The sequence below is a fragment of the Nannobrachium achirus genome (assembly GCF_963921795.1).
Source record: "Nannobrachium achirus genome assembly, chromosome: 14".
Classification (NCBI taxonomy): Eukaryota; Metazoa; Chordata; class Actinopteri; order Myctophiformes; family Myctophidae; genus Nannobrachium; species Nannobrachium achirus.
Genome location: NC_137821.1, coordinates 52,669,527 through 52,813,705, shown reverse-complemented (window position 1 = coordinate 52,813,705; position 144,179 = coordinate 52,669,527). Strand labels below are relative to the sequence as shown.

The window sequence follows — 144,179 nt, the reverse complement described above, 5'->3', positions numbered from 1 at the left end:
CTCCCCTCAAAGTGGGTGACAATGTAATAACCCCAGAGTTTGAGCCGAATAACCCAGATTCGGCTCAAACAAAGGGTCAAATTCGTTCTCCTGCATGCCACTAAAATGTGGAACACCCTACCGAAGGAGTGTAAATCCCTAACTAGTATTGTGTTCTATCTCTCTGTCATTCAATGTTATAAAAAAGGATCTCAATGTAAACAAGCCACAGCTTTCATGAGCTTATCCTTTTAGTTGACCTTGTGCCAGTGAACTGTACTGTCAAGAAACTGTACCTTTTCCTTAAATGTCTAATAAATACTTCAATCAATCAATCTGAGTCTGCTAATACAGATTGAATTGAATCAATCAGATTAACCAGGACTTTATTTCAGTTCTAATCCTGTTGGTTTGCATTGTCGATTATTATTATTATTATTAGTAGTAGTAGTAGTAGTAGTAGTAGTAGTAGTAGTAGTAGTAGCAGTAGTAGTAGTAGTAGTCCTCGTCGTCGTCGTTGTCGTAGTAGTTGTTATTACTCAAACAGCAACACAAACTGAGGTGTCCGGTGGGACTGTCAACCCTTTCTTCCCCTCTAGGGGGAGCAATTCAGGAGAACATCAGAGTCTAGCAGATGATAGGTTGATGTTGGTTGGTGGAAAGCAGGATGACAGGAGCAGAGCTGGAAACCTCATTCCGCAGCAGGATGTGTTTACAGAAACTGTGCTCAAGGTGAGTAATATGATATGAGTGTGATGTTATAATGAATGAGCTCAAAGTAAAACAGTAAAGAGAACAACATAAATGTTTTCTGGTTAATGTGAAAGTATCTGCTGTCATGAATGTTTAACCACTTCCACCCTGGTCTTTCATAGGGCCTTGTTCTAGCACCACCATGAGGCCAATGTTTGCAAAACTTTGGACACTCAGATGCTCAGATTGTGTGATCAAAATAGAACTGTCCGATTTTCCATATTACATCCTGATTGGCTAAACTGGCTTCCAAAATGTGCAGGATTTCTCAGTTTTGAACAAAAGTGTCTCAAATCATGAACACAGCTAATAACAGCTTAATAACTAATGTGTATTTGCTCTTATAACTAATATGTATTTGCTCCAGCAAAAAAAAAATCACGGCATGCATGCAAGCATTTTTTTTTTTTTTTTTTGATTTGTTGGATTGTTGAAATCATTTTGAAATTTTGTTTTGAATTAATGTCAAGTACTGATTTATATTTGTTTCAACTTTTGTAATTAGTCATTCATTAATGCGTTCTTTATTCCCTGCCATATCCAGAGTTTTGGCCATTTTTCCGAGGTATTAATTAATTTGATTATCTTAAAAACTATCCAAAATCAGAAAAATTATCCAAGGTTCCCTAAAATAAGTGCTTCTGGTCTGGGCCGGAAACTGGATACGGAAATGCATTTCTGGAGGCGGGACATAACCGATTTTCAAATCCCTGATCCTGTATCCGTTTGCTTACTGTGTAAACAAAGCTGCTGGTAGCTCGGGACGGTAGCTCAGATTAACATGCGTTTGTTCATGTTCGCGAACGGCGAATGTCGTGCAGACGCGTCGTACACGATCCATGCACCATCGTGCACAATGGACATGCACGGCCGCTGCGTAAAAGGTAAGAAAACACTGGCAGTCCGATACAGCAGTCCGATACAGCAGTAAGACACCGGCGCACATCGGCGTGTGCAGACTATAGGATATAGCCCGACATATGGAGATATAGCCTGTGTGACGGAACAAGTGACGGACAGGATCTGGTGGCTTTCATACTAAGTAGCTAACTATGTTCTCAACTACGGTCGCTAATTAATGATTTCAAATAATTGTACAGTAGTTGAGTAAGTAGTTCAATGTGTAGTGGAGTAGATGTAAGTATTAGCAAGTACATGTCATTGTGACCTGTGTTAACTAACTGTCACGGTTAGCTATTTTATTTACTTCCATATAGTACTGTAGCTCTATGTTAGTGATCTATTAATTATGACTAACATACAGTAAACCTCATATTCCAGGAGCTTGGAACCCAAACAGAGAGAGACGCTCTGGTTATGTCCATGATGGGATGGTGGCTAGGAGACAGACGTGTTGAGGAGTACATTGAGTCTGAACCTCTGAGGTTCCTACTGGAAAAATGTGGCTACAGGATGGATGGTCTCAAGATTTCAACGTGTAAGATCTTTACTCTCTGACCTGCAGTTTTGACCCTGGAACCAATCTAAGAACTAGAAATGTGCGTGCGCTTATTAGTAGGAAAACATCTGCCAGGAGGCAAACCCTGCCTCTCTCCATCTTTCTGGGTCATGTAACGACAATGCAGAAGCTAAATCAAAGTCAAAATCTGGCAGTAAATGAATTATAATAATATAATAATAATAATAACAACAACGACAACGATAATGATGATTATAATTGTAAATGTCGTCTCTTGTCTTATTTTCCAGTGAGTGTTGAAACACCATCTGAGACAGGAAGTGTATCCAGCTGGTCACCTAGCAAGAAAGTCTCTGATTGGTTTGCGTCCTCTTCAGGATATGGGACCTTGAGTGAAGTATATTCACAGGCAGACGCTGACGTGATGATGAGTGTGAGAGATGAAGATGTTTTATAGATGAAACTTAAGTTTAGGAAAATATTTGCAAAATTGTTCAAAATGTACGTACGTCATTATCAGAATTATGTAATTAATTTCCAAGTCATCATTCAAGTAGTACTCTTAGAATCTTCCTCAACAAGAGAAGCGAGGGGATGAAATTAGAGAGACAAAACACATTGTGCAAGATTCATTTAATGAAATTATTCTCCCAATATATATATATATCGGTTCAATCCTTATTTTTGTAATTTCTCCATCACATTTCTCCATGTCCATCAACATTCAGAACACTGATTTATTTATTTTTAAAAACATAAAATAAATTACATCAAATTACATGAATAAACATTGTTTATTGATTCATTTGTTGGTCATACACCCTGTATGTACATAAAGGACATATCAGATGTCTGTCCTTGGATAATGGACATCGATAAATTACCGTACTGTATGTGATTTGCCAGAATTGAATAGTCAGTAGAATAATTCAACTGGATTTATAGATTAAGTCATTTAAAAGATGCTGTACTATTCTGAATGTGAATTTCTTAGACTGAATCTTGCTTAAAGTTGTGTTTTACGATTTCTTCTCAATTTTTAGGATTTGTCTGACATCTCATCAGAGGAAGAGGAGGAAGAGGAGGATGAGGAGAAAGAGGAGGAAGAGGATTCTGGTGAGAGTCATGGATCATATTAATCTTTTATACTGTAAGCCTCCAAGCTGCCGCTGATCCATTAACTGTCCACTGTCTTTACTCTCTACAGACGACTGCATGAACATGATGAAGATGCTGAAGATAGAATGTGGAGAGGAAGGTAATACATTTCACACTACAATGAGTCTCGGGAACCCAGGCGTTGGTGTGGATACAAAATGAAGATAATGATTTAAAAGTGTGGTTGCCGTGAAGCGAGTCACACTTGCAAATGAATTCCGTTCATGGAGAAAATCTCCCTGATGTCATCAATATTAAGCCCATACTTGGAATGCCCATATATGGACATACTGTGTCTGTACAAAATTCCCCATCACTAGGGTTGGGGGCGGTAACCGCCGTACCGCGGTATACCGAGGCCTACCACGGTGTCAGGGTCCTTACCGCGGTCAAAATAGTCTATTTTTTATTGAAAACAAGCGAGTTTTAAAACGGGGGAGAGGCGAGGACCGCATGCGCTCCATGCCGCTCTGCTCTGGGCTGCGTACCACAGGTTTGGAACGTCTATGGATTGGAAGCCACATACGTCACTCGACTCGGAGACACAGTCTACAGCAGCAGCCTCGTAGTAGGGAGCACGGAGAAGCGTAAACTTTCTCTGACTGTAATCCACACAACACAAGTATGTTAATACATACCTTGTGTTGTGGCAGTAGTACCTTGTGGCATTTTGTTTTTTATTCATACGGATTACAGGCGGAGCGTGGACCGCGTGGACTAAAATCGAAAATGAAACTATCTTTTACTTTTCCCACCGCGTCGCGCCGAGCCGCCGACTCGCCCGTTGTGCCCCCGTTGTGCCCCGTCGCCGATTTTATAACCTTTTCTGTCAAGTCTTGTCACTAAAACCTGTATATATCAGCACTCAATCGCTGCGATTTCAGACGTGAGTTAATCACTGTACACGATCTGATTACCCGTCTCCGTCTCTCTTCTGGTTTGTTCACACACAGCAGTCTGTGTCTTAAAAGCCCAAATAGCTACCGTTACTATGGTAACCCGACAGTGCAGATCTAAAAGCTCAGAACGCGTCGCGGATGCGACGTGTTGTGAGCTTGTAGATCTGCTCCTTTCAAAGCCAAACCTGCTGTGCTGTACGGGGAAGTATAACTCGGGTAGTCAGGCTGTGGAGAGGCGACTTTTGGGAAGACGATTGCAATATTTTGGCTTATCGCCGAACCTTAATTAATAGATACGGGGGTGCGGTAATTACCGCAATACCGGCGGTAAATGGGAAGACGGTAATCGCGGTAACAAAATGTCGATACCGCCCCACGCCTACCCATCACCACCTTTATTGTCCCCATTTAGAGCAGGCATGCCTCAGGCACCCTCTGATCAGGACCCAGGTGACACTTTAGTTGAGGCACTTGTTTGGGCACCACTAGAACAGAGGACCCCAACTGTTTACATGCATGAGTGCAGCCCATAGAAGAATAGAGAGGACACCGGATATCCCCACCTGTCCACTTGTATTGTGTTGCTCACCCAGCGTATGAAGCCAAATTTCAATCCTTTCTTCCGGGTTTGAAACGTGACGTTGTGGGGCCTAAGTGACGCGTTTTGCGTCGTCGTTTATGTTCATGGACGCGCTGTCAATAAAAGAAGCCTAGAAGCGCGTTCATGTTTCTGGCCCCATCCGTTAAAAAGCTGCAGTACTACAAACGGCCACCATGTAAATTTGGCTTCAGGCTTCCCCCTGGTGTCTGGGGGCTTGGTGCAGCCACACACAAACATATGCACATAATAATATAATATTTCACAGTGTCAGTCTCATGTGGTCTATAGATAGATAGATAGATAGATAGATACCTTTATTATCCCAAGGGGGAAATTCATTCTTGTCTATGACGTCAGCCATCTATGATGTCAATGCAAGCAGGCGTTTCACGATGAAGCCGTTTGATTAGACATATGGCCCAAGTGCAAGCCACCATAACTGTTGCAAAATAAAGTTTATCTACAAAGATGGATGGAATAAGGTCGGACAAGTACTACAGTATAGTCTGGTTGCCCCACACTAAAAACATGATTAAAAATGTTCTCTTCAATGTCTTCCTGCAGAGCTGAAGAGACCTGATCTGGATGATTATGACAATGGTAGGTGGGAGATGAGAATACATGAATGAATGAATGGATGAGTGCAATACCGCAATCACCTTTGTGACATTTGGGTAAATATTGTGTAATTATTATGTTTTGTCCCTCCAGATCAGGTGTACTTCAGACCATGCTGTGAAAAATGCCAACATGTCCAGCAGGTCAGTTTGATCAAAGCAGATCTATACTCTTCTTGATATGCGTCATACACAGCTCACTTGGGGTGCAAAGGACTAAGGAGTGTGCTCGCAGCCTTTTTTCTCTTCATTAAATAGTAGCCGCCTATTGGTTATTCATGAAGAACAGTTCTACCTTCTCACAACTAGCTGTTGTGTTCATTCTGTTTTCAAAGTGACTGTCCAACTCTGCAGTCATTGATTGGATTTGACGTAATAATCTGGAAGCGCAAAGCCTTTGATGTGAGGAGGTGCGCTGATCAGTGACAGGCTGACATTTATCCTGTCAAATGACGTAACATTAACGTTTACTTTATAATGTTGGATTCATTCAACATAATTGTGGGCTCGCGGGAAAGGCGAGAATACTATGTTATCTCCATTATTTATTTACCAAGTCCGCCACAACAGTACAAAGGCAGGGCCCTTAGCCAATGAGGTGCAATTGAGGTGCGGAAAGTGTGGGAGTGGTGTTAGCTGGAGTATTGGTTGAGCTTCACATGACAGTTAGCACGCTGCAGCATATAGTCACGAGCGAGCCCACACTGTTTCGTAGGAACAGTATTTCTTGTTATTATTAATAATTATGCTTCAGTGCACAAGCAAGTCCAGGGGATAATGATTGATCGCTTTGTAACTGTGCCCAAGTAAGTAGTTTATTTTAAAAAAAAAATAGGCTTTGCTGGCTGCACACAGACCAGGTATACAGACTGCAGCTGTGTCCTAGGCTCGTAATATAAAAGTCTATTAGGCTGCGCTGCTAGCAATGCATTATGCAGCCTATAAATGTACTGCCCGAATGTAATGCTCTCCTGTGTGTGTTTGCTTGGTAGAGCTACGGCACTAAGAAGATCATCCCTGAGAAACTGTCCAGAGGGCGCTTGCAGTGAGTCGGGACATCACTTGTGAAATCATCTGCTTATCTGGTTTAATTATATTTCATATAACTTATACGAATTTTAAATTTGGCGTGTGTGTGTGTGTGTGTGTGTGTGTGTGTGTGTGTGTGTGTGTGTGTGTGTGTGTGTGTGTGCGCGCGCGCATGTGCGTGCATTCTTTAGGGCTCATCTGGAAGGAGAGGGGACATATGAGTGTGAGTTAACAGGCTTGATATTTAATGCGTCGGCGCGAGTTCTGGTGCGTTATTCCATCCTGTCCTGGTCAAAGTTCAACAAGTTCATCCCGGACCCCTGGAGGATTGCTGGTCCTATATTCAACGTGCACACAGTCGACAAGGATCCATCTGCCATTAAGCTCATCCAACTACCTCACTCCCTGTGCCTGGCTGGTGAGAATATATGTATAATACATTTATTATTGAATAATAAAACTAAACATCTTCCAAGTCTAATACCAGTAAGACTCCCTAACCGGGAGATAAGCGACCGTCAGGTCGCATACACAAACTTTAGAAGGCAATTGTAGCCAATCAGGAGGGAAATGGGATAGATCCATGTTGATGACATGACTTTATGAGATACTGTGTACCGCAATTCGTGATTTTAGGCCAAAATCTGTAGGAGCAGTGTCCAGAAATCGGCCTCATGGTGGCGCTAGAAGAGGGCCATGTGAGAAATGAGGGGTGGTCGTTGTGAGTTGCCATCCAAGGAGGTGTGTGCAAAGTTTGAGAGTTGGGCAACTGGGCACTTGGGACATGTGGGCACTTGGAGAGGTGGGCTCCTGGACAGCTGGACACATGTGGGCAAGTGTACAGATACAGATCTGACAGATACAGATCTCCATATATGGCCATATCAGTTGGATCACTGCTGCAACGTAGCTGTGAGCGCCTGCAAAGTGGGCGCGATCTCTAGATGTGAGTGACCCGAAGGGCCGCTAATTTCTAGTATATATATATATATATATATATATATATATATATACACATATATATATATATATATATATATATATATATACACACACACACTATTGTCAGCCTTAATTGGTCTTTATTGGCATCCATGCATTTTAAGTTGTTGTCTCTATACAACTGTCCCTCCATCCTTCTTCTCTTTATCTACACCTGCAGGCCAGGAGAAAGAGAAGGTCTTTGGTGTTCTACACGTCAAAGGCAAGGATCCCGTCATTGAGAAAGTCCAGTACTCTGGTAGTCATCTGATGTGGCCGGTGTCCTCCCTGTCACCTGTGGGTGGCATTGTCCTGGACACACCGCAGGAGAAACACCACGGCGCGGTGCTGGTCTACGAGGTTCTGGGAAGTAGTATCGACGCCCACCCTTTCCGCATCTTCCCCGTCTGCTGCAACACATCTCATATTAAAGTGAGCGGGCCACCAAGATGGAGACAAACGTTGTTGTATAACTATTCACATGAATCATGTGAACCTTTAAAATAATAAACTTGCAGAGCTCTTTTGAAGGGTAGATTTCAAAAGAGCTAAAAGTGAAAAGAGGAAGTTGAAATAATGTAATAATGCATATCATCTTCAGATCTACCAGTAAACAAATAACTCTATCTTTCCTGCCTATATTGTATGATGTCAGTTTTGATTGAGTCAGTCTAACTTTGGTTTTGACTCATCAGATAGGCCTACACTATGACTCCTCTTCGGTAGCAATCTAGCAACCAGTCTAGTAGAACTAACAGCAACATTCCGTGTCTTTATTGACTCCTGTATGAACACTATATCCAGTCCAAATACATGCAGAGATCAAAGGATTAAGATTTTGATTAGATTTCTAGCAATTATAGTGATCAATGACCAGCTGTCATCAATATTTAGTAAGGCTGCAACTCTTTGTAATAGGCTTTGTAAGTAATTAATCAAAATGATTCATATTTGTAATCACATATAAAATATTTGACCTACACAATCTTTTTCAATAGTAGTGGTTAATAAATATGCTGACAAATTAATCAATATACTTTAACATCAGTCAGACAAGCAGTCGTCCAGATACAGCACAGCAATTAAGAGTTACAGATTTACAGGTAAAGAGGTTAGAAATACTGTTGTATACAGCAATTTAGGGCAAGAAAAATAAAACGCTGTCAATACAGAACAACAGTAGGTACAATGGTATACGCAATACCTATACATGTGCTCAAGATGTATCAGTCAGTTTTTGTATTCCCTCCTCTGCTTTTGTCATACCTGTTGTCCTTGTGTGTGGCAGGACATCAAGAAGATGATGAAGAAGGGACGTTTCAGTAAGGTTGACAAGAATCTGCTCTGTCTGCTGGCAGAGGGGAACTACCATCTGATGAGTGAGCCAAGAGGAGAAATCTATCCTGAGGTGTGTCTGTGTAGATAGGTGTAGCAATGAGCATACTGCATGCATTCAATTTGAATGTTAATTACTAATGTTATGTGTCTTTGCAGTACTTGCCGTTCACCCTGAAACCAATTCAGATCAGAGGTTTCTTTGAAGCATACTATGAGCATTCACCTCCCTTCACATTTTATCTTAAAATGAGTGGTACTGATGAAACTGCATGGACTGATATAATTCGACAAGGTAACTATGTATAAGTCACCCATGTCTACTTTAATGTTTGTACTTTTGCAGTGCATTTCTGTCTGAAAGATGATGCTTTTGCATTTTATTTCTGTCTGAAAGATGATGCTTTTGCAGTGTATTTCAGTCTGAAAGATTATACTTATCTCTTGTTGTTGTGGTGTCAGATGACTTGGTGAAAAGGCCCAGGATACAACAACTATTTGGTCAGTTTCCACTGGGCTCGAGCAAAAAGAAAACAGGTTAGAGCGAATCATATGATTTAAAGTTTACGAATTAAAATTGCTTGGATTAATTAGAGTAATATCAGGATCAGCGTTGTAGAACGAGACAGTAGCTGAATTTCCATCTCTTTCACAGTCACAAAGCAGAGAACTGATGCATCGGACGACAGAGCCACCAGTAAGAGACATTCTCTCCTACATCGGCCAGGTGAGTTTACATTTCCTTACTCGTTAGATAAATTAATTCATTAAAATCACATCATGAACATGAAAGTAATTTCTGTTACATCAACCGATTCTTGTCTTCTCTAAGGTGCATCAGCTGTGAAAGAACCTCGGATTAGCCAGACAACAGGTACTTGTCTCTGAGCTGTATATTTGAACCTCAAACCAACAACTACAGAATAATCAAATGGATAATGAGATAATTCATGTCTGAGGTCTTCTTTTTTCCAAGTTCAGTGTACCTCTAATTTTCTGAGGGCAGAAGTCGAGTATTATAATAGACTTTTCCTTTGACAGACAGGAAAGCTGACTTTGTGGAGAGGAACAGGCTTGCTCTAATCCAACGTGTCAGAGAGGTCCTGTGTCTGGCAGATGACCTGCTCGACAAACACATCTTCTCAAAGGGGACGTACGACTGCATCAGGGAAGCAAAGACCAGTCAGGAACAAATGAGAATACTGTTTGACGCCGTGCATCCTAAAGGGAAAAGAGCCATGTCAGTATTCTACGATGCTCTGCAACAGTATGAATCCTTTCTTCTCGAAGATCTGGGTAAGAGAAACCAACAACGTAACAAAACCCCTCTTTCAGTCCAGTCTGTTTGGAATTCTGTGTGACATGCATTTGCTTTTTGTTTGTTTTCAAATTCCACCAGAAGACGAGGGCTGATAATCGCGCTGTATTATCTCCCATTGGGAGCTGAAAGCCTTGCTGACCTTCGACCTCCTGGCTGACCTCTGACCTACTGGACACATCCCTACAACCTGACGACCTCTCTCTGAAATGACTAGAGAGCACTTGTGTGAAACAACCAGCAGAGGGCGTACGTTTCCTGATGAACTTGAACCCACAGTGCACTGAAGTAAACTCCCAGTGTAGGGACACCTTCAATCAAGTGTTGCCCATTTTCCCTACTAAAGGACTTACAGTCTGTTGACTGCTCAAAAATAATGAAACAATTAAAGTAAATTCATTGTGACCGTCAGGTCGCAGTTACTATCAAAACCTCCACCGGCTGTCAGTCTGTCAGTCAGTCTGTCTGTCTGTCCATCACATGTCACACTTTTGCCTTACTCATATCTCCGCCTCTATCCATGCCAAACTTTGCACACACACTCCTTGGCTGCCAAACCACAACCCCCACACCTCATTTCTCACATGGCCCTCTTCTAGCGCCACCATGAGGCACATTTTTGGTTTGGACACTGCTCCTACATATTTTGGCCCAAAATCACACAAAGCGGTACACAGTATCTCTAAAGTCATGTCATCAACATGGATCTGTCCCATTTCCCATATTCCCTCCTGATTGGCTACCATTGCCTTCTTAAGTTTGTATATGCGACCCGATGGTCGCGTATCTCCCGATTAGGGAGTCTTGCTGGTGTAAATATGTAAAAAACATAAATGAAATAATATCGAACGCAGTACTTGCACGCCCTGCTGGCGCAAGTAACAAGAACAAATATGACATTTTACATGCAAATGGCCATCCTTCCTCATCGACCGGGCCTTTTCAAGAAATGATGCAGATGAAAAGATGTAATTTCTATGTGTCATGCAACCACACAAATTCATCATTTGGATCTAAGTTATTAAAATGTCTCTGCCTTTCAAATGTAATAATCCTTAACCTGTCAAGTTAAATTAATTATTTCCGTGCTTTCCACAAATTGACAACACCAAAGGCCAAGTGATCTTGACCCTAAAATGACCCCTGGACAAACATAACAGCAATTGCATATTAAAGCCACATGGTGGCAACCAAAGACCACTGTATAACCACTACCTATACCAAGACATCAGAGACACATACTTCCCACAGATTACACACACCCGAAGTGAGTTTGAAAACATGACCAATGATGAAAAACTCCCATACCTACTGGGAGTCTGTGAAGAGCCATTCATTTTACAACTGAATTGAAACTTGAAACGTTAAAACTGCATGATTTTTGTAGACATGTCAGACTATTACAATGAGGTCCTTTCATAACACGACAGCGGCACTGTATCACTCTGGTGTACTCTGGCCCTCAATAAAGCCTGGTTAGCTAACTCAGTAGCGAGGGTTAAGGGCCATTTTTTGTTACGTATGCTTGATTTTGTGTGCGTTTTGGGTGAGAAAGTACGTACGGTAAATCCGTCGACATGCATAGTTCCTTTACGTTATTTATGTGCCGAACCGCTCTCTCCACTCCAATTCTGCTCCGGTTGGGGCCGCGTGCCACATGGTGGTTCTGCACACATGTGTAAAAACCGAAGCATTTAGCCAAAATATGTAGAACCACATTTTTGTTTGACCCGCCGTGATGTTTGGTAGGTCTATAATACGTGGTAACAGTCTCGACTGGTTCTGCTGTCTGTCGACAACTTTATCGCGGTAAATGCAACTCCGCGAGGGTACAAATTTAACCACATGGATGCGGACCCGGAGTAATTATAACAAAACACCCATAGGCCTACACACCCGCTCATATATTGAACATAATTCCCAATTAATAAATGAGCCGCTGAGCTAAATCATCTCTTCTTGTGACTTGTGTGCCTCACTGTCCAACACAACGTCTGTGCTGATGACTGTGTTGATGCAGTGTGTGTGTGTGTGTGTGTGTGTGTGTGTGTGTGTGTGTGTGTGTGTGTGTGTGTGTGTGTGTGTGTGTGTGTGTGTGTGTGTGTGTGTGTGTGTGTGTGTGAGGAGTCGAGGCGTCCTCTTCAAGTGGTTAACGACATTCCTTTTTTCCCGTTTCTTGAAAAAATATATTTATATTGGGACACACAGTTTGAGAACTGCTGTCATAGAGCCTAGTTAAAGTAATTTTCATCACTACTGCGCCTATATGTTTGACAACGGTGGCCGTGGGTACTTCTTGCTATATAGGCTACATCTTGTACGTTCAGTCCGTCCATTTGGGTGCTGAACGTAAGGGTCCGTATACAGAGCTAAATCATCCGGAGTATTACGTACTGGGAGTCAGACCGGATTAAACGGAGGAAAGTTCTCTCACCCTCCGTTGCTTGTGTATTCCTGCAGTCCATATGTACTACTATGCATGGTACTTTAGCAGGTAATTCAACGGCCCAGGTTCAATTCCCTAAGGCATACATGGGCAACTGGCGGCCCGGGGGCCGCCAGTTGCCCACAAACATAATTTGTGGGTCACCTGTTGCCCAATGTTGTTGGACACTGGGAGGAGCCGTGGGAACACACACATCCCCTCCAAGCGAGAGTCCAGGAACGCCAATGGTTTGATCTGTGTCGTGAATCCTCTGACCTTCCTCTATGTTCTCCAGGACCACCAGTGCATCTGCCTGCGGTGGTGCAGTTGGTGACCTGCCAAAACAGATGTGCATCCGCCACCAGCCGCAGGTTGCACAAACAGACCATAGTGTCATAAAGATCAATACCATCATAATGCATCATGCACAGCACCACAAAACTAGGCGCGTATGTGGTGAATGTGAACATTGCCATTACATATACAAGAACCTCGCGTTTCTCTATTGGTGAGCGGCGTGTGCACCACGATCGTGCTGCTGTTGCACATGTCACCACAGTCAAAGCAGAGGCCGCAGCGCCCAACCCGATGATGGAGTCGTAGTCTCCATAGACTCCGTAAGGGTGTCGAGTCGTACCTTCAGAGAAAAGCATGCAGACGACAACCAAGGTGAGGACAATTGGCAGAGAAACGTAGATGGACTTCAGTTTGGAACTGTACTGCAAGGATTCTTCAACATATAAACCACATGAGTTGTGTTGCAGTTAATAAACCCAATTTATTTCACATACCTGTCCGGTCTGTGGGTGATAAAATACCTTCACTGGTATTGGAGCAATGTGTGCAGCAATGTGTGCAGCAATGTGTGTAATGTGTACTTACATTTTTGGATTGATCAATTGGTTATTTTATCAGACAAAAATGGAGAACATTACAAGTATAGTCAATACAATTGAAATGCAGTACAGTACAAGTACAGTTAAACACCCTGCCAAAAAGGAACATCCCAAATAATTCCTTTTACAGTCTTTTTTACTTTGGAAGTCCTTGGTATGTAATTCATGGACATAACAAATAGCAAGCAAAGAAAACATTCAATAATACCACAGTTATAAAAACACTATGTACAGCAGGGGTGGGCAACTTTGATGATGGAGAGGGCCACTATATTTCCACATTCACTCCAGAGGGCCACTATATTTTCCACATTCACTCCAGAGGGCCACAATGCATACACAAGTCAAAATGTGAAAAAATAGCCGATCTACAAGCTCAAAACACGTCGCGATGTGACACGTTTTGAGCTTGTAGATCAGCTATTTTTTGCAATTTTTGAATTGGAATCCGGGATTATTTTTAGGTATTTTAATTGGATTCCTAAGAAGTAACATTTTTATTTGATTTCATATGACTGTTCTTATGCCAAACTTTTTTAACTTAAATTCAAATACATTGGACATAAAAAAAGACTTGTGCTAAGTAATTAAGCTACTAATATAGACTGATGTAATTAAAGTGAGTCATGTTTGCATGGTTGGAATTGTAACAGCTGAAATATATAATATATCAGTATTCCAAAATTAACCTGCGGGCCGCATTAAGTGAAGGTGGGGGCCGCATGTGGCCCCCGGGCCGCCAGTTGCCCATGTATGATGTACAGGATGCGATCATTCCTACCGTAGGAGATGGTGTCGCATAAATTAGAAGGCGCGGCTTGTGATTGGCTGGAGCGGAGGTCTGGAGCGCTCACTTGGACCGCGCGGGTGAATGTTAACCTCTATGCCTAAACCTAACCCAAACCCTAACCTCAGTAAAACTATGCCTAAACCTAACCCAAACCTCAGTAAAACTATGCCTAAACCTAACCCTAACCTTAACCTCAGTAAAGATATGCCTAAACCTAGCCCTAAACCTAACCTTAACCTCAGTAAAGATATGCCTAAACCTAGCCCTAAACCTAACCCTAACCTCAGTAACCCTGTGATGGGGTTTTAGATGAATTCCCATGTATTAATTCCTTTAGAAAGTTATCCTTTCACAGAAGACTCAGCTTCCACCCACAGAGTAAAATCACAGTTAGTCAGAGTCCAAGAAAGAGGCAGCACACCAAATAAGTCTGTTTGAAATAATTGTATTAGTTCAGAAGTTCAACGTACAGTAAGGTCAGTCAATAGTTCACCCATAGTTGCTTTCTGCCCATACAAAACATGCCCATGCTCACTTCTCGCCTGTATGGGAGAAGTAATAACTACCTCCCTTCTCTGGCCTCCTGAGAGGTGAGTTTTCGGGGCAGTTTTGAAGGATGCCAGCGATTGAGGGAGGTAGTCTAGGAATTCCACACCTGGGTGGCAGTGTTGTAGGAGAATTTACCCATTATTTTTGTCTTATGGGTTTGTGTTATCAGATCATTGTGTGTGCTCCCTCTGGTGTTGTGGATGTGGGTGTCAGATTTGCATTGACTATTTTGAAAGTCAATCCCATTTTTTATTGTTTAACCCTGTCTTCAACGCTGAGCCAACTTAGGCTAGCAAAATGTGTGGGAGAAACGTGGGTCATGGGCCCCAGGTCAAGAAGTAGCCGAATCAGTTTGTTTTGGGAGGTCTGGAGCTTAGTCTTCAGTGGCTTTTTGATGTTGGAGTACCATGAGGTGCAAGCAAAGTGGGACTGAATGAAGGCCCAGCAAGAGGCCCGATGGCACTTTTGTTGACAAAAGTGGAGATTCTGCCCAGGACTTGACACAAACGATGACAGAAGATGGTGCCAGAGGTCTGCTGAGTAGCCAGAGCAAGCCCCATAGGCAAGCACTGTATGTAGCCGGGACGCGCGATGACGTTTGTGCGTGACATGAATATGACCCGGATGAAGTTAGCTTCCATTACCTAATAGGCTAATGCTAGTGTTAGAGGCCTATTTTTCGGCTATTTAGCCATGAATAAAGGTTGTCATCTTCCAAAAAAAGCATAGATCAGAGAAAAAGAGCTTTAAAGTGGCCAGGATGCATAGGATTCAATGGAAAAAATGGCAGCGCGATGCTCTCAGCGTCGCATGTAAACAGATCACGGCTCACGGACTGCGGCCCACTACAGCCCGGTGACACGGTAAGGCCTTACAATGTTTACCTCAGTACAGTGCCGGACTCAGACTAGTTCGGGAAAGGCACCTTGCATTGCGGCGCAATGTAAAATCCCGGACTAGTTCGGGATAGGCACTAGACGAGTTAACAAAGTGGACCCGGTGGGTGGTTTATACAGTCCCAAATGTTTCTACCTCTTTTGAAACAAAACCTAGGTGGAAGTTTGGATAATGTTTTAGATTGGGATCACATTTTAGTATATTCCAATGCAGGATCACTACAAATGGGCTTGAGGCGCAAACATTGTCCATATGGAATATTTTCCACTAAGTGTTTGGATGATAGCTCTGTGCGTTTAGCTCTCCTGAAATGTGTAAATCTAAAAAGGCAATATGGTCTCTACTGTGCACCATAGTAAATGTTAATGTGGGAGGTGTAGCTTTACTGGCGTTGCGCTTGCCAGGGGTGCGGCGTGTGGGTCCACATGCAGTACCTCGATGTGGACGCCGAAAATCCACAGATCACCATTTTAAAACCGCCAGGTGACCACATGCACGCGGGAGAGGAGGATCTGGTCGCCACCACGGCTGTAAAAGAGCGGATGCTCAACTTGGTGGCGGCCAATCCTACTCAACCCGTCAAGCGGGTGTATGACCAAGTTGCTGCCCAAGCAGCACGAGGTCAACACCTCCCCACTTGGGAGTCAGTGAAAACTCGTCTGGAGAGACGCCGGGCCAGCCACATGCCTCCCATCCCCCGCACAGTCCAAGAGGTCGCCGTGCAGGGGGAATGGGCTGCTACGTGGGGAGGGGACCAGTTCCTCTCAAAGAATAACGGGCAGCACGGCTACCTAGTCTTTACAACAGACGAGAATTTGGACAGACTGTGTCATTGTGACCAGGTGAGAACCCTCTCCCACAAAACACCTGTTAGTGAAATGCTAATTAAAATATGTTGTATATCAATGCTTGATCACCTTAAAGGTGCTGTGGTTGAATATTTTAATAAGTGTTTTCTGTAATGATACAGGTCTAGTTTATATCAGTATGAATAAAATGGATTTTGACATTTGTTTTAGATATACATGGACGCCACATTCCGGATGTGCCCGAGGCCCTTTTTCCAGTACGCCACAATTCACGGGCTGTATCTGGATAGGGTGGTGCCTTTGGTGCACATTTTAATGTCCGGGAAAACGGAGGCCATGTATCGGTCTGTCCTCAGACATGTGAGGAGGCGTGTAGAGCGGGTCACAGACCAACGGTAAGAGAGTGTGTGTGTGTGTGTGTGTGTGTGTGTGTGTGTGTGTGTGTGTGTGTGTGTGTGTGTGTCGACTCTCACTGTAGGCCTTCTTGCCAATGGACCTGCCTTTTTCATATTTTATGCAAAGTAGAATAATATATTTTCCTTCTTTTTTAACACCTGTTTGTCCATGCATCCGTCCATCCATACCCCCATTCACGTGCAAGATGGAGCCCTGTTAAGGGGGTTCCACACTACGCGTGGTCACCGCCTCCTAGCAATTCATTTTCAATGAGAGGCGGGCGGAAGTGTTGGGGCGGCAAGGCGAGCGGGCGCGGTCCCGTTAAATCCCCCGCGAGCGTGCTCGTTTGTGCATGCGTACGCGGGCGGTGAGAGATGGATTGTGTTCATCTTTGTGAAATACCGCGTGGCGTTTACTCACTGAGCGAGTGTGTTTGTGTCTCACCGCGGTGCGGCCACCGCTAATCCTAGCGGCAGCCTCGACGGCAACCGCCTGTAGTGTGGAGGGCACCTTCGAGTTCTCTCAGATTACGAGATGGCCCTAATGAACGCCCTGAGGGAGGAGCTGCCAGGGACCAGAATAACAGGCTGTTTTTTTCCACCTGTGCCAGTCTCTGTGGCGCAAAGTGCAGGACCTTTGCTTGGCAGGTCAGTGTTGTTAACTGACCACAACAAAGATTTTGTGTAATGTAGAGGTGTTATTGTACATGGTTATGTGAGTAAAATGAGTATAATGAGTCGTTTTAAATAGGGCCTATATGGCACATTCCTATACTTGTGAAAGAGGTATAGGCCTAAGCTCCTTACAGATACATTCATATAATATATTCACTCATGGGTTAGAAGCTTGTGTCTGCTAAATGCTTAAAATGTACATTGGAAAATTGTCCTGTCTGTTGAATGAATAAAACTAACACCACCCTGGCTCAGGGCGTCATATTATTTTGCACAAGCAAACAAAGTCTTTGGAACACAAATATTTAATTAATGATAATTAAATATGTGTGTGTGTGTGTGTGTGTGTACCGGTGCGGTATTACTATACTTTTCTCTCCAAATAAGCTTCCCAATATCTGATTCATTTCAATGAAGCAGCTACAGTAGATGGTCACCTGGCGAGGTTGCGCCAATTCTTGGCCATCTGGCCAGTGATGTATATGGAGACCCCTGCATGATCAACAATGTTATGTCAAAACATGCATTACCAAATATGGGCATTCCCAGATGTGTCCTTATTGATAACATAATATCCTTAATAATGTCCTTAATATTGATAATATAGGAATCTCCGTGTATGGGTGTATGTTATTTAGTAAAGCCAAGCAGGGTCTTGGCGAGTTAGGGCCTGGGTTTGATGCCTGTGGATCTCCATATATAGACATAAGGGGTACCCTAACAGGGCATCATCTGGGAATGCCCATACTGTATATGGACATTTTATTTATTTGATCCTTTATTAATATATATATATATATCCATATACATATATGGACTTAATATTAACGTTTTCGGCCTGGGATTAATGACATCAGAAATCTCTATGGGTATACAAGGGATTTTGTTTCTGGGAATGACCATATATGGACTTTTTATTTTATTTTATCCTTTATTAATAATAATATGTATTCATATACATACAATGTATTTTATGCCCATACATGGAGATCCCTATCTGAACCATCTACACAGATATGGGCCATGCCTTTGCCATCTGGCCAGTGATGAATATCCAGGGTTTGATCTTTGATGATGTCACGTCCTGTACGGAAGGACGGAAGGAAGGACGGACGGACGGACGGACGGACGGACAGAGGGACAAGCTACAACATTTCTCATGGTATACTGCGACCGGCCTTCGGTCGCAATAATGGCCTAAAACATCGCAATAATGGCCTAAAACATGGGTCTTCAACAGGGGGTCCTCAGAGTTACTACAGGGGGTCCTCCAAATCTTTGAGTGATAGAAAGTTTTTTTTTTGCCAAAACTTTAGCCAAAAATAGCAGATCTACAAGTTCACAATGCCTCGAGCTGCGAGCCGTTGTGAGCTTGTAGATCGGCTATTTTTTCGGCAAAGAGCTCTGGTGTAGAGGGGAAAAAGAGCAGACGAAGTACAGAGTGAAAGGTAAAGTTTATTAAGTATTGACGGTTCAAGTGGTTAAAATGTCTGAAAACACAAATTGACATGAATCTAAAATACACTGATGATTGTGCTGCCAAACAGTGAAACTATATGGAATCAATGAAAAGGTTTTGGCGGTTCATCTCTTTTCATGCTTCATCTCTCTCTCAACTAAGGGGTCCTTGTTCAGAAAAGACTAAGGGGTCAAGAAAGACCCCTGACCTAAAAGAAATACTATTTTGTATGAAAATGAATCATCACATCGTAAAATGTCATGATCCAGACAGAACTACTTAGACAAGTTTGAAGAATAAAACAAACTGACATTGATGACAATTCTGGGCATTGTTTGATTATGCTGCAAAATATTGATATTGACATATTTTATTACTTTGTTTGGCATAATATGATGTGCAATGTTTATCTATGAGAACACTATGTGAGACACATGCACACGCACGCATGCACGCACGCGCACACACACACACACACACACACACACACACACACACACACACACACACACACACAGAGGATATATTTGCAACCCCCTCCCTCCATAAACACCTGACGTTGACCACAGTTCCTCTGGGCATTGTTTGATTATGCTGCAAAATATTGATATTGGCATATTGTAATACTGTTTGGCATAATATGATGTGTAATGTTTATCTATGAAAACACTGTGTGTGAGAGACACACACACACACACACACACACACACACACACACACACACACACACACACACACACACACACACACACACACACACACACACACACACACACACACACAGAGGATATATTTGCAACCCCCTCCCTCCATAAACACCTGGGGCAGTTAGTACATTATATATTCCAGAAGCTCGGGCAGAAGGACTTCACAGTTCACATTACAGACATCTCTGACAAGGTTCTTCTCAGCTCTGAGGACTTCCCCCAAACTACTGAAGGTGAGCTCAATACTGACTAGATACTATACTCAATGTGGGCTAGCGTAACCCCCATTTACTTGGCAAAACACTACGATTTTAATGATAAGAAATAATTATGTACAACAATATAGTAGCCTTTTTTTCTTTTTCTTTTTTTACAATTTAAGCAATGTTACACGAGAGGGTGTGCTATATCATCAGATATCATCACACCCACGTTGCCTCAGGAACAACAAGCCTGAAGGGCGAGTTCTGTTGGCAGCACAGTGATGATATCTGACACTGATGATATCTGACGATATGGCACACCCTCGAGTGTAATATTGCGATTATACAGCTGTTGCCCTGAAAAAAAAAAAAAAACAAGTCAACTAATTTCTTTGATTGATGAGAGCGTTACATAATGCTGAATATGATCACGGTCACAGTCATTGTTTCAACCAATCATTGTTGGAACTACCTGTTGTATAATGATGGATATAGGGCTGTCCTCGACTCGGGATTTTTGAAATCGACTCGAGTCAAGGGGTTCATTCCGACGCGTCGACGAATCGTTTTATAGTCTACTTTGTGTAAAAAAATAAATAAAAAAATAAAGTGTTGCTTTAAACGTCCACATCAACACAACACAATAATACATTAAGATGAATTGAATGCACGGTGTTTTCGGTGATATCGGTGCGCGAGCACAAACATTATCTGCATAGCAATGTACAACACACCGTTAAAACAAATAAAACATCTCCGCTGATCAACTCTGCCCCGTCTCGGCAGCATCCACTGCCGTGCAGTAGAGATGAGACATTCGCGAACGATTCCGCTCTCTTGAACGGCTCTTTTAAATGAACGATGGGATCCAGTCCGCAGTCGCGGGACACCGAGCACTGACAGAGTAATGAGTCGGTGTCGAGAACGGATTCATTTCAGAAACGGATCATAAATAGCTGGAGGCACAGCTCCCAGCTAGAGCCCTCAGTGTGGACATGTCATGGACGCAAACACAGCGAAACAAACTACAAACATCATCATGGATTACTTACAACACTGGAACAATTCAGAAGCACTTTAATTAGAAAATGTAACTAGTAGCCTACACTTGTGTATGTTAATTTGACTTTAATAGATTGTTTAATTACTTCGTGGACGTGCGTGTGTGCTGTGGCAGGTTATTTAATAGGGGATTTTGACAGCGTGCTTCTCCTCTTAACGGAACACCGTCCCGGCTCCGAATGTTTTAACGAAGCGGCGGTTCTGGCCGTTCCGTCTCACTTTCACCCCTACGCTGGTGCGAGACAATAAATAACTGTTCGCCAATTGCTACATCTCTCAATTGGAAGTACATGACACCAGTCTAGCAGTGCACCGCAGTAGTAGGCTAATTGGTGATATAAAAAAATATATATTTTCGACTCCTCGACTCAAACAATTGGCGTCGATTCCCGGGGCTTAAAACGACGCGTCGATTCGTCGATTTTTAGAGGACAGGCCTAGATGGATAACATACGGTATGCTTTGAAAAAGCACATGGCCCATCCATCTGAGTGCTTAATATGGCAGCCTAAAGGCTAGCATCTTAAGTGGCCAGAAGGGTGTGTTTTTGAGATCTTCAAATGGGCCCTGATCCAGAAAAGCAAAGTTTGAATACCACTGTATTATGAGATCCGACACCATACAGAGTCATACAACTACTGAGAGCTTTTGTTTTACATTCTCACAGAAAATGAAGATTGCGATCCTTCTTTTCGCTGGGTTGGCCGTTGCAGCAGTGCAAAATGCGAAAGCTGCGGATGAGCCAGGTAACTATTTACATAAGGTGTAATTTCATGTGATGTAATATCAAGCCATTTCACTGTAACTTAACACAGCCTCTATAAGTATATAATTAATTAATTCAGAAACTTCTGCCAGAGATGTTTTTATTGCGACCGTCAGGGAGCAGTTTACTATGAAAACCTCCACCGGCCGTCCGTCCGTCACACGTCACACGTCACACCTTTGTTTGTGTACGGTGTGATGTCATATATCTTCAGTATGACATCACACCACATGTGTACACAAACCTTTGTGTACGTTGCTGTGGCAACAGTCTGTTGTTGCTGGTCTGTTAGTGTACGTTAGCAACCACCTTAGCAACCATGGTTTTACCCTAGCAACCAACTGTTTACCCTAGCAACCAACTGTTTACCATAGCAACCATGTTTTTTTACCCTAGCAACCAACTGGGCATAAAAGGGATTCTGTTAGGGATCTCCATATATGGGCATAAAAGGGATTCTGTTAGGGATATCCATATATGGGCATAAAAGGGATTCTGTTAGGGATCTCCATATATGGGCATAAAAGGGATTCTGTTAGGGATCTCCATATATGGGCATAAAAGGGATTCTGTTAGGGATCTCCATATATGGGCATAAAAGGGATTCTGTTAGCTGTTAGTGATCTCCATATATGGGCATAAAAGGGATGCTGTTAGGGATCTCCATATATGGGCATAAAAGGGATTCTGTTAGGGATCTCCATATATGGGCATGAAAGGGTTTATGTTAGGGATCTCCATATATGGGCATAAAAGGGATTGTATCCCAGATGATGCCTTGTACTTGGGATTTGTTGATGTAAATGTTCACATAGAGTGTAATAATTGGTAAAACAAACTTTTGGCCTATTTATGGAGATAAGCGACCAACGGTCGCTTATCTCCCGATTAGGGAGTCTTACTGGTATGTTACCTGTTTATTATTATTATTGGAGTTCTTACATTATATATATATATATATATATATATATATATATATATATATATACACACTTTTTTTTTATAGAGTTATATTTATATTTATAGAGTTAAAGCACTGGTGTACTCAAGTGTTCATAAGTACAAATGACAAATTTTGCCTTAGTGCCGTATCAATGCCTTTTTGTATTGAAGACATGTTCCAAAGAATAATCGTCTAATCGTGATTATTTGACATAATCGTGATTATTTTTCATAATCGTCATAATCGTTTCCATGTTGAAAAACGTTCATATATTTAAAAAAGAGTCAAAAATAGTGGAAATAGCAGATCTACAAGCTCACAACGCGTCGCATCGCGACACGTTGTGAGCTTGTAGATCGGCTATTTCCACTATCAAAGTTATTTTTTAAGTAGTAAATTGTCAAATATGTGAGTAATTTCTTTGTATATTTAGGTTATGTGTCATATCTGCCATGTAAAACTTCAAAGCCTAAAAGCCCAACAGAAATGTAATTATCAATGACAAAAACACAATTAAATCGTTAATCGCCAATTATTTGAGTGACAATTAATCGTCATGTTAAATGACATATCGTGACAGCCCTAGTCCAAGGCATTCTAATAATATACAGCATCGATATAGCCTGTATTAATCTACGCCAGGGGTCTTCAACGTTTTCAGACCAAGGACCCCTTAGCCGAGAGACAGATGAAGCAGGACCCCCCTCTACGTACAAAACTGTGTTGCAGGTTTTCTTCGATTTCAAAGGGAGGTGGTTGACAGCACTGCATCAGTCGATGTTGGATTTGTGTTTTTTTCAGACATTTAATCACTTAAATTGTCGATACTTCGTAAACTTGACCTATCACTCGGTAGCGCGAGGCGTTGAGAGCTTGTAGATCTGCGATTTTAGGGACGCGAGGGTTCAAGTTGTTAATCTAAAAGAATTATCCTATAGTATCACACAAAGATTCCCCCCCCCCCCCTGTAGTAGCTTTGAGGACCCCCTGGGGGTCCCAGGCCCCCTGTTGAAGACCCCTGATCTACACTGTAAACAAAACTCTGCTTCTTCTTCTTCTTCTTATGCTGCTGTAGATGCTGTAAAGGCAGCAGACCTCCCTGCGGCTGGAGAGGATGTGGGAGAGACCCAAGAGCATGAGGGAGAGGATCCTTTAGTCTTTTGTGCAAATCATCCTGCAATATGTTCAGCCATAGCCCGCGCCGCAGGTCTCAATTTATTATTATTATTATTGTTATTATTATTATGAATAATTACACTGTGTACTGCTTTTGGAGTTCTCACACATATATATATATATATATATATATCCTTTCCTTTCTTTATTTAATTTTTTTACATAGTTATAGTTTTGCCTCGGTCTCCGGTTTACTAATCAAATATTTTGAAGGCCAGAAGGCCACGAGGTGATTACTTCCGGTCTGACGTCATCGCATCCTGCGACGGTGTGGGTCAAATATCTGCGCGGTCTGCCTTTTCTGCTCGCTTCCGGCGCTCTGCTGAAAAACAGCAGACCTACAAGCTCAAAACGCATAGCAAGCGCAACGCTTTGTGGGCTTGTAGATCGGCTGTTTTCGCCACCCAACACAGCCACCGGTGCCCAGTCGTTTTTAGAATACTACAGCTACATGGATTAATAATTCTTATTGAACACAGGAAAATAACACGTTTCTTTGAGAATATTTATTATTAAAAGACACTATTTACTATATTAATAATATAGTAATAGTTTATTTTAATATAGTAATAATAATAATATAGTAAAAATAGTTTCTATATTAATAATATAGTGAATAGTTTCTTTTAATAATAAATATCAGCGGTGAGAGACACACCGGTGGTCAGCGGCGAGACCTCCGCCGCTGACCACGGACCGCTGACCGTCACCGGCGAGGCGAGGTGACGGTCATCGGCGAGGCAAGGTGACCATCGGGTCTCCCGGTGGAGGGTCGACGCATCCCCGCACGGTAGCCGTGAGTCAGCCGCCCTGCGGGGGTCTCTCGCCGCCGACCACGAGCGGGAGCGGCCCCGGTGGTCAGCGGCGAGACCCCCGCTGCTGACCACAGAGCCACTGACCCCCGCACCTCCGCTGGAGGTCCGTGAGAGGTGCGGGGGTCGGCGGCGAGAGACCCCCGCAGGGCGGCTACTCACGGCCACCGGGAGACCACCACTCACGGTCAGTCACGGACCTCGCCCCGTGGTCTGCGGTGAGAAACCCCCGCAGGACGGCTGACTCACACTGAGGTCTCTCGCAGACCACCGGTCCTCAGGGGGGTACCTCAGTAGGCCTACTGTTATTTATTATTAAAAGTTACTTGGAATTTCCGCAATAAGAATTAATGCAATACTGTTATTTATTATTAAAGGCAATAAGAATTAATGCAGTAGCCTACTGTTAATTATTATTAAAAGTTACTTTGGGGGATGTTGTTAGTCCTTGTTCAATAAAGGTTTGAAGAGGAAAAGCCAATCACAACATCATATTGTGTGCCGTAAGTTGCAACCGCCGGATGTAGAGTAGAAATGGCAGACGTGCAGATCTTGTCCCGACAACGGAACCGATCGTTGTTACGTGCATGCCATGCTGGATTGCGTCGGAGTATTTATACATGTGTTATATAAGCGAGCATCTGCCTCCATCTTCGCTTCTAAAGTGTAGTTTTGAGATAATGGACATTAAAGATGAGATCCCCCGTCCACCTCAATGTTATGGGATGACTATTTTGTGCTCGTGGAGACGTGATGATGATGAATCAGCGACGGATTTCGCCTCCGGACATCCGGCCATTCTACTCGGTAATGTACTCAACGTTACAGTAATAGATTACTTTTCCCGAGACATCTCGCGTTTGGCACTATAAGTACTCGAGTACTTTTCGCGAGACATCTCGCGTTTGGCTTTTAATGAGTTAAAATGTGTACTTGGGTTAAAGCACTGGAGTACTCAAGTGTTCATGAGTACAAATGACAAATTTTGCCTTATTGCCGTATCAATGCCTTTTTGTATTGAAGACATGTTCCAAAGAATATTCAAAGGTTCCAAGGGTAGTCCAGTATGCTAAAAATGGTAGTCCAAGGACCCCTTAGCCGGGTGCCATGGCATTGGTCAGAAGGTTCATTAGTCCGAAGGTTCATTAGTCCGAATTTGTTAAGAATAATGCCTAACCCTAACCTCAGTAACCCAAACTAAATTCGGACTAATGAACCCTCGGACTAATGAACCTTCGGACTTGAAACGAAGTAGGACTTCGGAAAGCCGGTCAGGTTGGCACACTAAAAGAAAGAGATCCAGTCAAGAATCCCTATTCCAGAGTCTTTAATTAAACAAATGGTTTGGGTGTGGTATGTTTTGGAACAACTGGGGGTTTGTCTCTCAATGAATGGATAAAGCAAGGTTACAGTGTTACTATCATCTGTCTCATGTGCGTCTCTGACATACATTTTTAATTATGTTTCACCAAAGAAACCGCTCCAAACCAGTACTCACACCAAAACCTTCCATTTTATTTTCACACAAACTTAAGAGTGCTTACGCACGGCAAATCTTTGCGTTTTCAATACATGAGTGTATTGGCAGCATTCACACCAGTTATGAAAGGCAATAATAGTAGTCCCAGCGATAAGTGGATGTGTCACTATAATGAGTCCTTATGAAACACAGAGGTCGAAAGTGTTACTGTACATGACTTGCTGTGACTGGGATTACATCCCCTGTGGAGCAGTCTTGTCGGTTCTGTTCTGAGGTAGATGGATAACCACTGGATTCTAGGAGGGCTGAGGAACTGGATTTGCAGCCACTTCACTCAGATCCACTGTCTCGCTGCATCCAAGAAAACGTGCTAAATGTGGTGTGCAGGAGGCAGCTGAGGTCTGGTTTTCTCTGAGACAGCGGTCAAATTCTTCAAACTCCTTGGAACAACTTGACCCAATCTTCTGGATGATTGGATGTGAAGATGTGCACTGTGCAAGCTTCAGCTTCAGCTCCTCACAGTCCTGTTGCCATGTTGATGGGTTGGCATGCACACATGACCCATATGCCTCCATTTCTTTAGGGCAATATTTTGCTGTGATCTCCATTGCAGCCTGCATCGTGTCATACACGCACACTTGGCTGGAAAAGAGGGAACAAACATTTGCCACAGCTTATATAGCCTCCCACTCATCTGGCCAAATTAGACCAACCTGGCAGTGTCAGGGTGACCTCATCATATAGAATGCCGCCCACCTGGCACTGCCAGGCTGGAAATGGAGTCTGAGTGGGGGGAAGGGTAGACTTTCATACAAAGCCGCCCCAACTGTCCGAGCAGGCAGTTTAATAGAAAGTGAAAGTCTAGTCTTTGGAACCAGGGCCATCCGTATCCTCGAGAGCTGGCAGTGGGATGAGTCGGGCCACTGGACGCAGATACGAGCGGTTCTTGACCTGGACCGTGGCCGTTCTGACCCGACCATCCTCCCCAGGGTAGGTGTGAGTAACCTTCCCCACTGGCCATGATGCGCGAGGAAGCTGGGGGTCCACGATCAGCACTACTTGATCCGCTGCAAGCGCCTTGCAGTCCTTCTGCCATTTTGTACGTTTCTGCAACCCTGGCAAGTAGTGTCTAATGAAGGACGACCAAAAATGGTCGGCTAGCACTTGGCTGTGCCTCCAGCGTCTTCTCCCCAAGTCACTTGGATCATAAATCGCCTGGGGAAGCGATGAGTCATGCCGCCCCATAAGGAGGAGATTCGGGGTGACTGGTTCCGGGTCCATAGCGTCTGACGACAAATACCGTAAAGGTTTGGCATTCATAATGCCTTCGACTTCGGCCATCATCGTCTGTAGCACAGGTTCTGGGACAGTCTGCTCATTGAGGACTACCCGAAGGGCTGTCTTGATGCACTTTATTTCTCTCTCCCAGGTGCCACCGAAATGTGGTGCACTGGGTGGATTGAACTGAAACAGGATCTGGTGCTCAGCAAGTTGATCCCTCAGCTGGGGGGCCATGGATGCGACGGTTTCACGCAGCTCCCGTTCTCCGCCGATGAAGTTGGTACCGTTGTCCATAAGGAGTTCGAATGGCTTGCCTTTACGTGCGATGAAGCGCCTTAGGGACAGTAGAAAGGCATCTGCATCCATACTTTCTAGAAGGTCTAGATGTACAGAACGAGTCGTCATACATTTATAGACTATGCCCCACCTCTTCTCGGTCCGGCGGCCAATCTTGATCTGGAAAGGACCAAAACAGTCCACTCCGGTCGAAAAGAAAGGAGGCTTGTGGAGTCTGAGGCGAGCAGGCGGGAGGTCGGCCATCCTAGGGACCTCAGGATTAGCCTTCCAACGGCGACACTCCAGGCATGAGTGTTGATATTTGCGCACAGCCTCTCTCCCTCGCAGGATCCAGAATCTGCGGCGGAGCTCTGCAAGAACTCTTTCTGGTCCTGGGTGCTTAAAGGACAACTTTGTTTTTTTACAACAAGGGTTCATATTTTAGATTGTAATTAGAGAAAACAAAAAGTGAGTGTTAAAATGTTTTCATTTGCTTCGCTCTATTGTTTTATCACGTTTACCGTGCTAAAATGTGGGGCATGCGTACGCATGGGGGCATGCGTACAAGTGGCTAAATATGTCTTTTTAGACACAATAAGCCAGCGGTTTCTTTATTGCTATTTACAGTAACACTTCTAGCCCACATAAGTCACATCCAACCATGAAAGGTTGTGTTGTATCTTGGGAATGGGCTTATTCTGTGTAAAATTACATATTTAGCCACTTGTATGCATGCCCCCAACCGCTGGAATAAGAATCTCTAAAACAATAGAAAGAAGTAAATTAAATCATTTTAACACTCATCTTTTATATTCTGTAATTACAATCTAAAATATGAACCCTTGTTGTAAAAAACTAAAGTTGTCCTTTAAGGGACTCGTCAGTGTCTTGAATCAGTAACTTAGTTACATGGTGACTTGGATCCAAAATTACAGGGTGGATCATGTCCTGTTCCAGGGTTTCTGCACGTCGCAGACGTCCACCAACTCTGATCAGTCCGCTGGCCTCGTCATATTCTGGGGACAGGGATTTCAGTCGGCTGTCTGAAGGTAGAGGACGACCAGACCTAAGGGCCTTCAAATCGTCTGGGAACGATTCTTCTTGGGCCTTTAACCACAGGAATTTCTCTGCAAGTAGGTAATCGGCAGCATCACATGGAGTACTGGTGCCATCGTCGGCCGTCCCGTGTAGGGCCTTAGCTGCTTCCCTAAGAAGCTGCTTCCATGTAGTGAAATTACTGACCTCTGGAAGCTGAGGAGACGAGACATGGGAGACTGTTCCAATGAATGTGGATTTCCTCAGTTCGACAGTGTCAGTTTCCATACTGACTGCCGGCATAGACGACCACTCTTCCTCTGGCATCTTCCTCTGACATCTATTCCAACGATGAGGGAGTGTCAATTCAGCTAGAGTCAGTCCTCTGGTCAGATCATCCGCTGGATTGTTCAGGGAGTCGACATAGCGCCACTGAACGGCATCAGTCAGATTCTGGATCTCGGTGATACGTGTTCCAACGAAGACCTTATATCGGCAGGAGTCTGACTTTATCCAGTTCAGCACGGTAGTGGAGTCTGACCAGAGAGTGATGTTCTCCAAGGGGATGTCGAGCTCTGTCTGAATCACTTTGGCTAGTTGGGCTCCGGTGAGGGCTGCGCTCAACTCAAGCCAAGGTATTGAGAGTTGCTTTCTGGGTGCAACACGGGATCTGGCCAGTACAAAGGACATGTGAACTTGCTTGTCGTCGTCTATTGTCTGCAGGAAGGCCACAGACCCGTAGGCACGCTCTGAAGCGTCACAGAATATGTGCACGTACCTGGTAGCACTAGCAGTATCTGCACTATACGGAGCGTAGGTGCGAGGAAGCCTCAGCTGTAACAGCGTAGGTATTTCTTGCTCCCAGCTGAGCCAGCGGTCCAAAAGGGTCTGGGGCTGAATGATATCGTCCCATCCGATATCTGCCTTCCATAGGTCTTGGATGAGGACCTTGCATGTAGTGGTGAAGGGCACGATGTAACCCAAGGGGTCATAGAGTCTGGCGAGGACACTGTAGACATGCCGTAGAGTGGGTGTTGAGGCTTCGGTTAGACAAGGTTTGTAACCCAGTGTGTCGTTGATGCAGTCCCAGCATAATCCCAAAGTTGGCTCTTGCAGGTCAGTGCTGGCTTTAGACAACCACAACTCACTACTTGCTGACCGGGCTTCAGGAGGTAGGTGCTCAATGACCTCGGGTATGTTACTCGCCCACTGCCGAATCTCGAAGCCACCTTTACCTAGCAGCTGTCGCAGTTCGTTGATCAGGGCTCTGGCATCTCCAACCTCACGGGTACTGTAGAGGCAGTTGTCCACATAGAAGGAGTGTTCCACTACTTCCACAAGTGTTGAGTCAGAAGCACCATGGTCCTTGGCATGCTGCTGCAGGGCAAAGATGGCACAGCAGGGACTACACGTGGTGCCAAATGGCAGTACCTGCCATTCATAGATGCTTGGTTCTGTGGCTCTTTGCATGTCCCGCCAGAGGAATCACAACACTGGTCGGTCGCTTGGCAGTAAGCGGATCTGGTGGAACATCGATTTAATGCCTCCGCTTATAGCCAAGGCATGTAGACGGAACCTAAGCAAAACGCCAATCAAGGATGGGCCGAGGGTTGGCCCGGGTAGCAGTTGGTCGTTGAGGGACTGGCCCTTGTAAGTGAAAGAACAATTAAACACAATCCTATCCTTTCCGTTATGGTGGACCATGTGATGTGGTATGTACCACGACTCCGTAGTCAATGCAGCCTCTTCTGTGGGAATCCTCACCACATAGCCAGCCTCCTTCAGTTTGTTGATTTCCCTGCAGTAAGCCTCTGTCTTCATGGGATCTCTAGCCAGCCTGCGTTCAGTACTGCGTAAACTTGGCATCACTGCTTCCTTAGGAGCATGCAGAATGGTAGGTTCTTGGCGCCGGAGCAGAGGGGTGGCATAACGCTGAACACCGTCTACATCTACCCGTATGGTTGCTGTCTGTAGCATGGTGATTGCTTGCTGATCTTGCTTAGAACGAGAAGCCGTCTTCTCGTTCACATAGGGAAGCGTGTCGATTTGCCAAAGACGCTCCACATTCCTACTAAGCTCTGTGGCTGGGGAGTTAGTGTCAGTAGTGTACAGACAAGATGACGGAGCGGATAGGGTATGCAGGAAGCCTGTTGGCCCTTGTAAGGTCCAACCGAATCTGGTACAGACGGCTGTGGGTCCACCTGGAGGGCCCGAGCGCACTGGCTTTGTAGGTGTTTGAAGGTGTGGCATGTCCGATCCGATGAGGATTAATGGCTGGGCACGATGGATGGATGGCAGGTTTAAACCTTTGAGGTGCTCGTAGCGCTTTAACAGTGCTGCTACTGGGTAGGTATGCTCAGACAGACTCAGGCTGTCCGCGGTGAACGCTCGGTCAATCCAATACTTCCCGCCAGGATAACACGGGGAGGAAATGTACAGACTGACTGAGGCTCCATGGAGCTCTGTCACCTCTTGCTGAACTGTCCTCAGTTGAAGCATTTCAGGCTGCTTAACTAATTGTAGCTCTCGTACGGCTGGCGACAGAATGATGGTTCTCTCCGATCCATCATCAAGCACGGCGTAGGTCTCTAAGGTACGGTCTTCATGGTGCAAGACGACCTTGACTACCTTGAGCATCACCTTCGGTGCGCGGCTGGGTCGATCGAAGTAGACCTTTGGTTGGGAGCTACTCACCATTAAGACCCGACTAGTGTTCTTCTGAAGGGCATCATGTAACACCGTAAGATGCAGCTCCTTACATGTCTTACATGGTCGTTTGAGTGTGCAGGTAGTGGCTTTATGGTTACTGCCGCACTTAGAACACCGGCTGCCATCCTGGATCCACTTCAGGATTGCATCAGTGTCGAGTTTCTTGAACTCCTCACATGCGTTCAGGTAGTGTTCCTTATTATTGCAGAATGGGCAGTATGGTTTGGGTTTAGAAGAAGCAGAAGGCTTAGACTGAGAGGGCTCTTGAGTGGTTGATGTACCACTGGAGCAAAGTAAGACTGCCGCCGCTTTCCCCTTTGGCCGTGTGTCACGCTGCTCCTTCTTGGGGGGTACCGTACCCCCACTCTGGTAGAGGGAGGTAGCTCTGCTGGCCAATCGCTTGGCCTGTGCTTTCATCTGCAGCCATGCTGCAAGGTCTGGCAGGGTATACGTCAGGTCTGTACCTGTCTTAAGGATCCCACGACACAAGCAGTATTCTACAAAACTAGTCCCGGAGCCATCTTACTGAGGAGGCGGTCCACATGGGATCCACACCTGAGCTCGAAACCTCCTTGCCCTTCTAAGGTCTGAAGCATGCCTACAAGAGACTGAATAGAGAGAGCAAAGGAGTCAAATGCCTCCGCATCCCCAGCTCTGATGGCCGGTGAGTTGAGTATGGCTCCCAGTTCACTTTGCACCAACTGCCTTGGCTGGCCATACTTATCTTGCAGGGAGCGCATAGCTGCTGAGTACGGTCTGGGATCATACATAGATGACCTTGCCAACTGCAGTGCACTTGGGAGTTTGAGCTGTCCAAGAAGCACTTGATATTTGTAGTGCTCGCTCAGATGCTGGTGGTTATTCATCAGACTGTCAAAGGCCATCTTCAGCATGGCAAAATCACTCTCACGTCCGCTTTCGAACACAGGAAGTGCCGGCTTTGGAATGCCGTAAGAGGATGCTATTAGGGAATCCATTCCTGGATATGCCGCCTGGGGCAGAATAGAAGCATCAGATGGCATGGACCCTATAAGGGAGCCTGATGATGTTGAATAAGGAACTGCCAGTGAGGAATGTGGGATGTTGCCCGCCTGGGGCAGAATCGAAGATTGAGGAGCAGCAGATGGAATGGACCCCAAATGGTAGCTTGATGGAGTTAAATAAGGCACTGCCCCTAAGGAAGGTGGGATGTTCAGTCCATAGACTGACCATGGAGGTGGATAGTACTGCGGGTGTGCTGTATTTGGAGGTCTCGAATGTGGTGGAGTCCCAAGACGGTGAGCTGGCAGTACATTGGTACCCAAAGTCGACATGTAATGAGACGAGTATTGTGTCACCGGAACCGGTGCAGTGTACACAGGGACAGGTACTGATGTTGCTGGGGGCAATATCGATGTTTGCACCTGGGTTAATGCAGGGTGCACGGAAGAACGAGCCAACACAGTAGGTGGCACCGTTGATGCAGGGATTGTATGCTGCACAAGGGCATGGGTGGATGCTACCGAAGGCAACACAGAGGTTGGAATGAATGCTGGTTGAATAGACGCAATAATAGGCATTACCGGAGGAAATATTTGTGTCGGGATTGAGGCAGGCCTCACATCTGGAACTGTAGTGTTAGCAGATGCTGAACTCTGCGAGGGGACTACAGTAGTCTGCGGATGAGACATAGCTGATGTCATTACATAGATGGGCGCTCTATCCACCAGAGTGGGGACAGGGTCTCGCTGCCGTGATGTCGAGAGCCCAAGAGGGCCAGGTGTAGGTGTCCCGCAGTGTACTCACTGTGGGACGTACAGTAGCAGAGCCGGACATTGATGGGGCTTTGGACGCTGGGTCTTCAATAGGCTCTTCTAGGATGGAGGTGACTAGCTTGGCTACGGCCAGCTTCTTTTCCGCCTTCTTGAGGCGTCGACGCCGCTCTAAGTACTTTGCCATAGCTTCCTTGACCTCAATGGCCTCCTGTTGTAGGCGCTGCCCCTCTCTGGCTTGGGCATTGAGTCGGTTGCATTCCTCATCTAGATCGTTGTCTTCCTCTATTTGCTGTTGGATTTCAAGGAGTTCCATATGTTTAATACGCTCCTCAAGTTTAGCTGCTCGGATACCGGACAGAGCCTGGGTGCCTGGGTGCAGTCGACCTGATGATGACCGTGAGCTGGCACTTGTTCGAGAACGGCTTGAGGTCTTCTTCGAGGCTGCTTCTGTCTGGCTCACTCTGGAGCTTGGCTTTGTAGTCTCAACATGTGCCGAAGGGAGTTCCATCTGAGAGTAGGTCTCTGTAGTGGCAGGATGCTCCGAAGGGTGAACCAATTGAGAGTGGGTCTCTGTAGTGGCAGGATACTCCGGAGGGTGGACCATTTGAGAGTGAATCTCTGTGGTGGCAAGATACGAAAAGAGACTCGCCTCAGTGGTGAAAAGCTGCTGCTGGAAGGGAAGAAACTCAACGTCGTAGGAGACTAAGTGTCCAGGTGGCCGGTGGTCTCGACTGGGCAGTGACTCTTCCTTCTCCTCTGGATCCATAGTGTATAGTTGACCTGATCCGTCTCGAGGGACCATGAAACGAAGTAGGACTTCGGAAAGCCGGTCAGGTTGGCACACTAAAAGAAAGAGATCCAGTCAAGAATCCCTATTCCAGAGTCTTTAATTAAACAAATGGTTTGGGTGTGGTATGTTTTGGAACAACTGGAGGTTTGTCTCTCAAAGAATGGATAAAGCAAGGTTACAGTGTTACTATCATCTGTCTCATGTGCGTCTCTGACATACATTTTTAATTATGTTTCACCAAAGAAACCGCTCCAAACCAGTACTCACACCAAAACCTTCCATTTTATTTTCACACAAACTTAAGAGTGCTTACGCACGGCAAATCTTTGCGTTTTCAATACATGAGTGTATTGGCAGCATTCACACCAGTTATGAAAGGCAATAATAGTAGTCCCAGCGATAAGTGGATGTGTCACTATAATGAGTCCTTATGAAACACAGAGGTCGAAAGTGTTACTGTACATGACTTGCTGTGACTGGGATTACATCCCCTGTGGAGCAGTCTTGTCGGTTCTGTTCTGAGGTAGATGGATAACCACTGGATTCTAGGAGGGCTGAGGAACTGGATTTGCAGCCACTTCACTCAGATCCACTGTCTCGCTGCATCCAAGAAAACGTGCTAAATGTGGTGTGCAGGAGGCAGCTGAGGTCTGGTTTTCTCTGAGACAGCGGTCAAATTCTTCAAACTCCTTGGAACAACTTGACCCAATCTTCTGGATGATTGGATGTGAAGATGTGCACTGTGCAAGCTTCAGCTTCAGCTCCTCACAGTCGTGTTGCCATGTTGATGGGTTGGCATGCACACATGACCCATATGCCTCCATTTCTTTAGGGCAATATTTTGCTGTGATCTCCATTGCAGCCTGCATCGTGTCATACACGCACACTTGGCTGGAAAAGAGGGAACAAACATTTGCCACAGCTTATATAGCCTCCCACTCATCTGGCTAAATTAGACGAACCTGGCAGTGTCAGGGTGACGTCATCATATAGAATGCCGCCCACCTGGCACTGCCAGGCTGGAAATGGAGACTGAGTGGGGGGAAGGGTAGACATTTTCTTTTTTTTTTTACCTTTCATACAGGACTTATGGGCAGTCCCCATTCTAATAATATACAGCAAAGATATAGCCTTTATTAATCTATGCCAGGGGACTTCAACTTTTTCAGAACAAGGACCCCTTAGCCGAAAGACAGATGAAGCAGGACCCCCCTCTACGTACAAAACTGTGTTGCAGGTTTTCATCGATTTCATAGGTAGATTCATAGACGTGTTTGAATTATCCTAGTATCACACGAAGATTTGGCGGCCCCCCCTGCAGTAGCTCTGAGGACCCCCTGTTGAAGACCCCTGATCTAAACAAAACTCTGCTTCTTCTTCTTCTTCTTAGCTGGTGTAGCTGCTTTAAAGGCAGCAGACCTCCCTGCGGCTGGAGAGGATGTGGGAGAGACCCACACATAGGTGAGGACAGGCAGAAAGTCACCAAGCCTCTTGTTATTGTTAGACCTATACAGTCCATTATAAAAAATGAAAATTCCCGTAGCATACATTTGAGAATACAATATTTTGACGCAGCAGAAAATGGCATACACTTTTGAATTAATAATAATTGCCACCGTCAGGTCGCAGTTACTGTCAAAACATCCACCGGCTGTCAGTCTGTCAGTCAGTCTGTATGTCACACGTCACGTCACACTTTTGCCCTTCTCATCCTCTGCCATCGTTGCCCCTATCCATGCCAAACCTTGCACACACACTCCTTGGCTGCCACACCACAACCTCCACCCCTCATTTCTCACATGGCCCTCTTCTAGCGCCACCATGAGGCCGATTCTTGCAAAACACATTTTTGGACACTGCTCCTACAGGTTTTGCCCTAAAATCATGCAACGCAGTACACAGTATCTCTAAAGTCATGTCATCAACATGGATCTGTCCCATTTCCATTATTCCCTCCTGATTGACTACCATTGCCTTCTAAAGTTTGAATATGCGACCTGGCGGTTGCTTATCTCCCGATTAGGGAGTCTTACTGGTAATTATAATTTGCATTTAGTTCTGCTTCTGTATCAATGTGTTCCTGCTCTCCTCCCACAGCTCCCGAGGGAAATCGTCGACTCATCATTGTCATCATTAATTCAAGACAGTATTTCTTCATTATTTGGTCGATCCAGGCCTCTTTGTGACCCTCAAATAAAAGGCATAGCATTCAACTTGTTGCCTGTCTCCTTTTTTGGGGCTGAAAATAATAATAATAATAACAAAGGAAACTCAAACCTGGTTCATGATCAATAATCATAGCAAAATAAACTAGAAACAGCAATTGGAAATTGCAAGTGTGGTTGCCGTGACTATATTCTGCAGCAAGCTAACTGTCATGTGAAGCCAGACCAAACCAGTCCAATCCTCGATTGGTCCACCACTCCCTAATTGAGTTCCACTCCCCCATTGAGTTCCACTACCACATTGAAAATCTGGTTTCCAACAATTTCCAATGGCAGCGGAAAAGTTTATCAAGTGAAAAGTTTATCTAGTGAAAAGAACATTTCCGCAGAACTACAGTGTGTTGCCCTTCAGGCAACCACACTAATGATTCATTCTGAAATGGGACATTCTGCATAATGAGTACATCTACTTTGGCTTCTGTGGTGGAATTCAGATCAATCAATAATCATGAGAAAATGAGGAGACAAGACAATTATATTAGGTGGTGGTGTGGTCAAGTTTATGTAACATGATATCATGGACAGAAGTACAATTAACACTCTGGGCAGTGGTAAAGGAGTTCTGCCAAGAGGAATGGTCAGACACTAGAGTTATATACTGTGTGGCTTCAAGGCCTCTGGAACAAGGTGTACCATAACAAGATAGGCTTTACCAAAACAATAGTTACTGAGGCCTACTGAAGGCCTCTCTACTCCTAACTATCAGGTATTCGTATCATCATAAAGACCTAGATATTAATATAATCAATGAACACATGATCTACTCTATAACGGCAAATGCAATAATAAAGAAAAGACAACTCTTGCCACTGTGTGCGATCCATCCTCCTCCTCCTACATGTTGATCTAAAGGGATACCGCACCAGTAGAGTCAGAGTGCGGTGGTAACCAAAACGTCTACTCTATAACGTCACACATAATCAATCATGATAAACTCTCATCTACGACACTACTTTTACTATATTTCCATGCTAATGCTTTGGGCATTTCCTTTTAAAGGGACAACACCATGAATTTCTCATTTTTCTTTTTTTCCCTTGTTTTTTGGTCCTCTCAGTGTCTCTTCCAGCCCCCCAAAAACCCAATTCATTAACTCTAAGTATTGCCTTTCATTTCAGTGATTTTCTGAATGGGCGTGTCTGAACGGTACTTTAGAAAATGGGCCCCATTCTATGTCACAGAGGGCCTCGAGAAGGGGCCGGAACTTTTTGGGAGGCTATATTCTATTGAGACTATATATATGAGGTGGAACCATGATAGTAAATTGGTTCTAAAATTGGAACGATACAGAGAAGAATACAATTGACTACATAGTTCTCATCGTGGTTCTCTAATATTCTCTGTGTTGTTCCAATTTTTGCCCAAAGACAGCGCCCCGTTGCCAACAAAGGGCATTTTGGTATTGCATCTGAAACGGCTTGGAATTAGAGACGGACAGAGCATGAAATTTCAATATTCGAGTGGTCGTTTAGGCTAAAACCTGTATAAAACCTTATTATGGACAAATATTTAAATAAAATATATATTTTGAAAAGCATGGTGTGGCCCCTTTAACAAACACTATTTGGTATTGGCTACCTTTTACTCAAGAACACATGAGGCTGGGTTGCCTGCCCAGGACTGTGTCCATAGACATACATGTGAAGACGCCTCGCTGGCCAGTAAACACCACCCCCATATGATGTAGAGAAGCTTGCCATAATTCCACTGCAAGAAACTGAGTTGAAAAAATTGCCTAAAACGTTTTTTTTTTTTCTTTATATGTCTTTCTGTGTTAATGATCTGAGGTGTTTTGGAATATGAAAACCCACGTGTTCCTTTTTTATTTAACCACATATCCTACTTTTTTAACTAAAAAATTGCTCATGAATCAGGAGTCATTATTGCGCAGTTTACCATGAGAAATGTCACAGCTTGTCCGTGTCTGTGTAGACATGTGTAATTGTGTATACACATTTTTACAGTCTATGGGTCGGTTCCCTTGACACATCACTGTGACATCACAGGTGATATCACAGGTGACATCACCTATGTAAGAGTCCATATATGGGTATTCCACAGAATCCCTTTTATGCCCATATATGAAGATCCCTGATGTCATCGATATATATCAGAAGATGGCCAAGACATACCTGGGTGGCTGGTTCAGACAGGGATCTCCATGTATGGGCATAAAAGATATTGTATGTTGTGATGTCATGGGAACCACTCAAACAGAATCCCTTTTATGCCCATATATGGAGATCCCTGATTTCATCAATATTAAGCCCATATCTAACAGGACAGGGCTCGAGACTAAGGGACTCCCGATGTCCCGGGGACCTAAAAATATGTATTTGGAATGCAAATTAATCTCCCCTGGGAGGCAATCGGGACGTAGATGATTTTTGAGAGAGGGCGAGATCATTTAGCGACCTCCAACCGGGTTGCAACCTGGTCGGTAGTTGTCAGCGACCGGGTTGCTAAATCGACCGACCGGGTCGCTTATCCACCGACCGGGCTGATAACCCTAACACTAACCCAAACCCTAACCCAAACCCTAAGCCTAACCCTAAATCACCGACCGGGTCGCTAACGCTAAATCTACCGACCGCGTCGCTAAATCACCGACCGGGCCGCGAAATCACAGACCGGGTCGTTAAATCTACCGACCGGGTCGCTAAATCTACCGACCGGGCCGGTAAATCACAGACTGGGTCGCCAAATCTACGGACCGGGCCGCTAAATCTACCGACCGGGCCGCTAAATCACCGACCTGGCCCGGTCGGTGATTTTGCAGCCCAGTTGGTAGATTTAGCGACCCGGTCCGTAGATCTAGCGACCTGGTCGGTGATTTTGCAGCCCGGTTGGTAGATTTTGCGACCCGGTCGGTAGATTTAGCGACCCGGTCGGTGAAAACTACCGACCAGGTTGCGACCAGGTTGGAGGTCGTTAAATGATCTCGCTCCTACTGCGATTTTTTGCACTGAACGTGTGCATATCACTGTTGCTACATAAACGGTGCGCATGAAACGGGCCGCATAGACCGGTTTCTTGTTTAGAAACATTGAGACTAAATGCACAGCTGAATGTATCATGTAATCAATTCCCACCAATCCCCAAACCTGTTGTTTTGGGGAGCGCTGCATGGTTTCTATTTATTGGCTAATTTTGGTACCGACCCATCAGTGGCGTAGGCAGCGGTAGGCGAACGTGGCGACCGCCTACCAACTGAGAAATGATCTGGCAAAAAAAAAAAAAAAAGTCTCCCAAAAAAAAGGAAAAAGTCTCTTATTTCCATTGTGTAAAGGCCTGACTGGGCAGTAGGCCTACAGTGTGGAGGGGACCATAGGCCTGTAGAATGTCACTCAACCAGTTCCATTCATTGACTAGTAGGCGGCCTGGCCATTGAGAAAGTGTTAGTCGAAACAACAGAGACAATAACACACTGAACAAAGTCCATTCTGCTTTCCTCCTACCTGTAGGATATCCTCTGTTCCAAATGAATAAAGTCCTTAATGTAGTAGGTAAACAGCTTCCAAACACAATACGTGATCATTGTGTTGTTTAAATCCAGCACTGCTGGATTAAGAATTGACGTCTTGTTGTCTCTCCAGCTGTATCATATTACAACTCGTTAAGCAAGCCTCTTCCATAAATGTAAGGCCCATTCCCACTGGGCCAGATAACAGATAAAAAATATATCTATAATATCTACCACAGATAAAAGTATCTGTGGCAAATATCTGTGCATGGTAGATATTTTTTTTATCTGTATCTACCATCCACTTTGAATGGAAAAATATCTAGAGAAAGAGATTTTTTTTATCTGTTATCTGGCCCAGTGGGAATGGGCCTTAAATAAAAAATAAAATGTATTTCATTAAAGGAGTAGTTCACACTCAAAATTATCGATATTTTCAAGCTCAAGCCCCGCCGCATGTTGTTGTGAGCCATGTATTTTAAGGGACACATTATGTTTACTTTGAACTAATTTAGCTAGTATCGCAAGTTGAAATATGTCACTATTTGGGAGCAATGTTCGCCTTGTTTGTAATGCTCCATACTGTGCTTTTTGAAAATAACTAGCCCTTACACTGAATATACTGGAATAGTGTTTTAATTATAATGTATTTTAAAATGTGGTGTTATTTTTAATTCCTGGCTACGCCCCTGCGACCCATCAGTGTGACGTGGACCAGAAACCCGTCTATGAAACACACGGAAACTAAATATTATATGATGTAAACAGAGTGGTTAAAAAGTTACCACAGGCAGTGTTATCATCCTTAATTTCAGGTAGAACTTTACATGCTGCGCTAGTAAGAGGTTAATTTACACCGCAGAAAGAGGCAGAGAACAGACTGTCAATCTAGGTTACAAGTTAAAACGGCTCCAAAAGAGCCGATCTACAAGGCTGAGGCACAGCCAGTCATGCAAGCTGGCGCGTTCCTGTGCTGTGGCGGCTTATTTTCTCTTTCTTTTATTTAACTCTCGACAACAACAGGTCCACTCGCTCAAATAAATAACTCCATCTCATTACAATTTCATCTGAACAAAAACAACGATGCGAGCCGTGAAGCAGACTGCTTGCCATGCAAAGAGACCGTGGTTATACTTATTCCGTACGGCAGTGTTGTGCCGTGCGTGAGCCATTATGATCTAAAAGCCCTCCAAGCCCCGAGGATGCGACGAGTTGTAGGCTTGTAGATTAGCGAGGTTCAACGAACAACACTTTCGTACGGACAAAGTACAAACCCAGTTTTACCGTAATTCCAGTCGTGCATAGTTCGGGTCCGCGTCAATATTCCGACGGGCCGGTGTTCCGACACTAAAACTAACCCTAACTCTACCCCCTACCCTAAACCTAACCTCAGTAAACCTTACCTCAGTAACTAACCTGCCGACGCTAAGTAACTAACCTGCCTTACTCTAAGTAACTAACCTGCCTTACGCTAAGTAATAAACCTGCCTTACACTAAGTAACTAACCTGCCGTCGCGTCGGAACAGCGGATAGTCGGGATAGTGAGCGGACCCCGCATAGTTCTTTATCAGGCTAGCAATTCGATTTTTAGAAGCCACAAGCAAATGATACTGATGAGTGAGGTGAGATGCCGTGGGCTCGGTTGGGCTCGGCGAGCCCACACTTATTTTTTTCAAGCTGCACGTACGCACGCCCCACATGCACGCACACACGACCCGCGCGTGCACGCACGTAGTCGAGTTGTGTGACGCCGTGGTCAGCACAACACTTCAGTCCCCCTACCTGGCTAGCTGTTTTGCATAACAATACTCGGGTAGGCAGTTCTCACCTACATCCTCATTTACACTTGTACACGGCCAGCAGCACATTCGCCTTGCATTGAACATCTCATCTGTTTACTTCACAAGAGTGGAAGAAAAACGAAGCGGTGTGTTGTTTTGTCAGAGCTGCATGCATAGGCATAGCGGAGGGAAGTGTCTATGATTGTAAAGTTGTCTATGTATATGTAAAGTTATTTTATATTTTATATAAAAAATACATTAATTGAAACACATTAATTGAAACTATAATGTAACTAAATAATAAGAAATATAGTTAGGCTACATTAAAAATGTTGTGATGTTGAATACAGTATTTCAACTAGCACCAAGCATGCGAGGCATGCGTGCACACATGCGCGTGCCTGACGTGCACGTGACGTCATGAATTTAGAGTGGTACCACTTCTAAAATCCATATCACACCACTGCGTGATGACAGTATAAAAACAGAAAGGATTTCCAAGCCAATTTCACCATTATTAATAACAATAAGGGGTAATACTAATTGATGGGTAATTTGATTAATTTAGAAAGTTCTCCTTTCCCAGAGTGACTTCCACCCACAGAGTAAAAGAGTTAGAGTCAGAGTCCAAGAAAGAGGCAGCACACCAATAAGTCTGTTTGAAATAATTGTATTAAGAGAATAGTCAGAGTTCAGCATACAGTACAGCAAATTCACCCATAGTAGCTTTCTCTGGCCTAATAGACAGTTGGTCCGTGGTCACTGGGGGTCCGCTTAAAAGGGACCATGGTCCTCTTTCTCCTTTGGTTCGCTGGTGTGAACGTGCAAAGGGACCATGGTCCCTTTGTTTGGTCCGGACCATGGTCCTCTTGAAAAGGCAGGACTCGGTACGCTTCCAAAAGGACCATGGTCCGGTCCTCTGCTGGTGTGAACGGAGCCGGACTTTATAGAGGACCAAACGTAGGTCTGATCAGCCTACAGTACATTCTGCACTGTGTGTTGTTCATTGAAAAACAATATGGAAAAAAAGAATAAACGACTACTCGTGAAGCAATTCTAACTTCAGCTACAGCTTAGCCTACACTCGTCAATCTTGTTTTGCAGTGGTGAAGCTGGATTAATAATTAGTTCTAAAAGCATGAATTTCTTGCGGGAATCACTATTGATATGACCCAACCGCTGATATTTTTTCATTAGCTGCAGTAGGCTACACGTTAATAATTGTATCATCTCCTCTCCCTGAGCCGTCACTGCGGTGTCTTGTAAGCTACATGGAAACTGGTGACCCATCGTGTGCGGTGACTCCAGGGGTCGCTCTCCGAACACGGTGATCATTGTTTGTTTTGACTCAAATACTGTCACAAATAAAAGTAAGGTCACCATCTTGTGTGTAACACGGGAGTAGACGGAGCCAGGCTCAATGCGCGCATAACTTCCATCCAACAAGGAAATGTCAAACTTGGCTTTTCTTTCAAGGCATTAGGATTCGCTCTCTTTTCGCTCTCTCACTGACTGTTCCCCTGAGGACAGGCATTCATGAGTCAAACTTTTCACATTGTTGTTGGGACGGCAGTAAGATGGGGCGCGTAGTAAGATGTCCATAGCCTACTCCAGTCATCGTGTGCTGTGCGCAAAAATAACTGATTTGCAAGCTTACACTGTTACACTGTTGCGCTGTTTCAGAGCTAAATGAATCCTGTGGTTAAAAAAGAACAGATCTGCAAGCTAGCATCCTGTAAGATATGTTATTTTTAAGCATGCGCCACCGCATATAAAGTTATATGGCTCACACGCATATGCTAGATTCAACATTTGGGACAATAGGGATTTGCTATGCATTATTTTATTGTTTTTATTTAGGTTATTTATTCATGTAGCTTCACATTTCCAACATGATAAGGATAGGAAATATCTTTATGGACCCGTTGCTTGTAAAGAAAGAGAGAGACAGATTATTTGATGTGGAAACGGTGACGCTTATTATGTTTTTATTTGGCCATGCGTTCTTGCGCTATTTATTGTTAAATGAATCAAGAAGAAGGCTTTATATTAGGCTATATTTTTTGAGAGAGAGAGATTCCTCCATCCATCCATCGCTAATTACTGCCTGAAATGTGTGAGTTTCGCTTCTTTAAAAAAAAGATATAGGAAGCGGCTGTGATTAATAACACAAAATTAATTAGAATAGGCAGCAAGTAATTTTCCATAGGAATAGCCTATTCTGTCAATAGATCAACAGCAGCCTGTATGACCACGTCCACGTGTCATTTTGTTTACATATTTGGTTCTTTTAACAAAAGTCCCATGTGAACGCTAACCGGACCAAATTCAAAATGCAACAATGTAAACATTTGGTCTCTGATCCGGACCTTTTAAGCGGACTTTGGGTGAGAACGTGCCCTGATGACCTTTATCAGTGGTCAGAACACAACAGAGTTGTTGACATGATGGTGTAATCTTGTTGTTGACGGCTTAAAGATGGTTTACCAGTTGAATATCAGACACTTCTACAGTGTCAAGGCTGTTGGAATAACAATGTTAAAGTAACAGGGTTTTGTGTTTGGAACATAGAGGGACAAACAGCACAATTAATAATGATCTATCATGTACAGTAGTTTGACCTTAAGACAAAATTGGTACAATAATATTAACCAAACTTTACCAACAATAATAATAAGGGTAATAATAATAATAATATAGGCCTACATGTAGCATTTGCATAAAGCAAGTAGGCTACCGGTATTTGTCTACTCCCATGTTGATACGAGTATTTCATATCTGTTTAAGGTAGATTTAGAACAAATAAAAAAATATGCGATTAATCAATAATTCAATCAATCACTCTGAATGTAGGTCTTACCTTAAGCTAGATGCAGAATAGATAACACAAACCCAAACCTGTGATTCCACCAGAGGGAGCACCTTTGATTGATTGATTGATTGATTGAAGACTTAATTAGAAGTTTGCATAGGAAAAGGTACAGTTTTATGTTCACTGGTACAAGGTCTACTAAAAGGAGATCCTAGAAAAGACTAAGCTTATTTCCATAGGAAACCATTGAAGACGGATAGAACACAATACTATGCAGTAGATATAGTCAGGAAAAAAAGTGGAAAACAATTTAAAAATAAAAACATACAGTAGGTAAATACAGGGTCAGGGTAGGGCCGGGCTATGTTTGTTTTTACCAGTTGCGAACGGCTGCTGCCTGTAAGTGGTTTTTCAGGGTGATTTTAAAGGACCCCCCCTCACACATTTAGCACAAACATGGGAAAATGTTCATTCTACATTTCAGACAGTAATATAGAATGCCCTGACATCAACCATTACATTAAATAACTGGCCCAAGACTGCTGAAAAAACAACTACATTCAAAACAGTTTTGAATCTTTCCCCACAACACAAGAACACATTGCATAGCATTGATTGAATGTTAAATGGCTTCAAAACTTGATAAATTCTGACCTCTCGTGGTTGGTTTTGGAATTGACTTATCTGGGATAACAATATTATATCAAGTGTAGCCTCGGGAACCCAGGCTTTTCAAACACCTGATTTTAATCATTTATATTTGCTTAATATGTATGAACATTGGCAATAACTCAGGCAAAGACAGAATCCAAAGGAACTGCAGTGTTGAGGTAAATGTTCTCTATTGAGTGGAAAGTGATTCAAGCATGTGATTGTCTGGGGATGAGAGTCCAATAGAATAGATATAAACTCTTCCTACTATGTCTAAGTAAACTAAATATGAAACTATCAGGTCATTTACAGTCCATACTGAGGGTTGTTCAGTATATTTGTATATATAGTATTTTTAGTGTAAAGTGGTCCTTTTCACAATGAAAATCATCCTGGACAAAGCTTTTTCAAAAAGTTCATCACAACATCAGAATGACCTCGGTGCCGCGCTGTGAGCTTGTATATCTGCTATTTTTCAATAGTTAAAGCATAAAATAATGGTTAAAGTGGTTAAAATCTAACGCGACTCGGGCGCGTCCAGGTATTTGAGGGTTTATCATACTAGAATACTGTAATCTGCGACAGTTTTACCTTACAAAAAATAAAATCCAGTGGTGATACCGCTGTTACTGTTACATACCGGAATAGATTCTGGTTGTTTCATTTATCTAGACTCTGGTTGTTTCATTTATCAGAACTGAGACATTTATCAGAACTGTTAGGACAGGTCTTTATTTCATCAGTGCCATTTCCTCTACCTCCAGGGCACATGTAACACCTCAGAGCAGATCCTGAGACAACATGTAGAAGACAGTCAGGTTAGAATAGAAAACTAATGTAAACATTAAACACATTTCCATCATGCATGTGTATTAATTAAAAGACAACATTAGTTTTTTACAACAAGGGTTCATATTTTAGATTGTAATAAAGAATATAAAAGATGAGTGTTAAAATCATTTCATTTACTTCTTTCTATTGTTTTAGAGATTCTTATTTCAGTGGTTGGGGGCATGCGTACAAGTGGCTAAATATGTAATTTTACACAGAATAAGCCCATTCCCAAGATACAACGCAACCTTTCATGGTTGGATGTGACTTATGGGGGCTAGAAGTGTTACTGTAAATAGCAATAAAGAAAGTGCTGGCTTATTGTGTCTAAAAAAAAGATACATATTTAGCCACTTGTACGCATGCACCCATGCGTATGCATTAGGGATGCGAATCTCGACCACTGAGGCGATACGATACGGACCTCGATACACTGCCAGCGATACGATATAATTGCGATACATTGAAATCCTGCCGATACGATACATCGCGATCCACCCCTGTTCCCGATACGATGCGATACGATTCACGATTCACCACGATTCAAGCCCAAATCCCAAAATTTACAAAACATAGCGACTAAAAATTTATGAAATTTAAATTCAAGGCAATTTATTGTTTCACTGTAGTACTAGGCTCTGTCTAACAACCCAACATAGGCCTATAGTATTCTGGGAGAACACAAAGCTGCTGGCTATTGTAGAATTGTTTCATAACTAATCATATAGAAGGCCTATGTCATTATTAGTAGGCCTATATGTCTTCAACTTTGAGTCAGGGACCCCAATCCAGGGTTATTACAGGGGGCCTGCCAAATATTTGTGTGATACAGTAGGCTATAATGCCTAGCCTATAGTGAAGGTCCCTGCTTGATCTCTGTCTGAGCTAAGGGGTCCTTGACCTGAAAAACAATAAAGTCCCTCCCTGGTTTGTATTATTATATTATATTATATTATATTATATTATATTTAATCCAGGATTTTGCCATTTTTATAGCCAAAATGTTTTAAAACAGATCTACAAGCTCACAGCGTGTCGCATCCACGACGCATTGTGAGCTTGTAGGTCTGCTATTTTAGGTGCGACACCCTTGTACTGCGATGTATAAATTAGGCTTCTCTCAAGTGAGAGAGTTGCTTGCATCAACAGGAAAGTTGTAGAACAGTGACAAATACTTTGTTTTAAACGCAAGCAGTAGTCCTACAACACCCAGCAACATTGTTGTTGTGTGTGTGCAGTTAATATAGCGCAGAAGATGATCTCAATCAATTGTCCGTCGGAGATTCGCTAAGAAACGGCTGTTGATTACATATCACTCGATCAGCCTGTGCTACTCTGTGACAACAATCAGCGCAGCGGACTTGGATGATATAAAGCTAAGTACTGTACAACTAATCTTGCATCTTTTTAACCCGTGGGGCTGCTAGTTCGTCTGTATTGATTCACTCGCATTTCGCTGCACTGTCTGTCTCCCTGCCTGCATGCAGAGTGCAGATGTTGTCCGTCTGTCCGAGTCGCAGGCTCGCAGCTCTTGACTGGCTTTTGGGGAGGGGGTTGAACGGCTGATGATGGTGCATTCATGGCGCCTCGGAAACACAGGATGTAATGAAATACTATATGGAAGAACCGATACAATCGCGGAATTTACCGATCCAGACACTCACGGTACGATCCATCACGATTTCGGCCGTCTATTGTACCGGTACACACTGAATGAACCGATTCAACCGTATCGCGGACGTTTGTATCGCGATTACGATCCGTACCGGTATATCTTCGCATCCCTAGTATGCATACTAGGGATGCGAATCTCGACCACTGAGGCGATACGATACGGACCTCGATACACTGCCAGCGATACGATATAATTGCGATACATTGAAATCCTGCCGATACGATACATCGCGATCCACCCCTGTTCCCGATACGATGCGATACGATTCACGATTCACCACGATTCAAGCCCAAATCCCAAAATTTACAAAACATAGCGACTAAAAATTTATGAAATTTAAATTCAAGGCAATTTATTGTTTCACTGTAGTACTAGGCTCTGTCTAACAACCCAACATAGGCCTATAGTATTCTGGGAGAACACAAAGCTGCTGGCTATTGTAGAATTGTTTCATAACTAATCATATAGAAGGCCTATGTCATTATTAGTAGGCCTATATGTCTTCAACTTTGAGTCAGGGACCCCAATCCAGGGTTATTACAGGGGGCCTGCCAAATATTTGTGTGATACAGTAGGCTATAATGCCTAGCCTATAGTGAAGGTCCCTGCTTGATCTCTGTCTGAGCTAAGGGGTCCTTGACCTGAAAAACAATAAAGTCCCTCCCTGGTTTGTATTATTATATTATATTATATTATATTATATTATATTTAATCCAGGATTTTGCCATTTTTATAGCCAAAATGTTTTAAAACAGATCTACAAGCTCACAGCGTGTCGCATCCACGACGCATTGTGAGCTTGTAGGTCTGCTATTTTAGGTGCGACACCCTTGTACTGCGATGTATAAATTAGGCTTCTCTCAAGTGAGAGAGTTGCTTGCATCAACAGGAAAGTTGTAGAACAGTGACAAATACTTTGTTTTAAACGCAAGCAGTAGTCCTACAACACCCAGCAACATTGTTGTTGTGTGTGTGCAGTTAATATAGCGCAGAAGATGATCTCAATCAATTGTCCGTCGGAGATTCGCTAAGAAACGGCTGTTGATTACATATCACTCGATCAGCCTGTGCTACTCTGTGACAACAATCAGCGCAGCGGACTTGGATGATATAAAGCTAAGTACTGTACAACTAATCTTGCATCTTTTTAACCCGTGGGGCTGCTAGTTCGTCTGTATTGATTCACTCGCATTTCGCTGCACTGTCTGTCTCCCTGCCTGCATGCAGAGTGCAGATGTTGTCCGTCTGTCCGAGTCGCAGGCTCGCAGCTCTTGACTGGCTTTTGGGGAGGGGGTTGAACGGCTGATGATGGTGCATTCATGGCGCCTCGGAAACACAGGATGTAATGAAATACTATATGGAAGAACCGATACAATCGCGGAATTTACCGATCCAGACACTCACGGTACGATCCATCACGATTTCGGCCGTCTATTGTACCGGTACACACTGAATGAACCGATTCAACCGTATCGCGGACGTTTGTATCGCGATTACGATCCGTACCGGTATATCTTCGCATCCCTAATGCATACCCACATTTTAGCACGGTAAACAAGATAGAACAATAGAACGAAGCAAATGAAAACATTTTTACATTTTAACTTTTCTCTAATTACAATCTTAAATATGAACCCTTGTTGTAAAAAAACAAAGTTGTCCTTTAAACTAATTAAACTAATGCAAAGATTAAACACATTTCCATCATTCATCTGTATTAACAGCAGTGTGTTAGTTTAACTGTTTATCACTGTTTGATTTGTCCTCACTGAGGAATAGAGTTGGAAAGTGTTGGTGTGGAAATAACACTCCCAAGGAATAATGTGTTTATCATTTGTTTCTTTACCTGCAGTAAATGATTGCATTATTATTTTAAAGGGGAAGACCACCCATTTTCAATATTGAACTATGTCATTAATATACCTTAGAGGAGTTGTGTGGAAATAAAAAAAAAAGGTTCCCCCTCTTCTGTGTTGCATAGAACTGGAGGATTGATTTGGGGGTTTGTATTGTAAAGTACAACGGTGTGATGTCATCACATTGTGATTTGCAATACAAACCCCCCACCTGAACATATTTAGTGCCAGGGACCCACAATTCCTCATACTAGATTTGTATGTTAAATTGTTTCACAAATAATTCTGTAATAATAATCATTTGAATGTCAAGATTTCTATTTGAAATAGATCTACAAGTGATCTTAAATCGTCTAATCCAGGGGTTCCCAAAATGTTTTGTCTCAGGGCACCCCATGAATATTTTTTTAATCCGAGGCACCCCTAGATTATAATTTTCACTCCCAGCACCTTATATTTATAGCATATCGTCGTTGTCGGGTGGGAACCTTACAGTATGTCCAAAACCATTCGTTTTGTATTTATCATCTATAAAATGTACTAAACTAGCGAAAGCAGCAGATCTACAAGCACACAACGCCTCGCATTGCGAGGCACTGTGTGCTTGTAGATCGGCTGTTTTCACTAGTTTTGTGCGACAGTCTTGTATGATGAAGCAGGGCTTTGCTTTACCAAAAGACGCACACACTTGATACTTGGAGATACAAGGTTTCTGCCCGACAGTGACGATATTTTAGCGATTATGTTGCGAGGAAAATGTTGAGATAATAGCCATTTTGGTTAGAACTGACTGAAAATAACTTTGTACATCAAGTTTAAAATGATACTGCCGTCACGGCACCCCAGGCTGCTCCGTCACCCACTATGAAAATCCCTGGTCTAATCGCAGAATTTAGCTGGGGACCCCCTGCCTTCAACTCAAGGCAGTATTCATGGGTGTTTCCTCACAGGATTAGATACACTGTCCAGTATGACACAAATCAAAGATACCTTTCTGTTTAATGTGACTAGTATAAAGTTAGTGTCCCAAGACGGATATGCTTGAGTTTTGATTCCCACAATTTTCAAATGCTTCTGGCAGCCTAACTCTTTGTAGCCTACTTATTGTACTGTAAAGAGTAGAAATTAAAGCAGATGTCTGCTTTAATTTCTGTGTGCGTCTACCGTCTACCTCTATAAATGGCTCACAGTTTAAATAATGTACGGTTTAGTTGGACAATCATCTGTAACAGATAAAGTATAACTAGAAAAGAAAATTTCTAAGAAATTTTAAGTGTGCCTGCAGCTCGCTAAGTCTGTGCAACCTTGTGTAGCGGTTGGTGTTAGCATTAGCGTTATTAACATTAGCATTTTTGTGCATAAACTTTAACATTATTGTTCTTCATATGACACCACCCACATGTCTGTACGACAAACGGTTCACGAGAAAACGGGTCACTTCCTGTTTGGTGAGGGGCACTTCCTGTTTGGCGAAATAGGCCCCAATTAAGTTTAAGGACTCTTAATCTTGTCATTTGACGCAACCCGCGTGTCTGTATGACAAACGGTTCACGAGATCAAGGGTCACTCCCTGTTTGGTGAGGGGCACTTCCTGTTTGGCGAAAAAGGCCCCAATTAAGGTCATGGACGATTAATGAATTAAAGCTGCAAGCAGCGATGACCGGGCCCTCGCAGCTCTACCCACGTCACAAGGCCAGCAGCCAATCAGAAACCAAACAGGAAGTCAGCCATTTCGACTAATTAGTGGCGTTTTGGCGCATTTTTGGCCGTTATCACGGGTCGCACTTTAACGACAGTTTTGTGAGAAAAAAAAAAGTTTTGAGAAAAAAAATTTGAGGAAAAAAAAAGTTTTTTGAGGAAAAAAAAATTGAGAAAACAAATTTTGAGAAAAAAAGATTTTGAGAAAAAAAAAATTGAGAAAAAAAATTGAGAAAATTTTGAGAAAAAAAAAGATTGAGAAAAAAAAATTTGAGAAAAAAAAATTTGAGAAAAAAAATTTGAGAAAAAAAAATTTTGAGAAAAAAAAAATTTGAAAAAAAAAATTTGAGAAAAAAATTTGAGAAAAAAAAAATTACAGAGCCCCCTCCCCCAAGTGAGATTACTATTAATCCAAATTATTTGGCGCCGTAGCACCCGAAGTTCCGTCACTCGACGAGAACATTTTGTGAGTGAGCACAAACCCGTCCAGGATAGATGCCTCCGATAGCGACTCCACTTTCTTCTCATTTAGATTACACCACACATGCGCTCGGGCAAACACTTCTTGAACGCTTCAAATAAAATGAGCTCCCATAGAGCATTATAGTGAGTGACCAACCTTACTCGAGGTGCACCATTTACAAAAGATTACCCTTCTCACGGGCAAACTAAACAAAAGTTTGGTTGGTCCTCCTGTGATGTCTAAACTTTATGTAAAATCTATACCTCTGGCACTAACTCATGAGCATTTAGAATAGCTGTTTTAACAGACAATTAAGACTGTCCTGTAGAGGGCGTGCTACCATTACATCTTGAGCTTTTCCAACAATTTTGCATTGTAACATCAAAGGCCAAACCTCTTTGGGCCACTTAAGTGCGGAGCCTGCGCTCAAACGCACTAATGTAGCAGTAAACCTCAGACTCCCGGAAAGTAGTATACTAAAGAAATTTAGAGTTTAAAATGATTAACAACAGGCGGATTGGCGGGGAGGAGAAACCCCTGTAGGCCCCCCTGCTCTAGGCTGGGCACCCATTTCAAGCTGCCGTATGCGGAACTGAGTCTCCGCCTCAATTTCCAGCCTTCGCATCTGAAGCTCGTGTTCGAGCTGTGCCTTACGCAGTTCCACTTTTTCATAGGAATCGACTTTTATTTGTGCAATCCTGATACTCACTTCTTCCTTGTCAGGATCAGGCTCGGTCAGTGGGGAATCGTCACCCTCGTCCTCATTCACAGCCCGTGGCTGCGGTGATGTCCCCATACCACCCCCAGCGTTGCCTGCTGGAGCACCGGCCTCAGCGCCACGATGAACGCTGCCTTGCACAGTCGATTCACCATGTTTAAGGCTTGCCTCAACAAGAGGCACCCACTTCAGAATTTGTCTCTCCACCAATCCCGCCACCACAACTGCTTTAAGATCATCTTTGTTACCATACTTACTTGGCACCGGGAATTTGAAATGAACCGCTACTGTGTGCAGCTCCTGCACACGGCAATTATTAATTTGATCAAATAGACAAATTCTAAATAAACAGCTCAAGATTACATGGAAAACAGCGCCATCCCTCTATGCAATTAGCCGCGAATACTAAATTTGCACCACCGAATACCACTAAATTTATTATTAATAAAACTTACTTTACCTCCATGTTGCCACGCCACGCCTGCGCCAGTCCCAGCAACCTTGTTAACCAGGAGCAATCTAAGAGACTGGAACACAGGGTGGCCTACAATGGAGAGAAAAACTTACTTTAATTTAAGCTTTTGGTTCAATAAAAGCGGACAAGCCCCCATCTGTTACGCCCACAGGGCCTAGGGATGTTTGCAGGCGGAACAAAGGCAAGGTGGTAACTGCCAAAAGGTAGTTTTATTACAATAAATCAATTATATTTACAAAATGTACAAATTAGGTTGCTTTCACAATAGAGATGGTTAGTGGTGAGACAGGGCTGGGCAGGCACCTATAGAAAGAAACATAATACATAATAAAGAAACAAGGACTGATCCCTAACCTAAGAGGAACCCCCCCAAAGCTTCTCCTAGCCAAACACCAAAACAGAATGAGTGTGAGGTTACCTGCCCCTACCTGCGTGACTGAATGCACCTAACTATAATCCCAAATATACTTACTAACTTACCCTGCTCACCGTACAATAGAGAGTTAGACTGGACTCTGGTATCAAGCAACCTTTACAAACAAAGAGAACATGCGGCTAATGCTACTCTGCTCCGTTGGGCACGCTGTCTCTAGCCTACTCTCGTAGCTGGTGTGACAAAGGAGACAGCGGCCATGAAGCCTTTTCCATGGAGCTATTTATAGCAAGGGGCGGGGCCGTCAGACCAGACGGACCGAACGTTGATTGGCTGGAGGTGACCGATTGACGGGAGCCCTCCTCCACTCATAGCGGCAGCAAGGACCTGCAATGACGAACAGGGCGTGCGCACACCACATAACAGTACAGATCCCCACCCAAATGGCACTATGGCTTTAATCATTGCTCTTGTCCGTAACAATGTGGGATGTGTACCATTAATGTAATCCCTGAATTCTAGCAACTCAATTTCTTAACCAGTAAATACCATTACAAATATCATCAATATATCTCTTAAAGTTTTCCAGGAGAGTGGACATGCTGGTGTCTTTTCAGGTTAGATGACTGAATGAAACTCTTGTCACAATGTTTACAGTGAAAAGGTTTTTCTCCTGTGTGGACACGCTGGTGGCTCTTTAGGTGAGCTGACTGAATGAAACTCTTGTCACAATATTCACAGGGAAAAGGTTTTTCTCCAGTGTGGACACGCTGGTGTCTATCAAGGTTAGCTAAATGACTAAAACCTTTATCACAATATTTACAGTGGAAAGGTTTTTCTCCAGTGTGGACACGCTGGTGGCTCTTCAGGTTAGATAAAAGACTAAAACATTTATCACAATATTTACAGTGGAAAGGTTTTTCTCCAGTGTGGACACGCTGGTGATTATTCAGGTCAGATGAATGACTAAAACTCTTATCACAATGTTTACAGTGAAAAGGTTTTTCTCCAGTGTGGACACGCTGGTGATTATTCAGGTCAGATGAATGACTAAAACTCTTATCACAATGTTTACAGTGAAAAGGTTTTTCTCTGGTGTGGACACGCTGGTGATTATTCATGTCAGATGAATGACTAAAACTCTTATCACAATGTTTACATTGGAAAGGTTTTTCTCCTGTGTGGACACGCTGGTGATTATTCAGGTCAGATGAATGACTAAAACTCTTATCACAATGTTTACAGTGAAAAGGTTTTTCTCCTGTGTGGACACGCTGGTGATTCTTTAGGTGAGTTGACTGATTGAAACTCTTGTCACAATGTTTACAGTGAAAAGGTTTTTCTCCAGTGTGGACCAGCTGGTGGCTCTTCAGGTGAGCTGACTGCTTGAAACTCTTGTCACAATGCTCACAGTGAAAAGGTTTTTCTCCAGTGTGGACACGCTGGTGTCTATTCAGGTTAGATAAAAGACGAAAACCTTTATCACAATATTTACAGTGGAAAGGTTTTTCTCCAGTGTGGACATGCTGGTGGAGCTTCATGTTAGATAAAAGACTAAAACCTTTATCACAATATTTACATTGGAAAGGTTTTTCTCCAGTGTGGACACGCTGGTGTATATTCAAGTTACTTAACTCAATGAAACTCTTGTCACAATGTTCACAGTGAAAAGGTTTTTCTCCAGTGTGGAAAACCTGGTGTCTCTTCAAGTGAGATGACCGACTGAAACTCTTGTCACAATGTTTACAGTGAAAAGGTTTTTCTCCAGTGTGGACACGCAGGTGGATCTTCAGGCAGGATGAATAACTAAAACTCTTGTCACAATGTTCACAGTTAAAAGGTTTTTCTTCAGTGTACCCTGAGAGAGAGAGAGAGAGAGAGAGAGAGAGAGAGAGAGAGAGAGAGAGAGAGAGAGTAGGGATAGAGGGTAGAGAGGAGGAGAGAAGAGAGGCAGGTTAAAACTGATGAGTATAAAATGAGGAGCAATTACATCTTCCCTATTAATTTACTGTAAGAGCTAAATTAGTCACAATGTTTAAGGTACAAATTTTGCATTGTATTATTGTCTTCGTGTGTTGGTTTAATATACATATAAGTAGGCCATATTTTAGACAGTATTGTATGTAATATTTCTTGTTAAAGTGCACCCCCTTTTTTTTGTACTGCTGGAATTAACATTCAGTAAAACACCTAAACGCCATCCTTGCCTCATATGGAATCTGTGAGTACTGTGGTCCAGTTTCTGCTTTTGGATGTATAAATACAGTAAGCCCACCTGTGTTTACGTGTCAGAAACCCTTTGACCAAGCTAGTGTTTGTGGCAAACACATTTGAGACTTTGAGAAAACTTTGCCACTCTATCTCTTTTATTCCAACTCCCAGTTTCTTTTCCCAACATAATGTACTGTAAGTCCTGTCCCTGTCCCTGTGACTTACCTCCACTGGTTTCCTCCCAATCGTCACTGTCTTCAGTGACTTCAGAGTCAGATTCAAGCTCGACTTCAACTTCAGAACAGTGTGAAGAGATGTCGTCTTCACTTTTCACTGCTGGTAATGTTGACGTTGACCCTCCAGGCTCCTCTGGTCTTTGAAGTGGCTCCTCTTGTTCCTCCTGTTCCTCTTTAATGTGTGGAGGCTCTGGTTCCTCCTGGAGAAGACTGGGGCTCCTCTCCCGTTCAAGAGAAACCTCCTCTTTACACACAACCATGTGCATGATGTCTAGGAGAAGAAAAACAACGTGATAGCTATCACTGGATTCCTTAAAGGTGATACACCATGAAATTTCAATTTTCCTATTTTAAAACCTTTTTTTGGGGTCCCACTAGCACCTTCTATCATCACAAAGTCCCATTTCTGACCATTGTGTCTTTCTCTGGTTTTGGGGAAGGCGGAGGTTAAAAGCATCCCACGGGTTCTCAAAACAGGCATCCCAGATTTACTGCCGTCGCTGAAGTCATCGACGGCCGTTTTTTTTTTTTGGGGGGGGGGGGGGGGGTGGCGCAGTTCAGGCCAAAGGTGGTACTGCAGCTGAAAATGCTCTGAGAGCCATTCAAAAATGAGAGAGGCTCTCTATTCAGGAGTGGTAATTTAGCCTCAAACCTTTTGAAAAACGTTTTTGGGACATAAACAGTATGACATAAATACTACTTTTAAATGCATGGTGTATCACCTTTAAGTGTAAATAAACATTCCCATCTTCCATGTACATAATGAGGTATCTTCTGCTTAAGGTGCATTAAGGCTACCTTAATCCCACCTAGCGCTTGAACCGTGCCATGCTGGTCGCTGGGTGTTGCCATGGTAACAAAAGGGTTCATTTGTGTGTCTAGTTTTAATCTAGCAGCAAATAAAGATTCAGTAAATAAAAGCAACTGCAACTACATCTCCTGTACCATTGATACCCTGAACAACAGTAACGACGAAGGATATTTCTGTGCTTCTGCAAAAAAAAAGCTAGCCATTTCGACCAGCAGTTCTCAAATTATGTCGAGCTGAAACAGCGTGTGTTGCTCTTAGATGCACCGCGAATACTTTAACGTATCTGGATCTCACTTTTCAATTGTCATTGCATGTGTGAGAGAGACTGTGATTATGTTTTTTAAACCAGATGGGTGCAAAAAAACAAAAAACAAAGGTGACGTGAACAAAGGTGACGTGAGTGAGGTGACTCACACAGGCACGTTGTATTGCAATTAAAACGAATCCTGTAGCGTATTGTTGGAAAATTGCGCATACGGTATTTGTGAGGAGTTGCTCACAGTCAGATAAAAGGAAAGTGCCACTGGAGTCACTATTGTATATCCTATAGTAGGGTTGCAGCGGTACTCTGTGTTACCGGTGTTTTCGGTGCGCGAGCACAACACAGAGTTACCTGACCACCGATAACACTGTGAAAAAAAAAAACATTTTGTTGCATGATCATCCATGTATTGTAAATGACTATGCTTGAGCTTGTTATCAATATTTAGTCGGATACAAACGTGTCTCCACTGCTCTAAGTGCATCAAGATGCAGCTAGTGGAAAAGGCAGAGTCCACACAGACAGAAAGCATATCACGTGACGCGAGGGGGAATCGGGGAGAAGAAAGGCCTGCCGCTCACAGTGCTGTTACAGATTGCAAGACGACAACATGGCGGACGAGGAGGAATTAGTTTCAAAACGAAGGTCAAAGGCCCCTGTTTGGCAACATTTTGGTTTTAAACCCAATGCTGATGGGGAACCTGAGAATCCAAGTGAGGTTGTCTGTAAATTGTGTCGGGGAATTGTGAAAGCTTCTGGAGGCAACACGTCTAATCTAAAGGCTCACCTGCTGTCAAACCACAAGAATGAGGCTGCTAAACTCCGTCTTTGTGGAAGATCTAAAGTTCTCAAGCCAAGTGATTCACACTCACAGCCGTCCACTAGTGACACCTTTGCAAAATGCACTAAATATAAGGAGGACAGTAGTCGGTGGAAAGCATGCACGGATGCAGTGACCTGGTACCTCTGCAAAGAAATGGTGCCGTTCAATACAGTTGAATCGAAAGCATTCAAAGACATGTTAGCCACACTGAGACGGCCGTCCCAAACGCCTACAGACGTATTCGGAGTGAAATACAACAGGAGTTCTCAAACGTTAAAAACTATTCTCTCACCAGTGACATGTGGTCCAGTCGAAAAATGGCACCATATATGTCACTTACTTTTCATTACAAAGACGGCGAGTGGGAAATGAGCACCAAATGCTTACAGGCCAGCTTTCTGCCAGAGGATCATACTGCCGACAACTTAAAAGATGCTTTGGAGGACACTCTGCGTGAGAGGCAATTAAAAGAAGAAAACGTGACCAGTCTCACTACTGACAGTGGAGCCAACATTAAAGCTGCTGCTCGTAAGTTAGACTGGCCCTGGTTGTGCTGTTTTGGGCACAACCTGAACCTCGCTGTGACCAACACAATTGACAAGACCGAGAAAAAGAGAACGGATCATGCCCTGGCCGTCTGTCGCAAAATCAACTGAATGTTTTCTTACAGCTGGAGGAGGAAACGGGAGCTGAGAGCGGCCCAGGCTAGTCTTGGACTCGAACCAAACGAGCTTGTGACAGTAAGTTTATTATTAATATCGCTTAGTTTGTGGATAACACATATTATTTTCCTACAGCTGGGGGGTATGGAATTTTTATCTAAAAGTACTTATTATTTAATCTAAAATTATATATTATGTTTTTATCCACCTGTTTCCGCAGGAGTTTACTGGAGATTATTTGGACCACACTTCCGGTTTAACAGCAGACATACAAGCTCACGTCGCGTCGCGGATGCAGCCCGTTGTGAGCTTGTAAATCACACTCGGCTGCGGCGCCGGAAGCTCAGTACAACGTCTGCGCAATGCACTATGGGGCGTTAGAAACCCGTGACTGTCCAACTCGGTGGGGCAGCAAGCAACAGATGATTCAGAGGATGTTGGAACAGAAGCTTGCAGTTAATCATTTTCTTTCAGAAGATCTTAAAGTGGATGTGAAAATCGACTAGCAAACCGAGGATGTGCTGATTGCTATGAATAAAGCACTACAACCAGTGAGCGAATTCACAGATGTTATGTCCAGCGAGAATTATGTCACCGCCTCAGCCGTGCTCCATGTGGTGCAGCTGACTGAAGAGGACACGTTAGCCCCCGACGATGAAGACACAGCATTTCAACGGCTGTGTCTTCAGCCAACAAAAATGCTCCAGGCACTTTTCTCTAACAACACCAGAATGACGTTTTACATTTACATTGGATCAGTTTATAATGCCAAATATTCAAGGAACATTTACACAAAATAATCCATTGAAACAGAGGGTTCAGTCAATTATTTGATGCCTCTAAGCTCCCTCCCTACACAGAGTCCTCCTCCACACCCAACCCGCCTTGGCGGACACAACACTTGTGCAAGTCATTATCAACCGTTTTGACACTGCCATATCTCCACTTGGCTTTCGGGCTAGCCATTTGGGACGGTATAAAGTTCCAGCTCCGAGCTCCTTTCAAGCCCCATGCCCTCCATTGGCTTTTAGTACATTAGCTGAATTCCAATCCGAAGGGTTCGCACTTTGAAGTGCGCATTTGAAGGGCTATGACGTCACTGGGCCGCGCCAAATAGCAATCTACAAGCTCACAATGCGTTGCGTTGCGACGCATTGTGAGCTTGTAGATCTGTGACCAGTGACGCCATAGCCCTTCAAATGCGCACTTCAAAGTGCAAACCCTTCGGATTGGAATTCAGCTATTGTCTCAGGAACCAATCTTCACAACAAGCTGATCTCAGCGTCCCCAACCTATCAGCTGCTGGCTCATCATCCAGTGATCTCTTTACAATATGCACTCCAGTAACCCTTGGCACACAGTCTGTGGCTGACTTCTGGTTGGACTGCATTACAGGCCCATCCTGACCCCACCAACCAACATTGTTCCATGTAACAGTAGTCTATGGACATGCGGCATTCCCTAGAAATGTCCAGTCCAACAGACCCCATAGCATATCTCCATGTCTATTAAGGTGCCTCCACACCGAAAATACTACAGGAGACTTGTTCAAAGTAACTTTTCACAGACTGCTAAGAACTGCAAAAAAATAAGCACATTGAATTTTCCAGCCGACTGTATGCTGACTGTAATTACTGTACGGTTTTGCGCATGCGCACTGTGTTGCCATATCGGCTCGTTACAAGCGACTTTGATCCTGTTTTTTTGGCTGTGATCCCCCATGGCCTTTCCTTGCCTTCCTTGTGTGTCCAGCCACCTTTAAACTGTCCTCCTCAGCTCCCATGTATATCTGTTGCTAGCTGTTCCTCAAACCCAACCCCTCCCTTTTCAACACTCCCTCCCTCCTCCACTTGGCTGGTACTGGGACCACTGTTCCCTTGAGTGTTCAACAAAACACTTTCTTTATCAGCAGTAGGTTGATCAGCTTCAGGTAAACCACCCTCCACCTCCTCTCCTACCCCTCCACTGTTCTCTTGCAGCCCATCATCACCGTTCCCCCCTTCAGCTTCGTCCCCCTGTTTAACAACTTCACCATCTCCTGCAGCAGCAGGACGCCCCCATGGAGCACCCCTCCTTCCCCCTTTCTCACTCGCCCCTGCACCGGCTGCAGCGGGCGGCCACTCTGGGCTAATCAAGTGCCCCTGCTATCCAGATCCACAGCCAAAACATTTCATATTATCTGTAGTGGCATAAAGAGTCAAATCATTTCTTGTGTCCTATCATTCAAAATCATGAACAGCATCCTCCTGTGTGACACTACATGCATCAGTTCGGGCGATTTACACCCTGAAGCCTACTTTCTGACTGCCGACACAACTATACAAAACCTGGCCAGCTCAAGCTGGTCGCTTATGAATGGCGGGATATTTGACAATAAAACCTTGGTCGCCGGTGTAGCGAGAGGCGTTAAAAGACACAAAGGTGTCTTTTATCACCACGCCATTTGCAACAATTGTGTATGCCTTTTCCACCTCATCTACAAAAATCACTACACCACCATTCATCCGGGCAGCGGACTTTACACTTGCTGCTCCGACCACGTTTGCAATGGCTATGCTGCATTCCTCCACAGAACAAGGAAACACGGGTGAGACTTTAAATCCATGTTTCCTCGTCGGTGTCCATGCCGCCGCCAACAACAGCGGCCGCCTCCGCGGCGCACCATGCACAGCAGTCAACGGAGATTAAAAGTATACAATACACAGTGAATGAAACAATCGCTTTAAACAGTACCCAGCAAAGCAGAGAGAGGGAGATAGACGTTGATGTTCTCCTCTTCATAGACATTCATATCTTGCTAAAGTATTTGCTGTCTGGTTTATTGCAAGATTTTGCGAGTCCCGCCGGCCGTCGCTGGTTTTATTTTTTGATCGCCCGTTTCTGACCGCAGGTAAATAGGGTACTGCGACACCCTACGACATTTCTCATGGTATACTGCGACACCCTACGACATTTCTCATGATCTAGCGACCTTCGGTCGCAATTAAAACACCAGTAAGACACCTACGGGCGACTGTATTTCTGACCAGTTACCCATATATGGAGACCCCTGATACCCATATATAATTATATGGAGATCCATATATGGAGATATGCTGTGAGACCCCAAAACTGCTTACACAGTTATTCGTTATGTGAAAGCCTTATGACGTCTATGACTTCCGACATCATACATACAATCCCTTTTATGCCCATATATGGAGATAAATTTATTATTCTAGTGTGGTATGTGGCCGATGTGGACTCCATACATGGGCATTCCCATATGAAGTCCTGTTAGATATCGGCTTAATATTGATGACATCAGGGATCTCCATATAAGGGCATAAAAGGGATTATGTTAGTGTGGTTCCCCTGACATCTCAGTGATGACAGAGTGTCAAACTGAACGGTACATGGAGACGTGACACGGAGACAAGATGTGACGGTTTTCATAGTAGCCGGGGATCCAGTCACCAAAATGGGAGAGGACCTGTGATGTTCTGCCGCACTTTTTATTTCTGTTTTATCTATTGGTTTGGTCATTAGGGTCCACAGAATGAGAGGCCTGCTCTGCCGGAAACATCGCGAAAAAAAGTTATGGCCATTTGTATATTCACTGTCCCATTGACTCCACTAGAAATATATAAAAAAAGAAAAAAGAAAAAGATCTGCTTTAAGTAGCATGTGAGGGCAAAGTTTTGGCCACCCAAAACTGTGAAAAGTGGAAAAAAAGTGATGACTCATCACATTTCACAGTTGTTGGGGGCCAATATTTTGCCCAAGGAATGTTTTCATGCAAAACAAATGCTTGCAATGGATTCAGAATGATGAAGAACCCCTAGTTTGACCCCTCACATGCTACTTAAAGCAGATTCTTTTTCTTCTTTTTTTATATTTCTAGTGGAGTCATGGGGCAGTGAATATAAAAATGTCCAGAGCAGGCCTCTGATTCTGTGGACCTTAATGACCAAACTAATAGATGAAACAGAAATAAAAAGTGCGACAGAAAATCACAGGTTCAACCCTATTCCTTGAGCTTCTGGGCATGTGGATCCCCGACTATAGTAAACTGTGACCTACGGTCGCAATAATACTTGACAAGTTGTGAGTTTCACCAGTTGTGTAGATAGACTACTTTATGCAAATGTTCAAGTGGTTAAACTTACTGAAATGTGGGTGATCTTCAGGTTCCTCCTGTTTAATAGAAATGGCCCTGGCTGAGTCTGGAGAGTTCATCTTCACCTGCAGTCTGGACTCCACACACTGGTCTGAAAAGAAGCAGTTCAACAAGGACTTTAATAATAACCTCAGACCTAGTGGTGTCAAGAACATGCAAATAATGGTCTCAAGTGAATAAGGTGAAAGTAGCCAATCTGCTTTTAATTTTTCCACAACGATATATATTTAACTTTCAAAACCAAATTTTAATTTTGTAAACCACAAACTAGTCATTTTTAATCTGTTAAATTGTTAGCGCAAAACACAAAATGAGGGGGGAGTGCATTAAGAATTTAACAGATTAAACACTTCTAGTTTTGTGGTTTTACTGCGTTCCAGTGTGAGTGCACCCTCAGGCTTCCCACAGACAGTCAGGCACTAAGTTGTGTGAGAGTTGTGTGGGGGAGGCGGGGGGCAGAGACAGCACAATGCATTCCGGATGGAAGTCTAGTGGTTTGAAGTCTAGTGCATGTTGTGTGCTTGTTGGATGGTGCTCTGTGCAACCACAGGACTCTCAATAGACTTCAAACCACTAGACTTCCATCCAGAATGCATTGCGCTGTCTCTGCCCCCCGCCTCCCCCACACAACTCTCACACAACTTAGTGCCTGACTGTGTGGAAAGCCTGAGAAGTAGTTTGTCAGGTACATGGGTATCTTGGAGGTGTAGTGTATCTTGTACACCAGGCCCATTGCAAGATGCTGTACTCTGTCAGCTACTTTGAGCCACCCCACGCTTTCGTGATGATGATCGGTAAGGTGGGCCCGAGGAGGAAGACCAAGCACGACCCTAATTAGTTTGTTCTGGGCTGTTTGGAGCTTTAACTTTAAGGCAGCTGGGGCATCGCGATACCAGACAAGGAATCCGTAATCAATGAGGGGCCCAATAAGAGCACCTCCTAGTGTCTTTCGAGATTTAATATTGATCAGCAGGGCAACCCTTTGCAAGAAACAAATTTGTTGGTTGACTTTATTGATTACCTTGGTAGTCATTTTTTCACTGGATAGGTTAGCCTCCAGGATGCAACTCAGGTAGCAGATGTGTTTTTTGAGCAGTGGTCACACCGTCTCCATAGCGTAGCCGTGTGTGTCTGTGTGTGTGTCTGTGTGTGTCTGTCTGTCTGTCTGTATGTAGCCTCTGGTGTAGCCTGAGTACCCTGGGTGACCAGAGAGGTGCTGTTGAGTCTAGCCTGCCCTGAGCATCAACTGCAATACACACACACACACACACACACACACACACACACACACACACACACCGGCAAATGTACTAACGACGGGCAACAACACAGTCAGCTCAGAATCAGATGTGCTCAGTGTGACGCGTTACTGCTGCCTGCTGTCAACCTGCTGCCTGACTGACTGACTGAATGAGAGAGGGGAGGGGGAGAAAGACACGAGTGCTATATACATCTCCTTCCAACCGTATGTAATCGAGAGAGGTTAGAACGGTATGCTTCACAATGAGCGCAATGTTGTTGTAAAAAAAGAAGGAAAAAAATCAAACAGTGGCGGTCGGATTTGAAGGAGTGGCGGGCCGCCGCTGCTTAATGCATATAGGGGAAACACTGGCATCCATCTCACTGCTGTGCTGTCGTGTCAAGACCAATAGCTTTTAGTTTATCAATCAGAATAGAATTATCGACAGTGTCAAATGCCTTCTGGAGGTCCAGCATGACCATGCCGCAATATTTGCCATCGTGAATTGCACGTTTGATGTAATAATTCAAATAGATGAGGCATGTATCTGTGGAATGGGACTCTCTGAAGCCAGATTGGAACTCGTAGATACTAGATCATTTTTTTTTCTAAGACTTAGGCCAGATGTAGGCCACGCTTCAGAGCCAGGACATTTTTTGGGGCCTGGACAAAGAGAGATGTTGGAGCTTACGTCTTTCCAGGAGCAGCGCTTAAAACCGGGACTGATCTAAAATATATCCCCAAACTAACAAGTGGGGATGAGAGATGGTATTTGACCTGAGTAGGGCTGAAAAGATCTTTATTTTACATCTGTGCACTTTCACTCACTAAAAACCTAAAAATCCAAACTCAATCTCAATTAGACTGTGAGACGTTTAGTTCTGATCTGAGCCAAGATGATGGAAAGAGAGCCTTTTGGTAACAAGAAAGATATAAAACCAGTCCATGTGTTTAAGACTTTGGTTACTTTCAAGGAGTAAATAATCATATAATCATATTGAACAAAATAATTGTGTTCATGTTTGCCATAATCGAGCAGTCCTTCGTTATGTTGACCTCATGGTGGCGCTAGAAGATCAAGGTCAATGGAACACTTGAATAAGGTTAATCTTCCATGAACGTTCTGATCAAGTTACATGACAATCTGCCCATTAGACAACATTTTGACACATCTGTGTCCAAGTGGAGAGTTTGGCCAAAAGATGGCGCCATAGGAAAGGCCATATAATCTAGGATTAATCTCTGCACCAAAGTATTTTTTCGGATAGTATTAGATAGATAGATAGATACCTTTATTATCCCAAGGGGGAAATTTAGTAATTGTATTAATTGCCTTCATGAACAGAGCAATGTGTTTATTAAAAAGAAAGACAAGATTTAGGTTTTAACTGTTATAATTCATTTTAACCTTTAAGGTCCTTTTTCACCTCAATATGTTTTGCACAGTCTTTATTAATATGGGGAAAATATAATTAATATCATAATGTTATTCTCGCTCAGGATTAAGCCGCAAATTGAAACACTTTTTTTTTTTAATCGGTTGAATCTAGGGTTGCAATACCTCCCATTGGCAGCCAATGCTAGGGCTGTCACAATTATTACATAATCGTCTAATCGTGATTATTTGACATTATCGCAATTATTTTGTCATAATCGTCATAATCGTGAATGTTGAAAGATTTCTGAAATAGCTCACAAGCTCACAACGCGTCGCGATGCGACGCGTTGTGAGCTTGTAGATCTGCTATTTCCACTATCAATGTTATTTTTTAAGTAGAAAGTTGATAAATATGTCAGTAATTTCTTTGTATGTTTAAGTTATGTGTCATATCTGCCATGTGCAACTTCAAAGCCTAAAAGCCAAACAGAAATGTAATTGTCAACGACAAAAACACAATTAAATCGTTAATCGCCAATTATTTGAGTGACAATTAATCGTCATGTAAAATGTCATATCGTGACAGCCCTATTCAATGCATCAAAACATTTTTTTGCTATCTGATTTATAGGGGCTGTATGGAAAGCTTGGAGTATCCTCTTTGTATCTGCAAAGAGTTTGTTTCATAAAAATCCACAGTAAACATGTTATGAGTTGTATCTGTCAATAAATCTGAGTTTTTTTTTCTAAATGTTGAACTTCGGAAGTGCTCGTCTTCTATAACTCATGTCCCGCTACCTGAACTGAATTTCTTGATAGTAGCTCATGACATGTCTACGGTGGATTTTTAACAAACACTTTGCAGATAGAAAGAGGATACTTCAAGCTTTCCATATGACGTTGTTTAATCAGATAGCAAAAAAACAGTTTTTATGCATTGGCTGCCTATGGGAGGTATTGTAACCCTAGATTCAACCTAGCCGCAAATTGCAACACTAGATTTTTTTTTTTAATCGGATGAATCTAGGGTTGCGGTGTCAGGCATATTCGCCTAAAACTTATTCGCCTAAACGCATTTGGTCCTTTCGCCTGGCAATTTTGCGGGGAGGAGAGTGTTTTCACCCACCCTGTCTGGCCGATTCGCCGCCGTTGAAGAGCCATTTCGCCTACAGACTGTACATGTTTGCATCTCTCTCTCTCTCTCTCTCTCTCTCTCTCTCTCTCTCTCTCTCTCTATCTCTCTCTCTCTCTGTGCATCTTTTGTGTGAGGGATGCTGCGGGCATTTACGCACACAGCTGCAGGAATTTAATTTAACAAGCAAAGCACATGTCATCTCTGATCGAATCCCCACACCAATTGTCAAATATTAGAGGCAGCAATTGTGAAAAAAATAGCCGATCTACATGCTCACATTGCAAGGTGTTGTGAGCATGTAGATCTGCTATTTTCACAATAGAACCATGTTATAAAAAATGTAATGCCTCAACTCATAGTGCTTGTCAGGGTGGGGGGTCCCCAGTTAAAATATGCATTGCACTTGCATAGGGCATAACTGTGAGATAAGAGCCATGCAAATGCTTCACATTCTTCTGTATGAAATGCATATGATTCCCATATGGTAGGCCATGTATAAATTAATTCATTATTTGGACACACCTGATTCCAATAACTATCTGTATTGATGTGATTACTATGGAGCGCATAGCCATGTAATGGTCACCATTTGACAGGTAACACCACTGTCACAATCACTATAATATTTAAATGACAAAGGGATAGTATTACAATACACATTTTCAAGACGATAACTAGTTGATATCATATCATGATCATTATCGTTGCTATATTGCTCAGCCATAGTACAAACAACAAAAAATATTCCTTTTGGAATTCTGTTGTCATCTTTTTGTTTGCAAAACCTTCAAATAGTTTGTAATGAGTATCCTAGTGACACAGCAAAGATTACATTTTTCATATGATTCTTTCTAATCTCTCCTTTGTCATTTTGTTTTGTCTTTCTTCAGAGAATCGGAATTGGAAGCTGTTGCCACCAAAGAACCTGAAGAGTCAAAACAGGTGAGTGTACCTCGGCACACCTTTTGGAATGCATAAACGTGAATGTGTTTGCGATAAGCCTAGTCAGGAGTCCGTGGGTGTGTGCACGGGAATGGGTGCCCTTCTGGTCTTTTCTCTTTGGCTAGTAGAAGGGCCGTGTATACACTTCTTCTTCTTCTTCTTCTTTCGTATATCATCAGATGGCCAACTCAGTGTCCTGCAGCCACGCCCTCGTCTCTGGTCCTAAATCGAAAAGACCAGCTTCTGAGGGTGGGCTGTATAGGGGGCAGCCGGTGATAATGTGCTCGGCAGTCTGTTCAGGCTCGCCACACTCGCATGTCGCACTGTCCGTTAGGCCCCACTTCTTCATAGAAGACTTGAAGTGCCCGACTCCAGTGCGCAGAAAGTTCAGCGAGGTCCATAGGTGTCGTGGCATATCTTCTCCTTTTACACCACCTCCTGGGTCCTGGATGTATCGCTGCATACGGGAGGGCCCAGTTGTCTCCCATGAACGTTTCCAAGATGCTGCCAGCCAGGCGTCTCTGGACACGTCCTCAGGGATAGACTGTAGCATATCTTGTGCTGCCTTGTTGTAGGGATGGCGAGATACACTGAGCCAATGTGTGTACTACAGGCCATCAGGCCACCAAAGGTGTGGGTGTGTGTGTGTGTGTGTGTGTGTGTGTGTGTGTGTGTGTGTGTGTCTGTGTGTGTGTGTGTGTGTGTGTGTGTTTGTCAGGAGGACACAGGAGGGGCAGCTGTTGCTTGTGTAAGCACATGCAGTTCCGTTTGAATTCATGAATTGAATTGGAGGGCCCGGGTCGGTCCAGACCCCCATGTGCTGAGTAAGCTTTGCTGTTTTAAAACGCTAAACGAGAAGCCAGAGACCCACTGTTTTGTGTGTTCACAGAGGTGTTTGTGTAGCTCATTGTGGCCATGCAGTTGATCTAGATGCAGACACACAATAGTACTGTGCACCCCCCCCCCCCCCCCCCCCCCCCCGCCAAACAAGTTAATTAAACCTCCCCAAGGTCCCCCATGAAATTCCTATTTTGAAGTTGCACTATTTGTTGGAATATAACAACAATATAACTCAGTGATGTCATTACGTGCACATCCCGCATCAACAACTCATTCAAGTCGCCCAGGGACCCATTCATTGGGTCTGTGGCCTTAAGCTAGATGCAGAATAGACACAAATCTAATCTTTGCTTCTGGGGGTCCCTGGAACAAAGTATTTTGCGATGGGGGTCCGTGGCCAAATACATATCATTAGGTCTATTGGGGTCCTTGACATGACAAAGTTTGAGAAACAAAACAAAAAAATCAGGAAAACTCTTAGAATTTAGAAGACATTTGTAGAATGTGCCCATCAGTGGTTAAAATGTATTTTTGGCCGCGGACCCCATCTCAAAATATTTTGTTCCAGGGACCCCCAGAAGCGAAGATCTATTCTGTATCTAGTTTAAGGCCACAGACCCGTTGGGAAACGAGTTTGGGTCGACTTTGTTTTAGGTCGACCTTTCATGTATTCCATACAAAGCAATGTGACGTGGCAGACTAGCTCGCAATTTATTTTACTCACCAAGTTGAAAGAAGATATAAAGCAGTGGAGACTGGAATCCTTACTTTAGAGGCGTTGAAGTGTGTTTTCCACCACCAGGAAAATTCTGGGAGAAGGTACGTTTTTGTTGTTGTTGTTGTTGTTGTTGTTGTTCTCGTTTAGGTGTCCCAGTGCATGGTCTGACTGTGGTTGAGGCTCTGGCTGCTAATGATGCTAATGCTCATGTATTGTTCTGTTGGAAGAGACTAACAAACAGTCCTACTAGTTTACATAGAGAAAGAAGGCATTCGTGGATTCCTTTCACTCACTGTTGGGAACTAAGCGGAGGTTTTGGCCAAACACGCCGTCCTGAGTGTTTGCTATGAGAACGTAATTGTTTCGACCCGGTGTCGGTACCATAGAGTTATAAGGTCGGACTCGGTACAGGATCTGCCCGGATCTGCCCCAAGCTGTGGATCGGGGTGGGATCATGGGGTGGGATACGTCACTTCCGTTACGGCTCCACTGGTCTTGAACTACGGCAACTCTATAGGGCCAAAATTCTCCCACCTCCAGTGGAGCTGGCTCTGTACTAGAGCAGTGTTAGTGGATATTTCTTCCTCTCTCACGCGTACGTGTTTGTGCGCGTGTCCGAGTGTGCGGTGTCTGCGTCTTTTATTGAATTCTTTATTCTACTTCTACATTACATTATTATTTCTTGCAGTCGAATGAGAACATGATAGTGATGTTAACATTAAGAATTATATTGCTTTGAAATCTATTGCTATATTTGAAATCTATTGCTTTGACATTTTTATTTGGTCTAGGGAAGAAAATAAGGCTGTTTCAGGGAAGCGCAACAAATGTCATTCTTCCAGGAAAGTGCATCATAAGTATGAATAACATATTTACCAAGGTGTATGCTCCGATAACTTTTTTTATTTTATTTATTTTTTAATAATTATTTTTTGTATTAAATATTTTTTAATTTCCCAAATAATTTTAAAAATAAATGAAAAAAAGTTATCGAAAAACACGGCCTGCTCAAGTATTTGGATACTTGAGCGTTGGGTGTTTTTAATGAATCTATCATAGTTAAAATGGAGTTTGAAGTTACAGTGTGTATGTGGAGAGGCCCTGGATCAAGCCTCCTGATAACATTTGCATCAAATATCTAAATATTGAATCAAGCAAATTAAAATCTGTCCAGGGTGTTCATAAAAGCCTGATTAGATGATAAATTACCAAAAGTTCATCCAGATTTCCATTTACTGAAAAAGGGAGCACTGTCATTCACATGGAGTGTTGGTCCAAATAATAGCAATAATAAGAGTCTTAATTGAATTTCTACACTGTTTATAGACAGCACTTTCAAAACAGTTTGAGCAACAATAACATAAAGGAAAGCATCAAGTTGAGCCCATACAAAATATATATATATATATATATATATAGAGAGAGAGAGAGAGAGAGAGAGGTTGATGAAGAGGAAGATGATGAAGAAAAGGGTGATGACTTTCATGAAAATATGCAGATGAAGACACAATAAAGATACAGAATATCAGTTGACAGTGAGATTTGAACTCACAACGCTACATGTAGTGATGGAGTAACACGTTGTTGTTAGAAACAGGGCCGGATCTAGGCATAGGCAAGGGGGGGGGGGGGGGGGGGGGGCAATGCCCCCTAAATGCCCTGTCTGCCCCACCAAACATGATGGTAGAGGTCTGCGCGGGACTGATTTATTGAACCCGCTCCCGCCTGATTTCTGCCGACTCCTGCCCGCGACCGCAATTATTTCATTTTTGACCGCCCGCTGTAATTTCCTCTCCGCCGCTCCTGCCCGCCACAAACAAATGACGTGAATTTAGTCCCCCGGACTCCCGCGGCGCACAGTACCGCAGCGGTCCAACAGCCTCCCTCCCAAGAAGGCACATTGAAATTGAGAGGAGCATATTTGTGACGGACTGACGGCGGCGTGAGAACAAAATGAGAGAAAGAGAGAGAGAGAGAGAGAGAGAGAGAGAGAGAGGGAGAGGTCGAGCGACGGAGCCCTCAGCCACGGCACGGAGGACGCTCTCTCCTCCGTTGGGGAACTTAAGTTGGCGGAGAGAAAGAGAGACGCCAGTCCACGTACTGTATGCAATTATTCCTACTGTATGTGGGTGCGTTGTCCTCAGCAGGGGGAATTGCGTTCTCTATTCACATCTTGACTCGGTAAAGAAGGCACGTTGACGTTTGCATCTTATCCATTGAGATCCAAAACCAACAGGAGTGTGCGCGAGAGAGGAGCATTTGTGAGGTTGTTAACAGAGGTAAAGTGTTTATATTGCGATTGGACATAGGCGATGGGACTATATTATAATAAATAGTTGTTATTTAGGCTAAATAGTGAGCGACAATGCCGCTGCAACTATCCGCTCACCGGTTAGCGTGAGAAAAACGAGAGAGGGAGGGTGGGGGAGATAGGGCGAGAGAGAGAAAGAAAGTCCACACGTACTGTCTGTAGGTGCATTCTGCGTGTTGTCCTCAGGCTCACCAGGGGAAATTACGTTCTCAATCTCTACATATTCACATCTTGCTAAAGCTTGATAAAAGCTTATTGCGGGAGAGTGCGGGATTTTGCGGCGCCGCCGAGTTCATTTTGACCGCCCCGTCCGCCCGTCCCCGTCCGCAGGGATTAAACTACCGCCCGCGCCGCAATATATGGTGACGGGTCCTGCAGGTCCCGCGGGAGCACGCTCCCGATGCAGGGCTCTACATGATGGCATGCAAAAATCTAAAATGTCAAAAATATTAAACTATTTGAAATGTTATGCTTCAACTAGGTAGATGGATAGATAAACTCATAAGATATTAGAGAGAGAGAGAGAGAGAGAGAGAGAGATAGGTGTAAGACCTGTTGTTTGTATTGCGTGATATGTCTAAGTGCGCCAAAATGCTTAGTTTTCTGGTGTTTTAGGGGGTGACTCCCCTATCATTTCTTCCTGCCCCACCTAGTGCTGAAGGCTAGATCCGGCCCTGGTTAGAAATCACTAAACCATTAGTATGACATCACTCGATCATCTCCATATTTGGGCACAGACAGACAGACAGACAGACAGACAGACAGACAGACAGACAGAAAATGTCTGTCTGTCAGGTATACAAAAATGTATACCTGAAACAACAAGTAATGAAGAAGAATAAAACACATCAGGTAATTAACAGAAGATTTAAAGGACATTATGAAAAGTCAACAGTTTAAAGACCAAAACTGATAAAAAGAAAGCAAGACAGAACATACGTTCCAGCAGTGTCCGCTGTCCAAGGTCTCACTTTTAAAGCTGTTTAAAATACAACCCAGCAGGGCAGATATAGATCTGTGGTTCTCAACCTTTTCTGGATCAGGACCCTCTTGAAAACCTTCAAGCAATCGTGGCCCAACCATGTGTCCACGTTGTTCAAGGCTTTAATTGAATAATTTCTTATAATCACAAATGTTGTTTTTTTTCTGACATTGTCCAGCCGCGGCATCCCAAAATAATCTGAATTGGAGGCATTTTTTTCCCTTATTTTTTACGTCTCAAACAAGTCACAAAACCACACACACAAACAACATACACTAACTTTAATACAGTAATATAGTACAGTGGAATAAGAAAAGAAAAGGTCTGACCCTAGGTACTGGTATAATTATAGTTCAAGGCCAGGCAAGTTACAAAATGTATGAATGGGTTTTGTGGAATCTCCATTGAGAGTGCTTCCATTGTTCTCCACTTTGATATTGTGCATGACATCTATAATCCACTGATTGTGGGATGGAGGTTCTACGTCTTCCCATGTAAATAGGATACGTAAGACGTCTAGTCAACATTGATGCTAAAGCCACAGCTTTCTTTTTATGAGCAGGGGTCCTCACACCATCCCTATCAGGGAATATACCAAAGACAGCAATGATAGGCGATGGCACAACATTCCAGCCATATAGACTAGTATTAAAAAAAACATGACTGGAAATGAACAAGTGCAAGACAGGACCAAATCATGTGGTAGATGGTTGCTGGGCTTGCACGTGTCACACAAAGGACACGGGCCAGGAAATACTTTTACAAGTTTGGCTTTGGAAAGACGCAGGCGATGTATGGCCATATCCCTGGAGCCATTCTAGTTCATCTTCCCAATGTGAAGAGGGATTGCAGCTATCCATTATTTTTATTGTAAATCATTGACACTTTTCCCGTGTTTGATACATTGATTCACAGAATTCAGGCAAGATAGTGTAGGGATATGATGGAAATAGGAAAAACCTTTGCGTATGAAATCTCAAATTTGTAAACAACGAGAAAAAAACACGACTACCAGTAAGTCTGAATTCTGGGGATATTTGTTCAAAGCTGGCCAAATAGTTGTCAATATAGAGATCCCGCATACCCTTATCATGCCAGATTTGAAATCCTTTGTCTACTAAGGATGACTGGAAGAGATGGTTATTTGTTATACTGTAGGTGAGTGAATAGAAATATTCAGAATACCCAGACTTTTTTTTAAGCTGTTTCCTAATTCGTAATGATTGACATATAATTATATTTGAATTCATGTTAACTGGTGATGGTAAAGATACACAAAGTAAGGCAGAGAGCAACTGAGGTTTGCTCGTAGTTACTTAAAATGTGCTGCCTAATGATTGTAGGTTTGGAAGGGAGAGAGTGCCCCCATTTTTTATTGTAAAACATAGCCAATCTAAAAGCTCACAACCTCTTGCACTGCAAGGCGTCAAAATAATTTGGGGGGTCAACTGTTCCCCCTGTTGTTGCACACTGGGAGGAGCCGTGGGAACACACACATCCCCTCCCAGCGAGAGTCCGGGAACACCAATGGTTTGATCTGTGTCGTGAATCCTCTGACCTTCCTCTATGTTCTCCAGGACCACCAGTGCATCTGCCTGCAGCGGCGGCGCGGTTAACTCCCGGGTGACCAGCCAACAAAGATGTGCATCCGCCACCAGCCGCAGGTTGCACAAACAGACCATAGGGAAATGATAAAGATAATCAGAGAATCCAGAGATATTAACAGGAGATTCTGTAGGAGATCCTCCATTCTGCATCATGCGCTGCATCACAAAACTAGGGACGTATGTGCCGAAGGTGAACACTGCCATTACAATTGCAAGAACCTCGCGTTTCTCTATTGGTGAGCGGCGTGTGCACCACGATAGTGCTGCTGTTGCACATGTCACCACAGTTAAAGCAGAGGCCGCAACGCCCAACCCGATGATGTAGTCGTACCCTCCGAAGAGTCCGTAGGGGTGGGTAAAGCTTTGTGAGAAAAGCATGCAGGCGACACCCAAGGTGAGGGCGATCGGCAGAGAAACGGACTGCAGTTTAGAACTGCACCGGGGATTGGCCGCGGTGAACTCCAGCACCACCAGGAGATGTAGGAACACCCCACAGTGCCTTGAAAGGTTCCACAGTAACAACACCAATAACTGGCAGAGGTCCAACCACCACTCGCTTTCCTCCAGCATTTCTGTCACTATCACCGTCGTGGACAAGCACTGGAGGAGGGCTGTGAAAACCAGCGACACGACGAACACTGTGAGTTTTCGGCGCTTGCAGCAACAGAAGCATATCAACACGCCGATCAGCCATGGTAGACCGAGGCAGAGGCCGAACAGCAGGAGACACAAAGAAGCGATTTCGTAATTCTCCATGAAGAGGCAACGTTGTGGTACTGCTTGGTCTGGTCTGGAAAGAGAGAATGTTGACATGTTTGAGTCGTGGAGAATTTTAACTTAAGTAGAAATATCAATACTGCAATATAGAAATACTATGTTACTAGTAAAAGTCTAAAAGTCTCCCTCCACTGGCCTACAGTACAAAACACTGATGTTGATACTGACATGATACTGTTACTGACATGATACTAACCATGATACTGGTCATGATACTGACATTGATTGATTGAAGACTTTATTAGAAGTTTGCATAGGAAAAGGTACAGTTTCATGACGGTACAGTTCACTGGTACAAGGTCTACCAAAAAATGAAAATATGCAGATGAAGACACAATAAAGATACAGAATATCTTTGTTGACAGTGAGATTTGAACTCACAACGCTACATGTAGTGATGGAGTAACACTGTCGTTAGAAACAGGGCCGGATCTAGGCATAGGCAAGGCGGGCAATGCCCCCCTAAATGCCCTGTCTGCCCCACCAAACATGATGGCATGCAAAAATCTAAAATGTCAAAAATATTAAACTATTTGAAATGTTATGCTTCAACTAGGTAGATGGATAGATATACTCATAAGATATTAGAGAGAGAGAGAGATAGGTGTAAGACCTGTTGTTGCGTGATATGTCTAAGTGCGCCAAAATGCTTAGTTTTCTGGTGTTTTAGGGGGTGACTCCCCTATCATTTCTTCCTGCCCCACCTAGTGCTGAAGGCTAGATCCGGCCCTGGTTAGAAATCACTAAACCATTAGTATGACATCACTCGATCATCTCCATATTTGGGCACAGACAGACAGAAAGACAGAACGACAGACAGACAGAAAATGTCTGTCTGTCAGGTATACAAAAATGTATACCTGAAACAACAAGTAATGAAGAAGAATAAAACACATCAGGTAATTAACAGAAGATTTAAAGGACATTATGAAAAGTCAACAGTTTAAAGACCAAAACTGATAAAAGAAAGCAAGACAGAACATACGTTCAGCAGTGTCCACTGTCCAAGGTCTCACTTTTAAAGCTGTTTAAAATACAACCCAGCAGGGCAGATATAGATATGTGGTTCTCAACCTTTTCTGGATCAGGACCCTCTTGAAAACCTTCAAGCAATCGTGGCCCAACCATGTGTCCACGTTGTTCAAGGCTTTAATTGAATAATTTCTTATAATCACAAATGTTGTTTTTTTTCTGACATTGTCCAGCCGCGGCATCCCAAAATAATCTGAATTGGAGGCATTTTTTTTCCTTATTTTTTACGTCTCAAACAAGTCACAAAACCACACACACAAACAACATACACTAACTTTAATACAGTAATATAGTACAGTGGAATAAGAAAAGAAAAGGTCTGACCCTAGGTACTGGTATAATTATAGTTCAAGGCCAGGCAAGTTACAAAATGTATGAATGGGTTTTGTGGAATCTCCATTGAGAGTGCTTCCATTGTTCTCCACTTTGATATTGTGCATGACATCTATAATCCACTCATTGTGGGATGGAGGTTCTACGTCTTCCCATGTAAATAGGATACGTAAGACGTCTAGTCAACATTGATGCTAAAGCCACAGCTTTCTTTTTTATGAGCAGGGGTCCTCACACCATCCCTATCAGGGAATATACCAAAGACAGCAATGATAGGCGATGGCACAACATTCCAGCCATATAGACTAGTATTAAAAAAAACATGACTGGAAATGAACAAGTGCAAGACAGGACCAAATCATGTGGTAGATGGTTGCTGGGCTTGCACATGTCACACAAAGGACACGGGCCAGGAAATACTTTTACAAGTTTGGCTTTGGAAAGACGCAGGCGATGTATGGCCATATCCCTGGAGCCATTCTAGTTCATCTTCCCAATGTGAAGAGGGATTGCAGCTATCCATTATTTTTATTGTAAATCATTGACACTTTTCCCGTGTTTGATACATTGATTCATAGAATTCAGGCAAGATAGTGTAGGGATATGATGGAAATAGGAAAAACCTTTGCGTATGAAATCTCAAATTTGTAAACAACGAGAAAAAAACACGACTACCAGTAAGTCTGCATTCTGGGGATATTTGTTCAAAGCTGGCCAAATAGTTGTCAATATAGAGATCCCGCATACCCTTATCATGCCAGATTTGAAATCCTTTGTCTACTAAGGATGACTGGAAGAGATGGTTATTTGTTATACTGTAGGTGAGTGAATAGAAATATTCAGAATACCCAGACTTTTTTTTAAGCTGTTTCCTAATTCGTAATGATTGACATATAATTATATTTGAATTCATGTTAACTGGTGATGGTAAAGATACACAAAGTAAGGCAGAGAGCAACTGAGGTTTGCTCGTAGTTACTTAAAATGTGCTGCCTAATGATTGTAGGTTTGGAAGGGAGAGAGTGCCCCCATTTTTTATTGTAAAACATAGCCAATCTAAAAGCTCACCTCTTGCACTGCAAGGCGTCAAAATAATTTGGGGGGTCAACTGTTGCCCACTGTTGTTGCACACTGGGAGGAGCCGTGGGAACACACACATCCCCTCCCAGCGAGAGTCCGGGAACGCCAATGGTTTGATCTGTGTCGTGAATCCTCGGACCTTCCTCTATGTTCTCCAGGACCACCAGTGCATCTGCCTGCAGCGGCGGCGCGGTTGACTCCCGGGTGACCAGCCAACACAGATGTGCATCCGCCACCAGCCGCAGGTTGCACAAACAGACCATAGGGAAATGATAAAGATAATCAGAGACTCCAGAGATATTAACAGGAGATTCTGTAGGAGATCCTCCATTCTGCATCATGCGCTTTATCACAAAACTAGGGACGTATGTGCCGAAGGTGAATACTGCCATTACAATTGCAAGAACCTCGCGTTTCTCTATTGGTGAGCGGCGTGTGCACCACGATAGTGCTGCTGTTGCACATGTCACCACAGTTAAAGCAGAGGCCGCAACGCCCAACCCGATGATGGAGTCGTACCCTCCGAAGAGTCCGTAGGGGTGGGTAAAGCTTTGTGAGAAAAGCATGCAGGCGACACCCAAGGTGAGGGCGATCGGCAGAGAAACGGACTGCAGTTTAGAACTGCACCGGGGATTGGCCGCGGTGAACTCCAGCACCACCAGGAGATGTAGGAACACCCCACAGTGCCTTGAAACGTTCCACAGTAACAACACCAATAACTGGCAGAGGTCCAACCACCACTCGCTTTCCTCCAGCATTTCTGTCACTATCACCGTCGTGGACAAGCACTGGAGGAGGGCTGTGAAAACCAGCGACACGACGAACACTGTGAGTTTTCGGCGCTTGCAGCAACAGAAGCATATCAACACGCCGATCAGCCATGGTAGACCGAGGCAGAGGCCGAACAGCAGGAGACACAAAGAAGCGATTTCGTAATTCTCCATGAAGAGGCAACGTTGTGGTACCGCTTGGTCTGGTCTGGAAAGAGAGAATGTTGACATGTTTGAGTCGTGGAGAATTTTAACTTAAGTAGAAATATCAATACTGCAATATAGAAATACTATGTTACTAGTAAAAGTCTAAAAGTCTCCCTCCACTGGCCTACAGTACAAAACACTGATGTTGATACTGACATGATACTGTTACTGACATGATACTAACCATGATACTGGCCATGATACTGACATTGATTGATTGAAGACTTTATTAGAAGTTTGCATAGGAAAAGGTACAGTTTCATGACGGTACAGTTCACTGGTACAAGGTCTACTAAAAGGAGATCCATGAAAAGACTAGGCTTATTTCCACCGGAAACCATTTAAGTATCTCATATAAAAAACATGATACTGACCAAGACTAACCACCATGATACTAACCATGTTACTGACCATGATACTAACCATGTTACTGACCATGATACTGACATGATATACTGACCATGATACTAACCGTGATATTGACATAATACTAAAATGATGCTGACCATGATACTGATACTCAACAATTTCAGTAGTTATTACATTATGAACTGTTATAACATTGTGAGTGGCTATTGTGTTATTACAGTATGCAAAAAAATCTGTTATTACATTATGTGCACACACACACTTCCCATCCCAGTGAGGGCTACGCGCCTCTGGGGGTGTTTCGGAATGGATTTAGTCAGAGGATTAAGTTTATTGATTTTTTTTATTGACACAAATCACGTGTGGTAGCAATATTTTAGACTGTCAATATAATTATGTATTATTGTGTATTTGTCAATCCCATTCAATGTAGATCAATCACTTTCCACAGCAATGTAACACATTTAACTTGACAGCAGCAGCTGTTAATCTTAACAACTGACAGACGCTTACTCCTACCTTAAAGGTTTCCTGTGTAAAAAAGCAGAAGAGCTTACTAGGATCCCCTTTCAGTTGACCTTGTACCAGTGAACTCTACAGTCATGAAACTGTATACCTTATCTTTCCTATGCAAACTGCTAATAAAGTCTTCAATCAATCAATCAAAACCTTGTGTCTGTTTATAGTAGATGCCATATATGGAAGACTTCTATAACTACTTAGAATATATCCTTATGTATGACTCTGTCCACTAACCACAACTCCAGCTACTTGTGTTCTCTTGTTTTGTATAATGTAGGGATGGGACGATAAGCAATATTGTCGTTTATCGTGATAAAAAACACTCACGTATCATGGAGTTTTAATTTATCGTGAAATATCGTCCCATCCCTGGTATAAAGAAGGCACATGTCTGACAATCGGGAGGCTGCATTTGCATGGGGCAACGCCCTAGAGGGATCGATCCAGTGGCGGGGGAGGGGTTTGTATACACAGACAAACCCCGGGGGGCCCACCACCAGGGCTTCTGAGCAGCCGGGGGCAGGGCTTAGAACAGGGCCTAGAATTGACGTGGGATTACAAATAACACGCTCTGTTTTTGTATAGGAATAAATACATTGTTTAATTCCACTCTACCCTTTCCGGAATGTCATTTTATACTGAAGTAAGGTTAATAATTTCCATTGCACACGTTACAAACAACTCACAAAAACAACACATACAAACACAATACAGGAACATTAATACAGTAATACCTAGTGTGTGATGTGTGAAATAAGAAAAGAAAAGGACTGACCCTATAGGTAGTCCGTTTACTGTAGCAACCCCAGCTGGCCATGAAAGTCTGACTGATGAGTTGTAGATGACTTTATTGGAGACTGAAAACTACAGAAAAGGTATAAATACAATAAATATAACAATAAAATGTACATACTGTATGTACATAACGTATTATGAAAATATAATAAATTGCAAATTTCAAATAATTGCACATTTCCCATATATTGCCTACATTTCCATTTAAACGATACCATGCATCCTAAACCCCATCATAACAATAATACCCAATAGAGCATCCACAATTAAACAGTAACAAGAAAACATTTATACAAAAATACCTTGTGAGTTGTGACCCTTCCAGCCACCAGGCGCTAATCAGTTGACCGTGTCCTGCCCTGGACTGTGCAGAGTGCAGACTCACTGCAACAATACACAGATACTAGCCATAAATTATAGACTAGCCCTTGTAGAGCACCTTTATTTTGAAGATGTTTTCTTCAGAATTAAGGTTCTCTACAAGGGTTATAATTTATGGCTAAAGATACAGGAGTACATGTCTGCAATCTGATGAATAAATGATGATGCATTCAATGGAAGGCTTTTCTTTTGTAAATAACAGAATAGACAATAAAGCAGAACCTGGACAATGTCAGAAAAAAGGCATGACTATGTATTCACATTCTTTACTTAAACGGCCACTGACATAAAAAAGGAGGGAAAATGTATTTGCTTTTGTATGATGATTTGTGGGAATGTGCAATAAGCCAATCAAATTAATTTACTATTACTGTACTAATGGTTATCCATTGTTGTGGGTGAGGGGCGGAGTTTAGCCCTGAATCTGCGACACAGAAAGCTGGCCGGAGTGAAAATGTGAATATAACTTGTATTATAATTTATATAATATAGTTCAGAACTCAGCGAGTTGTTGCTCATCATTGCTCAATATGTTTGGTTTATACTATATCCCATTCCTCATCTGATAGTGGAGCCCTTATCTTCACAATGTCTTCTAGTAGAGGGATTGCAGATATCCATAATTGTGGGCTCGCCTATAAGGCGAGCACACTTTAGATATTGTCATTATTGTGGGCTCGCCTATAAGGCGAGCACACTCTAGATATTGTCATTATTTATCTATCAGACATATCAAGTTCTCCTCAATACTTTGTCCGCTATCAACTCCTACATACCTAGTGAGAAAATGAAAATAAAAACATCAATGTGTTCAGCTTACTGTGGCGACGTGTGCTATTACTTTTTACAGCAATCGGCCAAATGGTGGCGCTGTAGGAAGCCTTCGAAAGTGCGAACTTTGAACAGGTATAGCTCATGCTGTGTTTGAGGTACAGGCATGAAACCTGTATACACGTATGCGTCTCCTCATGCCGAACAACTTTTAGCCTCTGACTTTTGACCTCTGACCTTTAGGTCTCCCACAATTCGGAATTATATGAAAAACAGTAAAAATCTATCTCCTCCTGGGTTTTTTTCGTTACGCGCACGAAACTTTTTTCACATGAACGTTGGACCAATACGGTCAGATTGATCAACCAGATTTTTTTTAAAGTGAAATATAATTTTTTAATAATTTAATCAATATTGCGGTTTTATGCAAATTATTCTTCGGCCTCTAAATCATACATGCAAAGTTACACGTTCATGGCATTTGGTAAAGATGTGGAGGGTTAGTCAAAGTATCACTGAAACCAATTTTATTCCAATCAGCCAAAGGGGGGCGCTATACGAAGCGTCTGAAAATTCAAACTTCAAACGGGCATAAGTCATGACTCGTTTCGTTTGAAGACATGCAACTTGTTACACGCGTGCTTTGACTCGAGCGGAAGACATATGTGTCGTTGTTAAGTAAGCTCCGCCCTTCAATTTTCCGCCATTTTGAGCAGTTTGTAAAACGCGTAAACCCGCTTTTATTCTGGAATTTTCGCGTCACGTGCACAAAACTTTTTTTACGTGAACTTTGGACCGATATCTAAAGATCTATCAGATCGGATTTCTTTAAAATTGAAACATGCTTTTTTAAATAAATTCAATGAATATTGCAGTTTTATGCAAATTATTCTTCTGCCTCTAAATCATACATGCAAAGTAACATGTTCATGGCATTTGGCAAAGATGTAGAGTGTTAGTCCAAATATCACTAAAACCAATCTTACCCCAATTGGCCAAAGGGGGGCGCTATATCATTTTGAGCAGTTTGTGAAACGCTTAAACCCGTTAGGATTTTTTTTTTTGCAATTTGCATGAAACATTCTACACACAATCTAAGGACCTTTATCTAATATGCCTATGAAGTGCACACACACAAAAAAATTATAATAATGAATATAGCTGCAAGCAGCGATAAAGTGTCCAAAGCCAAAAACACCTCAAATCATGAACACAGCCTGCAATGTGCGTGAAATCTTGCAAGCACATTCCCAATAGGTCAAGGAACAGATACCACCCTTCTTACATTGGCCTGTTATAGCGCCACCAGCGGGTCAACTTTTGCACAACACATTTTTGGAACAAAATGGACCAATCGTTGACGTCAGTAACGTCAAAGAGAGCACTGCCTGCGATCTTGACATTTTGTGCTTTTATAGCCATTGTTTTCCGGCTTGAAGCGAGCCCACAATTGTTTCGAAGGAACAATATTTTTCTAGTTTATCTATCAGGCAGGCAGTCATATCAAGTTCTCCTCAAAACTTCGGTTCCTTTCTACTCCTACATACTTAGTGAGAAAATGAAAATAAAAACATCAATGTGTTCAGTTTACAGTGGCGAAGTGTGCTATTATTTTCTATAGCAATCGGCCAAATGGTGGCGCTGTAGGAAGCCTTCGAAAGTGCGATCTTTGAACAGGTATAGCTCATGCTGTGTTATACATACAGCCATGAAACCTGTATACACTTATGCGTCTCCTCATGCCGAACAACTTTTACCCTCTAACTTTTGACCTCTGACCTTTAGGTCTCCCACAATTCGGAATTATATGAAAAACAGTAAAAATCTATCTCCTCCTGGGATTTTCTCGTTACGCGCATGAAACTTTTTTCACATGAACTTTGGACCAATACGGTCAGATTGATCAACCAGATTTTTTTTAAAGTGAAATATAATTTTTTAATAATTCAATCAATATTGCGGTTTTATGCAAATTATTCTTCGGCCTCTAAATCATACATGCAAAGTTACACGTTCATGGCATTTGGCAAAGATGAAGAGGGTTAGTCCAAATATCACTGAAACCAATCTTATTCCGATTGGCCAAAGGGGGGCGCTATACGAAGCGTCTGAAAATTCAAACTTCAAACGGGCATAAGTCATGACTCGTTTCGTTTGAAGACATGCAACTTGTTACACGCGTGCTTTGACTCAAGCGGAAGACATCTGTGTCGTTGTTAAGTAATCTCCGCCCTTCAATTTTCCGCCATTTTGAGCAGTTTGTAAAACGCGTAAACCCGCTTTTATTCTGGAATTTTCGCGTCACGTGCACAAAACTTTTTTTACGTGAACTTTGGACCGATATCTAAAGATCTGTCAGATCGGATTTCTTTAACATTGAAACATGCTTTTTTAAATAATTCAAACAATATTGCATTTTTATGCAAATTATTCTTCTGCCTCTAAAACATACATGCAAAGTCACATTTTCATGACAAAATAGTGTAGAGGGTTAGTTCAAATATCACTGAAACCAATCTTACCCCAAATGGCCAAAGGGGGGCGCTATATAATTTTGAGCAGTTTGTAAAACGCTTAAACCCGTTTTTATTCTAGGATTTTTTTTGCAATTTGCATGAAACATTCTACACACAATCTAAGGACCTTTATCTAACATGCCTATGAAGTGCAAACAAAAAAATTATAAAATAATAATAATAAATATAGCTGCAAGCAGCGATAAAGTGTCCAAAGCCAAAAACACCTCAAATCATGAACACAGCCTGGGATGTGCGTGAAATCTTGCAAGCACATTCCCAATAGGTCAAGGAACAGATACCAACCTTCTCACATTGGCCTGTTATAGCGCCACCAGCGGGTCAACTTTTGCACAACACATTTTTGGAACAAAATGGACCAATCTTTGACGTCAGTAACGTCAAAGAGAGCACTGCCTGCGATCTTGACATTTTGTGCTTTTATAGCCATTGTTTTCTGGCTTGAAGCGAGCCCACAATTGTTTCGAAGGAACAATATTTTTCTAGTTTGACTACAAATCATTGACAATCCAAATCATTGACAATCCAAAAATGGATACCAAGCCCAAATTTGGGGGATATTTGTTCAAAGCTGGCAAAAGTGTTGTCAATATAGATCCTAAATACTCTGTATACCCATCATACCAGATTTGAAATCCTTTGTCTACTAAGGATGGCTGGAGGAAATGGTTATTTGTTATAGGTGAGTGAATAGAAATATTCTGAATACCCAAATTTATTAAGCTGTTTCACAATTCGTAATGATTGAGATACAATTATATTTTAATTCATTTTAAAGGTGCATTTTTATTATTATGGATATATGGACAAAACCACACCTTATGAACACAGAGATTACACACATTTATCGATAGACCAAGAGTACCTACAGTATATGGAATGGGAAAGTAGTAAGACCTCTCTTTTAACATTTTCTTCTTAAAATTGCTAATAAACAATTACTTAGTATCCATATAATCAATTATTTGCATTGCAAAACCATTCGATACCGATTATCTGCATTCCAATATTTTGCAGTTTGCATATCGATATAGTATATCGTTGCAAATTAAAATAGATTTTTCAATGCAGTTACTATATCATTACCATATGATTGCAGGTTTTGAAGGGAGGAGAGCCCCCCCAAATGTTTTGGTCTTTGTTTCCATAAATTATTTTCTTATACGCTCTTGTTTATAATTCCAAATAAAGGAAGAGATCATCTGGTTGTGCATTACATTTAGTTTGACTTGGTTCCACAGAAACATTTCTAATTGTAAAACATAGCCGATCTAAAAGCTCACAACCTCATGCACTGTGAAGCGTCCAAATCATTTGTTGCACACTGGGAGGAGCCACGTGGGAACACTCACATCCCTTCCCAGTGAGAGTCCGGGAACGCCAACGCTTTGACCTGTGTCGTGAATCCTCTGACCTTCCGCCATGTTCTACAGGACCACAAGTCGAGTGGTTGACTTCCGGGTGACCAGCCAAAACAGAAGTGCATCCGTCACCAGCCGCAGGTTGCTCAGACAGACCAAAGGGACATAAAAAGGAAGATAACCAAAGACTGATATTCCACTCTGCATCATGCACAGCATCACAAAAATAGGGGCGTACATGCAGAACGTGAACACTGCCATTACAATTAGCAGAACCTCGCGTTTCTGTATCAGTGAGCGGCGCGTGCACCACGATAGTCCTGCTGTCGCACACATCACCACGGCCAAACCAGAAGCCACAGCGGCCAACCCGATGCTGGAGCTGTAGCCTCCGTGGACCCGAGGAAGTATGTAGGCGTAGGCCGTGCTATCCGAGAAAAGCATGCAGACGACAACCAAGGTCAGGACGATCGGCAGAGAAACGTAGACGGACTGCAGTTTGGAACCGTAGCGCGGATTCCCCGCGGTGAACTCCAGCACCACCAGGAGATGTAGGAACATCCCGAGGTGCCTTGAAGCGTGCCACAGGAACACCAACTTGCCACAGTGCTCCAACCAGCTCCACGTGCCGCCCGTCAGCCGTATCACCAGCACTGGTGTGGACAAGCACTGGAGGAGGGCTGTGAAGACCAGCGCCACGTTGAACACGGTGGCGTATCGGGGCTTGCAGCAGAAGGATATCAACACGCCGATCAGCCATGGTAGACCGATGCAGAGGCCGCTCAGCAGGAGGCACAAAGAAACGATGTCGGTGTTCTCCATGAAGAGGCAACGCTGTGGGTCTGGTCTGGAAAGTGAGATTGTTGACATGTTAGTCGTGGAGAAAAGTACTCAAATCTTTTACTTAAAGGACTAATTTGATTTTGTACAACAAGGGTTCATATTTTAGACATTAGAGATAGGGGCGTATCTTAGCCCCTAACCTGCATGCCCCCAGGTTGGGGGCATGCATTGTTAGACACAAGATGCCCATTCCCAAGATGCACCGCAATCTTTCATGGGCAGATGTGACTTATTGGGGCTGGTGTAAATAGTAACAAAGAAATTGCTGCCTTATTGTGTCGAAAAATACACATTTAGCCACTTGTACGCATGCCCCCACCCACAAAATCAAAATACTCAAATCTCTAAAACAATAGAAAGAAGCTTATCTTCTTTTCTCTAATGACTATCTAAAATATGAACCTGTGTTGTAAAAATTGTCCTTTAAGTAAAATTATCAATACTGCAATATAGATATACTCTGTTACAAGTAAAAGTCTGGAATTCAAAATGTAGTTGAGTAAAAGTATGAAAGTATTGGCGTCAAAACATCCTTAAAGTACCAAAAGTAAAAGTAAAAAAATGCTTGAAACTAGCAGATCTAGAAGCTTTTATCAAGAGTCAAGAGACCAGTGGGACCGAAACCTTTCTCACAAACTATAACACATCAGGAATAAAATATTTGTTACATACCGTCAGTCAGTCAGGCTCGCAATAATGACGTGCACAGCAACAACACCAGGATCTAGTGACACTGAAGCCTGCAATCTCCAGACACCTGGCTTATATGGGTTTTACCTCTGATTGATTCATCATGTGAGTAGGGTATTGTATACTAAGAGAGGAAGCACAATTAAGGTCTAGGCTAGCACTGTTCTTTTGATTAGTCATGTGACTTCTATGAATGATCAAGGGAAATAAGACACTCAGGTCCTTATTTGACCTAATCAATCAACACCCTTGGCTCACGTGTGACTATCAGCAGACATGTTCAAAGCCCCCAGCTAGATCAGACCTGTGGCTTATAGAATTTGTACTTGTTTTTTAAATATACTGTATGTATATCTGTTTATTAAGATTTGTCTTATTTATAGAATAGAGGTATTCAATAATACAACGTGGTCACAGAATATACAGATATATTATACATAGATTTATACCCTAACCCTATCCAAGTATAGACGTCTTAGTTAGTGAATCATTCTAAATGTTCAGATTATTCTTCAATGTGAGCGGGTTGTACCAGGACCTGCGCAGCAAGAGGGACTGATAGTGAGGGAAAGTTAGCCGATTGCTAGATCAATCTGGGAACTAAATCTAAATCAATAGCTTTCTTCACAAATGTGTTCATAAAGGTGTCTACTATCACCTCTGAACAAACCCAACTCCCTTGACATATAATACTTTGTGGGAGCCAATCAAAGTTGGGGTACCCCGAGGGCCTGGGATTAAAGGGAGAAAAGAAAAGGCCAATATGAACGTATGAGGTGTGTTATTAGGGTATTTTGGGGCTGCTGAATCCATTCCAACCATTAGTTATCAGTAGAAATTACTCCTTGGCCATAACATAGGCCACACATACTTTTTGTCTGTCCACGAGACATAATATTGGCAATGCAAAAAAATGGTTGGAGTAGGGTTTGAATTCATGAAAACTATTCAAGATCAGGCGGGTAAGCACACATCATGACAAACAGGATAACATGTGCAATCTGACAAGGAACACTCAAACACAGGGTTTAAAACATAGGGACTAACAGGACACAGGTGAACTCGAATGACATGATTGGCAAAGCCTTAGCCAATTAGGCCTATTTCTAGCTAGATAGAAAGAAAACTACACCACAGTGAGGTGATAGCTCTTCACCTTGGACTTTGATAGAGGCTTAAGTACAGTAGTCGCAGAGTCCCACTTTTTTATGACAGGGCATAACACACTATGCTATTAATAGATAAGCATGGATAAAAGGGAGGCAGTCAAATAAACTGAGATAATAATAATCAAAGTCTTCACTGAATGTCCTTTATTGTTTATAGAAGGCCCTTGCAGAACAGTGTATGAGCAACAATAACATAAAGGAAAGCATCAGCCTTACAATTATGTATATTGAGTTAGAAATCAAATATCTGATGTTTTATGGCCTTGTTTTGTGACGATGATAGTGAATTGAGTCTGTGGGTGCGTTTGGAAATACAGGACTGCACTGTGCACAGTGCACTGGCCAATACTAATACGTGAGTGTGCTCGGGGTGCACTTTTCCAAAAGCACCCTATTTGTGTAGCCAATTTAAGCCAAAGGTTTCACACAAACACACACGCTTGCGCGCAAACACACACACACACACACACACACACACACACACACACCGAACCTCATTCAATATAGTGCATCGCTACACTATGTGGCTAAATTATTAATCCATAAAATAAAAATTGTTTGATAGGGCATACAACTCACATTATGAAATAAAAAGTATATAAAACGTTTTTCTTTTTTAATTGAATAATAAATGCTTTTTATTACATTATCTAGCAGGCTGCACCTCCCCAAAATATTAATAATAATAATCTGACAAGCATTATTACAGTTCAGATTACTTGGAATCGTAGGCATTACAGTAAGTTAGATTGGTTATAATATACAGTAAATACATATTTTTCAAAATTGTAAAATATATCCAATCTACAAGCTCACAACCTCTTGCACTGCGAGGCATCAAAATAAATGTGGGGGTCACCTGTTGGCCCCTGTTGTTGCACACTGGGAGGAGCCTTGGGAACACACACATCCTCTCCCAGTGAGAGTCCAGGAACGCCAATGGTTTGATCTGTGTCGTGAATCCTCTGACCTTCCGCCATGTTCTCCAGGACCACCAGTGCATCTGCCTGCAGCGGCGGCGCGGCTGACTCCCGGGTGACCAGCCAACACAGATGTGCATCCACCACCAGCCGCAGGTTGCTCAAACAGACCATAATGTTATAAAGATCAGAGACTGGTATTCCACTCCGCATCATGCACATCATCACAAAACTAGGAGCGTATGTGACGAACGTGAACGCTGCCAATGCAATTACGTTAGCCTCGCGTCGTGTGCACCATGATAGTGCTGCTGTTGCAAATGTCACCACAGCCAAAGCAGAGGCCGCAGCGCCCAACCCGATGATCAAGTTGTTGCTCGTACGCGAGTAGAGCATGCAGACGACACCCAAGGTGAGGATGATTGGCAAGGAAATGTGGACGGACTGCAGTTTGGAACTGCACCACGGATTGGCCACAGCGAACTCCAGAGCCACCAGGAGATTCAGAAACACCCCACAGTGCCTTGAAGCGTGCCACAGGGACACAAATGTGTCACAGTGCTCCAACCAGCATGGTTTGCCCATCAGCCACATCACCATCACCGGCGTGGACAAGGACTGGAGGAGGGCTGTGAAAACCAGCGACACGTTGAATACGGTGAGTTTTCTGGGCTCTGAGCCTTTGCAGCAGAAGGATATCAACACGCCGATCAGCCACGGTAGACCGACGCAGAGGCCGAACAGCAGGAGACACACGTAAACGGTCTCGATGTGCGGACCGTTGCTGCTGCTGAAGCTGATGTTCTCCATGAAGAGGCAACGTTGTGGTGGCGCCGTTTGGTCTGGTCTGGAAAGTAACATTGTCGACATGTTTAAGTTGTAACCTCCCCCCCCTTCCAGCGGACTGGAAGAGACTCCACATTCAGCTACACGATACAGTAAAGCATAACCATAAAACCTTTGATTCTGTGGGGGAAAAATATATATATAATATTTAATTATTGCGACCGTAGGTTTACTATGAAAACTGGCAGATCCTGTCCGTCAGTGACTCAGTGAGTCCGTAACGCCTCAATGTCTATAGCTGACTTGTTCTGACATCACCTTGTTGACCGTCACGCTCTGACTTGACCAGATCAGCAGAAGGGTATACATTTGTAATGACATTGGATTCCAGGATGCAGACCTCTCAGATTCTACCTTCAAGACAGAAGTATGTTTCATTGAGCATCCATATATGGAGACGACTGTATCATCACCTAAACCTCCATATATGGATCTGACCTCATCAAACCCTGGATAGCCATACATCGAGACCATATGACAATGCCCACACAGTATATGGACACTCCATATATGGCTATATACCGCACCTAGGGCGAGGTCGCTTCTCGCCCTTAGGGTGTCTTACTGGTATGATATATTACTATACTCGAGAGCTCAGAAGCTGGTTGCTTAGCTGACAAAACCCTCGGAGAGGATCCAACGGGATTCTTTAGATGCTAAGATGCTAGCCCTTTAGATGGGTTTATAGGGTTATTAGATGGGCGACACGTCCCATGACACATATTGCCTTATACGGCCATTGCCTTGTACAGGCCATGACATCAGCCTGTCTGTCATAGATGTCAGCATTAGCGTTATCTCCATATACAGTATAGAGCTCCTAACAGCTCCATTCTCCATGGGGTGCCTATAGCATTGTAGGAAATGTTCTTAACAATTACATTTGATAAATACCCTTTGTTTAGCAGATTTCTTTCTTTCTTTAATTCTTTTTTCGCAGAATAAAATGTTTAATGATTCACCAGGATCCTGGCTAGCTTGATTTATAGGCTTAAAATAATTGACACATAAATAATTGTGTAAATCTCTATGGGAAAAATGTATGGCAGAGAGAGAAATCAGGTCTTACCTCAACAGATTTTTATGAAGTGGGTCTTTGGAGGATTTGATGATTAAACTTCGGATATACAGTAGCCTACAGTACTTTCCCATGCAGCAAAAGCTATAAAATGTGCTCATGAAGTTGAGTACACTTTATGGAGTCTACAGGCTAAAGTGCACAGCTTCACCTGAAATGACCCACGCCCCAATGGTTTACTGCACATATTTTTATTATTAGCCTATTGTTTATACAGGGGGATAACAAGCCCAGGGATTATTTCCATTGAGGTCCTGTGCATTCAATTCATTGAGACATTTAAAGAAAGACAATATACAATAATATGCAAAACATCTTATATGAGTGGTAATTCAAATAAATATGTACAGTAAACAGTATTAAGGTACATTATTAAGGATATTATGTTATCAATACCAATGCCCATATATGGTAATGTTTTGACATAACATTGTTGTTATCATGCAGGGGTCTCCATATATGAGTAACTGGTCCCATATACAGCACTGGCCAGATGGCCAAGAATTGGCGCGATGTCACCCTGAGGTGTCCCAGTCTTCACTGGTTACTAGTATTATTATTAGATAAGCATGGATAAAAGGGAGGCAGTCAAATAAACCGAGCTGACATTGTGTTTCTCGCATTCAAAATGACATAGTACCGTATATCATGTACTACCAGGGACGTGCAGAGAATGTTGGAGAGGCAGGGGCTGACATTTCTAAAAGGGCCTTTTGGTGAAAATATTGAAAATTGCCAAGCTCACAACGTGTCACGCTGCGATGCGTTGTGAGCTTGGAGGTTGGCTATTTCCGGAACTTGATTCACTGAACTATAGCATAGTCGATACTGGAGATGTGGCATATGGCATGGATTTCTACACAAAGAGGGCAATTCTTTCAACATAAGATGCCGCATTCAAGTTCAGGAGAGTTTGACAAGGCAATTCTCTTGAATGCTGCCTTCAGGAATGGCATGGAAAGGGGGCATTTGCATTTCTTTTACCATAGTAAAAACTGCATTCATGGTCTGAATTAAATACGGTTACACATTGTCGCTTTAACTTACCATACCCTGTTATTTCAGTTTGATAATATTAGATATCTCTGCTGTCGGGCCGAAACCTCCTAACTCCAAAATGTTCATTTTCGGGAAAATGATCTCAAGTGGAGTTAGGAGTGTTTGACCCAAGGGCTTTTTACTACTTTTTTTACTTTGCGCCACCACTTTTGCATCCGTTCTGGAGCACCAGGAGTCGGTGGTCCCCGGGAATTCCCCGTGAGCAGCACCGTTGGGGTGGTCATTTGGTCATTTTTGCACATTTGGTCATTTTTTACCAAATGTGCCCTGGGGGTCCCTGGGGCTCCGGGGGTCCTTGGAGGTTGTAGTTTGGCAGGCAAGGAGTGTGTGTGTAAAATCTGGCATGGATCGGGTCAACGGGTGCGGAGATATAAGCAGGGAAAAAGTGTGACGTGTGAGCACATTTGGTCATTTTTTACATCTGGGGGTCCCCCAGGGACCTGGGGGTCCCTGGGGCTCCGGGGGTCCTTGGAGGTTGTAGTTTGGCAGTCAAGGAGTGTGTGTGCAAAATTTGGCATGGATGGGGGCAACGGTTGTGGAGATATGAGCAGGGCAAAAGTGTGACTGACTGACTGACTCACTGACTGACTCAGCCACGGACAGCCGGTGGAGGTTTCTACAGTAAGTAGCTCCCTACGGTCGCAATGAAAAAAAGAGAGGGCCAATCGGGTGGAGTTAGCTGGTTTGGCAGAAAGTGTGGAGTTTGGAGGTTTTGTCCCAGACTCCCAAGCACTTTTTATTAGTACTATCCACTGGTTCAATATTATTTTAACCAACACTCAGATGTAAAGGTGTTCAATGTTCAGCCCTGATTTATGCCAATCAAACCCCTTAAAATGGAGTTAAAGGGGAAGACCACCCATTTTCAATATTGAACTATGTCATTAATATACCTTAGAGGAGTTGTGTGGAAATAGAACCCAAAATCAATCCTCCAGTTCTAGGCAACACAGAAGGGAGGGAACTTTTTTTCTATTTCCACACAACTCCTCTAAGGTATATTAATGACATAGTTCAATATTGAAAATGGGTGGTCTTCCCCTTTAAGAGGTTTTGGCCAGACAGTGACGATACAGTATTTATCACATTCAGCTGAGCAATATTTCACTGCAACACCTCTTTGTACACCAAGCTAGAGGATGAAATACTTGTGAAACACTTCATGTTAAATCACATGTGGAATATATTGTTTTTTTTTTTTTTCTTTTCTTTTCTTTTGGTAATAAAGATAAAGATCTCATCAACCCACCAACAGTGGTACCAGAAAACCGCTATATATTTACATAATACAAAGTTTAAAACAAATGACAAGGTGCATGGGCACAATCGTAGTGGGTTTCAATAGAGGTAAGCGTGGAGAGGAACATGTATACCAGTCAAAAAAGGACTTAAATACAGTGCACGCTTGTTTGCATAGAAAAAATGAATGATTTATCATTGTATAGAAATATAGGTCTAAATAGGGCAGTGAGGTGATTTAAATAAAATTATAGGAAAGGACTCTCATTTAAACCATTAAGTTTCATGGTATTTAAGGTATAAATCCAAAATGCTTCTCTCTGCAATAGTAGTTTTACCATGTCACCGCCTCTAGGTTGCAGGTTGACCTTCTCAATGCCCATGAACGTGAGAATTGGTCGGCGGCTGATCCATGCCCTTTCTTTATAATGGTTACAAATATGTTTAGATTGTGTTTGGTTTGTCCAATACCATACTACAAGAACACTACAACATATAAACCACATGAGTTTTGTTACAGTTAATAAACCCCTTTATTGTATATACCTACCTGCCCAGTCTGTGGGTGATAAAATACCTTCACTGGTGTTGGAGCAATGTGTGCGTCTTGAAAGAACCTCTCTTCAAATGAGAAAACCAAGGCTCGAGGCCCGGGCCCCTTACACCGCCTAAACTGTACTAAGACTTCTCAGAAGGTGAGGTTATGCGTAATTCAAGAATGAGTATGGATGTGCCATAAAACAAATACTAAAGACAGGAGACTTCTATTTAAAATAATAGCTGTTAACTTTATTATATCAATACCGTTTGCACAAATGGGCTATTCTAAGTTCTAAGTAAAATCTATGTAAGGAGACAAAAGAGAAAATAATCCAGGTACCGGTACCAAAAAGGTTCGTTCAGTAAAGTACACAACAGCGAGCTGTAATGTTCTCGTAGGACGGACGCGGGCCCCCTCAAAACGAGAGGGGTTATACTAATGTTCAGATCTTCGGCAGGGGAGGCGAGACTTCTGATTGGTTCGTGGGAGGAGTCCTGAGCTGGACTCCATTGGTGGTTTCTTCAACTAAGCAGGCATGATTGGCCACACACTTAGAGAGGTAAGGCTGTCTGCCTCCACCCCTTTCGCCACGTGGTCTTCACTCCTCCTTTCCCCTGCCCCTGGACTGTGCCAAGGTGTCGTAGACGTCTTTCTACAGATGGTTGAGGAAGTGAGCTTCTTTGCAAACAATAGATCAGTGTATCTTTTGAAACAGTTTGAGGAACCAGGAACATGTGGACGTGCACCGACTGACCCTGTGCACGAGTAGATGAACTCTGAAAGAACCTTTTGGATGAATTCATGAACTTCTAACACATGAAGTGTGGCCGGGCCATAGGATAATACTGCAAAACATTGGCTTTCGGTACTTGGATATAATGTAAAAATACAGCACACACACACACACACACACACACAACCATAGTATGATTTTCGTATACTTTCTATCATTTATCATTGATTCGTGAGTTAATCACATTATAATTATCAGGTGTAAGAGTATTCATTGATAATCAATCATTAGGGTAGAATAGATCCGTTTGTATTCTATCAAGGGATTACACTGTGTATAACCATTTTTCCTTCCACACCGTTCAGCGGTTTTAGACATTGGGCGTTATAGTGAGTAATTGGGTGTGGTGACCAACCGTCTTTCTACAGATGGTGTGCATGTTGCAATGTCTTGACCTCTGCTCTAGTAGAACGAGGAAGGGTGGTATGGTTTAGGCAGAGCAGAGATTCTGGAAAGTATCCGTAATACCAAGGTGATGTCGAAATGGTTAACAACAATCGAACTGTGTGCGTGCGAAAATATAGATCTATTTAGGTCAACTTAGGTCAGACACTAGCAAACATTTTGGTACAAAAAGTATTTGCAATATTATCATATCATAATATCATCAAATTCCCCCTTTGATCTGCCTCTAGGGCAGATCACCAATTAGTGATATGATAATTGGCACATTTTTCAGAAAAGTTCAAACTCCTCGCTTTGGACTTGCTTTCACGAAGTCCACTCAAATCGGGTAACGTTTCTGAAAAACATGGTGAGCAGGGGTCAACAATTGCTTTTGATGATTAGAAACAATAAATGGCACCCCCTTTGGGGTGCTACTAACACATAAACAATGGCACAATATTCTATGTTTCTGATGACATCTATTTCATACTTGTTAGTTTCTATCTGTTGACCATAAGGTCAACTTGGTCTCTGAATCCAGAGTGTTCACTTGGTTGGACAGACCACAGTTTTTAGCCACTGACGTGTCAGTCTATAGTGGGGTATTGTTGATCAGATCCCCTAACTTTTTCCTGTTACAATTGTGATCAACGTACCCCTGTCATCCCTGTGTGACTGTCCAACTTCACTTTTGGTCATAAAACAACATCCATATGATGACATCAGAAGCATGAATTAATACGAGACCCCCTTCGGGGTAAAACAGAACTCAGTGCAGAAAATACCTAAAACTATATCTCCTAGTCCTTTGGGGATGCTAGGGATTCACATAAGCAGGGAAAAACAATTTTATAGAAAACAACAGGTTCAATGTGTAAGTAGACTGGAGGCTGGTCTATGTGTGGGTGGTTTAAACCATCAGTGTGTATAAAAACAACCAATTGATTCTGATACGTTCTAAGACTGCTCTGGCATGGAGATGAGAAGGACCATGAGTTTCTATGATTAGGAGTTGCATGAGATTTTGGGAGCAGCATATGCTATCTCCTTTGGAACGCCACAAGCCTGTATCGTCCTTTTTGCAGCCTTTACCCGAGTGATGGAGAGGGAGTGGAACAGATAAGGGGTTAAAGCGACATTTACGCACACACAGGCGCATGCCCGCACTCACACATACAGTATTGGAACACACACACAAGTGCACGCACGCACGCACACGCACTCATGCTCACAGAGATGGGAGTCAGAGAGGGGGGGGTTTAGTGAAGCAGCACCCCCACGCAAATCTTCTGCTCGCACACACATACAGTACGGTAAATTCATTCTCACAGAAAAGTCATCAAATAAATGAAATTATAGTATAATACACAGCCAGAAGCCTCTAGCAGGTTTTAAATCTTAACGTTACAACAGTTTAAATGAATTTAGGCTAGTTCCTGACTCCCCCACCTGTGTCGACTACAGCGAGGGAGTGAGGGACATATAAGAGTAAACAGGAATTATCAATACTGTAAACGACCATAATCCTATGGAGGGCTCTAAAATCTTAAAGTTACAACAGTTTAAATTAATTTAGGCATCAATAATTTGAGTTAGTTATTCTTAGTCTTAAATCTTAACTTTAATTTCTCAGAGACATTTTAAAACGTCTTAAAAGTACTTAATATTACAGAAAACAGAACTGGTCAGTAACATAGTCAAAGATAAAAATATTGTTTCTCAATTTCCGATGGCGGGGCCAAGCCATGAAAGTGAGAGACCTAAATAAACACAGTATTATCGGTACAGTGAACATAACAGTAACAAACTGACAAATACTGACCCTTCATAGGGTCCAGACATACCAGTAAAAAGCTATATGCTGACTAGAAGTACTCGTTAAATTCAGGCCGACTAGAAGTACTTGCCCTAGGTTATAAGCCAAACATATAATGACCATTCATAGGGTCCAGACAAACTGACAAAACAACAAGTTGATCAACAACTTGTGGACAAAAACGACTGTACCGAAAAAGTTAAAGTCTGAAAATATTTGTCTCTGCTTCCTCATCACAACGAGAGAGCGAGACCAAACAGATAAATAGATAAAAATAGAATAGGGATTGTGCACACCTCCCTTAAACTTTCAAAGAAGAAACAAAGAGTTTTACGACCATTCTGTCTAGATAAGGATTAATTTACGACGCGTGTCAAACCAAAACATTATTAGGAGCTTTCGGACTCCTCCGACGGAGGGAGAACATATTTCACAAATCATATCAATTATCATTACATTAACATCGTTAATTCAAAATTCAAAGACACGACACGTTACGGGGACTTAGTAAATATGTACTTATCTTAATAACTTAGGAATTTACCAAGCGCAGAGATCCAGGTGCAGCCCAGGACCGGGGGAGTATCCAACCTCTTGTCCGACAGTCCAACCCGGTCCGCTGCTCCCGGATGTCCACGTGGTTCCACATTAATCCAAAACTCATAACACTGTTGTCAAATAAAATCCTTTGTCTGAAAATACAGCAATGTAGAGATAAATTCCAAATGTCTGGTTCTTTTAAAGCGTGTCGGAGCGTTTTGACCAGCCCTGGTGAGAGAAGGACCGTACAGTACCGGTCTCAAGTCCCCCCCTGGCTGGTCAAACGCACCGCAGCTTGACCATTCTCGAAGGACCAATTAATAAATAAATTATGGATCTCTAAATCCATAGTTAAAATAAGAAGAGACGAGCCAAAGGACTGATCTTAGATTGCTGTATTGAGGAGAGACAGACAAAGAAGACAGACAGTGAGCCTACCATCCTGGTGGCAGCGTTCTAAATCTCTCCCCACCACTAGTGGCAGGTCGAGCATTCTCTCTCTCCGAAAATGGAAGTTTAACATGTATATAAAGACATACAGTTTATGACAGTAAGAAGCGCGGAACATATTGATTCGTTCCCATATCATAACAAGAAAGTAACCGGAAGAAAGTGACACGTAGTGCTTGTAATTTTCCACTAGTGACTTATATCATAGTATCACAGTGATGATGATAATAATCTGATGCTTGGTAACCTCCGGATATGCGGTTTGCACTTTGGACCGGAGTTAGCAAGTGTACAGACACCCATATTTTAAGGAGTGTAGGTACAGTCAAGAGCATGGCATACTTCCTACGGTTGGGCATAGTGTTCCTATATATCCTAATATCACTCTCTGACTTACTATATGTTTTCAGATCTTTGTAATATTACTTCCTGGGCTTGTGTATGATTTCTGACTATGTGTAAATGTCGCTTATCTATACGCCCAGATCGCTCTGTGTAGACTTTTGGCGTCAGAGGTGATGTTCATGCAGTTATCAATAATTCTGTGAAGACAAAAACAGCAGACATTAGTACATGACATAACATACAAACATTTAACATACTACGTTCCCTCCATCCCCCTTATGTTTCTGATACAGGACTGCATTGAAAATGCCGTCCTTTTCAGAAACATCCAGGATAAAAGGTTTGTTGGCTTCCTGAGTGTAGTCAAGCATAGGGGTTACGGCCCTGACAATTGAGACAGGGGAGCATGAACATGTTTGGTTTCGCGACTCCCTCTACTACAGTGTTCTCGCGTCTAAAATGCTGCCTGCCTTCGGTTAGCCAGATAAAAGCTCCAACAAGGTAGAAGCTTGGTCTTGAGTAGGGAAAGAAGGCTTCAAACACTCGCAGCAACATGATTCCGCCCGTAAAAACCGTGAGGGACCTGACGAAGGCCTGAAGAGCGCGCTTGGCCATGGTTTTTTTCTCCATAATCATTAAGACCCACAACAGGACCAACGCGAAGCCCATAACACAACAATCAGATAGCTCAGTGCCGATTAAATAAGGGCCAGAAAGGTGATTATACTTTCCGAGGCAATACAGTTTCACCCCGGAACCAACCATACCTATGAAGCTCCCTCCAGTGGTTACCGTGGTGAAAGCGTTGCTACCGATGTCCATACTGGACAAATAGATAGGCAGGACCCACCCAGAGAGGCTCCATAACCCCTGGAAGCCCCTGTACAGGTTCAAACACGTGTACATGAGCCCCAAGACCGCTCCACGAATTAGAGGGTGGCCTTGCCTCTGGGTCAGCCACAGCATCATGATCGCGGAGGATACAAACTGACCGATTGCCACACCCGTTGGGGGATCTGTCAAAATAGAACCCCAAGGGGTGCTGTAGCTATCGTTCCCCTGGCTCACGTTGCTGGGGACATTACTAGGGCCTGTATAATACACCATTAAAAACACCAGGAGCCTCAAAAACTGGACAAAAAAGTCAAATCTCAAGAAAACTTATTCGAATTTCACTAGAATAGGAAATGCGTCAGGAGTATACAGGGCTCTGGTTCTATCTCCTAACATCCCCATGTCGGTTTTATCTGCAGAATTATAACTCACTGGCAAAGATTGACATTTCCATTAATCCAATCCTCCAGGTCTCATAACTTCTAAAATACACGTGTGTATCGTGTATTTCAGCAGCGGAAATTCTTCTATGAGTAATAGTATAACAAGGGTGTGGTCCAATAACTAAAGTAAGACTGTAAGGCTGATTGCTTCCGGGTTGATAATCAACAATGACTTCTAACATCTATGAGTTTAGAAATTTCTTATGAGTCCTGAGGGATTGGATACACGGGGTATAGACCAATCTCTTGTAGCATGCTCCAGATAAACAGGCTTCCGGTTCTATTGTCCGAGTGGGAACAAGGGGTCAATGGATGTTCTTGGAAAGGTGTGGACTTCCAGAATCTCTCTCTGTATTGATCTAAAGACTGCCACTCACCGATGTCTGTTACACAAATGGGACAATCCAGCTGGAACAGCTCTTGAATACGGCGATGGAGCTGATCGTAGTGGGTAAGTTTTTCAATGAACAGAACTTTGGGACCTATTTTTATTTAAAAATACCACTCTGGGCTTAGGTGGGCACCCCAGCTCTGCAGTATACCCTCTAATGAGAAGCAGGCACAGTAGACTAATGGATGTACGCTTGAGGCCTGCATGAATTTAGACTATTAAATGTTGAAAATCCCCAAATTATATATCCTGAAAGGTTCCCTTCCTCCACAAAAAAACGTAGGGTCAAACACGTTCGTTAGCACAGGTTCATACATATACAGTTCGCAGGGATGGTGTGTGCAGACAGGCTCTTCAATTGGACGAAAAGGATCAGTTCTGTAATGTATGAATACAGTACGCCCTAAAAATGGCCCTGTTGTCATCCAGTGCCCTCTTTTAATGAAACAAAGGCAACATTGGCGTGTCTCTGTCTCAATTATTCTTGTTTCTAATTGTGTCCTGTTCTCCAGAATTTCTATGAACCAATGTTTATGATAATTGACAGCAATTTTAAAACACCAATCGAGACTGGGAGATGAACTATAACTTGTTAGTACACCAGCTTCAGTAAAATAGGCTGTTACTGTAGTACACATTGACAAAGATATTCTTACTTTAGCTGTTCGTCTTACAACAGTACACAGGCAGGAATTGTCAGACTTATACTAGGTTTAATTAATGATTTAACACTGTTTAAGTATTTTTATCCAAACCATCTAATGGTCGGAAGCTTCTTAAGACTTTCTAATTTCTGGACTCTTTGAGACAGTCAAGATTGGTTTTTATTCTAAAATGTTCAGAAATGATTTTGCTATACCAATTTTTGCTCAAAAGATGCGCTGTGATGTTTTCTATCTACTAAAAATATTTAGCAGTAATACAAAACAAGTTAACTATTTTTTAAACACACTTGTACATCGAGCTCATTCAAACCATCAATCATCCACTTTATTCCATTCGCTCTCACAATCTCTCACAGTCCCTCTTGTCCTCCAGAGACACTATTTAAACTTCCACAACACGGCGGAGACACCGTAACAGCCTCCCTTGTCCTCCAGAGACACTGTTATTATTTACAATACGGCGGATACACCGTTGTGTTATTGGGCTAGGATTTAGTAGATGCACCCCCCTCACACTGCGTTCTTGGCTAGGATTTACTATAACTACCCCCTTCACGCTAGGGACTCGAGACTTACCACATAGTGCTCCCCTTACCTGGGTTCTTGGGACTTTGGACTTACTATACCTGCCACCCTCACCCTTTTACACATAGGCAACTTCTTTATACTGCGCTCCTTACAGTAGGCAACTTCTTTATACTGCGCTCCTTACAGTAGGCTGCAGTTATACTACGCTCCCAAGCAGTGTTTGTCCCACAGATTTTACTGTAATATTCCTATCGAACTAGAATGTTTGACAGTTCATACAACAGCACAACTAAATTTGGAACCTATGCCAATGTGCACAATTTCAGTGTAAGAGGTTTGTGCCTACCTTGTTAGATGTTGTAGGTGGCCACCTGTTGTACTGGTTGGAACTGGAACACTCAGGGAAAGCAACAACACGATTTTTCCGAAAATTTTGAATCTCGAAAATTGTTAAAAAGGCACAAAACTCATCACGTCGGTAGGGTCACCATGTTTTGAAAGAACCTCTCTTCAAATGAGAAAACCAAGGCTCGAGGCCCGGGCCCCTTACACCGCCTAAACTGTACTAAGACTTCTCAGAAGGTGAGGTTATGCGTAATTCAAGAATGAGTATGGATGTGCCATAAAACAAATACTAAAGACAGGAGACTTCTATTTAAAATAATAGCTGTTAACTTTATTATATCAATACCGTTTGCACAAATGGGCTATTCTAAGTTCTAAGTAAAATCTATGTAAGGAGACAAAAGAGAAAATAATCCAGGTACCGGTACCAAAAAGGTTCGTTCAGTAAAGTACACAACAGCGAGCTGTAATGTTCTCGTAGGACGGACGCGGGCCCCCTCAAAACGAGAGGGGTTATACTAATGTTCAGATCTTCGGCAGGGGAGGCGAGACTTCTGATTGGTTCGTGGGAGGAGTCCTGAGCTGGACTCCATTGGTGGTTTCTTCAACTAAGCAGGCATGATTGGCCACACACTTAGAGAGGTAAGGCTGTCTGCCTCCACCCCTTTCGCCACGTGGTCTTCACTCCTCCTTTCCCCTGCCCCTGGACTGTGCCAAGGTGTCGTAGACGTCTTTCTACAGATGGTTGAGGAAGTGAGCTTCTTTGCAAACAATAGATCAGTGTATCTTTTGAAACAGTTTGAGGAACCAGGAACATGTGGACGTGCACCGACTGACCCTGTGCACGAGTAGATGAACTCTGAAAGAACCTTTTGGATGAATTCATGAACTTCTAACACATGAAGTGTGGCCGGGCCATAGGATAATACTGCAAAACATTGGCTTTCGGTACTTGGATATAATGTAAAAATACAGCACACACACACACACACACACACAACCATAGTATGATTTTCGTATACTTTCTATCATTTATCATTGATTCGTGAGTTAATCACATTATAATTATCAGGTGTAAGAGTATTCATTGATAATCAATCATTAGGGTAGAATAGATCCGTTTGTATTCTATCAAGGGATTACACTGTGTATAACCATTTTTCCTTCCACACCGTTCAGCGGTTTTAGACATTGGGCGTTATAGTGAGTAATTGGGTGTGGTGACCAACCGTCTTTCTACAGATGGTGTGCATGTTGCAATGTCTTGACCTCTGCTCTAGTAGAACGAGGAAGGGTGGTATGGTTTAGGCAGAGCAGAGATTCTGGAAAGTATCCGTAATACCAAGGTGATGTCGAAATGGTTAACAACAATCGAACTGTGTGCGTGCGAAAATATAGATCTATTTAGGTCAACTTAGGTCAGACACTAGCAAACATTTTGGTACAAAAAGTATTTGCAATATTATCATATCATAATATCATCAGTCTACAGTATACCACAAGAGTGGTTGCCGCATAACTGCTCACATTTTTGGATTGATCAACTGATTTTATTAGACAAAATGGAGAACAATACAGGTAGTCAACACAATAGAAATGTAGTATAGTACAAGAACAGTTAAACACCCTGCCTAAAAGCAACATCCCAAATAAGTCCTTTTACTGTCTTTTATACATTGGAAGTCCTTGGTATTTAATTCATGGACATAACAAATAGCAAGCAAAGAAAACATTCAATAATATTGCAGTTATAAAAACACTTTATGTACAGGATAGAGGAAACAAGGGGTGGGGCTGTATGGGAGAAGTGATAACTACCTCCTTCTCTTTGAGTTTTCAGGGCAGTTTTGAAGGATATACCAGCGATTAAGGGAGGTAGTCAAGGAATTCCACACCTGGGTGGCATTGTTGTAGAAGGAGAATTTATCCATTATGTCTTATGGGTTTGTCTTATCAGATCATTGTGCGCTCCCTCTGGTGTTGTGGCCGTGGGTGTCGCTAACCTTTTGGAGAGGTTTGGTCAGATATGCGGGTACTGAGGGGATGGAGGGCAGATTTGCATTGACTTTTTATGAAAGTCAATCCCATTTTTAGTTGTTTAACCCTGTCTTCAACGCTGAGCCAACTCAGGCTAGTAAAATGTGTGGGAGAAACATGGGTCATGGGCCCCAGGTCGAGAAGTAGCCAAATCAGTTTGTTTTGTGAGGTTTGGCGCTTAGTCTTCAGTGGCTTTATACATGGATGTAACAATAGAGTCCCAAATGTTTCTACCTCTTTTTAAACAAAACCTATAGATGTTTTAGATTAGGATCACATTTTAGTATATTCCAATGTTTCTGGATGGTTTTCTTAATTTCATGGCCTGAGGTATTAAATTCTGTAACAAAGGTGACTTATTTTTTAGCAGGCTCCAAAAAGGTTTGTCTTTGCACATCTCTCGTTTTATTTTCTGCTACATGTATAATGGAAACCTTATGACCACTCTGTCTGCACTTGTCAAACATTGTCCATATGGAATATTTTCCACTAAGCGTTCGGATGATAGCTCTGTGCGTGTAGCACACTATCTGTGGGTTTGCGGTAAATGGTGGCGTTAAGCTGTCCTAACTGAAATGCGTAAATCTAAAAAGTCAAACTCATTTTTCTTAACCAGTCACATGAATGACTATAACTAAAACTCTTATCACAATGTTCACAGTGAAAAGGTTTTTCCCTAGTGTGGACACGCTGGTGTCTATTCAGGTAAGATGAATGACTAAAACTCTTGTCACAATGTTGTGAAAAGGTTTTTCCCTAGTGTGGACACGCTGGTGACTTTTCAGGTAAGATGAATGACTAAATCTCTTATCACAATGTTCACAGTGAAAAGGTTTTTCCCTAGTGTGGCTGTGGACACGCTGGTGGCTCTTCAGGTTAGTTGACGTTCTGAAATTCTTGTCACAATGTTCACAGTGAAAAGGTTTTTCCATGGTGTGGATACGCTGGTGTCTATTCAGGTTAGATGAGTTACTAAATCTCTTATCACAATGGTTACAGTGAAAAGGTTTTTCTTCATGGTGGACACGATGGTGTTTATTCAGGGCATATGAGTGACTAAAACGCTTGTCACAATGTTTACAGTGGAAAGGTTTTTCTCCTTCGTGGACCTGCTGGTGGCTCTTCAGCTGAGATGACAGAATGAAACTCTTGTCACAGTGTTTACAGTGGAAAGGTTTTTCTCCAGTGACGACATAATGGTGTAATTTCAGGTCAGATGAATAACTAAAACTCTTGTCACAATGTTCACAGTGAAAAGGTTTTTCTTCAGTGTCTCCTGAGAGATATATATATATATATATATATATATATAGAGAGAGAGAGAGAGAGAGAGAGAGAGAAGGGGAAAGGCAGGTTAAAACTGGTGAGTATAAAATGAGGAGCAATTACAGCTTCCCTATTCATTTACTGTAAGAGCTAAATTAGTCACAATATTTAATGTACAATGTTTGCATTGTATTTTCTTGTGTGTTGGTTTAATATACATATAAGTAGGCTACTCATGTTTTAGACAGTATTGTATGTAATATTTCTTGTTAAAGTGCACCCTCTCTTGGTGATGCTGATACTACATAAGCTGAGCAGACCCACTGGTGAATTTTATTAGTTAATTAATGAGTGAGGGAAGACAGGAAAGATGCTAGTTTGGTCTGAAGGAACACAATAGTTTTTACTGTGTTCACCTTTCACTGCTGGTAATGTCAACGCTGACCCACCAGGCTCCTCTGGTCTTTTAAGTGGCTCCTCCTGTTCCTCTTTAATTTGTGGAGGCTCTGGTTCCTCCTGTTCCTCTTTAATGTGTGGAGGCTCTGGTTCCTCCTGTTCCTCTTTAATGTGTGGAGGCTCTGGTTCCTCCTGTTCCTCTTTAATGTGTGGAAGCTCTGGTTCCTCCTGTTCCTCTTTAATGTGTGGACTGGAGCTCCTCTCCCGTTCAAGAGAAACCTCCTCTTTAAACACAGCCATGTGCAGGATGTCTAGGAGAAGAAAAAAACATATGATACTGTAGCTAATACTGGATTCCTTAACAGTTTTACTGCCAGATGTTATTATTTATTTATTGGGTCTGGTGCCAGCAAAAAGCAGCTTACCTTTGCGACATTATAGAAAAAGAACTATTCATTTTTTTTCATTTTTTTTTATTTTTATTACATATGTACTTTGGCCATACTGGCAGCAGAGGGCAGCCTTATGCAAGAATTAATGTGAATTGAGCCGCCTCGGTTGCAGAACACGTAATCGCATCAGAGCAACAGATCCAGAGAAGGAAGAAGGAAGTGATTTAGGACTCCATTATTGCTTACGGGCGGTTCCCATCCTCCATGTACAAAATGAGGTATCATCTGCTTAAGTTGCAGTATTGGTACCTTAATCCCACCTAGAGCTTGAATACTACCATTCTGGTCGCTGGGTGTTGCCATGGTGACCAAAGGGTTCATCTGTGTGTTTTACTAAGCTGTCAATCACTACACACTATGTATGAAAACACTACAGCATTCTAATCTAGTTTTAGCAATAAATAAAGATTCAGTTACAGCAAGCAACTGCAACTACATTCATCTCCCGTACCATCGATACCCAAAACAACAGTAATGACTAAGGATATGTCTGCGCTTCCGAAAAAAAAAAAAGAAAAAAAAAAAGCTAGTAATTTAGACAAGCGGTTCTAAAATGATGTCGAACTGAAACAGTGTGTGTTGCTCTTACATTGTAACAATTTAGGCCAAATATCAAAATGTCTTGTGGTGCCAGCCAGGGAGTTAACCTGACAAAATGTTCAATTATGGCAAAACCATTACATAAGGCTGTGTATCTAGTAGAGTGAAATCACTCTCATAATACACACCCTTTGGGTTCATTCAATAGCACAAAATAACAGACACAACACAGAAACCAGTTCAGTTTATAATCAGTTCCAAAAACAGTGTTCGTGCAACCCAGTTCACCCGACTTCCCCGATCCCCACTCCAATGTTACAGCCCGCATGGTACGCACACCGTTGTATAACACAGTGTTTTCTCAACCTTTTTTCTGCATGGGCACACTTTTCATGTTCCAAGAATCCATGGGCACACCAACATAATACGCGGGTGTAAATATCGTCACTGTCGGGAAGAAACCTTGTATCTCCAAGTTTTAAATTTGTACGTTTCTTCGAAGCCCTGCTTCATCATACAAGGCAGTTGCACAACAGTAGTGAAAACAGCAGATCTACAAGCACACAACGCCTCGCACAGCGAGGCGTTGTGTGCTCACAATCGTGAGTAATTGCTGCTGCGCTAAGTTAGCTCCGTCTGTCTCGAAGGACTAGCATTCTGATCCTCGTTCAGCAGGCTTTAGCCGCTGTCCAATCCAAGGGATTCACACTTTGAAGTGCGCATTTCAAGGGCTATGACGTCACTGGTCACAGATCTACAAGCTCACAATGCGTCGCAACGCAACGCATTGTGAGCTTGTAGATTGCTATTTGGCGCGGCCCAGTGACGTCATAGCCCTTCAAATGCACACTTCAAAGTGCAAACCCCTCGGATTGGAAAGCGGCTCTAGAGTCTGCTCTGAGTGGGCGTATCCACCTCACTCACACATGTAGCGAGACGTCACCAAAGTTGCTTGCAATGCACACGGCTGGGCCAAATGAACGCTCATGAGAAATTTCCAGGAACCGTTATAGGAACCGATCATAAAAATATGACGGCTCCAGTTCTTCAATTTCGGAACCGGGTAACCGAAAGAACCGGTTCCGGGTCCCAAGTAACACTACTTAATACTGATGACATCAGGGATCTCCATGATATAAGGGCATAAAAGGTATTCTGTTAGTGTGATTCCCCTGACATCTTAGTGATGACAGTGTCAAACCGAGCAGTACACGGAGACATGACACAAGATGTGACACAAGATGTGATGGTTTTCATAGTAAACTGTGACCTACGGTCGCAATAATACTTGACAAGTTGTGAGTTTGACAAGTTGTGATGTGAGCTTGTAGATGGACTACTTCATAAATGTTCCCCTGCATAGCGATGCTAGGGTTCAAGTGGTTAAACTTACTGAAAAGTGGGTGATCTTCAGGTTCCTCCTGTTTAATAGAAATGGCCCTGGCTGAGTCTGGAGAGTTCATCTTCACCTGCAGTCTGGACTCCACACACTGGTCTGAAATGAAGCAATTCAACAAGGACGTTAATAACCTCAGAACTACTGGTGTCAGGAATATGAAAATAATGGTCCTAAGTGAAAGTAGCCAATCTGCTTTTAATGTTTCCGCAAATCGAGCGGTGCTATTTATGAGTTAATTTCATTAAGCGCCACACAAAGCATGGCCAATATGATCCTGCTGGGCAGCGACGTCCAAAGAGGTAAATGGCTATGTCCCGACCCCCAAACACGCGTGCAGTGCGGATGAGGTGTAATTGTGTTCATTTTTTGCCATAATCGAGCAGTCCATCGTTATTTTGACCTCATGGTGGCGCTAGAAGATCAAGGTCAATGGAACACTTGGTTAGGGTCAGAACACGTAATCGCATCAGAGCAACAGATCCAGAGAAGGAAGAAGGAAGTGATTTAGGACTCCATTATTGCTTACGGGCGGTTCCCATCCTCCATGTACAAAATGAGGTATCATCTGCTTAAGTTGCAGTATTGGTACCTTAATCCCACCTAGAGCTTGAATCCTACCATTCTGGTCGCTGGGTGTTGCCATGGTGACCAAAGGGTTCATCTGTGTGTTTTACTAAGCTGTCAATCACTACACACTATGTATGAAAACACTACAGCATTCTAATCTAGTTTTAGCAATAAATAAAGATTCAGTTACAGCAAGCAACTGCAACTACATTCATCTCCCGTACCATCGATACCCAAAACAACAGTAATGACTAAGGATATTTCTGCGCTTCCGAAAAAAATATATATAAAAAAAAAAAAGCTAGTAATTTAGACCAGCGGTTCTAAAATTATGTCGAACTGAAACAGTGTGTGTTGCTCTTACATTGTAACAATTTAGGCCAAATATCATAATGTCTTGTGGTGCCAGCCAGGGAGTTAACCTGACAAAATGTTCAATTATGGCAAAACCATTACATAAGGCTGTGTATCTAGTAGAGTGAAATCACTCTCATAATACACACCCTTTGGGTTCATTCAATAGCACAAAATAACAGACACAACACAGAAACCAGTTCAGTTCATAGTCAGTTCCAAAAACAGTGTTCGTGCAACCCAGTTCACCCGACTTCCCCGATCCCCACTCCAATGTTACAGCCCGCATGGTACGCACACCGTTGTATAACACAGTGTTTTCTCAACCTTTTTTCTGCATGGGCACACTTTTCATGTTCCAAGAATCCATGGGCACACCAACATAATATGCGGGTGTACATATCGTCACTGTCGGGAAGAAACCTTGTATCTCCAAGTTTCAAATTTGTACGTTTCTTCGCAAAGTAAAGCCCTGCTTCATCATACAAGGCAGTTGCACAACAGTAGTGAAAACAGCAGATCTACAAGCACACATCGCCTCGCACAGCGAGGCGTTGTGTGCTCACAATCGTGAGTAATTGCTGCTGCGCTAAGTTAGCTCCGTCTGTCTCGAAGGACTAGCATTCTGATCCTCGTTCAGCAGGCTTTAGCCGCTTTCCAATCCAAGGGATTCACACTTTGAAGTGCGCATTTCAAGGGCTATGACGTCACTGGTCACAGATCTACAAGCTCACAATGCGTCGCAACGCAACGCATTGTGAGCTTGTAGATTGCTATTTGGCGCGGCCCAGTGACGTCATAGCCCTTCAAATGCGCACTTCAAAGTGCAAACCCCTCGGATTGGAAAGCGGCTCTAGAGTCTGCTCTGAGTGGGCGTATCCACCTCACTCACACATGTAGCGAGACGTCACCAAAGTTGCTTGCAATGCACACGGCTGGGCCAAATGAACGCTCATGAGAAATTTCCAGGAACCGTTATAGGAACCGATCATAAAAATATGATGGAACCGGCTCCAGTTCTTCAATTTCGGAACCGGGTACCCGAAATAACCGGTTCCGGGTCCCAAGTAACACTACTTAATACTGATGACATCAGGGATCTCCATATAAGGGCATAAAATGTATTCTGTTAGTGTGATTCCCCTGACATCTTAGTGATGACAGTGTCAAACCGAGCAGTACACAGAGACGTGACACAAGATGTGACACAAGATGTGATGGTTTTCATAGTAAACTGTGACCTACGGTCGCAATAATACTTGACAAGTTGTGAGTTTGACAAGTTGTGATGTGAGCTTGTAGATGGACTACTTTATGCAAATGTTCCCCTGCATAGTGATGCTAGGGTTCAAGTGGTTAAACTTACTGAAGTGTGGGTGATCTTCAGGTTCCTCCTGTTTAATAGAAATGGCCCTGGCTGAGTCTGGAGAGTTCATCTTCACCTGCAGTCTGGACTCCACACACTGGTCTGAAATGAAGCAATTCAACAAGGATGTTAATAACCTCAGAACTACTGGTGTCAGGAATATGAAAATAATGGTCTCAAGTGAAAGTAGCCAATCTGCTTTTAATGTTTCCGCAAATCGAGCGGTGCTATTTATGAGTTAATTTCATTAAGCGCCACGCAAAGCATGGCAAATATGATCCTGCTGGGCGGCGACGTCCAAAGAGGTAAATGGCTATGTCCCGACCCTCAAACACGCGTGCAGTGCGGATGAGATGTAATTGTGTTCATTTTTTGCCATAATCGAGCAGTCCATCGTTATTTTGACCTCATGGTGGCGCTAGAAGATCAAGGTCAATGGAACACTTGGTTAGGGTCAGAACACGTAATCGCATCAGAGCAACAGATCCAGAGAAGGAAGAAGGAAGTGATTTAGGACTCCATTATTGCTTACGGGCGGTTCCCATCCTCCATGTACAAAATGAGGTATCATCTGCTTAAGTTGCAGTATTGGTACCTTAATCCCACCTAGAGCTTGAATCCTACCATTCTGGTCGCTGGGTGTTGCCATGGTGACCAAAGGGTTCATCTGTGTGTTTTACTAAGCTGTCAATCACTACACACTATGTATGAAAACACTACAGCATTCTAATCTAGTTTTAGCAATAAATAAAGATTCAGTTACAGCAAGCAACTGCAACTACATTCATCTCCCGTACCATCGATACCCAAAACAACAGTAATGACTAAGGATATTTCTGCTCTTCCGAAAAAAATATATAAAAAAAAAAAAAGCTAGTAATTTAGACCAGCGGTTCTAAAATGATGTCGAACTGAAACAGTGTGTGTTGCTCTTACATTGTAACAATTTAGGCCAAATATCAAAATGTCTTGTGGTGCCAGCCAGGGAGTTAACCTGACAAAATGTTCAATTATGGCAAAACCATTACATAAGGCTGTGTATCTAGTAGAGTGAAATCACTCTCATAATACACACCCTTTGGGTTCATTCAATAGCACAAAATAACAGACACAACACAGAAACCAGTTCAGTTTATAATCAGTTCCAAAAACAGTGTTCGTGCAACCCAGTTCACCCGACTTCCCCGATCCCCACTCCAATGTTACAGCCCGCATGGTACGCACACCGTTGTATAACACAGTGTTTTCTCAACCTTTTTTCTGCATGGGCACACTTTTCATGTTCCAAGAATCCATGGGCACACCAACATAATACGCGGGTGTAAATATCGTCACTGTCGGGAAGAAACCTTGTATCTCCAAGTTTTAAATTTGTACGTTTCTTCGAAGCCCTGCTTCATCATACAAGGCAGTTGCACAACAGTAGTGAAAACAGCAGATCTACAAGCACACAACGCCTCGCACAGCGAGGCGTTGTGTGCTCACAATCGTGAGTAATTGCTGCTGCGCTAAGTTAGCTCCGTCTGTCTCGAAGGACTAGCATTCTGATCCTCGTTCAGCAGGCTTTAGCCGCTGTCCAATCCAAGGGATTCACACTTTGAAGTGCGCATTTCAAGGGCTATGACGTCACTGGTCACAGATCTACAAGCTCACAATGCGTCGCAACGCAACGCATTGTGAGCTTGTAGATTGCTATTTGGCGCGGCCCAGTGACGTCATAGCCCTTCAAATGCACACTTCAAAGTGCAAACCCCTCGGATTGGAAAGCGGCTCTAGAGTCTGCTCTGAGTGGGCGTATCCACCTCACTCACACATGTAGCGAGACGTCACCAAAGTTGCTTGCAATGCACACGGCTGGGCCAAATGAACGCTCATGAGAAATTTCCAGGAACCGTTATAGGAACCGATCATAAAAATATGACGGCTCCAGTTCTTCAATTTCGGAACCGGGTACCCGAAAGAACCGGTTCCGGGTCCCAAGTAACACTACTTAATACTGATGACATCAGGGATCTCCATGATATAAGGGCATAAAAGGTATTCTGTTAGTGTGATTCCCCTGACATCTTAGTGATGACAGTGTCAAACCGAGCAGTACACGGAGACATGACACAAGATGTGACACAAGATGTGATGGTTTTCATAGTAAACTGTGACCTACGGTCGCAATAATACTTGACAAGTTGTGAGTTTGACAAGTTGTGATGTGAGCTTGTAGATGGACTACTTCATAAATGTTCCCCTGCATAGCGATGCTAGGGTTCAAGTGGTTAAACTTACTGAAAAGTGGGTGATCTTCAGGTTCCTCCTGTTTAATAGAAATGGCCCTGGCTGAGTCTGGAGAGTTCATCTTCACCTGCAGTCTGGACTCCACACACTGGTCTGAAATGAACAGCAGTCCATCGTTATTTTGACCTCATGGTGGCGCTAGAAGATCAAGGTCAATGGAACACTTGGTTAGGGTTAATCAGATGGCGCCAGAGGAAAGACCATTTAATTTTTTCTTTTTTATTAATAGAATAAAAATTGCCTTCATAAACACATTAGCACTACTGTTACACTCCCCCTTCCCTCAATGACCATACATGAAGCTAGATAGCATTTTTAGGTTTTACCTAAATCTGCTAGTGTTCTACCTGATATATTATCATGCTTATTATAGTGATGTGTATTACCTGCTTATTGTCGCCTTGGATTAAAAGCGTCCGCTAAATGCCTAAACTCTAAACTGTAAACATTGCTGCAGAAAGACAAGATTTAGGTTTTAACTGTTATAATTCATAACCTTTATGGTCCTTTTTCACCACAATACGTTTTTCATTTTGTCTTTATGTGGGAAATATAATATAATGTTATTATCACTCTGGATTAAAAGTGTTTGGTAAATGTAATGCTAGAATTTTATTTGTATTTATTTATTTTTAATCTAGGGTTGCAATACCTTCCAATGGCAGCCAATCCATCAAAACATTTTTTTGCAATCTGATTGTATTAAACAACATCAAACTCACCAATATTGGGGCTGTAATATGGAAAGCTTGGAGTATCGTCTTTCTATCTGCAAAGTGTTTGTTTCATAAAAACCTAGCTCCTTTCGGAACCCCTCACTCCACTGCTACGCAGATCTCGGAGCTGCATAGCAGTGGAGTGAGGGGTTCCGAAAGGAGCTAATAAAAACCCAACGTAGACATGCTATGAGTTGTATCTGACAATAACAATAAATCCGAGCAGACATGTTTTTTTTTTTCCTAAGTGTTGAACTTCGGAAGCGCTCGTCTTCTATAACGCCATGTCCCGCTGCCTCCTGTATTAGGCTATGACATTTAAATTTTAAAACCAACTGGTACACAGGACCGCTGTGAGTCTGTGACTTCCCACGACTGCTTCCAAACTCCAGCACTTAGAAAAAATAATCACCTGAACTGAATTTCTTGATAGAAAGTTCTCATAACATGTCTACGGTGGGTTTTTATGAAACAAACACTTTGCAGATAGAAAGAGGATAGGCTACTCCAAGCTTTCCATACAGCCCTTAACATTAAATAGTTTCGACCACACTGGTCTCTGGGACACCTACACGAGAACAAGGGCTGTTAAGTATGACATCATTTTGTAGGCAGAGGAGAATTTCTGCCCCCAGTTTCCGTGAATCTTTTTACTATTTTTACTATTTACACATTTTTCTTCTCTTTGTTATTGAAAGGAAAGTGTTAGAATGATACTTTAGTCGTTATTTTTTAGTCGTTGTTTTTTGAAATAGCGAGGGACAGAAAATGCTCTGGGGGCAGATTCTCCTCTGCCTACAAAATGATGTCATGGCTTAAAAGCCCCTATAGAAAGTGAGTGTAAGGCGGAGTTTCGCTCCAGATGACGTATTTCCCGTCGCCATCCTCGAGGGACGTCACTTATAATAATAATAATAAGTGCACTACAACGTTTACACAACCTCCATGACGATCCTATTACTGTATGTATTGAGATAGATTGTTGTAGGCTACAACAGTTATCATCAAAATAAACCATATCAAAGTGTGCGGGACATTTCTCTCTCAAAATAACAACTTTTCTAGTGTTATTTCTTATCCTGGTAAACATCATGGGTCTGTCCCTTGTTCAGCCATGTCAGATATATTTTCTCTTTAAACAAAACCGTTTGCTCAATCTCATTGTAGGCTATATCCTATAATATATTCAATAGATATATTTTTATGACAGATTTACTGGCCTCAACCTCCCGTGTAATATGTATAGCCTAGACACTTCAGTCAACTCTGCCACTTTACGCAGATCATCTGAGAGAGAACATTGTGGTCAAGCAAGGATCACTTTGTATTGAGAGAGAGAGGTGCGCTTTCTCTAATTATCCAACAGAAGAGAGAGAGAGAGAGAGAGAGAGAGAGAGAGAGAGAGAGAGAGAGAGAGACATGCTCAAGCCTATAATATATTAAATAGAAATATATGTGTTATGCCAAATTACAAAACCAAACCCGAGTGGCCCCGTAATGGTCTTGTCCATTTCCGTCCCGTTCTGATTCCTTTTTTTTTTCGAGACCCATGACATTGTCCTGAAATCCGTTATTTCCGAGGTTCAGAGAGACCCGAGCATTTAGCTTATTATTAGGCTATTAAAAGTCCATGCGTGCCTCTGCCTTTCATGTGGTGAGGTCTACTCAATCTAACATACTGTCTGCAGCTGTGTGAACTGATTGACAGGCACTGTCAGAAGTCAGAGCGGTGTAAACTTTATCATAAATGTAGACTTATTATTGTCAATGCTGCTGGTTGGTTGCCTAGGAATCTATAATATTAACATTGAAACAAAAGCCAGGGAGAAAGGAATGCTTTTAGGCTATTTTCTATCTACAGAGGTAAGTCATTTTCCGTTTAGAGAGAGAAAGAGAGAAATGGTCGAGTGAGCTTCACTTTGTATTGTAAGACGGGACCTGTGTTGCATTGCCGATTAAAATATAATCTCTTTAGGCCTAAGCCTATTTATTAAATCACAATCGAATGTTGTTTACTTGCATAATGGGGACACTTTTTTTTTTATTGTAGGCTATTTTATATGTAGTCACTGGAAAATGTTTCAACATCTGATCTCTCAGTACTGTTGCTTCAATTTTTTTTTTTTTTTTTTTACTGGTCCCCCTCGGCAATGGCGCTGGTTTTGTAGGCCGATAACTCCAAATCGGCCTACAAAACGTCATACGCACGTTCCCCATACCTTCTCCAAGAATTATCCTGGTATAGCCCTGAATACAGGACGGTCATATGTATATGACCGTCCTGTATTCAGGGCTAATCCTGGTACAACTTTAACGCCTCTAAAGTAAGGATTCCAGTCTCCACTGCTTTAGTAGCTTCTTTGAACTTGGTGTGTAAAATAAATTGCGAGCCAGCCTGTCCTGTCAAGTCACATTGCATTGTATTTGTATGCTGGCTGGTTGACTGTGGTTGTTGAGGCTCGTGCTAATGATGATGCTAATGCTCATTTGTTGTTGGAAGAGACTAACTAACACAGTCTTACTAGTTTACATAGAGAAAGAAGACATTAATGGATTCACTCACTGTGACGCAGACGCGTGAATTGGGAACTAAGAGGAGGTTTTGGCCAAACACGCCGTCCTGAGTGTTTGCTATGAAGAGAACTTAGTTAACTTTAACCCGGACGAGAGAGAGGGACGGAAACGGTCCCCGTCCTTCCCTCTATCTTGTCCGGGTTGAAACTCGGTAGTAGGCCTACACCTATTCAGTTCCCCCCAGAAGTACCAAAATATCTGGTAGGCCCTATTGATTGATTGATTGATTGATTGATTGAATATTTTATTTGCAGTTTGCATAGGGAAAATAGGGACTACAAGGTCTAAAGCATGGGGCTTGTTTACTCACTGTGTGTGTGTGTGTGTGTGTGTGTGTGTGTGTGTGCGTGCGTGCGTGCGTGCGTGTATATATATATATATATATATACATATACATATAGCCTACATATACATATATATATCTATATATATATATGAAAACCTCCAGCTCATGTCTGATGTCTGTCTGTCTGTCTGTCTGTCTGTCTGTCTGTCTGTCTTAGGGTTACCAACCGTCCCGTAAAATACGGGATCGTCCGGCTTTTGGAAACTAAAAGACGTGTCCCGTATTGAACTGATAAGGAACGCGCTTTGTCCCTTATTTTAAGGTCGGGGGGTAAATATGAAAGACATGGCGATTTAATAGAGAAATGACGGTGATTCTTCTGTCAATTCCCACTCTGCTCCTAGTGCTGCTGCATCCCATCGTTGCTGTGTGCGAGTCTGGGTGTTTGTGGGCAGCTATTGGCTCACTAAAACTCTGTCTGTCTGTCCATCTGTCACTCTTCATTACAATGACACCTCATCCCTAGCCTAGGGTCCCTTCACTTTTCGGGGTTTGATCCAGTTGGGAGCGGAAACCACTTTACATCATGTTGTAGTCCTACATGGATTACACTTTGGCCGGAATCAGTTTTAACACAAGGATATACCTTTAGGGTCTACCTAAATAAACCCCTTGATGTGGCGTAGTTTTGCTTTTGGAAAATGTGTTTGCTATAGGCCTATGCATCTTTTAGTCCAACTCGTAGCAACTGGCAAGACTACAATAGGCTACTCGAGCACTTTAATTTGGGGATTGGGGAAACAAACGGGGGGAAACAAAACAAAGCAACGCCGCTTATTCTGCTTGTGGTTTCCGCCTAGAACGGATCAACAGCCCGTTGTAAACGAACACCAGGGAAAGCCTGGTGAGGCGAGGTTACCTCATCCCAGCTCAGCAGAAGGATATAGCTGACCTGTTATGACATCAGAATGATTTTGCAAATTAGTTCCGTCCTTGTCCCTTTTATGCCCATGTATGGAGATCCCTGATGTCATCAATATTAAGACCATAGGGGGCACGGTGGTGCAGTGGTTAGCGCTTCGCCTCACAGCTAGAAGGTCCTGGGTTCCAGTCCTGCCGGGGGATGCTGTGGGCGTGTGTTCCTCCCTCCTCGTCATCAGCGCCCACACCCTAGGTGGGGTTGGCGATAGGGCCTTTCTGTGTGGAGTTTGCATGTTCTCCCCGTGTTTCCTAGGGTTGATACCCTCACAAAAACATGCAGAAGTCCTGGTCTCAATAATGCCTCCCCCAGGCCAGCCGGGGCGCCTGATGGAGGGGAAAGGAACTGGTTGGAGTAACATGTTCCTTCCACGCGCTACGTCCAAACCAGGGAAATCTCCACTGTGAGGTGAAAAGAAGCAACTTGGACTCCTCATGCATAGAAGGAAGCATGAGGTCAGTCCGTTGTCTCCCCAGTTTGGCAGAGTTAGAGTAGCACCCAGGATTAGCCTACATTAGACACTGGGTGAAAAAATATAAACAAAAATCGTTGGATAAAAATGTAAGGGAAAAGATGTAACAGAGCAATATAAGTGTGGCCATTTGTTTTTGCCTTTTGCAACAATACATGCCTTGGGGATGCAAAGTGTCCTGGCTTCATAAACCCATATTATTATTATTATTATTTATTATTATTTTTTTTTTGCATCAGGGCTACGAGTTCTGTGGCTTCTGGCTTCTTTGATTTACTCAAAGGGTTTGTGTGGTTAAAAGTTACAAAATACATAAGAAAACATGAATAGCCGAATAGTACCATGATCGATTACAGTAGGTTTTGTTGACTTTGAGAGTAGGCCTACGCGATTCTTTTAGCGCAGTATTTCAGTTCTTAACACACATTTCTTTAGATGGGCACAAAATACAAAAAAGAGAAATTTTATTATTGAGAAAAAATATATTTTTTTAATACTTGGACTGATATTGAACAGGATACTATATTTGTATTTCAAATATCTTTTTGTATTTTGTGCCCATCTCTGCCTCCTGTTCCTGTCTCAATGTTCAGTTGCACAACTGAACAGTGAACATTGTGTGTAGTTTTAGACAACAAGGTGATGTGTAATTTACATCAGTGTGTAAAGAAGGAAAATCAGAGTCTGATGCAGAAAAGGGAGTGTGAAGTAGCGCCAAATCGGGGCAAGTGATACATGAAGTTAAGGTTGTGAAAATTGGGGGAATGACATATTGATCTGTCAGAGTGGTTACAGATACTGCAGACGATTTCCTCACTTTGCTTTTGAGACAGACTGAGAAACCCAATGATATCACACTGCTGCACAAAGATGGACATCTTAGGTAAGCTTTTCATAACAATCAATCAATTCATATTGTAGGTTAGCTGTTCATAATCACATTAATATACTGTTATTGGGGGACTTGTAAACTAGTGTTGATTTCGTCCACTACAACTATGATGAAAATGTTCGACATTTTTCACTCAAAAAAAAAAAGTAATAAAAATTAAGCTACAGTGACTAAAACTAAGACTAAATTCATTGACAATGTTGTCAACCAAAAAAAAATAGACTGAAATGTTAGGGAGGGAATAGTGGAGAAGAGATCCAGTAAAACAAAAAGACTGCGCTTGGGTGTTGCACTCTGAAACGAGCAGATCTACAAGCTTGACTAAAAGTATAAAATCAGCCATTACGATCCCATCAAGGCTCGCAAAAATACATTTTAGCTGACTAAATTAACTGTAGATTTAGTCAACTGATATTTAGTCCTTTTATTCAAAAGACTAATGACTAAAACTAAAGCCAAATTTGCTGTCAAAATCAACACAGTCGTAAATGTTTCTATTGGTCAGTATTGTGATCAAAATGATCCTCTGTGTATGGGAGACATGACATTTGACACAATCTAAATTAGTCCATGGGCCAGACGAGATGTCGGTATCAAAAAGGTGGCAAAGGTTATCATGCATTTTATAAAAGCTCTATATCAGTAGATTATATTTTGGTATAACCCTTTCTTAGACCCAGCTAAATTGGTGTTATCAGCCGCTAGAGTTGTTGTCCCATTAACTTTACATTACAGGAAAAAAAAGCTAAAAATGAATCTGCTTTAATTAGCATAAGAGGGGTCCAACTAGGGGGTTTTCATGATGCTGAATCCATTGCAAGCATCTGTTTTGCATGAAAAACATCCGTGGGGCTAAAACGCCCCCCCACAACAGTGTGAAAAGTGATGACTCATCACTAAACCATAGTCTTGTGGGACAGTTTTTAGCCCAATGAATGTTTTTTGTGCTTTAACTTACCATACCCTGTTATTTCAGTTTGTTAATATTAGATATCTCTGCTGTCGGGCCGAAACCTCCTAACTCCAAAATGTTCATTTTCGTGAAAATGATCTCAAGTGGAGTTAGGAGTGTTTGACACCAAGGGCTTTTTACTACTTTTCATTGGTTCAATATTAGTTTGACCAACGCACAGATGTAAAGGGTGTTCAATAGCACATATTTATGAAAGAATAATCTGGAGGAGTTAGCTGGTTTGGCAGAAAGTGTGGAGTTAGGAGGTTTTGGACCAATCACTTTTTACTAGTACCATCCATTGTAATTGGTTCAATATTATTTTAACCAACAGTTTTTTTTTTCTTTTTTTCTTGGTAATAAAGATAAAGATCTCATCAACCCACCAACAGTGGTACCAGAAAACCGCTATATATTTACATAATACAACGTTTAAAACAAATGACAAGGTGCATGGGCACAATCGGAGTGGGTTTCAATAGAGGTAAGCGTGGACTGGAGAGGAACAGGTATACCAGTCAAAAAAAAGGACTTAAATACAGTGCACGCTTGTTTGCATAGAAAAAATTAATGATTTATCAGTGTATAGAAAATATATAGGTCTAAATAGGGCAGTGAGGTGATAACTTAAGATTTAAATTAAATTATAGGAAATGACTGAGGTCTAAACTCTCATTTAAACCATTAAGTTCCATGGTTTTTAAGGTATAAATCCAAAATGCCTCTCTCTGCAATAGTAGTTTTACCATGTCACCGCCTCTAGGTGGCAGGTTGACCTTCTCAATGCCCATGAACGTGAGGGTTGGTCGGCAGCTGATCCATGCCATTTCTTTATAATGGTTACAAATATTTTTAGATTGTGTTTGGTTTGTCCAATACCATACTACAAGAACACTACAACATATAAACCACATGAGTTTTGTTGCAGTTAATAAACCCCTTTATTTGATATACCTACCTGCCCGGTCTGTGGGTGATACCTTCACTGGTGTTGGAGCAATGTGTGCGTCTACAGTCTACCACAAGAGTGGTTGCCGCATAACTCCTCACATTTTTGGATTGATCAACTGATTATTTTATTAGACAAAATGGAGAACAATACAAGTAGTCAATACAAGAAATGTAGTACAGTAGAAGAACAGTAACACCCTGCCTAAAAGCAACATCCCAAATAAGTCCTTTTACGGTCTTTTATACATTGGAAGTCCTTGGTATTTAATTCTTGGACATAACAAATAGCAAGCAAAGAAAACATTCAATAATATCGCAGTTATAAAAACACTATATGTACAGGATAGAGGAAACAAGGGGGTGGGGCTGTATGGGAGAAGTGATAACTACCTCCTTCTGGCCTCCTGAAAGGTGAGTTTTCAGGGCAGTTTTGAAGGATACCAGTGATTAAGGGAGGTAGTCAAGGAATTCCACACCTGGGTGGCAGTGTTGTAGAAGGAGAATTTACCCTTTATGTCTTATGGGTTTGTGTTATCAGATCAATGTGTGCGCTCCCTCTGGTGTTGTGGCCGTGGGTGTCGCTAGCCTTTTGGAGATGTTGGAGGGCAGATTTGCATTGACTTTTTTTGAAAGTCAATCCCATTTTTAGTTGTTTAACCCGGTCTTCAATGCTGAGCCAACTTAGGCTAATAAAATGTGTGGGAGAAACATGGGTCATGGGCCCCAGGTCGAGAAGTAGCCAAATCAGTTTGTTTTGTGAGGTTTGGAGCTTAGTCTTCAGTGGCTTTATACATGGATGTAACAACAAAGTCCCACATGTTTCTACCTCTTTTTAAACAAAAGCTATAGATGTTTTAGATTAGGATCACATTTTAGTATATTCCAATGTTTCTGGATGGTTATCTTAATTTCATGGGCTGAGGTATTAAATTCTGTAACAAAGGTGACTTATTTTTTAGCTGGCTCCAAAAGGGTTTCTCTTTGCACATCTCTTGTTTTATTTTCTGCTACATGTTTGATGGAAACATTATATGACCACTCTGTCTGCATCACTTGTCATGCATTTCATGTGCTTTTACCTTAAAATCCACTACAAATGCACAAACATTGTCCATATGGAATATTTTCCACTAAGCGTTTGGATGATAGCTCTGTGCGTGTAGCACACTATCTGTGGGTTTGCGGTAAATGGTGGTGTTAAGATGTCCTTACTGAAATCTAAAAAGTCAATATGGTCTCCACTGTGTACCATAGTAAATGTTAACGTGGGATGTGTACCATTAATGTAATCCCTGAATTCTAACAACTCATTTTCTTAACCAGTAAATACCATTCCCTGCGAACCCAAAATATGGATGTGCGCTAATACTGCCAGGAATATCATTAATTTTCAGTTCAACATTACAGGATTAAAAGGGGGCTTTGAATGGCTAGAGGCTGTGTTGGATTTAATATACCACCAGAGAGCGCCAACGATGAGCTTTTCAACATATATCTATGCTTTTCAAGGTTTGAGTGATCACGTGATCTGCTGCGCCATTTACATTGGCCTGGAGCTAACCATTAGCGTGGACTAGCGTGGGACCCTGTGTGCCACGCGCGCTTGATGGTGTAATTATTATGATGGCCCATCAGCTGGGACATGTATCCACGCCACAGACACTAAAAACCGGGTCAAAATCCGACGGAATGACGCGGCGTTATGGATAGTAGTGTGTATTGAAAATAACGGCTAGGAGAGGCAATTTCACCCCCTGAAAAACCGGTGACGTTATGAACTTATCCTTAGCTTCCACGGTCACTCGTTACAATGCCATCAGTCAGGTAAGACCCTTTCTTCCGCCGAAAATATTTTTTAAAAATGCAAAAAAAATGCTTTTTATATAAAAGTCGATCCATAGTCGATCCGCAGAGAGTCTCCTACTTAGAATGTCGATCTCGGAGTCGACCCGCAGGAAGAGAGTTAAAATATCATCAATATATCTCTGCAGTCAAATGCTCTACCACAATATATAACCTTTTCTAGGAGCGTGGACACGCTGGTGTCTATTCAGGTAAGATGAATGACTAAAACTCTTGTCACAATGTTCACAGTGAAAAGATGTTCCTAGTGTGGACACGCTGGTGTCTATTCAGGTTAGACGAGTAACGAAATCTCTTATCACAATGGTTACAGTGAAAAGGTTTTTCTCCACTGTGGACACGCTGGTGGTAATTCAGGGCATATGAGTGACTAAAACTCTTGTCACAATGGTTACAGTGAAAAGGTTTTTCTCCACTGTGGACACGCTGGTGGTAATTCAGTTTATATGAGTGACTAAAACGCTTGTCACAATGTTTACAGTGAAAAGGTTTTTCTCCTTTGTGGACCTGCTGGTGGCTCTTCAGGTGAGATGACAGAATGAAACTCTTGTCACAATGTTTACAGTGGAAAGGTTTTTCTCCAGTGACGACATAATGGTGTAAATTCAGGTCAGATGAATAACTAAAACTCTTGTCACAATGTTCACAGCGAAAAGGTTTTTCTTCAGTGTCTCCTGAGAGATAGAGAGAGAGAGAGAGAGAGAGAGAGATAGATAGAGAGAGAGAGAGGAGAGGAGAGAAGGGGAAAGGCAGGTTAAAACTGGTGAGTATAAAATGAGGAGGAATTACAGCTTCCCTATTCATTTACTGTAAGAGCTAAATGAGTCACAATATTTAATGTACAATGTTTGCATTGTATTATTGTCTTGTGTGTTGGTTTAATATACATATAAGTAGGCTACCCATGTTTTAGACAGTATTGTATGTAATATTTCTTCACCCTCTCTTGGTGATGCTGATACTACATAAGCTGAGCAGACCCACTGGTGAATTTTATCAGTTAATTAGTTTTTACTGTGTTCACTTTTCACTGCTGGTAATGTCGACGCTGACCCACCAGGCTCCTCTGGTCTTTGAAGTGGCTCCTCCTGTTCCTCTTTAATGTGTGGAAGCTCTGGTTCCTCCTGTTCCTCTTTAATGTGTGGAGGCTCTGGTTCCTCCTTAATGTGTGGAGGCTCTGGTTCCTCCTGTTCCTCTTTAATGTGTGGAGGCTCTGGTTCCTCCTGTTCCTCCTTAATGTGTGGAGGCTCTGGTTCCTCCTGTTCCTCTTTAATGTGTGGAGGCTCTGGTTCCTCCTGTTCCTCTTTAATGTGTGGAGGCTCTGGTTCCTCCTGTTCCTCTTTAATGTGTGGAGGCTCTGGTTCCTCCCGTTCCTCTTTAATGTGTGGAGGCTCTGGTTCCTCCTGTTCCTCCTTAATGTGTGGAGTCTCTGGTTTCTCCTGTTCTTCTTTAATGTGTGGAAGCTCTGGTTCCTCCTGGAGCAGACTGGGGCTCCTCTTCCGTTCAAGAGAAACCTCCTTTTTACACACAGCCATGTGCAGGATGTCTAGGAGAAGAAAAAACCATGTGATAGCTAATACTGGATTCCTTAACAGTTTTACTGCCAGATGTTATTTATTTATTGGGTCTGGTGCCAGCAAAAAGCAGCTTACCTTTGCGATGTTATAGAAAAATGTTAATTATGTAATGTTATTACATAATTATGTACTTTGGCCATACTGGCAGCAGAGGGCAGCCTTATGCAAGAATTAATGTGAATTGAGCCGCCTCAGAACACGTAATGGCATCAGAGCAACAGATCCAGAGAAAATAACAAGGAATTGATTTGGGACTCCATTATTGCTTACGGGCGGTGGATTTTTGAGAGCAGCGTTACGGGAGATGTTTGTACTGTACACGGCAGTGCGACCCCTCATCAGCTTACGGACATCAAACAAGGTAAAAGAACGAGCGTTCGTATTGAAATTGAGCAGCGTTCAGAATTGGGGCGAAAGGGAACATCTGTAGCAGTAAAATAGTTAACAGTAAATAAACATTCCCATCCTCCATGTACAAAATGAGGTATCATCTGCTTAAGTTGCAGTATTGGCACCTTAATCCCACCTAGAGCTTGAATACTACCATTCTGGTCGCTGGGTGTTGCCATGGTGACCAAAGGGTTCATCTGTGTGTTTTACTAAGCTGTCAATCACTACACACTATGTATGAAAACACTACAGCATTCAAATCTAGTTTTAATCTAGCAGCAAATAAAGATTCAGTAACTGCAAGCAACTGCAACGACATTCATCTCCCGTACCATCGATACCCTGAACAACACTAATGACGAAGGTTATTTCTGCGCTTCCGCAAAAAAAAAAGAAAAAAGAAAGCTAGTAATTTAGACCGGCGGTTCTAAAATGATGTCGAACTGAAACAGTGTGTGTTGCTCTTACATTGTAACGATTTAGGCCAAATATCAAAATGTCTTGGGGTGCCAGCCAGGGAGTTAACCTGCCAATTATGGCAAAAACATTACATAAGGCTGTATATCTAGTAGAGTGAAATAGCTCTCATAATACACACCCTTTGGGTTCATTCAATAGCACAAAATAACAGACACAACACAGAAACCAGTTCAGTTCATAGTCAGTTCCAAAAACAGTGTTCGTGCAACCCAGTTCACCCGACTTCCCCGATCCCCACTCCAATGTTACAGCCCGCATGGTACGCACACCGTTGTATAACACAGTGTTTTCTCAACCTTTTTTCAGCATGGGCACACTTTTCATGTTCCAAGAATCCATGGGCACACCAACATAATACGCGGGTGTAAATATCGTCACTGTCGGGAAGAAACCTTGTATCTCCAAGTTTCAAATTTGTATGTTTCTTCGCAAAGTAAAGCCCTGCTTCATCATACAAGGCAGTTGCACAACAGTAGTGAGCACAGCAGATCTACAAGCACACAACGCCTCGCACAGCGAGGCGTTGTGTGCTCACAATCGTGAGTAATTGCTGCTGCGCTAAGTTAGCTCCGTCTGTCTCGAAGGACTCTAGCATTCTGATCCTCGTTCAGCAGGCATAGAGTCTGCTCTGAGTGGGCGTATCCACCTCACTCACACATGTAGCGAGACGTCACCAAAGTTGCTTGCAATGCACACGGCTGGGCCAAATGAACGCTCATGAGAAATTTCCAGGAACCGTTATAGGAACCGATCATAAAAATATGATTGAACCGGCTCCAGCTCTTCAATTTCGGAACCGGGTACCCGAAAGAACCGGTTCCGGGTCCCAACCCTACTTAATACTGATGACATCAGGGATCTCCATATAAGGGCATAAAAGGTATTCTGTTAGTGTGATTCCCCTGACATCTTAGTGATGACAGTGTCAAACCGAGCAGTACACGGAGACGTGACACAAGATGTGACACAAGATGTGATGGTTTTCATAGTAAACTGTGACCTACGGTCGCAATAATACTTGACAAGTTGTGAGTTTGACAAGTTGTGATGTGAGCTTGTAGATGGACTACTTCATAAATGTTCCCCCTGCATAGCGATACTAGGGTTCAAGTGGTTAAACTTACTGAAGTGTGGGTGATCTTCAGGTTCCTCCTGTTTAATAGAAATGGCCCTGGCTGAGTCTGGAGAGTTCATCTTCACCTGCAGTCTGGACTCCACACACTGGTCTGAAATGAAGCAATTCAACAAGGATGTTAATAACCTCAGAACTACTGGTGTCAGGAATATGAAAATAATGGTCTCAAGTGAAAGTAGCCAATCTGCTTTTAATGTTTCCGCAAATCGAGCGGTGCTATTTATGAGTTAATTTCATTAAGCGCCACGCAAAGCATGGCAAATATGATCCTGCTGGGCGGCGACGTCCAAAGAGGTAAATGGCTATGTCCCGACCCTCAAACACGCGTGCAGTGCGGATGAGGTGTAATTGTGTTCATTTTTTGCCATAATCGAGCAGTCCATCGTTATTTTGACCTCATGGTGGCGCTAGAAGATCAAGGTCAATGGAACACTTGGTTAGGGTCAGAACACGTAATCGCATCAGAGCAACAGATCCAGAGAAGGAAGAAGGAAGTGATTTAGGACTCCATTATTGCTTACGGGCGGTTCCCATCCTCCATGTACAAAATGAGGTATCATCTGCTTAAGTTGCAGTATTGGTACCTTAATCCCACCTAGAGCTTGAATCCTACCATTCTGGTCGCTGGGTGTTGCCATGGTGACCAAAGGGTTCATCTGTGTGTTTTACTAAGCTGTCAATCACTACACACTATGTATGAAAACACTACAGCATTCTAATCTAGTTTTAGCAATAAATAAAGATTCAGTTACAGCAAGCAACTGCAACTACATTCATCTCCCGTACCATCGATACCCCAAACAACAGTAATGACTAAGGATATTTCTGCGCTTCCGAAAAAAAAAAAAAGCTAGTAATTTAGACAAGCGGTTCTAAAATTATCTCAAACTGAAACAGTGTGTGTTGCTCTTACATTGTAACAATTTAGGCCCAATATCAAAATGTCTTGTGGTGCCAGCCAGGGAGTTAACCTGACAAAATGTTCAATTATGGCAAAACCATTACATAAGGCTGTGTATCTAGTAGGGTGAAATCACTCTCATAATACACACCCTTTGGGTTCATTCAATAGCACAAAATAACAGACACAACACAGAAACCAGTTCAGTTCATAGTCAGTTCCAAAAACAGTGTTCGTGCAACCCAGTTCACCCGACTTCCCCGATCCCCACTCCAATGTTACAGCCCGCATGGTACGCACACCGTTGTATAACACAGTGTTTTCTCAACCTTTTTTCTGCATGGGCACACTTTTCATGTTCCAAGAATCCATGGGCACACCAACATAATACGCGGGTGTAAATATCGTCACTGTCGGGAAGAAACCTTGTATCTCCAAGTTTCAAATTTGTACGTTTCTTCGCAAAGTAAAGCCCTGCTTCATCATACAAGGCAGTTGCACAACAGTAGTGAAAACAGCAGATCTACAAGCACACAACGCCTCGCACAGCGAGGCGTTGTGTGCTCACAATCGTGAGTAATTGCTGCTGCGCTAAGTTAGCTCCGTCTGTCTCGAAGGACTAGCATTCTGATCCTCGTTCAGCAGGCTTTAGCCGCTTTCCAATCCAAGGGATTCACACTTTGAAGTGCGCATTTCAAGGGCTATGACGTCACTGGTCACAGATCTACAAGCTCACAATGCGTCGTAACGCAACGCATTGTGAGCTTGTAGATTGCTATTTGGCGCGGCCCGGTGACGTCATAGCCCTTCAAATGCGCACTTCAAAGTGCAAACCCCTCGGATTGGAAAGCGGCTCTAGAGTAGAGGTCTGCGCGGGACTGATTTTTTTATCCCGCTCCCGCCCGCTCCCGCATCATTTCTGACCACTCCCGCCCGCCGCCGCAATGATTTTATTTTTGACCGCCCGCAGACAATTCCTCTCCGCCGCTCCCGCCCGCGACAAACAAATTATGTGAATTTTGACCCGCGGACTCCCGCGGCGCACATTACCGCAGAACGTCCAACAGCCTCCCTCCCAAGAAGGCACATTGAAATGAGATCCAAAACCATTACCAAACAAAAAAGCGTGCCGTGTGCGCCATGCGAGGAGCATATTTGTGACAGACTGACAGTTGGTGAGAACAAGAAAGAGAGAGAGAGAGGGAGAGGGCGAGCGAGGGAGCCACGGCACGGAGTGAGAGAGCAAGAGGCGAGAGAGAGAGAGAGAACTTGGCGGAGAGAAAGAGAGACGCAGTCCACGTACTGTATCAATGTGGGTGCGTTGTCCTCACTCAGCAGGGAGAATTGCGTTCTCAATTCACATCTTGACTTGCTAAAGAAGGCACGTTGACGTTTGTATAATCCATTGAGATCCAAAACCAACAGGACTAGTGAAGGCTACGTGCGCGAGAGAGGAGCATTTGTGAGGTTGTTAACAGAGGTAAAGTGTTTATGCGATTGGACATAGGCGATGGGACTATATTATAATAAATAGTTGTTATTTAGGCTAAATAGTGAGCGACAATGCCGCCGCAAATATCTGCACACCGGTTAGCCGTTAACAGACGAGAGAGGGAGGGAGGGAGGGGGGGTTAGAGCGAGAGAAAGAGAAATTCCACGTGCTGTAGGTCCATGCGTTCTCCTCAGGCGCTCAGCAGGGGAAGTTACATTGATTCTCTACATATTCACATCTTGCTAAAAGTATAGATAAAAGCTTATTGCGGGAGAGTGCGGGATTTTGCGGCGCCGCCGAGTTTATTTTGACCGCCCGTCCCCTCCCGCAGGGATTAAATTACCGCCCGCGCCGCAATACATGGTGACGGGTCCTGCAGGTCCCGCGGGAGTGCGCTCCCGCTGCAGGGCTCTACTCTAGAGTCTGCTCTGAGTGGGCGTATCCACCTCACTCACACATGTAGCGAGACGTCACCAAAGTTGCTTGCAATGCACACGGCTGGGCCAAATGAACGCTCATGAGAAATTTCCAGGAACCGTTATAGGAACCGATCATAAAAATATGATGGAACCGGCTCCAGTTGTTCAATTTCGGAACCGGGTACCCGAAAGAACCGGTTCCGGGTCCCAAGTAACACTACTTAATACTGATGACATCAGGGATCTCCATATAAGGGCATAAAAGGTATTCTGTTAGTGTGATTCCCCTGACATCTTAGTGATGACAGTGTCAAACCGAGCAGTACACGGAGACGTGACACAAGATGTGACACAAGATGTGATGGTTTTCATAGTAAACTGTGACCTACGGTCGCAATAATACTTGAGATTTGTGAGTTTGACAAGTTGTGATGTGAGCTTGCAGATGGACTACTTCATAAATATTCCCCTGCATAGCGATGCTAGGGTTCAAGTGGTTAAACTTACTGAAGTGTGGGTGATCTTCAGGTTCCTCCTGTTTAATATAAATGGCCCTGGCTGAGTCTGGAGAGTTCATCTTCACCTGCAGTCTGGACTCCACACACTGGTCTGAAATGAAGCAATTCAACAAGGACGTTAATAACCTCAGAACTACTGGTGTCAGGAATATGAAAATAATGGTCCTAAGTGAAAGTAGCCAATCTGCTTTTAATGTTTCCGCAAATCGAGCGGTGCTATTTATGAGTTAATTTCATTAAGCGCCACACAAAGCATGGCCAATATGATCCTGCTGGGCAGCGACGTCCAAAGAGGTAAATGGCTATGTCCCGACCCCCAAACACGCGTGCAGTGCGGATGAGGTGTAATTGTGTTCATTTTTTGCCATAATCGAGCAGTCCATCGTTATTTTGACCTCATGGTGGCGCTAGAAGATCAAGGTCAATGGAACACTTGGTTAGGGTTAATCTTCCATGAAGCATAAATGCACTGATCAAGTTTCATGACAATCTGCCCATTACAGATTGTCATGAAGTGGAGAGTTTGGCCAAAAGATGGCGCCAGAGGAAAGACCATTTAATTCTTTCTTTTTTATTAATAGAATAGGAATTGCCTTCATAAACACATTAGCACTACTGTTACACTCCCCCTTCCCTCAATGACCATACATGAAGCTAGATAGCATTTTTAGGTTTTACCTAAATCTGCTAGTGTTCTACCTGATATATTATCATGCTTATTATAGTGATGTGTATTACCTGCTTATTGTCGCCTTGGATTAAAAGCGTCCGCTAAATGCCTAAACTCTAAACTGTAAACATTGCTGCAGAAAGACAAGATTTAGGTTTTAACTGTTATAATTCATAACCTTTATGGTCCTTTTTCACCACAATACGTTTTTCATTTTGTCTTTATGTGGGAAATATAATATAATGTTATTATCACTGTGGATTAAAAGTGTTTGCTAAATGTAATGCTAGAATTTTATTTGTATTTATTTATTTTTAATCTAGGGTTGCAATACCTTCCAATGGCAGCCAATCCATCAAAACATTTTTTTGCAATCTGATTGTATTAAACAACATCAAACTCACCAATATTGGGGCTGTAATATGGAAAGCTTGGAGTATCGTCTTTCTATCTGCAAAGTGTTTGTTTCATAAAAACCTAGCTCCTTTCGGAACCCCTCACTCCACTGCTACGCAGATCTCGGAGCTGCATAGCAGTGGAGTGAGGGGTTCCGAAAGGAGCTAATAAAAACCCAACGTAGACATGTTATGAGTTGTATCTGACAATAACAATAAATCCGAGCAGACATGTTTTTTTTTTCCTAAGTGTTGAACTTCGGAAGCGCTCGTCTTCTATAACGCCATGTCCCGCTGCCTCCTGTACTAGGCTATGACATTTAAATTTTAAAACCAGCTGGTACACAGGACCGCTCTGTGTCTGTGACTTCCCACGACTGCTTCCAAACTCCAGCACTTAGAAAAAATAATCACCTGAACTGAATTTATTGATAGAAAGTAGCTCATAACATGTATACGGTGGGTTTTTATGAAACAAACACTTTGCAGATAGAAAGAGGATAGGCGACTCCAAGCTTTCCATACAGCCCTTAACATTAAATAGTTTCGACCACACTGGTCTCTGGGACACCTACACGAGAACAACAACAATAAAACAACGTACCTTCTCCAAGAATTATCCTGGTATAGCCCTGAATACAGGACGGTCATATGTATATGACCGTCCTGTATTCAGGGCTAATCCTGGTACAACTTTAACGCCTCTAAAGTAAGGATTCCAGTCTCCACTGCTTTAGTAGCTTCTTTGAACTTGGTGTGTAAAATAAATTGCGAGCCAGCATGTCCTGTCAAGTCACATTGCATTGTATTTGTATGCTGGCTGGTTGACTGTGGTTGTTGAGGCTCGTGCTAATGATGCTAATGCTCATTTGTTGTTGGAAGAGACTAACTAACACAGTCTTACTAGTTTACATAGAGAAAGAAGACATTAATGGATTCACTCACTGTGACGCAGACGCGTGAATTGGGAACTAAGAGGAGGTTTTGGCCAAACACGCCGTCCTGAGTGTTTGCTATGATGAGAACTTAGTTAACTTTAACCCGGACGAGAGAGAGGGACGGAAACGGTCCCCGTCCTTCCCTCTATCTTGTCCGGGTTGAAACTCGGTAGTAGGCCTACACCTATTCAGTTCCCCCCAGAAGTACCAAAATAGCTGGTAGGCCCTATTGATTGATTGATTGATTGATTGATTGAATATTTTATTTGCAGTTTGCATAGGGAAAATGCAGGACTACAAGGTCTAAAGCATGGGGCTTGTTTACTCACTGTGTGTGTGTGTGTGTGTGTGTGTGTGTGTGTGTGTGTGTGTGTGTGTGTGTGTGTGCATGCGTGCGTGCGTGCGTATATATATACGCATATGTCACAGTTTTTTTGCGTCTCAGAGAATTAGAGAAACGGAGCGCTTGTCGTGCGTCGCGGGGCGGAACAAGCGGTCGCTTTGACCCACAACAACGTCGCGTCGGCAGGAATGATAGCGCGCACCCCACGGAGGTTAGGGTTAGGGTTAGGGTTAGGGTTAGGCATAGTTTTACTGAGGTTAGGGTTAGGGTTAGGGTTAGAGTAAGGCATAGTAAGCTAATGGCTAAACACAGCCGAGCTGGGCGCGTGATATTGAAACGTAACGGCATTGCCGCAAGCCATGCCCCGGACTCGGCATAGAGCGCTCGTTTTCACAGTTATTGTCCACGACACTGCAAGCGGCGCGAAGGCCAGCGGACCTTGGCCGCGAAGAGCGGGCCAGGGAGTTACGAAGCCGTGGTGAATGCAATCGTTCTATTTATGCCCAGGCCGTAAGGCCTGGGCAAGCGCACGATAAACGCAATGATAATTGGGGTTTGGTGCACCTCGCGCGGTCCAAGAGACCTAGGGTTGCCACCCGTACCGTATAATACGGAATCGTTCCGTATTGGACAATTAAAAGATGCGTTCCGTATTGAACCAATACGGAACGCGGTTTGTTCCGTATTTAACCAAATGCCCCATAAAGGCCTGTCACACAAACCTCAACACAGCATTTAACAATAATGAATGAAATAAAACACAGGAAAAGACAGCAAAAGGAGAGAGAGGCTCGCAGTCGCTGCGCTCTGCGCTCTGCGCTCTGCCTCGTCCTCTCCTCTCCTCTCTGCCCGGGCTGCCCGGCCCCTGTTTGCATAATGCGCTGCATGTCGCTGTCAATCACCGTTACCTAGTTACAGTCAGTGATCACTGAACTTCCTCCTTCCACCAGGCAGATGCACGCCGCACGCGTGATATTGAAACGTAACGGCATTGCCGCATAGAGCGCTCGTTTTCACAGTTATTGTCCACGACACTGCAAGCGGCGCGAAGGCCAGCGGACCTTGGGCGCGGCCGGCGGAGCGCCGCGCGAGTTACGAAGCCGTGGTGAATGCAATCGTTCTATTTATGCCCAGGCCGTAAGGCCTGGGCAAGCGCACGATAAACGCAATGATAATTGGGGTTTGGTGCACCTCGCGCGGTCCAAGAGACCACAACGGAGCGCTCCCTACGTCCGGTTCAGCCAATCACAAGCTTCAAAAATGAGTCCGGGGCGTGGCTTGCGGCAATGCCGTTACGTTTCAATATCACGCACACCGCACGCTTTAAAAGCAGAAAAGAATTAGTGCTCCATGGTTAATCGTTTTCAAACCGAAATCGCGATGTGAAATCCCGCGAAATTTTTAAAATCCCTTCATAATTGACTAAAGCAATGATCAAATCAAACTGTGATGACTTTCTTTGCTTCCACGCATCTCCACAGCACACTGCTGAAAGACAAAGTGAATGTGATTTTTTGGCACAGTGGTCACTGTGCAGGAGCATGGGAACAGCATGGGAACTAGGGATGCTGCAGGTGTTACAGCACCCCTATGGGGAAGTTCTCATTTTTTATTTAAATAAGAAAAGAACAAATGAAACATAGCAAAACTACAATATAGGTTATATCATGTTGTGTGTTATAGTTATAACTATTCTATGCATTTCATGGGTTTGGGACTGCATTTCTTCGCCGGCCGGCGGCTGTGCCACGCGCACGGAACGCACAGAACGCACGCACCGCGTGCCCGGAAGAGGTGTTCCTTATTTCAATTTCTGAAAGGTGGCAACCCTAAAGAGACCACAACGGAGCGCTCCCTACGTCCGGTTCAGCCAATCACAAGCTTCAAAAATGAGTCCGGGGCGTGGCTTGCGGCAATGCAGTTACGTTTCAATATCACGCGAGCTGCGCTAGTAAATAAACGAAAGAGAGTCGCAAACGAGTGACGTCAGCGCCTGCACTAGTGAATGGCTGACTGGCTGTTGTCGCCATCTGGTGGTGATTGGTGTGTGGTGAACTACAAAACGAGCGCTCTTACCACAGTCTCACTGAGTTACCCAAAATGACTGTAACATATATATATATATATATATATATATATATATATATATATATATATATATATATATATACATATACATATATATATATATATATATATATATATATATATATATATATATGAAAACCTCCAGCTCATGTCTGATGTCTGTCTGTCTGTCTGTCTTAGGGTTACCAACCGTCCCGTAAAATACGGGATCGTCCGGCTTTTGGAAACTAAAAGACGTGTCCCGTATTGAACTGATAAGGAACGCGCTTTGTCCCTTATTTTAAGGTCGGGGGTAAATATGAAAGATTTAATAGAGAAATGACGGTGATTCTTCTGTTAATTCCCACTCTGCTCCTAGTGCTGCTGCATCCCATCGTTGCTATGTGCGAGTCTGGGTGTGTGTGGGCAGCTATTGGCTCACTAACACTCTGTCTGTCTGTCCATCTGTCACTCTTCATTACAATGACACCTCATCCCTAGCCTAGGGTCCCTTCACTTTTCGGGGTTTGATCCAGTTGGGAGCGGAAACCACTTTACATCATGTTGTAGTCCTACATGGATTACACTTTGGCCGGAATCAGTTTTAACACAAGGATATACCTTTAGGGTCTACCTAAATAAACCCCTTGATGTGGCGTAGTTTTGCTTTTGGAAAATGTGTTTGCTATAGGCCTATGCATCTTTTAGTCCAACTCGTAGCAACTGGCAAGACTACAATAGGCTACTCGAGCACTTTAATTTGGGGATTGGGGAAACAAACGGGGGGAAACAAAACAAAGCAACGCCGCTTATTCTGCTTGTGGTTTCCGCCTAAAACGGATCAACAGCCCGTTGTAAACGAACACCAGGGAAAGCCTGGTGAGGCGAGGTTACCTCATCCCAGCTCAGCAGAAGGATATAGCTGACCTGTTATGACATCAGAATGATTTTGCAAATTAGTTCCGTCCTTGTCCCTTTTATGCCCATGTATGGAGATCCCTGATGTCATCAATATTAAGACCATAGGGGGCACGGTGGTGCAGTGGTTAGCGCTTCGCCTCACAGCTAGAAGGTCCTGGGTTCCAGTCCTGCCGGGGGATGCTGTGGGCGTGTGTTCCTCCCTCCTCGTCATCAGCGCCCACACCCTAGGTGGGGTTGGCGATAGGGCCTTTCTGTGTGGAGTTTGCATGATCTCCCCGTGTTTCCTAGGGTTGATACCCTCACAAAAACATGCAGAAGTCCTGGTCTCAATAATGCCTCCCCCAGGCCAGCCGGGGCGCCTGATGGAGGGGAAAGGAACTGGTTGGAGTAACGTGTTCCTTCCACGCGCTACGTCCAAACCAGGGAAATCTCCACTGTGAGGTGAAAAGAAGCAACTTGGACTCCTCATGCATAGAAGGAAGCATGAGGTCAGTCCGTTGTCTCCCCAGTTTGGCAGAGGTAGAGTAGCACCTTATTATTATTATTATTATTTTTTTTGCATCAGGGCTACGAGTTCTGTGGCTTCTGGCTTCTTTGATTTACTCAAAGGGTTTGTGTGGTTAAAAGTTACAAAATACATAAGAAAACATGAATAGCCGAATAGTACCATGATCGATTACAGTATGTTTTGTTGACTTTGAGAGTAGGCCTACGCGATTCTTTTAGCGCAGTTTTTCAGTTCTTAACACACATTTCTTTAGATGGTCACAAAATACAAAAAAGAGAATTATTATTATTGAGAAAAAAGATTTTTTTTAATACTTGGGTCAGTGTTGGACTAATATTGAACAGGATACTATATTTGTATTTCAAATATCTTTTTGTATTTTGTGCCCATCTCTGCCTCCTGTTCCTGTCTCATTGTTCAGTTGCACAACTGAACAGTGAACATTGTGTGTAGTTTTAGACAACAAGGTGATGTGATCAGTGTGTAAAGAAGGAAAATCAGAGTCTGATGCAGAAAAGGGAGTGTGAAGTAGCGCCAAATCAGGGCAAGTGATACATGAAGTTAAGGTTGTGAAAATTGGGGGAATGACATATTGATCTGTCAGAGTGGTTACAGATACTGCAGACGATTTCCTCACTTTGCTTTTGAGACAGACTGAGAAACCCAATGATATCACATTGCTGCACAAAGATGGACATCTTAGGTAAGCTTTTCATAACAATCAATCAATTCAAATTGTAGGTTAGCTGTTCATAATCACATTAATATACTGTTATTGGGGGACTTGTAAACTAGTGTTGATTTCGTCCACTACAACTAAAAATGTTCGACGACTACATTTTTCACGCAAAAAAAAGTAATAAAAACTAAGCTACAGTGACTAAAACTAAGACTAAATTCATTGACAATGTTGTCAACCCAAAAGAAATAGACTGAAATGTTAGGGAGGAAATAGTGGAGAAGAGATCCAGTAAAACAAAAAGACTGCGCTTGGGTGTTGCACTCTGAAACGAGCAGATCTACAAGCTTGACTATTTTCGGCATGCAAATAGTCCATGAGCTCATTTCTGAATTTCACTAACGGGGGACATTCAAGGTGAAAAAATCTAGTTTGGTATTTTGAAAAGGTCTATATCGATAGATAATATTTCAACATGATAGCCCTTCCCAAGTGGTAGCTTAGTCACAGTTATCAGCCTTCAATAACACCAACCACGGAGCCACAGAATCAAAAAGATTCTTTTTTAATAAACATGTCATACAGAGGGGAAAAAACCTTGTTCAACCTCTTTCATTCATTTATTTCATTTATTTAATAACACCTCACGTTGACGTGAACAGCTATTTTTATTGAAAAGATTTGGTGTTGAGTGAAAAAGGAGCGGGCAACATATAGAACGGGGACTCAGCAAAGTGAATGAACATAATCATAAACTTGATATTATACTATTATACTTTCAGTATATTATACTATCAGTTTCCCTTCAACTTCTACATTCACCTCCACCTCCACTGATTATTGCAGGTTTCACTGCACCAACTACCTGCACTACTGTTTCCAAGAGGAATATACAGTACATTTCTTGTTTCCAACACCAGATTGCATAGCTGATGGTATAATTTCATTGAAAGAACAAACATATCAGTGTCAGTGGACTCAAGCTGGAGTTTTGTACCACTTGGCCTAGCTACTTCATGGAAGATGGGAGATCATGGATGTCAAAACACTACATAGATTTCACTATAGTCTTTGGTCTGTTGGCAGGGGAAAACAAGCATTCTGGTTGCTGATCAACATAACCAAAGTCATCACCATGCAGTCCTCTTCTGGTTGGACAGCTTTTTGAGTATGGTCATGACCTTGCTCACTCGTGGACATTATATGAATAATGTCCACAAGGCCTCCAGTGACATGTGAATGTGCTCAAGTTATCTACCCAGTGGCACAGAATGGCATCTAAGTCTTATTAAAAGTGGAATATCCATTGCTGAATTATTGGTAGGCTATATCTGTGTGGTCTGCAGGGCCTTCATTTCAGCAATTTAGAGGAGAATCAGTCTGCCATATGTCTGCTTGTCATGAGCAAAGAAGTACTTGCATTTGAGAAGAAAGGTGAAGTTTGAAGAGGTCTCAAGGACTTTGTTGTGCTAGCAAGGCCTGAAGCGCATTTTCCACATCTTGATGGTGGTTGACATCTTCTGTCAACTATGCTGACTAGTCTGCACGTTCTGTTCCGGCTGGGATGACACTCTGTGGTAGCCTGACACTCAGCCTGAATTGACATTTCGTTTCCAAACCAAAAAATTTAAAGGGGTGTGGCTAGCGATTCAGGGTCTGGAACTAGGCTAACTCTGTGGAAGAATTCTTGCACATAGAGGTCAAACATTGCTTGGACTGTTCCTGTGTGGTTCTTGTGCTTTGCTTCAAGGACATGCCTTATTGTGGTGGGACCATAGGTGTCAGGCATATTCGCCTATAACATATTCGCCTACACGCATTTGGTCCTTTCGCCTGGCATTTTCGCCTTGGAGGAGAGTCTTTTCACCTACCTGTCTGAGCCATTTCGCCTACCCTCAATTCTGCTGTCAGACTGTCCATGTTTTCATATTCTCTTTGTCATTTAAATATTATAGTTACTGTGACAGTGGTGTTACATGTCAAACCTACACACGGCTATCCGGTTACACATCGCCACTCCGACATGTTTCCTTTCCGACATGTCTCCTTTCCGACACTAACCCTATCTCTAACCCTAACCCTAAACCTTAGGCCCATGGGGAGTGTCGCCACTCCGACAATAAGAAGTCAATGTCGGAGTGGCAACACGTCGCAATGGAAACCCGTTACCCGGCTATCCTATGCACTCCATAGTAATCACATAAATACAGAGCTATTGGAATCAGGTGCGCCCAAATAATTAATTAATCCATGTCCCGATACTATACATTCTTTGGTGCAGTATTAGTATTGTAAAATGTACAGTATTGTAGGCCTATATTGTTTTAACATTAGGCTATACAAAATATATATTTAGGCTATTAGCCTATATAGGTCTATATAAGATATATGCTACACCTAAATAGCCTATAGAATCAACCTTGCCTGTCAACAGGCATAAAAAACTATTTTGCCATTTTTTTGGAATAAAATGTGATGATGTAAATATTAAATGTCAAATAAACTGTTAGATTCACTTGACACCACTGTCACAGTCACTATAATATTTAAATGACAAAGAGATAATTTGCAAACATGGACAGTCTGACAGCAGAATTGAGGGTAGGCGAAATGGCTCAGACAGGTAGGTGAAAAGACTCTCCTCCAAGGCGAAAATGCCAGGCGAAAGGACCAAATGCGTGTAGGCGAATATGTTATAGGCGAAAGTGCTGGTGACCGGACCATATAGCGTATATGTGCCTCATTCCAGGCTTCATCAAGCCAACTATCTTCCATCTTTTGTGTTGCCAGCAGCCCTCAGTGCTGTCCTCACAGTATGCCTTTCACCCAAGCTCAGCACCCACTTACCATTGTAGTCTTCCCTGGTCATCTCTAGTTGCTTTGTGTATGATATAATATGTGTGTGATATAATAAACTGGACAAAATTCTACTCTGCATATAATGCGAGTTAATGGGAAAACAATGATTGTCCCAAAAAAACTATTAAAGCTACTCATTTGAAAAGGCTATCATGTTTCAAAGTACTTATATGGACCCTACAAACAAACGTACAAAAGAGATTTATTCACCTTTGGTGTCCCTCACTCATCAAGGCTTGCAAAAATACATTTTAGCCGACTAAATTAAGTGTAGATTTAGTCAACTGATATTTTGTCCTTTTATTCAAAAGAATAATGACTAAAACTAAAGCCAAATCTGCTGTCAAAATCAACACAGTCGTAAATGTTTCTATTGGTCAGTATTGTGATCAAAATGATCCTGTGTGTATGGGAGACATGACCTTTGACACAATCTAAATGTCTCATTAGAAGAACAGGGAGACAAAATACAACCTCCTCAATTGTATAAGTTATATTCATCCATTATATTATTATTACTATATTCATATCCATTATAACATCCATTTTAATAATTAAATACGGTTACACATTGTCGCTTTAACTTACCATAGCCTACCCTGTTATTTCAGTTTGTTAATATTAGATATCTCTGCTGTCGGGCCGAAACCTCCTAACTCCAAAATGTTCATTTTCGGGAAAATGATCTCAAGTGGAGTTAGGAGTGTTTGACACTAAGGGCTTTTTACTACTTTTCATTGGTTCAATATTAGTTTGACCAACGCACAGATGTAAAGGGTGTTCAATAGCACATATTTATGAAAAAATAATCGGGAGGAGTTAGCTGGTTTGGCAGAAAGTGTGGAGTTAGGAGGTTTTGGACCAAGCACTTTTTACTAGTACCATCCATTGTAATTGGTTCAATATTATTTTAACCAACACTTTTTTTTTTCTTTTCTTGGTAATAAAGATAAAGATCTCATCAACCCACCAACAGTGGTACCAGAAAACCGCTATATGTTTACATAATACAAAGTTTAAAACAAATGACAAGGTGCATGGGCACAATCGGAGTGGGTTTCAATAGAGGTAAGCGTGGACTGGAGTGGAACAGGTATACCAGTCAGAAAAAGGACTTAAATACAGTGCACGCTTGTTTGCGAAGAAAAAATAAATGATTTATCATTGTATAGAAAACATATAGGTCTAAATAGGGCAGTGAGGTGATAACTTAAGATTTAAATTAAATTATAGGAAATGACTGAGGTCTAAACTCTCATTTAAACCATTAAGTTCCATGGTATTTAAGGTATAAATCCAAAATTACTCTCTGCAATAGTAGTTTTACCATGTCACCGCCTCTAGGTGGCAGGTTGACCTTCTCAATGCCCATGAACGTGAGGATTGGTCGGCGGCTGATCCATGCCCTTTCTTTATAATGGTTTAAATATTTTTAGATTGTTTGGTTTGTCCAATACCATACTACAAGAACACTACAACATATAAACCACATGAGTTTTGTTACAGTTAATAAACCCCTTTATTTTATATACCTAACTGCCCAGTCTGTGGGTGATAAAATACCTTCACTGGTGTTGGAGCAATGTGTGCGTCTACAGTATACCACAAGAGTGGTTGCCGCATAACTCCTCACATTTTTGGATTGATCAACTGATTTTATTAGACAAAATGGAGAACAATACAAGTAGTCAATACAAGAAATGTAGTACAGTAGAAGAACAGTAACACCCTGCCTGAAAGCAACATCCCAAATAAGTCCTTTTACGGTCTTTTATACATTGGAAGACCTTGGTATTTAATTCTTGGACATAACAAATAGCAAGCAAAGAAAACATTCAATAATATCGCAGTTATAAAAACACTATATGTACAGGATAGAGGAAACAAAGGGGTGGGGCTGTATGGGAGAAGTGATAACTACCTCCTTCTCTGGCCTCCTGAAAGGTGAGTTTTCAGGGCAGTTTTGAAGGATACCAGCGATTAAGGGAGGTAGTCAAGGAATTCCACACCTGGGTGGCAGTGTTGTAGAAGGAGAATTTACCCATTATGTCTTATGGGTTTGTTTTGTCAGATCATTGTGTGCGCTCCCTCTGGTGTTGTGGCCGTGGGTGTCGCTAAACTTTTGGAGATGTTTGGTCAGATATGCGGGTACTGAGGGGATGGAGGGCAGATTTGCATTGACTTTTTATGAAAGTCAATCCCATTTTTAGTTGTTTAACCCCGTCTTCAACGCTGAGCCAACTTAGGCTAATACAATGTGTGGGAGAAACATGGGTCATGGGCCCCAGGTCGAGAAGTAGCCGAATCAGTTTGTTTTGTGAGGTTTGGAGCTTAGTCTTCAGTGGCTTTATACATGGATGTAACAACAGAGTCCCAACCTCTTTTGAAACAAAACCTATAGATGTTTTAGATTAGGATCACATTTTAGTATATTCCAATGTTTCTGGATGGTTTTCTTAATTTCATGGGCTGAGGTATTAAATTCTGTAACAAAGGTGACATTTTTTAGCAGGCTCCAAAGGGGTTTCTCTTTGCACTCTCTTGTTTTATTTTCTGCTACATGTATAATGGACCTTATGACCACTCTCACTGAACTTGTCATGCATTTCATTTGCTTTTACTTTAAAATCCACTACAAATGCACAAACATTGTCCATATGGAATATTTTCCACTAAGCGTTTGGATGATAGCTCTGTGCGTGTAGCACACTATCTGTGGGTTTGCGGTAAATGGTGGTGTTAAGATGTCATTACTGAAATGCGTAAATCTAAAAAGTCAATATGGTCTCTACTGTGTACCATAGTAAATATTAACGTGGGATGTGTCCCTGAATTCTAGCAACTCATTTTCTTAACCAGTAAATACCATTCCCTGCGAACCCAAAATATGGATGTGCGCTAATACTGCCAGGAATATCATAAATTTTCAGTTCAACATTACAGGATTAAAAGGGGGCTTTGAATGGCTAGAGGCTGTGTTGGATTTAATATACCACCAGAGAGCGCCAACGATAAGCTTTTCAACATATATCTATGCTTTTCAAGGTTTGAGTGATCACGTGGTCGTTTACATTGGCCTGGAGCTAACCATTAGCGTGGAATAGCGTGGGACCCTGTGTGCCACACGCGCGCTTGATGGTAATTATTATGATGGCCCATCAGCTGGGACATGTATCCACGCCACAGACACTTCAAACAGGGTCAAAATCAGACGGAATGACGCGGCGTTATGGATAGTAGTGTGTATTGAAAATAATGGCTAGGAGAGGCCATTTCACACAGAGGACCCCTGAAAAAACGGTGACGTTATGAACTTATCCTAAGCTTCCACGGTCACTCGTTACAATGCCATCAGTCAGGTAAGACCCTTTCTTCCGCCGAAAATATTTTTAAAAAATGCAAAAAAATGCTTTTTATATAAAAGTCGATCCATAGTCGATCCGCAGAGAGTCTCCTACTTAGAATGTCGATCTCGGAGTCGACCCGCAGGAAGAGAGTTAAAATATCATCAATATATCTCTGCAGTCAAATGCTCTACCACAATATATAACCTTTTCTAGGAGCGTGGACACACTGGTGTCTATTCAGGTAAGATGAATGACTAAAACTCTTGTCACAATGTTCACAGTGAAAAGGTGTTTTCCTAGTGTGGACACGCTGGTGTTTATTCAGGTTAGATGAGTAACTAAATCTCTTATCACAATGGTAACAGTGAAAAGGTTTTTCTCCACTGTGGACACGCTGGTGGTAATTCAGTTTATATGAGTGACTAAAACGCTTGTCACAATGTTTACAGTGAAAAGGTTTTTCTCCTTCGTGGACCTGCTGGTGGCTCTTCAGGTGAGATGACTGAATGAAACTCTTGTCACAATGTTTACAGTGGAAAGGTTTTTCTCCAGTGACGACATAATGGTGTAAATTCAGGTCAGATGAATAACTAAAACTCTTGTCACAATGTTCACAGTGAAAAGGTTTTTCTTCAGTGTCTCCTGTGAGAGAGAGAGAGAGAGAGAGAGAGAGAGAGAGAGAGAGAGAGGAGAGAAGGGGAAAGGCAGGTTAAAACTGGTGAGTATAAAATTCATTTACTCTAAGAGCTAAATTAGTCACAATATTTAATGTACAATGTTTGCATTGTATTATTGTCTTGTGTGTTGGTTTAATATACATATAAGTAGGCTACCCATGTTTTAGACAGTATTGTATGTAATATTTCTTCACCCTCTCTTGGTGATGCTGATACTACATAAGCTGAGCAGACCCACTGGTGAATTTTATCAGTTAATTAATGAGTGAGGGAAGAAAGGAAAGATGCTAGTTTGGTCAAAAGGAACGCAATAGTTTTTACTGTGTTCACTTTTCACTGCTGGTAATGTCGACGCTGACCCACCAGGCTCCTCTGGTCTTTGAAGTGGCTCCTCCTGTTCCTCCTGTTCCTCTTTAATGTGTGGAGGCTCTGGTTCCTCCTGTTCCTCTTTAATGTGTGGAGGCTCTGGTTCCTCCTGTTCCTCTTTATTGTGTGGAGGCTCTGGTTCCTCCTGTTCCTCCTTAATGTGTGGAGGCTCTGGTTTCTCCTGTTCTTCTTTAATATGTGGAAGCTCTGGTTCCTCCTGGAACAGACTGGGGCTCCTCTTCCATTCAAGAGAAACCTCCTTTTTACACACAGCCATGTGCAGGATGTCTAGGAGAAGAAAAAAACATGTGATAGCTAATACTGGATTCCTTAACAGTTTTACTGCCAGATGTTATTTATTTATTGGGTCTGGTGCCAGCAAAAAGCAGCTTACCTTTGCGACGTTATAGAAAAATGTTAATTATGTAATGTTATTACATAATTATGTACTTTGGCCATACTGGCAGCAGAGGGCAGCCTTATGCAAGAATTAATGTGAATTGAGCCGCCTCAGAACACGTAATGGCATCAGAGCAACAGATCCAGAGAAAATAACAAGGAATTGATTTGGGACTCCATTATTGCTTACGGGCGGTGGATTTTTGAGAGCAGCGTTACGGGAGATGTTTGTACTGTACACGGCAGTGCGACCCCTCATCAGCTTACGGACATCAAACAAGGTAAAAGAACGAGCGTTCGTATTGAAATTGAGCAGCGTTCAGAATTGGGGCGAAAGGGAACGTCTGTAGCAGTAAAATAGTTAACAGTAAATAAACATTCCCATCCTCCATGTACAAAATGAGGTATCATCTGCTTAAGTTGCAGTATTGGCACCTTAATCCCACCTAGAGCTTGAATCCTACCATTCTGGTCGCTGGGTGTTGCCATGGTGACCAAAGGGTTCATCTGTGTGTTTTACTAAGCTGTCAATCACTACACACTATGTATGAAAACACTACAGCATTCAAATCTAGTTTTAATCTAGCAGCAAATAAAGATTCAGTAACTGCAAGCAACTGCAACGACATTCATCTCCCGTACCATCGATACCCTGAACAACACTAATGACGAAGGTTATTTCTGCGCTTCCAAAAAAAAAGAAAAAAAAAAGAAAGCTAGTAATTTAGACCGGCGGTTCTAAAATGATGTCGAACTGAAACAGTGTGTGTTGCTCTTACATTGTAACGATTTAGGCCAAATATCAAAATGTCTTGGGGTGCCAGCCAGGGAGTTAACCTGCCAATTATGGCAAAAACATTACACAAGGCTGTATATCAGTGAAATCACTCTCATAATACACACCCTTTGGGTTCATTCAATAGCACAAAATAACGGACACAACACAGAAACCAGTTCAGTTCATAGTCAGTTCCAAAAACAGTGTTCGTGCAACCCAGTTCACCCGACAGTACACTTCCCCGATCCCCACTCCAATTTTACAGCCCGCATCGTACGCACACCGTTGTATAACGCAGTGTTTTCTCAACCTTTTTTCTGCAGGGCACACTTTTCATGTTCCAAGAATCCATGGGCACACCAACATAATACGCGGGAGTAAATATCGTCACTGTCAGGAAGAAACCTTGTATCTCCAAGTTTCAAATTTGTACGTTTCTTCGCAAAGTAAAGACCTGCTTCATCATACAAGGCTGTTGCACAACAGTAGAGAAAACAGCAGATCTACAAGCACACAACGCCTCGCACAGCATCGTGAGTAATTGCTGCTGCACTAAGTTAGCTCTGTCTGTCTCGAAGCCGAAGGACTCTAGCATTCTGATCCTCGTTCAGTAGGCGTAGAGTCTGCTCTGAGTGAGCGTATCCACCTCACTCACACATGTAGCGAGACGTCACCACAGTCGCTTGCAATGCATTGCACACGGCTGGGCCAAATGAACGCTCATGAGAAATTTCCAGGAACCCTTATAGGAACCGATCATAAAAATATGATGGAACCGGGTACCTGAAAGAACCGGTTCCGGGTCCCAACCCTACTTAACTCATTGAGTGCCTCATTGAGATAATTTGGGCCGTATTAACGTCCTGGGTGCCTATCCCGAACTAGTTAGGCTTTTTATTATTTTATTTTTTTTGTAAAAAAAAAAAGAAAAAATCTTTTTTTTTTAACCCCACTATATTCTGTTTACACGGCCCGCGAGAGCGTCGCGCCGCCGATATTTACCATCCACTCCAATGCAATCCAGGATCTTTAGAGCTCATTTTCTCTGTTCCATGCTTAGGCCTAAAAAAAAAATCTTGGGTTTCCGGTTGGCTGTCATTTTAGGGCTGAGTAGGTAGGGAATTTATTTTATTTTATTTTTTATTTTTATTGTTTTGTGGGCATGATGGGTAGCAAGGAATTTTATTTTATTTCCTCATGGGAAGGATGGGTAGGTAGTTTTTTTTTTTTTTTTTTTTTTTTTTTTCCCTATGGCAATGATCGATATGCTTCTTTTTTAATATATTCTGTTTTCCTGAGTTACCAATTTCTTGAGAAGCCGACTTGTCTCTCAGGGGTTGACACTAAGGTCTCAGAGGCACTTGCCCGTCGGGCAAGTACAGGTCATGTTCTACTTGCCCTCAGGTCATGGCCACTTGCCCTCATAATCGCAAAATCGTAACATTTGAATTAACGTTCATTTTAACGTATTTGTTACCTTCTACTTGCAGTGATGTTGCTAGGTTTTCAATATAATGGGGGACCCACAGGTGGTCATTCAAATAGGTCCCAGAAAAAAATTATGGGTCCCCAATTATATGTTTTTGAGAGTTGTGAGCTTGTAGATCAGCTATTTTCCAACATTTGCATCTTTCTTGTATTATTTTACAATTTGGCTATAGTATTTTTTTTTTATAGTATAGTTTGATTACTTTGCTATGGTCTTTTTTTCTTGTCTTTAAATTTATTTAAAAAGTCCTTAAATTATTACTTCGTTGTCATCTAGGGACCCCCCCAAAATCATTTGGGGACCTC

At 42.7% G+C, this 144,179-nt stretch overlaps 1 protein-coding gene and 1 long non-coding RNA gene across 2 annotated transcripts; both read right to left on the bottom strand.

Annotated features, from left to right (window-relative positions):
• Positions 1-52,891: 52,891 nt before the first annotated feature.
• LOC308298289 lies at positions 52,892-68,610 on the bottom strand. The gene is made up of 4 exons (XR_013962695.1): positions 68,469-68,610; positions 62,155-62,256; positions 55,438-55,719; positions 52,892-54,859 (listed from the first exon to the last, which is right to left on the bottom strand). It is a non-coding gene; the product is annotated as an uncharacterized lncRNA (long non-coding RNA).
• A 26,637-nt stretch (positions 68,611-95,247) lies between these two features.
• On the bottom strand, positions 95,248-124,746 carry LOC308298134 (uncharacterized protein; the record flags this gene model as incomplete). Its single annotated transcript, XM_080741691.1, has 6 exons — positions 95,248-95,276; positions 96,179-96,253; positions 97,737-97,792; positions 121,739-122,072; positions 124,098-124,199; positions 124,722-124,746. The coding sequence occupies 6 exons, from the start codon at positions 124,744-124,746 to the stop codon at positions 95,248-95,250; spliced, it is 621 nt and encodes a 206-aa protein (XP_080597817.1).
• Between the last annotated feature and the right edge of the window lie 19,433 nt (positions 124,747-144,179).